The 123,469-nt window shown below is 42.6% G+C and overlaps 1 protein-coding gene across 3 annotated transcripts; it reads right to left on the bottom strand.

Annotated features, from left to right (window-relative positions):
• Positions 1 to 6,937: 6,937 nt before the first annotated feature.
• Positions 6,938 to 109,549, bottom strand: LOC143836209 (rho GTPase-activating protein 39-like). Of its 3 annotated transcripts, none has more exons than XM_077335209.1 (10): positions 109,379 to 109,548; positions 51,207 to 51,605; positions 22,691 to 24,005; positions 20,363 to 20,915; positions 18,572 to 18,661; positions 16,889 to 16,962; positions 14,733 to 14,932; positions 11,924 to 12,015; positions 11,041 to 11,210; positions 6,938 to 10,180 (listed from the first exon to the last, which is right to left on the bottom strand). In XM_077335209.1, exons 1-10 carry the CDS (start codon positions 109,387 to 109,389, stop codon positions 9,986 to 9,988), a joined length of 3,099 nt encoding a protein of 1,032 aa, XP_077191324.1. In that variant the 5' UTR covers positions 109,390 to 109,548; the 3' UTR covers positions 6,938 to 9,985. The 3 variants fall into 3 exon arrangements, with proteins under 3 accessions (XP_077191324.1, XP_077191325.1, XP_077191326.1); XM_077335210.1 differs by lacking the exon at positions 109,379 to 109,548 and adding an exon at positions 108,878 to 108,983; XM_077335211.1 differs by lacking the exon at positions 51,207 to 51,605 and having other exon boundaries at positions 109,379 to 109,549.
• Between the last annotated feature and the right edge of the window lie 13,920 nt (positions 109,550 to 123,469).

Below are 123,469 nucleotides of genomic sequence, written 5' to 3'. Positions count from 1 at the left end.
AGTAAATTTAAACCAAAACTGGCCAATAACGCACACTGGCGGGAAGATCCATTGTTGGCAATTGTGTATAACTTGGGGTTCTTGAGAGGTTTCTCAGTTCAGTTTTGCCTCTTATGCCACCATGCTGAAATCCTAATAAAGAGCTGATTGAACTCCCAGTGGTCCTCGCTTCTTTGAATCCACAGATATCACACACCCACTATCTCATGCCAGAAGGCCAAAGGTGCCTGAAGACTCAAAAAGCTTTGGGACCCCTTCACTAGGATATTGGAGACCAAGGTTTGAATCCCCAGCCTGCCAAGGAAACTTGCTGGGTGACCTTGGGCCAGTCACATGTTCTCAGTCTAATCTACCTCACAGGGCTATGGTGACGATAAAATAGAGGCAAGAGTGATGTAAGCCCTTTGAGGAGAAAGGTGGGGTGTAAATTAAACTAAGTTTTCTAAAATTAACTACTTGTGATAATTTCTCAGGCTTAATAAACAAGCCACCCTTCCTTTGTGCCCCAGTTTAATTAACTACAACCAAACCCTTGTTAGTTATATTTTACTATATTTCCATTTTTTCTTGTTGCAGTCTTTTTCTGCTTTAACAATCCATGGTGATTGTAAGAAAATGGCAAAAAAATAGTATAAAAGATCTGATTCCGTCACACACACACAAACCAGTTCTGCATAATTCACTGTGGCCTTCATACCTTGTAATTAAGATGGCTAAGAGAGCCTCCATATCCAGAGACAGTAGCCATCTGCATTTCAGTGCTGAGGCAACATCTGGGGAGGCTTTAAACTCTATGCCAGGCGTAGTCAAACTGCGGCCCTCCAGATGTCCATGGACTACAATTCCCATGAGCTCCTGGGAATTGTAGTCCATGGACATCTGGAGGGCCGCAGTTTGACTACCCCTGCTCTATGCCCTGTCCATTGTCCCACCAGGCCAATTGGTTGTGCTTTGTGTGAAACATAGTGCTTCACTAAATGGAACACTGGTCATGCAGCAGGACATGTCTTATGTTCTTAAGACCCTGCTGGAGCTGACAATCAATGTTTATTAAAATTAATATTTATTTTTATACTGCTAGACCACTACAGGAGACTGTGGCATTCCCCTCTCAGTTATGCTTAGTACTTAAGCAGTTTGTTCCCTGATGGCATCAGCAGTGACTCATGCTCTCTTCTCTCTGTTCTTATTACATCTAACATCAGGTGTTAGATCCATGGATTCAAAGGAAGCCAAGGTCACTGGGAGTTCAATCAGCTCTTTATTAAGATCTCATCATGGTGTTATAAGAATCAAAACTGAATCGAGAACACCCCCTCGAAAACCCAAACTTATATACACGAGCAAACAATGGATCTTCCTGCCAATGCATGGCAGTTTCATGTTTAAGCTCACTGGATCTGGCATCCGGGATCTGGTTGCACATTGGTGAATTACAAATGAGTACCAGGAAGCACATCAATAAACGCCATGTTGCTGGGGAGTCACTGCTTTTTGCTATGATTTAATCATGTGATTGTTAATACAATGCATTAGTTTAAGGGAGAACAAATTTTGAGTCCAATGTCATCTTTAAGACCAACCAAGTTTTATATAGACATTGTAAGCTTTGGTATGCAGAGCACACATTTCATCAGACAATGAAATGGAAATAAAGGTAAAAGTATCCCCTGGGTCATGTCTGACTCTTGGGGTGACGCCCTCTAGTGTTTTCATGGCAGACTCAATATGGAGTGGTTAGCCAGTGCCTTCCCCAGTCATTACCGTTTACCCCCCAGCAAGCTGGGTACTCATTTTACTGACCTCGGAAGGATGAGTCAACCTTGAGCCCAACCTCATGGGCAGAGCTTTAAGACTGCATGTCTGCTGCCTTAACACTCTGCGCCACAAGAGGCTCCTATGGAAATAGATCATATAAATAAGGAGAAAGTTAGTCACAGCATAATTATGTTTACCAGATAACATAGGCTTTACAGGAATAACAAATTAAGGTCATAAAGTAATATTTAGTTTGGTTTCAACTCTGGTCGAATGAAACATTGTAAGGCAACAAAAATGCCCAGATTAAATATTACTGGGCAGAAGCTTTCCCAGTTGTGGATCCTGGGAGTAAAGTTGTCCTAGGTTCCACAGCTGGGAAGGTATCTTTACATTTTTATTCCCTTTTTATTCCCTTACAATGTTTCTTTCACCCAGAGATGAACCCAAATTAAATGTGACTTTATGATTTCAGTTTGTTATTCTTGTAAGGCTATCTAGTAAACATATTCATTATATTGTGTATTAATCCATAACTAACTTTCTCCTTATATGTGCGGTCTGGTTATTTCCATTTAATTGTCTGACAAAGTGTGTTGTACACACAAAAGCTTACAACTGGAATAAAAATTCTTGATCTTAACGTTGCCACTGGACTCAACATTTGATTTGCTACTTCAGACCAACATGGCTATCTACTTGAACCTAGCTTAGGGGAGTTAAGAGATGATTCTACTAAATCATCTTATGCACCCTAATTTATTGGTCTGCACTCAAACAGTTAGATTGGAGTCCAGTAGCAGCTTAGAGCCCAACAAGTGTTTCAGGATATGAGCTTTCGAGAGTCAGCACTGTCTTTATCAGACATAAGTAGAAATCGAAATCTCTGAGTCCTTTTCTCCTAATTGGAAGATGGAAGAGTTGTGCTTCTAAAGGATGCAAAAGTACAATGCATATTGCCACTAAGTGTTTCTCCTCTGCTGTAATCAAGCTGATTATAATATGGTCACATAGATCACCTTGTTACCTCACCTTAATATTGGCTACATGATCACTGAACTGCATCTGAGGCAGAGAAAAAAGACGATGGAATTGTGTAGCGTGCACAGTCTCCATACATGCAGCTGTCTAAGTTGCTTAGTACTTTGACCACGGAGTGGCAGTATTTCCTTGAACAGATCCGTTGTTTCCAACAAATACCAACAGTGCTATTAATTGAAGAAGGTAGACAGATATTTGGAGGTCTCAGTAGGATTGTGAAGGTAAACAGTGCCCATTGCCAGCACAGAGCATTGTTGAAGTCTGAGTTTTCTAAAAAGTATACCTCCATTCTGTGTTGTATGTGTGGGTAATGGACTATGGTTATGGGCAGAAAGACTCTCTTATTGCCTCCTAGGTGGTGGGACTGCACTGATAAGCCACATGAGGTTGTGGGTCTGAAACACTGATGGAGGAAAGCAACTATCTGCTGGAGAATTTTCAGGGGGAAAGCAACTAGCAAGAAAAGGGGTAGACAGAATACCTTGGATGGTGGTAGTTGAAAGTAGGAAAGAGAACTATGACATTGGCTGATGCATTAGACATCCCAGTATTCCCCAATGCGCCGTCTTGGACCAATCCCTCTGAGAGGCCTCCTGGCAGAAAACTCCATAGTTACTCATTAAAGAAGTATTGCTTTCTTTGTCTTGAATCTATTGTCCATCAACTTTATCTAAGGCTGTGGTTAAATTACTAAGAGAGAACAAACTGAAACTGAATCCTGATAAGATAGAATTAATGCTCGTTGGTAAGGTTGAGGTTCTGAAAGACCTTGCACTTCCCACATTTGATGGACTTAGGCTGACCGTTGCTGACTTGGTTAAGAACTTAGAGTTTATACAGGGTCCAGCATTACTACTGGAACAGCAAGTTAAACACAGCTACAAAAATGCTTTCTTCCAATATAATCAATCCTGGAATATGGCTTCATTCAGTCAGTCTAAAAATGAGCAGATCCATGCCACAGTAACATAGAGGATAGGTTATTGCAATGTATTCTGCATGGCTGTGCACTGGAAGTAGTAGAAGAGTGTTTATACCCTGCTTTTCATTACCCAAAGGAGTCTCAAAGTGACTTATAATCACTGTCCCTTTCTCTCCCCATGACAGACCCCCTTTGACAGAACTGCTCTATGAGAACAGCTCTAACAGGACTCTGACTAACCCAAGGTCACCCAGCTAGCTGCATGTGGAGGAGCAGGGAATCAAACTCAGCTCTCCAGATTAGAAGGCCTCACTCTTAACCACTACACCAAGCTGGCCCAGAGACTACAGAATGATCATTATCAGGAGTTATACAGGGCACATACATTACTCAACTAATCAGTCACTACAAGAATTTTTGATAATTCTTGAAGAACAGGTGGCTTGCTAGAAGATTGGAAGCAGGCAAATGTACCAATCTTCAAGGAGAAAAAGGAGGATCCAGGTAACTACCGACCCATCAGTTTGACGTCGATAGCTGGCAAAATTTTAGAACAATTCATCAAAAAGTTAGTCCTTGAGTAGCTAGAGCAGATAGTTGTGATTACTAACAGTAGCGATCCCCAACCTGTGGGCCACGGACCACATGTGGTCCTTCAACTAATTGAAGGTGGGCCCCGAAGGACTTCTCCCCCCCAGCCCTTTACTTCATCCCCCCCCCAGCCCTTTACAACACACTTCATTGTTGTGGCGTGTCTGTATCATTTTGAAGGGATGTTTAAACATTATCATCGTGATCAGAGAACGTTAGGGCAGTGGTTGAGAGTAGAGGAGTAAACTACCCCCCCCCACGAGCCTCTAACAGTCAGCACAGCTCTCTCAACAAGTCATGTCAAATTCCTTTTTTGAGAATGTTACTACCTTGCTGGATCAGGGAAATGCTGTGGACATAGTTTATCTCTTGATAAGGTTCCACATGATATTCTTGTTGATGAATTGGTAAAATGTGTTATAGATCCTATTACTATTAGGTGGCTCAGTAACTGGTTGATAAAGTGCACCCAAATGGTGCTCGCTAATGGCTAATGGCTCGTCATCCTCTTGTCAAGGAGTTACAGGTGGATTGTCTCAGGGATCTGTCCTGAGCCGTGTTGTTCAACGTATTTATAAATCATTTGGATGGATGAAGGAATAGAGGGGATGCTTATTAAATTTGCAGATAATACTAAATTGGGAGGGGTAGCAAACACAGCAAAAGACAGAATCGGGATACAGGATGATCTTGACACTGGATAATTGGGCTAAAATGAATTTCAGTAGAAATGGACAGTTCTGATTTTTGGCAGAAAAAATCAAATTCATCATAGGATGGGAGAGACTTGTCTTGGCAGTAGTATACATTGGTGTAGTAGTTAGGAGTGTGGACTTCTAATCTGGTGAGCTGGGTTTGGTTCCCTGGTCCCCTACATGCAGATAGTCATCAGAAATGCTGATTCTGTGAACTTAGGCAGATTGTGTGGGTGAGCAGAAGAGATGGTCAGTACTTGACTCTTGTGGCCCTTTCCTGAATGGCCAGGGAAATGCCAATTGCCACTTTAGGGCTGGGAGGCAAATTTCTTCCAGGCCAGAGTAGCCAAGGATTGGTTTTTTTTGGGGGGGGCATCATCTGGGCATGGAATTGGGGCCATTGTGGGTGTGCAGATAGTTGTGTTTCCTGTATTGTGCAGTGGCTTGTATTAGATGACTCTGGAGGTACCTTCCAACTATATGAGTCTATGCATTGGCTGCCTATCAACTACTGGGGTCAGTTTCAAGGTACTGACCTTTGACCTTTATTTTTGTAGGACTGTGTCTCCTTTTGCCTTAGTTCCAATAATCTGCTCAGGGTCTTCTATAGGTTCTTCTCAGCAAATGGGCAAGATCAACCACCAACCATACTATGAACCATAAAAGGCTGGAGAGTGGACATTTGTCCATATTCTCACCTTTGTTCCTGGTTGCAATAACTAAACAGAGTCCACCAGATGCAGCAGCAGTGGTTGTAGTCATCTGTAATTTACAAGCTGGTTATAGAGAGACTCTTATCACCCCAAACATAACAGCCTGCTTGGCTAATACTGACACTGGCCTTCCCCTCTGCCTCACAGTATATCTGCTAGATCCACCCATAGATCGAAATTGCCCTGTGATAGCCTTGCCAGATACTCTCAGAGAGTGCGGCTTCTCCTCCCACCTTCGCACTTTGGTCTGCCTGATCCCCTGGCTGCTTGTTAGCCTTCTCTTGTTATTGAGCCAAGGTTAACCCTTGAGGTTCCTTTCCTAACACAGGCTCCAATCCCACTAGTAAGCTTTCCTCTGCAATTGCAATGGTTTTCCTGTTGGCCCCTTTCTCTTAGGCTGGCCTGTCAGGCACTCTCCTGTCATGCATACATGTGCCCCCTGAAAGCCAACAAGGCTTGCATTCTGCAAATTCAGTATTGGGTGACTGTCAGTGAAAAAGATGGTTGGTTTTGCTGTTCCCCAAGATGTTCCTGACTACAAGCCCTAAATCTCATAAAACCCCATTTCCTCTGCTGTTTTGTCCTCACTGCTGCATCTTTTGGGCTGTAGATCTGGCAATTGTCTGACACTATACATAGCTCCTGGGTCAATAAGACTTGGGAGGCAATGACTAATGTCCATACAATACTTTGGTATGTATAAACGGGTTGCTTTTACTATGTCTGTAAACATACAGACATTACTATGTCTGTAAAGTTAGGTGAGCACTGGGTCATAAGCACAAACTGCAAATGAGGGACCATAGCTCAGTGCTAAAGCATTAGGTGTGCATGTTAAAAAGATAAGGTAGTTGGTGATATTTAAGGCGTCTAGTTGAGACACTGGAGAATTGCAGCCAATCTGAGTAAACAACGCTGATCTTGATATGCCAAGAGTCTGACTCTGTCTTAGTCAGCTGAATGTGTTAAAAGAAACGTAGAATAGTCTGAATTACAATTAGCTGTTCATGATGGAATGGTAAAATGGGTCATTTGCCATAATACACTTGGATCCAGACAATTATTCTGGTTTGGAGAGGTGAAAAATTAGCCGTTGGTATGCCTAGAGATAGAGTAAAATCATCTGATTTGTGCCTTCACTGGCATATGTAGCCTAAAACTACATGTTGATACACCAGATTACAAAAGGATACTGAAGTCAATGATTAAACCACACATTATGCTTAATTATTCTTTAATAACAATAATGAACAGGATGTTTTGCTGATTCACATTTACAAACATGTTGGCAAAAAGAAAACAATATCCAGTGTAGTTTTTAGCCTATTTTACAGCCCTGGTGGGAGGGGGAAACATTAATATAAAACCGTTTGTTTATGGTTGTGCTATACCTAAGTGCTAGGGGGAATTTTACTCATTATCCACCATAAAGTTGCCTGTCAAGTTTGAATCTGGGAAATGTACACATCCAGAAGGCATCTTGAAACAGGTTCAAAAAGATTTTGCTTTCTAAGCATTTCCCATTATAGAATGAAACATCTGTGCAACCTGTAGGTTACCCTATTGCTTAGCCACAAACACAGTCAATTTTCATATCCACAATTTACTGGATGTATATATGCTCTGGGTGAAATTGAGAAGAATTATTCTGTTAGCTTTGTAACAGAAGCAAGACTCAGGAATTCCTGTTCTATGAAGTTCAATGGAAATATTTTTCAGCTAATATTTTAACATTTGATCCTACACGTTTACTTGGAAGCAAGTCCCACGAAGTCTGTAAGGCTGACTCCCAAATAAACATGTATAATATTGCCTCCCTAAGTGTCTGGCACAGGGAGATAGGTCCCCTTTCAGATTTTTTCTAAAGGGCACTGGCCGAATTCTGGCAGAGGAACCTGTCTGGATAGCACCCAGCTCCTCGGAGTGATCATGTTGACCTACTTCATAAAATGCAGCTGTCCCTAAGAAACAGTACAAAGCACCCTTGACATGTCACAGTGAATGCCTGAATCCAATTGGCTCAGTCAATCCCAAACTGCAAATTAAACAGAGATGTCTCTCCTTGGTAACACGTAGCTGGAAAAAATTGGGACATGATATCATGGTGACATTTCCCTAGCACCCCACTAGTGGCAATCAGTGAAATGAAGCAGGGGGTAGGGATATATACAAAAAAAAAGTTATGTCACACTGTCAAGACCCAAACCTGAGTCTTCCTGAACCCCTGCCCCTCTCACAATCCAGCAGTGTTCAGACCTGTGGATCCCTGAAGCTGCGCGCACACAAGAAAACCAGACCTTTTCTTAAAAGAACAGGAAAAGATTAGAGAAAAAAGGGAATACCATTAGGCAACACAGTCTGCTTGATTAAATAGCACAAAACAATAAAAGCTGACTTTTATCTGCCTAATGCACACTTTTTAACTTTGGGGAGATGTTCATCACTATGTAAGCTGCAGTTTAGGCCTTGGAAAAAGGACTTACTTGAGTACTGGGAATCATCATTCTCCACTCCAGATCAAGTGAAGATGTCTTGATCATTGAATGGAAAGAAAGCAAAATCTCAAAAGATAGCCAAGGAAAAGGCACACTATAAAGGGAAAAGAGTAACGGGGGCTTTGGCATTACCGTACACACAGTGTTAAAAGATCTGAATTTACAGAACTGGCTCAAAAAAGGAAACAGTAGCAAGTTTTTATTCCATATAATGAGATGGTACAATATGTTTCACAGTATATGGATGACAAAGGGAAACACACTCCTCCTACTGAAAGGCCAGATCGACCACTCTTTCAATAGGACTAATTTCAAGATCCATCAAATTGTCACTGACCCAGAAAAATGGCTTATCACTGACTGTAAGAATGAATAATCTTGGATTGATTCCATCTTCCGGGGGATCTGTCTACGGGTTTTGCTAAAGGAGCTACGCCTGCTTGCAAAGGTGACACAGGAAATGAATGTGGAAGGCTCCTGTTTTCAGAAAGGAGCAGCAGAAATGGCAACAGTCCTCTTCAATTTAGTCAACATGGATCCCACTGACTACGGGGCAAATGGTCAGAGGAGTGGCATCTCAGTGGGAAAAGCACAACTTTTTAAGATAGGGGAGAATGGAGTCCACAGTCACACAGTGCATGTTGCTCAGCACTTCCCCCCTTGTATCAGTGGACCGTTACTCCCATATCAGAATCTCCAAATAAGCCTGAATGACAGACAGAATACAAAAGGCAGTCTTGAGGTCAAAGAGAGTCTTTGGACTACTAATGCTTTTTCCCAGTGGTTACTCCATTTTAACCCTTACTGGAGCAATAAGAAAGGCAGCTGAGGCAACGAATGCAGTTTTCCATGCAGGAAAAGTTTTACTCTGGAAGTTTTAACTATTTACACTGCTGTGTAAAGGGACAGAAAGATCTCTGGCACAAATAACCAAGTAGCACACTGGGGTAAAAAGATTTAAACAGAATGGTACAATATGGCAGGGGAAAAAAGGGGGCACACTCTCTCTCTTCCAAAACATTTGCTGTATCCCAAACTCCAGCCACAACAGTTTTTACCATTGTATAATATTGATGTTGACCGTGGCTTTCAACTGAGCTGCCTTCTTGGTCCTTCTAATATGAACTGAACAATAAAAGTACTCCAACTTGAGGGCAGCAAATGTGGACTGTAAACCACAACCAACCCTGAGCTGCACAACTGAGCCTTTAGTAAGAGAGGCATCCTGAAAGGTGGAAAAGGCAGGTGGGGAAGGATGCAGTCATCCATGTGAACAGCAAAGCTGGCTTGTGCAGGTTAGCTCTAAGGCAGGATAGGCTCCACAGTAGCCTATTATTTCTTCTGAGACTGAAAGCGTAACTGGGATAGTAACCAATCTTCAGGTGGTGGAAATAAAATCCTAGTACCTGAGAGCTGTTAGTTCTAGAGGGTAGGATCCCATTAAATTCCACTTTTAATATGCAACACAGCTCAACATTGGTATTTTGTTTATGAAGGAGCTTGTTTGCCTTAGAACTCCATCTTCTCATGAATATCTTCTGAAAGTTCTTTAGAGTGCCCTCTTTAGAGTATGGACTGGGAGTTGGCTTGCTGACGCCTTCTTACCCTTTCTGGTATGACAATTCACTTGCATTACCATGGAACTTCTCTGAAATTACTGTTGCTGAACCTAAGAAATGTCTGTTACAGCCACAGAAGCCTGAAGGTTGGATGTTCCAAGGCTTACAGAAGGTAATATCGGCAAGAGCCTTCTTGATTGAAGCCAGCCCTTCACACCACGCCTTTGATAAAGCTGGTGTCCAGGTGCACTATTAACATACGCAAGAACGACATCTCTTTGCGGGTGTTTTCAAAGATGATTCTGGGGTCATCAGACTGGCATCGCAGGCAGTTGGGGGCCATCACCATGGCCAAATTGTTTACATCCATCTTGGTCTTGCCCACATTGGCTGGCTGAGAAAAAATCTGTGAAATGAGGAGAAGCAGCTCAAATAAAAATAGAATGTAGAAGGCAAACGGTCTAGGGCTGGCATATCTATGGGACTGCCTTTTCCACAAGCTCATGAAAGGGCATTAAAATCTTCTGACCAAAACCTGCTTAGGATCCCTGGCCCAAAGGAGGTGAGACTGGCCTTGAGCAGGGCCAGGGTCTTTTTGGCCTTGGCCCCAGCCTGGTGAAACACTCTGCTGAGAGAGATCAGGGTCCTGCAGAACCTTTACCCATTCTGCAGGGCCTGCAAGACAAAACTGTTCCATCAGGCCTATGGTTGAGACCCTAATGGGCCACCAAGAAGTGCCGGACTAACTGCTGAAAATGGAGTGGAAGATCCACCCTTTAAGGATCTGACCCCCCCCTCCACACACCCCTAAACTAGTTGGGGGCTACTGAAATATAAAACTTTTTTATTGAATATATATATTGTTTTATATTGTATTGACTGTTATATGTTGTTACCTGCCCTGAGTGTTCAGGAAGGTTGGGCTATAAAAATAAAGATTTATTTAATTTATTTAATGTAAACTCTGTGCAGAACCCTGAAGACTTGGCCTCTCTAACCCCCTGCCCCTGAAGGACACATTCTACTGCAGCTAGCAGGCTGCACTCTGTAACAAAAGAACTCCAGAAAGGAGATAATGGCCCTCAAGTAACAACTTAGGCACATGCTGGAAGAATTTCAGGTTGAAATGTTCAGGTCTTTGACATACAGAGCAGAACCACATGGGTAGAATGAGAGGTGCCTGAGTTGTCATTCTGTGTGGGGGTCTCTCTTTTATCCAATGCCAAGAACTTTAACAGTGGAAACAGACATCCTCTATCTACATACCTGTAAGAAGTGGATGAGGTAACACAAGACCAATCTGTTAAGCTCTGGTAGAAGATCCACCACTGCCACAGCGGCATCAGGGTTCTCATAATTGCTAATACACTCCTTGTAGTACTGCTGTGGGATGACAGGCTCTTCTAGCTCCCGATACCATAACTTCAGCAGAGAAGCTGCAAGCGTGGGCAGAAACGGGAAAGACACTTTCAACAACTACAGTATAGCAAATAATGTCTCTGGGCTGGACAATATGGATTCATGTCTGATAGGACAGAATCTAATATACAGCTGTTATTTCTTCATGGTGGATCTTTCTTTGATTAAAGCACAATACCTCCTCCTAATGCTATAAAAGACAATTCACTCTGCTTTTTTAGATGAAACCAGGAGTGTTGGACCCAGACTAATCAAACATTTTCCACAGATTTCCACTGCAGACCTCCCTCACATTATTCCTTAAGGTCTCCCCTCTCTCAAGAGTAATATTTTGTGGAGATAACTAGGATGCAATGGGAGAAGAGTAGCAGGAAATTTCTGTTCTAATGATGGAAAATTCCATCTGGATCAAACCCATGGGAAGAGTACCAGAAATAAATTAGCCAAAAAGATACCTCCCACCTCCCATAGATAGAGTGGTAAGAAATTTTAAGTTACTTTCAAGCTTAAAGGGGAAATGGCTTACATTAGTATTTATTCTTATTTATTATGGACTATCTCACTTTTCCTGATTCTGAGGCTGATACCAAAAGCTTTGTTGAGGCTGAAATATGTGCAGGGGATGAACACTACAAAACATATAAATACCAATCTAACATATCTCTCTTCTCAAAAATCTCTTTCCCTAAATTTGTCCTAATATGAGCACAGCTAAACGATTTCTTCATACCTGGTATATTGGGATCACTAAGATCGTCAGGAATTTTCCACTGATCCACCTGTAGTTTTAAAGCATTAACTTCATCAATGTCACCAGGAATTCTGAAAGCAGAACCCAAAGGAACAATTGTACAGAAGGAATACATCATATAGGAACAAAAGACAGAAATATGAGACTAGCTAGAGCACCTGAGCAGCAGAGACAGACATATTTGATAAGATTCAAATGAGTAGCCATGTTGGTCTGAAGTAGCCGTGGACAGCTTTGACAGTTTTTATTTCTGATATGTCTTTGTGAACTACAAATGGGTTCGAGGGGTCTGATTGGCTGGTTTGGCAGGGAATTATCATGTGGCTATGTGTGGATGCTGTGACACAGTTTACTAAAGTAACAGAATTAACTTTTGCTTATATATTCCTACTGTTATGATGGTCAGTTCTTAGTCTGACGAAGAGCGCTTGCACTTGAAAGCTCACACCTTGAATAAATCTTTTGGTCTTAAAGGTGCTATTGGACTCTGATATTTGATAAGAATACCATTGGCCAAACTAGTATAATAGAAATTGTGCAATAATAGTAGATGATGTCAAATGTACTTCCTCAAAGAAATTTAGAAATGTACCACCTACAACACTTCAAGGCTTCATGAACTTTCTTCAATTTTGAATAGCAGTAATATCTTCTGTGAATGGAGGGAAGGTGGCATAATATAGTCTGATCTTGTTAATCTCTGCAGCTAAGCAGGCTTGGTATTTAGATAGGAGACCAACAAGGAAGATTCTGCAGAAGAAGGCAATGGCAAACCACCTCTGCTTCCCACGTGTCTGAAAAGCCCCTTGCTGGGGTTGCTAGAAGTTGTTGGCAATTTGACAACACATACTTCTACAAATATTTTCTATATAAAATTTATCTCTGCTATATCCAAATATAGCTCCTTGCTATACATACTTCAAGATAATGCAGATTTAAAATCAAAACAGTTAATGTTTTTTAAAATCTCAACTTTTTACTACCGTTCCTGGCCTTCTTGTTGCTTCATTGCTGAGACTAAAGCCCCATAGTGCAGTTATGTTTCTCCTTTGAGGGAGAAAAAAAAGAACAAGGGAAACTGTAGGAAAATCTAAAAGACCAAAGGATGTTCCCTGTTGTTTCCCTTCCCCATCCCAGCTGGCTCCAACAATGGTATAACTACAGTGGTTCTCAACCTTCCTAGTGCTGCGACGCTTTAATACAGTTCCTCATGTTGTGGTGACCCCCAACCATAAAATTAAGCAAGGGTTCTTTCACAGAAATTAAAATGAAACTGACCCAATGGGGTGAAAATCCATTGTTCACGATTGTATATAAATTGGTTATAAATTGTATACAAATTGGCGGGCGCCTTCAGGAGGAGCGGCAACAGTTGTGGTGCCCCCCCCCCCCGGCCAAGCTGCTCACCCTGCCGCAACCCCTGTGAAAGGGCCGTTTGACCCGCAAAGGGGTCCTGACCTCCAAGTTGAGAACCACTGGAATAACAGCTTTTAGTGATATAGAGGCAGTAATGGGGAACAAGGGGAACAAACCACAGCAAACATGTAGGCATCACTGCTGAATGTATTGCATTCTCTGTGTTCATCTAGAACAGACATTTCAACTTTGTAGCCATTGAGAAAACCCTAAAATATGCTTCTTTAAGAAACCCCAGAAGTGGTACAATCGTACAGAATATGGTTGGGAAGAATAGCTGTATACATGCCCACCCAGGGCCCTTCCCCATCCCACCCCCTCCAGGGCCATCACTGGCCATTTTGGGAGGGGGTGGCAGGTTGACATAACCGTATATGGTCATATCATCCAATAAATGTTTAACAAATTTGAACTATATATTAAAATAATTAACCCCCAAACATTTGGGAAACCATTCCAGGGCCATCATGAAACCCTGATATAGAATATGTCCTTTTCTAGTCTGGGATTTAACTATGGCTATGCTGGTGGGGCTGGCATAGGGTAGAAAACTAAGCACTGAGACATGAAAGTAGAGAGACAACTCTTGCCCCACACTTATTCTTACAACTGGTTTTGTTGTCCATCCACTACTTTACATTACCTTTTGTACTGGTATGTCCTCAATGAAATTGTTTTCAACCTTAAATCTGTGACAGCTTCACTGCTAATACATGCTGTAAATTTACTCTAAAAGGACTGGGGCCAAAGCTACATAGAGTAAAAAATTAAAAGAAACACTACACTGCCTAATACATTGGTCAGGAAACTGTTTTCACAAACAGTGCCTGCATCGTGTGCATACAAAGGGAGAAAGTCCAATTATGTAACGTTACTGTGTGCAAAAGAATGAATGCGTGTTCTGCCTCTGAAACATTCCAGCTAGATGGGAGAACCTTCCTTAAGCCAAAATAATGCTGCTGGGCACAGAAGCGTAACGGAAGGATGCAATAGGCTTATTATCTTTCTATGGTCAAAGGTGGTGGCTGTTTTACTCCTTGTCACGCAGGATCACTGACTGCACCTTCAGATAGTAATCTCCTTATTGCCGGAAATAACAGGCACTCTGTTGAGGCAGTTTCTTCAATATCAATCTACCCGGGGGAATGTTTGTAAAACAGTGCTGTAAGGCAACTTATTGTGGAACAATCGATGCTTCGTAAATGGGGTTTTGTGAATTTGGTGTTAATGCTGCTTCCTCTGCTGAAACTATTGCAATTTTATTTTATGCTTTGAGGAGAAATCTTGTGTGTGCCAAAGTCCAAGTCAAGCTACAAAATGGTAATGGAGCCAATCATGACTGAGTTAAACAGCTCTAGTAAGCTAAGCTCACCTGAATATTCCCTCAGTCTTCTCACCCCCTAGTTGCAGAACTTGCTGAGACAGCTGTGTTTGTACCCAAGGCAGCTTGTTATCTGGATACATGTCCTGCTGCCGCAACATAATTTCCTCCAGAGAACTGCCAAACAGCGAAGGGGTCACAATGGCATTCTTGGCATGGACTATCTCTTCAACTGTAGGTTTCCGAAGTCCCTAAAAACAGAATAACACCGCCACTCATAAGATCAGGATGAGCCAACAGTCATACTGAATATTTCTAGCCTCTGCAAAAGCATTTTGTATACGTTCTGCAATGAGATAAATGAGAAAATAAGATAGAAGCCTCAAAGAGAAGAATGTTTAAGAATCTTGTAGGAGAATTGGGGGTGCTAAAAGAAGAGAGATATTTTGTACAAAAAACATTACATGTTTGGGGCCATAATTCTAGCACACTCTTGAAAGTCTATACTCTAAATTGTATTTCTTTGACATTTTCACTTGCTGCTAGTTATATGCTGGAATTCTAGATGAAATAAAACTCAAGTGTATGATACAGGTTGGAATCAAGAAAGCAACGTGTATCGGCTGGCCACTCATGCAGGTACAAGGTCCTAGGACAAGGTTCTTTGGGTTCAACTTTCAGAAATATACAGCAGCAGTGGCAACAGCAGCAGAAGGTTGTTCTTATATGCTGCTTTTCTGTACCCGAAGGAGTCTCAAAGTGGCTTACAGTCACATTCCCTTTCCTCTCCCCACAACAGACACTCTGTGAAGGAGGTGAGGCTGAGAGAGCCCTGATATTACTGTCAGTCAGAACAACTTTATCAGTTCTGTGGAGGGCCCAAGGTCACCCAGCTGGCTGCATGTGGAGGTGGAGTAGGAAATCAAACCCAACTCACCAGTTAAGAAGCCAGCCCTCCTAACCATTGCACCATGCTGGCACCAAGCAAAGATTCTGGGCAGGCACTAAGGTGCATTGTTCATAAAAATGTATACTGGGCACTGACTTTTCAAGGAGAAGGAACTGAGGAATCATCAAACATTATAATTCTAAACTCATTATACCATGGCAGAGAGCCATTGCTTTCTAAACTACATGTCAAAGCATGTATCTCACAGGTTTCTCTTTTCTGCAACACAAACAGGGCCCCTTGCAGTTCCAGAAGGAGAAAAAATATTAGAATCTGTGAAGTGATAGTTTAAATACATGAACAGAGAGTGGTTAGTAAAGTAACATACTGTTCTTGAAGTTAAGATTTTGTTGGAAAGGACAAAAGGATATTTTCAATCTCTCTTTAGCCAATATTTAGGGCTCCCTATCATTATTATTTTAACAGATACACATGGTGTGTGCCAGCTAAACTACACAGTTGTGGCAGGTTACAAAACATCTGCATAAAAGTCTGCAATAAAATCCCCTTAAAACCACAGGCATAAAAAGAACAGAATAGAAAACAAGAAGATGCGGCAGAAAACCATATACTGTATTTGCTGGTGTATAAGACAACTGGGCGTATAAGACGACCCCCCAACATTTCCACTCAAAATATAGAGTTTGTCACCATTGTACAGCCGCAGTGCGACCGCAGCGCCTCCGGCCCGCCCCTGCATCTCCCTGTGACTGGCACTAGTGTGCAACTGCGAATGTGCAAGCCGGAGCGCCACTGCTTCCCGCTGAGCAGAACGAGCCGGTCATGCCAAAAAGGCTGGCACTCCTGTCTCGCTGTTGATACTCGCCACAGCCTCGCTGAAGAACCGCTGTGTCCGCGCTGGATACCACGCGATACTGGATGGTATGTAGAATGAGGTGGGCGGGCATCGGGAGGCCACTATGGGCAGCTATGTCTATCCCAACTGAAGTGCACCTGGCGTATAGGACGACCCCCCCACTTGGAGGCATGTTTTTCAGGGGGGGAAAGTAGTCTTATACGCCAGCAAATACAGTAAATTCTACCCAACAAGGGAGGGCAAGAAGGGGCAGATGAAGCCCAAGGCTGCTGATCACATAATGACAGTATCTTTTAGTCATGAACGAATGCCTTCAATTTACCAATCTTAGATCTTTACTACTGTCACAATACAGGTGATGGCAGCAAGGTGCCCTAAGGTGAAAGAAACAAGGGAAGGCTTCACGTTAGACTACTAGATTAAAACATACAGCTGTCTCACCTTTTTGCCTCCAGTGACTGCAACCTTTTGTAGCTTCCTGTAACAGTATCTGGCATAAGTGCTGATAGGTAGACCTAATAGAAATAAATACATTTGGTTTACAGCTCCCTTTTTAAAAACCCATTTCTGTTATCCAGAAAAAAAACTCTCCGAATGAGCTGCTGCACATTGATGTCTATGTGCAGCAGTGTTCAAGAAGTGTATAAATGGCTGCAAGACTTTCACACAAACCTTCACATTTGTAATCCTGTAGCATTTTTTTTTATGAGCACAATCTCATTTTGTCCCCCGAACAGTTAATATTAGTTGGAAATGGGCAACTATCTAATTTCTTTTGATTGTTGATCCTAACTAAAACAACCTCCACTGTTTATCCCTTCACCCTCTGCTCTTTGCAAGGGCATGCAAGAATCTTCCTGTGCAGCAGGCTTGAATCTGTTCCTTCAGTAACTAAATTTAGTTCTCCAAGGCTCAAGAGTCCACTTAATCTATGCGATGGAGAACAGGAAACATCTCCAGTGCATATGCATTGTCTATGCTGATAGGCTCTCACTGAAGCGGATTTGTTTTCTGACACATCTGGAGTCCTGAAGATAAAATGTGCTATTCTGAGAGTGACATAAAGAGTTGATCTGCAGTCTCTCTCAGGAACATGTATACAATTATTCTGTTGTTTTAAAAGATTATTTAACTAGTAGCATATATATAAGGAGCCTCACTGATGCATGTTTAATCCCCATGTCATATGGCTCCAAATGTCAAATTACTGTCCCACCTGACAAATGGTGTTCAAGAAGCACTCATAACATTCTAATCTTAAGTGAAGTCATACCCTTATAAGTCCACGGAAGCTTAGAAGGATGTAACTCTACTTAGGATTGCATTGTCAGGTTGTTCAAGTTGTAAGGGATCTTTCTACTGTAGTGTTTGCATAGGGAGCTCTCTCATGTTAGAAATCTTTTCTAAACAGAAGTAGCTTAATAGAAATTGGGAGAGACATTCAATGTATCAATGAAGCAAACAGTAAAATCATTATGTTCAGCTAGAATAAAAAAAATTCCCTTCCATCAGAGGGAATCATGGGATTCTGTGAATCAGGAAAAGTTTCTTAGCAGAACTTAGCTCCTCTGAAACAAAAAGAACCTGAAAAACAAATACTCTATCAGCCTCATCCTTCTCAAGTTTTGTTTTTTAATCAGCTATCACAGACTTGTTCAGAACTCTCTGCGGGACGGAAAGAAGAAGCCCAACTACCATAAACACAGAGGAGAGAGATAGCCAAATTAATATTTCTGCTGGATGTCTCCAATGTTTATAGTCAATGACTATTTAAGATGGATGGAAAGATGTAGACTGCTCCACATAAATGAGGTTGTGGGGTCCAATACATATTTGTTTGTAAATATGCCATGTTGAAATCAGTGGAACTTGCAAGTAAATTTAGTTAGAAGTGGTTTAAATTATTAAGAAGCACTCCATCCAATATGGTGTTCAAATTTCCCCAGCAGCTATTTTATACTTCTGTTCATTCCTGAACAGTTGATGTTTGTACAAACCTTGGATCTGATTCTTCTAATAATAAAGCACATACGACTATACTTGAAGCTAATGGTGGAAAAACACAGACCCATAACTGTGTCTCTTCCTTCTTAACCCCACTCATAACCCAATTTTTTTGTTTACCTTCATCCTCTGTGTTTTGCTTCCTCTTTTTCCTGGATTTTGAGTTCTTTTTGTTTTTCAGATCCAGAAGCTCCTTAATGCGCTGGGTAACTGAAAATCAAAAGCATTGTTGACAAAGTGATGGCAAAAAAAGAGTCTTGTGTTCATTGCCCTCTTTTACCGTTACTCAGTGAGCCATGGTATAAAGGGGGTGGTGTTCAGTAAACATCCATGCACTACTAAATCAGTTTAGTGCTTCAATACATTTGCCAGCAAAGCATCAGAATCAGTAAAATGTGGTTTTCCAAATTTCAGATTTTCAAAATTATTTCTCAAATTATTGATTTAACTAAAGGTCAGCTGAAACACACACCATTCTTTGATACCATTCAGTAGTAGTAAGATTATGGCTTCTATTAACTTTTATAAAATCAGAATCAGAAGCTAGGTATAAAAAAGAAGGAAGCCTGCTCTCTGAACCGCCTGAAGCCTCCTAGTTAATCATTTCTTTCAAGAAATTTCAGATTGCTCAACTATGTGGAAGGAAATACAATGAAACTCTCTTCACCCTATCCCCAACATTTTACTTTACGTAAGAATTTTACAACTTTAGAGCAGAATTCCTTCAGCCATTAAATTGATATTATTGAAACAGCAAGATGAAAATCCAGCAATTATCCTTGTTGTAAAAGTGACATGAGTGCTGGTAGTGATTTCTATTCTACTAATAGTAAAGCCCAAAGACAACAGGCTCTAGAAAAGGAGGGTGAGCATCAGGACTTCTTCCTTAGCATCACCCCCCCCCCCAATTGTCAAAAACAATCTCCTCCAATTTCCTTCCCCAAGAGTGAACATGGTCTAGCACATATTTACTGGGCGGTGGGTGGAAGAGAAGACTTGGGCCAGCCTAGAGAGAGAAGGGGCAGCAATATTTGCAGGGGAGGGGAATGCAGACTGGCAAGCGGCAGCCCAGGCCTGGGTTCCCCTGGCTCCTTGTTTCCCTCTTACCCCAACTATGCCCTACCATTAAAGATATGCAGCAGTCTGTGTCATTGTAGCCCTGGTTTTGTAAATACCTTGAGATTTAAGGGGTTGAGTTTGGGTAGCATGAGAGGGGGAGATAATTTCACCCCTCCTCCCCCCGCCTCCTTCTGGATCCCAGGCAGCACTGTTCCTGATGCATGCCACCTTCTTTGCCTTTCGCCTTAGGCAGGGATCCGTTCTTCTTATTGTATCTCTAGCCATCCCAAGCCATCCCCACTGCTCTCTTGCCAGGCTGAGTAACTTTATCACCCTTGCAACCCGAACTGCATTTCCCCATACAGCTCCTTAGTTCAGCACAGGAGAGTCTTTGGGTTGTTTCATCCCTTCAAGCTGATTTGTTCTGCCACTACCTGGTCTTGGACTTTTTCAGGGTCTGCCACATCACTGTCAAAAGCCTTAAGTTGGCTTTAAGAAAATCCTGAAAAATAACATTTTAGGTAGGTTTTGAAGGCAGCTGAAAGTTTTGAATGTTTATTAACTGGTCTGGTTTAAATTTTAATTCTTATTATTACATATTTATAAGATATTTTAAGCATAATGCTGTGATTGGGTTTTAGCTTCTTTTTCTATAAGCCACTTTGTGTCCCCTTTTAAGAAAAAGTGCTGCCTGATTCAGGCTGGAACGGCCGCTTTGGACGCTGAAGCGCACAACCCTAGTCCACAGCAGGAAATGGAAGCAGAACATAGCCTTGCTAAGCAAGGCTGTATTGTAGTATAATGCATTTTAGGCATGTAGAGAAAAGAAATCCACAGACGTGAAGCACTTACTATTTTCATCATTAACGGGACTGAGATGGCGATAGATGTAGCCTTCCAGGTAAGACTGGAATTTGGGTGATGGAGAAAAAAAGGCCAAACTGATGGCCATGAGCTCCCAGCCCCATGTGAGACTTCGATAGCACATATTGTCCGTCGTCTGTCTGATCAGCTGAATATACAGCTCATCCCGTAAGCCTTGAATGCTCCAGCATTTGGTGACAGTGATCAAAGCCACATGGTCCCTGTCCATTCTGGCTTGTCGGTCACCCATGTAGATTTGTACCAGTTTAAATAGTTCGCAAGCTTCCTTTTTGATGGTGTGGTCGCTGGTGATGAGCATTGGTTTTTTGATGGATCCACCATTCCAGGAAAGCATATTGGCAATAGAGAGCCTTCGTCGAAAGATGCCCTGAGTGTGCATATTCAAATTTTTGGAAGCCCAGTCTGCCATGCTGATTTGAGAGATAGGCTTCCGTATGGTATGGAAGGGAAACTGATACCCCATGTTTGTGCCAGGCTGGTCATTATTCTCTTGCTGGGAATCTGACTCTATTGCTCCACCCTGCAATGGAAAACAAATCAGAAATTGTGGGGAAAAACATCAGCCCATCAGTTTCCCAACTTTTATAATGAGAATGTCTGAATTGTTTGGATGTCAAATTGAAGCAAATCTGAAGAATGCATGATTTTAAGTTGATAATGGAGTATTATCTGGGCAATATGGGAGGGCAAGGGTAATGGGGAGGAAGAATAAAATTTACAGAACAGCTGACAGGCCATATTCTCCATGAATTATTATCAGGAGTCTAGACTTGTACCACAGGCAGATCAATGTAGGACATAAGAGTATGAAGAAGGTTGTTTTTTATATCCTGTTTTTCACTACCAGGCAGAGTCTCAAAGCAGCTTATAATTGCCTTCCCTTCCTCTCCCCAAAACAGACACCCTACGAGGTAGGTAGGACTGAGAGAGCTTTGACATGACTGCTCTGTGAAAGCAGCACTATCAGGGCTGTGACTAGCCCAAGGTCACCTAGCTGGCTGCATGTGGAGGAGTGGGGAATCAAACCTGGCTCATTAGATTAGAAGCCACCGTGCTTAACCACTACTCCAAGCTGGAGGATCAAACCTAGCTGGTTAAGGAAACTTTGGGAGTAACAGCAACTGATGGCAGAGACTGATGGCAGAGGCAGGAAAAGGAGACAGCATGTCAGTGAGTGATAGGGCATGCTGATCAGCTGACTGGCCGATAATGATAATCTGTGTAAACTAATCAAAAGCCTGCCCAGCTCACTGTTGGAGAGCTTCATAGACACAAGAAAGTCGTTCCTTTATGCTTCTACATTTGTTGGGCAGTTTTAAAGATTTATAGCACAACATACCTTTGAAAGAACCCTTAGAATACCACAGTGGCCTTTTGAGTGGTGAATCTTTTCCCTCTGGTTCCTGCCTAGTTTCTCTGTGGTATTAAGACATCATTGCCACTCACTGGCAGAAGCTTTGCCATTATTGCCAAATGACTATGGCTTGATGATAGAGATTTCAAGCAGGGAACCTGCAAGGAGTTCTGGGGCATATGTCATTTTCCCCTTCCCTGCTATTCCCTCTTTCCCTTCCTTGAAAGCTACTCCCCTTTTCCTACTTCCTTTTCTCTGTCCCATCCACTGGCCAAGCTACCTTTATATCTCCCCATGTCAGGCTTCCCTCCCTGCCTATTCTTGGAAGCCTCTCCTTGGGAAAAGTCTGGCTGTTGCACAGTTGCATGGTGGGGAACCTTCAAAGACTTGTATAGGGTACTTCATTTCTCCGATTCCCCACACACAATTTCCCCTTTCCATCCTCCTGGCAACCCTAATATCCATACCTTGCCATGCTTCCTTCTCTCATTCACCTATCTACCAACCTACCTTTTTTCTGCCCCTCCATCTCCACAATGGGGATTCCAAGGACTGTCTAATCCTAATTCGAAACTTCAGCCAGTATACCACACAAAATTTCAAGGGGCAGCTGCTGTTGAACAGTAGCAATCAGCTGGGTCTGACTCCAATAAGTTCACTTTCATAGGCCAGAAAAGCACTAGAAAAGGCTCTGCCTTTTCCAATTGCTTTTTATTGACAGAAATCAAGGCCAGAAAGCTGGCAATGTCATTGTTGTTACCTAGCAATGGCCACTGAGGGCATCCATTTCTTAAAATTTCAGACAGTCATTTGTCTCCTGGTATACATATATATATACTGGATTCCAGATTTTTCTGCAAACCTGGGCCATTTTTCAGGTTTGTAGAAAGATTCATCTTTGGTCAGATTGAGAATCAGATATCTTAACTATTAGTAAGTACCTGGGATGATATTTGTGCTGCGTCCGATGAAGAAAGGTTTGTTTGACTGGCCATATTCTTTTCTAAGGAATCTATTTTTTCATAGGTTCTCTTCTGCCTCACGGTGTCTTGCAGTATTGTCGGATCATTTGAAAGGCTCCCTCGACTGTTCATTCTGGGTCTATATAGTGACCTGTTACTAGAGGTCATATCGTCTCTTGAGTTCCTACTGCTGCACTTTTTCAAGCGGTCTGATTGAAACTTAATTTTATTTCCCTCTGGCAGATTAGCATTTTCCAGCATTTCTGCATCAAGGCTACCTTTGCTCCCTCTGCAAGCGGCAGATCTGTTAACCACAGCACGCATCTCAGCAATCAGCTTATCATTCAGAGCACTCAGTTCACTGCTGCTGCCCACAGATCCAGGCCTTCCCTGGCCTGGAGCTTGACGTCTCCCTTTTCTCTTTCTCAGGCTTGGAGAAGGTCCCGTTGAATAGCCAGAATCTTGCTGACTTATAACCGTAGGGTATTCTTGAGTCTGAAGACTGTTCTGCCGGCTATGGTGGGCCTCCATATTTTTAAGAACATTAGCTTCCAGAATTTTCCAAGAGTGCTTAAAGCTGTCCCTGGAACTCAGGTGTCCTAGCTGTGGTTTAGCAATGCCATCAACTATTGCTCCTGTAGAGTGAGGACCTTTGGAAGATTGGTCTATGTTGACCATGTGTTTAATATATTCTCTTCCAACAGGGCTGTATTCTGTAGTAGAAGGATTTCTCACATGTTTTTTCCCAGCTTGCGACTGCTGCATACTTGGATGTTGTAACAATTTAATTTGTTGTGGCTTCTTATTTAAGCTGTTGCTTGGTGTTATTTGTGGAGTTGTCCCCTTCACATTTACACCACCAGTGTCCATATCTACAGGGGGTTCATCATATATTGGTGAATCAATTGATGGCTCATCATAGATTGGTGCTGTAGTAGCATATTTGGGAGTTGCAGGCTGTGATGCTCGAGTCTGATTCCCCGAAGGAGTCTGATAAGGGAGCTCATTAGTCAACACTAAACAAAACCCTCCATTCTCTGTCTTCTTAATCTGCATTGACTGCTTTGTTTCTACTGGAGCTGCTGGTTTTTGACCAGATGTGTTTGGGACTGTAGGCTGAGGCTGAGCATAAAGAACTGGTTTTGGAAGTAGAGATTTCTGGCTGCTAACTTCTACATTGCCCTGCATCTGAAGTGAATTGCTCGAGGAGGAATTTACTTGTCTCAGACTGTTGACTTTGACTAGCATGGCTGCTTTAGTCCCTGGTAAAGGCTGCCACCGGGTAGGGGTGTCCCTGTATAAAAAGTAACACAATGTTTAGGAAAGTAAAAACATATTGGAATAAAGCAGGAGTCCAGTGGCCCCTGCTTTAACAACATATATTCTATAATAAGATTTCATGAATCAGAACTCACCTCATCAGATGTAAATGGGTTGCTGAGTCAAATATAAAATGTAGCTATAATTTTACCCAAATATTCAGGAGAACCTTCAAGATTCATTGGTTTAGAGGTTCTGTTTCCAAAGGGAGTATTAGATCTTGGTGTAGCAACCTTGTGCAAGCAACTCTATTGTTTGCATCAGACCTATTATACTTTGTAATTGGAAAACAATCAGTTGCACCCACAAGAGGAAAATGCTGATCTCCGGGCTTCTAACAAGCCCACCCTCTTTAATACTACTGAGCACCAGGCAATACTTTTTATGTTTATAAATGGTTAATAAGACTTTCATAATTCTAAACCAATTTTTCATCTGTAAATGAAAAAAAAAAGACCAGAATTTGACCACACGCAGATTTCTGCTGAGAATAAGTAAGAAATTAAATGAATATTTGGGTCCCTTTCTGCAAAGAACAAAACACTTGGCTGGTGAACTTCATTTTCTGGCCATTTTTCTATCTGCCATCTGCTCCCCTAATAAAATACAAGGAATCCAACAATTTGACACCTGCTTGTTTCCCTATGTGTTTCATGTTCTACTAAACCATAGCAACTAGTTTTTTTCTTGTGACATCGCCTAGCAATTAACAACAAAGGTGGGGCCTCCATCTTTGCAAAGGTGAGTCATAGGAGAAAATAAGATTACAGATAAGAATGAATCTCTCTTTTACATCCAACATGCTGGAAAAGGGAGAGATTAGTTGCAACATTATAATGATGATGATCTGACAAAACTAATGATATATGGAGAGAGGAAAAGGAGTTCCCCCCCCCTTCTATGCCAAATCCTGTAGATTTTCTAAAGCAGTGTGTTGGTGGCAGCCAAAGGCATGTGAGGGTCAACCTGGGGCCATCTATAGAGACTCTCCTCAAAGCTGTCAAACATGTTTGAGCCCAGTAACATGAATGCTTCATACATCTTTTTGTGTCTTCAGCCAGAAAACGCATCCTCAGGGCCTGTTCAAGATTAGCGTTTGTGTGTGTGTGAGGGGAGCTTTCACACGATGCTGTACATCTACCTATTAATGTATTGCTATGGCAGAGCAGATAGTGCTGACAGCATTGATCCTTTGAACATGCGTATGCCAATGCCTTCAGTCTCTGCTAGGGAGAGGAAGATGATCCTCAGTAGTGCACATAACAAGGAAGGCAGGTAGTACAGGGAAAGTGGGTCTCCCTTGCTTCAGGGGACTCAATTCCACTGTTAATGGTGAGGGCTGGCAATAGGCTTTTTGGGGGTGCTAGAAGGTGCCAGATGCTACCAACTCCAGGCACTGACCCTACATGTCCTCAGATTTTTTGATACAATTACTGTGCTCACGAGTATAATCAGATATGGCAAAATGAATAAATGTAATGAAAATTAAGCCACCTAGAATAAGAACAAATTTAGTTTGAAGCCAGTGCCAGTTCTATACACATGAGCATTCAGGACAGAAGTCTTAGAAGCCACACTACTGGTTCCTCTCCTCTCTTGTGATGGAAGCTGTTTTCACTAGAACAGCTAGAAATGTCTTGTGAAAGCAAAAAAATGAAAAGACAAAGCAGGATTTCCAGAGGTCAAGCTCTGAGGAGTCAGGGCTCTGTATAGCTTAGTGTGTAATGATTAGCGCCATGGTTCATAACCTTGGGGTCCTGACCCCAAGTGGGGTCGCCTGGCCCCTTCTGTGGGGTCGCCAGGACAGGTTGGTGGCGCTGGTGGCTGGCAGCGGGGGAGCCATGACACTGGCCGCCTCCAGATTCTTCTGCGCTTGCACGCGTGCCTGCACACACACATGTACACCTACAAGCACGTGTGTGTTGCTGCTGCCACAGTTGGGGTCACGGTGTTATGGTGGCTGAGAACCACTGGACTAGCGGAAGCAGAAGAAATCACTAAAAAGAGTTGCATACAAGTTTTAACAATTCATTCTATTGCCGGCCTGCATTTATTTATTTGTTTGTTTGTTTATTTATTTCCCACCACTCCGCTATAATGGCTTGTGGCAGGTCACAAGGTCCTCATTAAAAATCCCATTAAAAGGAAATACTGATACAATATAAAAATATACAGTGAACAGGTAATAAATAACACAAGCCTCATGCCCAAAACTAATACCCACTATCGGGGAGGAGAGGGGGCCTAGCTGGCAACACCAGGTGTTAATACCAGCCCTGGGAGCGGGGGGCCGTGATCTTCCAGTGATCTTCCTCACTGCCCTGGCCTCAACAAAAGACCGGGAGGAAGAGCTCCATTTTGCAGGATCCAATAACATATGAATGTAAGGCACATGTTTTTTACATGGTCCTTTTCTTTCCAGTAACCCCTTCTGCCTCCATCCCCCAATCATACTTGTGGTTCCAGGAACCACACAGATTAACAGTCAGAATGGTTAGGGCCCTATACTGAGGAGGGAGCTAAAACTGCTAACTCCTCTCTTCTGTCAGCAGAAGACATTAAAATAATTCTGTCTGCTTGCCTCTACTCCCTACAACACACAAATCCATTAAAATATTCCTCCATGTGGCTCCCTTAACCCCAGGAATGATCTTTTGAGAAGTTAGAAAGGACAGCCAAGAATAGAGGGGGGAAAGCATGGAAACATAACAAGGGACAGCAATTGAGCAGAGTCTGGCATCAGGAACTTTAAGTAAGAGATGTTCAAAGTGGTGGCTCAACTATTGAAAGCAACGGTAAAGCAAGGGAAGTCCAGAGATCAGGTGCCAGAAAATCAGCTGCTGAGACTTTGCCAGACTGTACACCAGAAACTAAAGTCATGAGGACAAAGCCAGAAAATAAGTCAAGATCTAATGGTAAGCCATGAGCTGAGCTCATGTGAGAAGCAAAGGGCAATAATCAGGAAAGTAGAAGGAACGAAGAAAATACAAGGGAAAAGTCTGAAAACTGCTGATCAGACAAAAAACTTCAGCTTTCCCTTGGGTTTTATCATTGTTTCCTGCCCCAGCAAACCAACTGGCTCTTTGAGACTGCAAGCTTCTTAAGTCACTGGAACCAGTTCACCCACCGTTTGGGGCAGTAAAAGCCCCCCAGAGTCACCAGTTCAAATAACTACAGTTCTTGGCAAAGAGCAAGAGAAGAGACTAGCCCCCAGTGGGCTGAACACAGCAGTGCCAGGTTAGCTTAATCCTTCACATGCAGCACTGTGCTACAACAGTTGATGGCGGAGAGAGAAAAGCATCTGAACAGGCAAACAGCAAGGATTAGGGAGCTCCATCTTCTGAACACTGAATGGCAAGGCTGAGATGGAATCAAAGATTCAGAAGTTAATCAAATGTTTGTTCCTACTTATTCTTGCTAAGTAACAATAAATGCACAGGAGAATGCACGGTCACATAATGTCCATTTATTCTTTACTTTAAAAAAAAGTCATTATTTTCACAACAGAACCACACCAGAACAAAATGAACTACATTCAATATTTGGACTTCAACTATATTTGGACTTCAACACTAATGGGCTCCTTGGATCACTCCCAGAAATTTTGCTGCTCTTCACAGGAAGAAATATTCTTTCACTAAGGAAAATATACAGTGCATCAAACTCCGTTGTAGGTAGAATTCCATAATAGATTTTTTAAAATCCCACTCCTTGTTGTAGCTCATCTGCAGTCATACCGCAGCCCCTGGCATCCTGGCCTCCACAACGATGGAGAAGGCTGTCCAGGTGCACTCAGCCATGGCTTCCCGGCCACCAGAAGAGCTGTGGGGGTTCATCTGGCTGTGTTCTGGCACACCGACCTAGCCTGCCCACCTCACAGACAGGCCCTCCCTGGTCTATGGGAGCTCTTCCACCCTCCCTCTTTTTTCTAATGCCTGTTTTCAAAATGGACTTTCCTACTAGTGTACACATAAATTGAAACATTTACAAGGCAACCTCAAGCAGAGTTACACCCTTCTTTTAGGAGCTAGACCCCTCCTCTTGAAGCTTCCACCAAAATAACACTGTCCTGTGAAAGTTAGGAAAATAAAGCATTTACATAGCTTTGAGATTAAGAGGAAGAATGGGGTAAAATAGAGGGCTGGATCTCATTAAAAAGATCCATGCATGTGGAGGGGATTCCTCCCATTATAGCCTTCTACCCCCCCCCCCCATGCTGTTCCTAGAAGTCCACAGGAGCAGCATTAGGGGAACATTTTGGGCTGTAAAAGGAGGGAGAGATGGGGATGTTGCACTGAGTATGGAAATTTTTCCACGCACTAAAATTTTGGTCAGGATCCAACTCATTAGAATTGGTATAAATGAAAAATCCTTGATGCAGCTAGTCTGTGTCCTCTCCAATAACCAGGCCCTATAAAGCTTTTGCAATCTCATATTTAGTTAAATAATATGTTGTATAAACTATTCTGCATAGTAACATCTAACAGTGCAATCCTATGCTGTGTTACACCCTTCTAAGCCCACTGACATCAATAGATTCAGAAGGGTGTAACCTGTTTGGGATTGCACTGAAACTAAATATCACAAAAAACAGTAGATTTAAGCTGCTGCACTGGCAGAACATCCACTCTCTCTGAGATAAAGGAAAGTTTCCAGTATTCCAGTGTTGAAAAGGAAGTTCTTGACAGATGACCTGATTTAAGGCTTTAAAGATATCTTATTTAAGTTTTTTTTAAATTATTCTTCACCATACAATGAATTAGCAACCCTTTATTATGCACAGAACCTTTCATTCTCTATATGTATGAAACTCTTAAATGCATGCCTGGCTTAAACTACAGATCAGGCTGTTGTTTATCACTTGCAGCTTGTCAGGGGCAGTCTCAGTACCTAAGTTTCATATATCATTGAGAAAGAATAACACTTCAAATGTGCAAGAGGATATTTCTGGGTGAAATGGGATTCTGCTGGAGATGGCATTTCTGCACCTAACACAAAATGGAACTTTGGACACTAACCATGAGATTTCCTTCTGCTCTGAGGTCATATAGAAAGTTTCAGTAAAGGTTTCAGCCTGGTGGAATTTGACAAAGAGGCCAGTGGTTTCTGATTTTACTTCTGGCCTCAACCCTAGGCCTTACAAATCCTACAAAACTGTTGAAGGTTCCACAGGGCTTATCTTCTGTGCTGTATGAAAGGATGAGTTCACCTTGGGGGTAAAGGAAGTTCTTAATACCACCTTGTCCACATGGAATATACTGAGATCTTTTTTAACTGACAAGGCACTCAATTTGGACACTCCTTTTGCTGATGTGACTGCCACCAAAAATAAGGTTTTCATCCTCAGGAACTTCAGCATTACATATTGAAATGGTTTGAATGGAATCCTAGTAAAGGTTGACAAAACTATATTGAGTCTTTAAGTTGGAAATCAGTTTAATTGGTTGACCCTTGGTTGCTGTTCCTTTCAAGAAAGCATGGATATGTGGATGATGAGAAAGAGGTTATGTCTCTGATTAATGGAATAACTGTCACCAAGGTCATAACTAGATATCTCAATGCTGTCACTGAGTCCTGTGTCCAATCCAATACGTTTTTCAAGGAAGGCTTTCTGTAGTCTATTGCTTTCCTTTGACACCAGTGAATAAAGGCTTTCCAGGTCAAATTGTATATCCTGATAGTTGAATCCCTTCCGGAAAATAGCACAATCTCCAGACTAGCCTTTTTCAATCTTTTGACCTTGGAGGAGCTCCTGAAATGATTCTTCAGGCTTTGTTGGGCCCTGAAATTTATGTCGGCTAGTCACACCTCCCTTACACACCCCCTAGAAGTTACATGTCACATTAACAGGCAGGCTCAAAGAGAATTGAGGTGTGGAGAAGCAGGACATGGTTTAAAGCAGGAGTAGGTACACAGGCTCTGCCCCCTCCTGGGGGCAGAAACCCCAAGAGGGGCAGGGAGCAATGAAAGTGGCCAGTTCCCTAGCTTATGGCCTACTCCAGTAAAGCAGGAGGGAAAATGCTGCAGACCCCCTCTGGAAGCCCCGTGGACTCCTGGGGGTCCATCGACCCATGGTTGGGAATTCCTAATTCAGATGGTCAGTTTTAGCCAGCCTGGATAAGGATACAAAATGACATCTTCAAGATTATTTTTGCTCCAATTAAGCTTGTTGTTCCCTGGAATTAGTTTTCTATTCCATGCTATAGCAGCTCTAGAAACCATGGATGCAGCTGAATATGCTCTGATGGACGGCAACTGCTTCATGCGCCTTTTGAGAACAAAATGTGCCTTTTTATCTGCTGCATCTCTAATGTAACCTTGATTATCTTCTGGCAGTAATCCTGAAGACTGGAGTGCCACTACAGAGGTAGCTACCAGGAGTACTTGTAGAAATTCGTGCTAGAGCAATTCCTCAGAGGAACAAGCTTCTTCAGGAGGTGGTTTGTTCTCCTTTCGGAGTTTTAAAGCATTTCTGGCAGAAATGCTGATTCTGTGAACTTAGACTCTGGGCACAAAGGACTGGGTCAGTGCTTCGCTCTTGTGGCCCTTTCTTGCATATCCAGGGAAATGCCAATCACTACTTTGGGATTGGGAGGCAAATTTCCTCCAGGCCAGACTGGCCAGGGATTCTGTTTTATTTGGAGCACTTGCACATGGAATTGGGTGGGCAGGTAATTGTGAGTCTCCTGCATTTTGCAGAAGGTTGGACTAGATGACCCCGGAGATCCTGTCCAACTCTATGATTCTTTTTACTGAAGGTGGGAAAATGTTTATATACAGATATAGCAAGAAAACCTTTTGGTGCTTCAAGTACATTATCAAAATCCTCTCTACTAATGCTGAGTCCCTTAATGGGCTCATTCTCCAGTGACTGCTTCTCATGAGTAGGAGGTTCTTTTAAGTCTAAGAAACCTAATGACTTTAAGAGCAGGTATTGAGAGGACTGTTCAGGGACTTGTATTTCCCCTTCTTCCTCCTCATCTGAGAAAACTCCCCCTCCTCCCCATCATTAGCTTCTGAATCAATGGAGATATGAGACTGCATGACAGGGCTAGTCCTCCCCCTCTTTCTGCATGCTTTTGTTGCCCATGATGTATATGATCTGTCTGGGGAATCTTCTAATTGCCCTTCTTATATATGGGGAGAGAAGGAAGGCAGTTGGCAGGACTTATGGCTCTCATACTGGTCATTAGACTCTTCCCTTATTGTCCCTGTGACTGCAGCTATAATTCTCGTGGAAAAGTGGACCCTGCAATTGCTCACATAACTCCTCTGCCATGATGAGGAAGACAGATCCAGCCCAGGGGTTCCAGATGCTTCGCCTATACAGCTCTTAGGGCTGAATAAATCACAGAGGCATACTCAAGATGGCTGCCACTTATCATTGGCCCCAGAGCCTCTGCAGGACTGTTTCACAAATACTTCTTCTTGGCACACTGTTAGTTGTTGGCATTCCTGGGTTTTTGTGGTTTGCTTATGATAAAATGGCACCTAGATCAGACCCTAAGGTGATAGGAAGCAAACTGGACCAGGGCAAATTGTGTCCAGGAGACAAAGTTGAAGAGATTAGTCCTGGTTCCTTGATCAATTGGTGGGAATCATTCCATTCCAAGATACCTCCTCCTCAGAGCTAGAAGACTCATTCTGTTGCCCAGATCTATAACCAGAAATTTTAAGTTTTACTTTTTGATTCTTTCAAATATATAAAACCCTCTCAGAAAAGAAATGATTTTCATTCCTTGATCTAGTCCTAACCAAGACCAAAGTTGCGCAGGTGGCTACCTTACATGCTAGAAACCAGAAGAGCCTATATTTAAATTATTCTTTCCCTAATGTTTATTTACTATATTTATATTCAGTCTATACCACAGTATTCAGGTCCACTTACACAAATTACAAAAAATAAAACAAAACAAAAATTAAACAGACAACAAAACCACAAACATTAAGAGTAGCCTAAAACTATAAAATGCAATCCCACCTAAAATAAGCAAAAGCAACTGTAAAAGCAGACAAATCCAACAGACCATCAATAAAAAATAAAAATAGCAAATGAAGAAAAAACATAATCATGACTCAGCAATGAAAGAACCAAAGTTGAGTTAAGCCAACACAGGCTCTTCAGAAGGCCAACAACAAGGGGATAGCCTGATCAGGCAGGCAGTTCCAGAGGCTGTGACCCACAGCTGTGGAAAAACCCCTCCTACATACAGGCATGGAAAAGGGCACAGCTGGTTCGTTTTAGACAACAGTAAGTTAGAGCAAATACAATCCCTCACCTATCCTGACCCAAAGCATTTCAGGCTTTGAAGGTCAACACCAGTACTTTGAACTCCTTTTGAGATGGGGAGCCAAGGAAGCTTGTAGCCAGACGCGGATGTTGGATTTTCGTAGGGCAAACTTTAATAAACTCAGAGACATGATGAGTGTCATACCATGGACGAGAATGCTGGAAGGGAAGGGAGCATGTGAAGGGTGGGCGCTACTCAAACAAGAGCTATTGCATGCTCAATCAATGACTATTCCAGAAATACGAAAACACTGCAGGAGCTCTAAGAAGCCTATTTGGATGAACAGAGAACTTCAAGAGGAACTAAGAAAGAAAAGGAAAATGTTCAGGAAATGGAGGGAAGGACAGAGCTCTAAAGAAGAGTACCTACAGGTTACTAGGCACTGTAGATCAATCATCAGAAAGGCCAAATCTGAGAGTGAGCTAAGATTGGCCAGGGAAGCCCACTGTAACAAGAAAAGATTTTTCAGTTACGTGAGGAGCAAACGTAAAGTAAAGGAGGCAATAGGCCCGCTGTTGGGTGCGGATGGACAAACTCTAACGAAAGATGCAGAGAAAGCAGAAAGGCTTAGTGCCTATTTTACATCTGTTTTTTCCCACAGGTCAAAGTGTTTAGGCACATCTAGAGATGGCTGTAGCCAAAGGATAGTGTCTGGGTGGCAGGTTAACATGGATAGAGAGGTTGTCGAGAGGCATTTAGCTGCACTGGATGAGTTCAAATCCCCTGGTCCAGATGAAATGCACCCGAGAGTACTCAAAGAACTTTCCAGAGAACTTGCACAGCCCTTGTCCATCATCTTCGGAACCTCTTTAAGGACTGGAGATGTCCCGGAGGACTGGAAAAGAGCAAACGTTATTCCAATCTTCAAAAAAGGGAGGAAGGATGACCCGGGAAACTACAGACCAGTGAGTCTGACCTCCGTTGTGGGGAAGATAATGGAACAGATATTAAAGGGAGTGATCTGCAAACATCTGGTGGATAATTTGGTGATCCAAGGAAGTCAGCATGGATTTGTCTCCAACAGGTCCTGCCAGACCAACCTAGTTTCCTTTTTTGACCAAGTAACAGGTTTGCTGGATCGAGGAAATTCGGTTGATGTCATTTACTTGGATTTTAGTAAAGCTTTTGACAAGGTTCCCCATGATGTTCTGATGGATAAGTTGAAGGACTGCAATCTAGATTTTCAGATAGTTAGGTGGATAGGGAATTGGTTAGAGAACCGCACTCAAAGAGTTGTTGTCAATGGTTTTTAATCAGACTGGAGAGAGGTGAGTAGCGGGGTACCTCAGGGCTCGGTGCTCGGCCCGGTACTTTTTAACATATTTATTAATGATCTAGATGAGGGGGTGGAGGGACTACTCATCAAGTTTGCAGATGACACCAAATTGGGAGGACTGGCAAATACTCCGGAAGATAGAGACAGAGTTCAACGAGATCTGAACACAATGGAAAAATGGGCAAATGAGAACAAGATGCAATTTAATAAAGATAAGTGTAAAGTTCTGCATCTGGGTCAGAAAAATGAAAAGCATGCCTACTGGATGGGGGATACGCTTCTAGGTAGCACTGTGTGTGAACGAGACCTTGGGGTACTTGTGGATTGTAAACTAAACATGAGCAGGCAGTGTGATGCAGCGGTAAAAAAGGCAAATGCCATTTTGGGCTGTATCAACAGAGGCATCACATCAAAATCACAAGATGTCATAGTCCCATTGTATACGGCACTGGTCAGACCACACCTGGAGTACTGTGTGCAGTTCTGGAGGCCTCACTTCAAGAAGGACATCGATAAAATTGAAAGGGTACAGAGGAGAGCAACGAAGATGATCTGGGGCCAAGGGACCAAGCCCTATGAAGATAGGTTGAGGGACTTGGGAATGTTCAGCCTGGAGAAAAGGAGGTTGAGAGGGGACATGATAGCCCTCTTTAAGTATTTGAAAGGTTGTCACTTGGAGGAGGGCAGGATGCTGTTTCTGCTGGCTGCAGAGGAAAGGACACGCAGTAATGGGTTTAAACTTCAAGTACAACAATATAGGCTAGATATCAGGAAAAAGTTTTTCACAGTCAGAGTAGTTCAGCAGTGGAATAGGCTGCCTAAGGAGGTGGTGAGCACCCCCTCACTGGAAGTCTTCAAGCAAAGGTTGGATACACACTTTTCTTGGATGCTTTAGGATGCTTAGGGCTAATCCTGCGTTGAGCAGGGGGTTGGACTAGATGGCCTGTATGGCCCCTTCCAACTCTATGATTCTATGAACTGGGCTGAGTAACAAACTGGAAGCTAGTGCAGTTGGTGCAAAACTGGGATAATGCATGAGCCCTGTAACATTGTTGATGCTGAATTCTATACCAGCTGAAGTTTCAAAACAGTCTAATATAAAGGACATCACAGTAGTCAAACCTGAACATTACCAAAGCAAGCCGTATTTACCCTAACAACCATATAGCCTAGCATTCTATATTGTAATGTCAAATAATGTCTTGGTGCAAAATCTAAATCTAAAGAAATCTAAAGAAAGCACCTAAGAATGTCAGGATGAAGAAGAGCTAGTTTTTGAACTTACTACCCAAAGGAGTCTCAAAGCAGCTTTCAATTGCCTACCCTTCCTCTCCTCGCAACAGAGGCCCTATGAGGTACGTGAAGCTGAGTCAGCTCTGAGGGAACTGTGATTGGTCCAAGGTCACCCAGCTGGCTGCATGTGGAGGAATGGGGAATCAAACCCAATTCTCCAGATTAGAGGCTGCTGCTCTTAACTGCTATACCAGGTTGGCTCCATGTGTAATGGGGAAGTATAGCCTGGTCTATTCAGATCTCAGAAGCTAAGCAGGCTTGGTTCTTGGATGGGAGAGGAAGGCAACAGCAAACAATCTCTGCTTAATCACTTGCCTTAAAAACCTTATAGGATCACTGTAAGTAGGCTATGACTTGACGGCACTTTACACACAAACATGCAGTAATCACAATTAAACAGCAATAAATGAGGGCAACCAATGCACAGCCTATTTTATCTTTCTATTTTAAGCACCACTTCTTCGTCTATGAGATCTGCTCTTTTGCAAGCCCCTTCCACCTGCCACGCTGTTGAAACTGAAGAACTTTCCCTGTGACCAGCTGATAAGTTAGAACAGATGCTCCACAACACCAAGAGAGGGTGGACAGGACTACTAACTTGTACAATCCTGTCAGGCCTTGCCAGCTTTCATTTAGAAAAATCCTGCGTAGGTGCCAACTCTACACATGTGCAAAACAGCAAAAAAGGACTAGTGTTTTTACATGGTTCTAAGACAGGTGTTCTTTCTGTTTTGCACAGTTGTCTTTGTTCATAATAAACAGGAATTAAAAGTGTCACAGGCAGCTGTCTATATGGAATTAGTTGAACTTTGCACATTATAGCTTTATAGCATTTTGTCTGTAATTCTGTCCACCTTATCAAAATTCTGAGCCATTAATCTTGTTTGTTTTTCTTCAAACAGCAGCCCTTATTCTCAGGCTCAGTGGTATGTTTGAGAGAAACGGCCAACTACTCTAAACTCTATCACAGCAGAGGAAGAACCTATTTTGCATGACAAATGTTCATGTTAGGAGACAAAGTGAGAAAACTTCAGCTGTTAAGACTAGATCAAGGAATGAAAAAGAAAGAGAGCTTTAGCACTCATACCCAGTGGTCATCATTCCTCCTTTTTTTGCAGGCAGAACAGATTAAGAAGAGGAAGGATAGCAATCCAAGAAGTTACATTGAACTCTACTAACCCTGAAATCCCCAGGAATGGGAGAGGGGGATCCCAAATGAACCTTCTAGACTGAGGTTTAATAAATAGATGCTTTTTCAAATGGAATATTTGAATATATAATGATTTATTATATACCAACTAGATATGATTGATACAGAAAAGAAAAAGAACATGCTGCTGAGTTGCAACCAGGTCAGGGCAACCCTTTCCACAGGGCACTCCAGGCAGGAAAGGAGCAGAGGTGACTTACCATTGTTGTCCTCTGTCCAGCAATCCTAGACTTACTTGGCAGTTTCCGATCCAAGTACTACTCTTGCCCACCTCAGCTTTCTTGACAAGCTGTTACTGAAGTAGTGTCTTTTTAATTAGTAGCAGTTTGAAAGATTTAATTTGCATTGAATTGAACCTTAAAGGTGAATACTGCACTTACAATCCAATCCTAAACAAAGTTACACTCTTCTACATCTGTTGAAATCAATGAGCTTAGAAGGGTGAGACTCTACTTAGGACTGTACTGTTGGTCTTCTGCATTCTGGAGAGTGCCTGAGACTTACCCCGGGAAGCCATCCAGCCGTGGGGAGGGGGGGGAGCTCTTCCCAAAGGCCTGGAAAGCACACCAGAGGCCTCACAGAGGCCCTGGGTGTGATTTCCAGGGCCCCGGGAAGCCATCCGGCCACAGGGGGTGGGATAGAGGGAGCACTTCCCAAAGGTCTGGAAAGCAGTGTGCTTCCCAGGTCCCTGGGAAGCTATCCGGCCACGGGGGGGGGGGGGGGGAGCGCTTCCCAAAACTCTGGAAAGCATACCTGGGGCCTCGCAGAGGCGCCGGCTGTGCTTGCCAGCCCCCCGGGAAGTGTTCCCTCTCCGCCACCCCCCCTCACCCTCAGCACTTCCCAGCAGCTTGGAAAGCAGCTGGGACGTTGACGGGGAGGAGACTTTCAAAGTCTGTTCAGGCTCTGAAGCTAGTTAAATAATAACAAAACAACAAAAACAGTTGAGCAGGCTCCCTGCTGCTCAGCTGCCTTGGGCTGTCTTTTGTAGTCCCTTTAAACTTTAAAGGGACTGCACAAGACAGCCTTAAATGGCTGAGCAGTGGGGAGCAGATTGCTCCCTGTTGATCAGCTGTTTTTTTCAGAATTTCTGCAAACACTGTTAAAAGTAACTGCAGTCCTGTCAATGGGGTTTTCAGGACCACTAACCACATACTGGTTTGGTTGGCAAACAGATCTCCTGATTCAGTTCATAGTTCAGTTAAAAAGGTAAAGGTAAAGGTATCCCCTGTGCAAGCACCGAGTCATGTCTGACCCTTGGGGTGACGCCCTCTAGCGTTTTCATGGCAGACTCAATACGGGGTGGTTTGCCAGTGCCTTCCCCAGTCATTACCGTTTACCCCCCAGCAAGCTGGGTACTCATTTTACCGACCTCGGAAGGATGGAAGGCTGAGTCAACCTTGAGCCGGCTGCTGGGATCGAACTCCCAGCCTTATGGGCAAAGCTTTCAGACGGCTGCCTTACCACTCTGCGCCACAAGAGGCTCATATAGTTCAGTTACAAACCACAAATTTATACAAATAGCATTTTTCCAGCTTGTGCCCATCCCTCTACATCCTCCCATCTTAGGATTGATGCCTTCCACAAATAAGGATAGAGGGGGTATCACACCCATACTCTGAATGATCTAGTCCAGTGGTCCCCAACCTTTATTAGGCTGGGGACCGGCAGGGCATCGGGCCGCGCCCGTGGGGACCGCACCCGCACGGGCCACGCCCACGCTTCTGGCCGCGCCCATGGGCCGCGGCCGCGCATCGGGCCGCGCCCGGAAGCCACGCCCGCGGATTGGGCCGTGCGGGCTGCACGGGCGCAGCCCGGCCCCGATTCCTTCTCCCCGCCCTCCCGCAGTAAATAGCTTCCCGGGCCGCAAGCTTTTTACTGCGGGTGGGGGGGCGGGGAGAGGGAGCTGCGGCCCGGCGCCATGGCCTTCGCGGCCCGGCACCGGGCCGCGGCCCGCAGGTTGGGGACCACTGATCTAGTCCACTATTTAGGGTTTTTTTCCTCTTGAATGTCCAGCCTTAGAAATAATTCCATATAATGCTTTTGGATTAGCACATGACCCTAATAAACAGTGTTGTTCTACTTTTCTTTTAATTCTTTAATGAACATGTGACTTCTGAACATTATCCTGCCCCGAAGTTATTTTAGTTCATTTATGTTTAAAAAAACCTGGAAAGGAAATTAAACAGTGACTATCAACCAAGAATAACAAAACAAATTCAGAGTCTAGTGGCACCTTTAAGACCAACAAAGATTTATTCAAGGTGTGAGTTTTTGAGTGCAAGCACCTGAATATGTCAACCAAGAAAATATCATTATAGAATGAGAAATGAAGATTGTGAACATTTTTCTGGGTAGAAGTCTATGCTTTCAGCAATTTCATTACAGGCAGAAATGTAGCCACAGCAACCTGTCTTTGGAGTGGAAGTACTGTGACACTGAAAGCTTCATCTGCTGACTTCTACCTATTTGTTATGTTGTTATGTGCGAAGTCGTGTCCGACCCATCGCGACCCCATGGACAATGATCCTCCAGGCCTTCCTGTCCTCCACCATTCCCCGGAGTCCATTTAAGTTTGCACCTACTGCTTCAGTGACTCCATCCAGCCACCTCATTCTCTGTCGTCCCCTTCTTCTTTTGCCCTCGATCGCTCCCAGCATTAGGCTCTTCTCCAGGGAGTCCTTCCTTCTCATGAGGTGGCCAAAGTATTTGAGTTTCATCTTCAGGATCTGGCCTTCTAAAGAGCAGTCAGGGCTGATCTCCTCTAGGACTGACCGGTTTGTTCGCCTTGCAGTCCAAGGGACTCGCAAGAGTCTTCTCCAGCACCAGAGTTCAAAAGCCTCAATTCTTTGACGCTCGGCCTTCCTTATGGTCCAACTTTCGCAGCCATACATTGCAACTGGGAATACCATAGCCTTGACTAAACGCAATTTTTTGGCAGGGTGATGTCTCTGCTTTTTAGGATGCTGTCTAGATTTGCCATAGCTTTCCTCCCCAGGAGCAAGCGTCTTTTAATTTCTTTGCTGCAGTCCCCATCTGCAGTGATCTTGGAGCCCAGGAAAATAAAATCTGTCACTATCTCCATTTCTTCCCCATCTATTTGCCATGAATTGAGAGGGCCGGATGCCATGATCTTTGTTTTCTTGATGTTGAGTTTCAAGCCAACTTTTGCACTCTCCTCCTTCACCCGCATCAACAGGCTCTTTAGTTCCTCTTCACTTTCTGCCATTAGAGTGGTATCATCTGCATATCTGAGGTTGTTGATATTTCTCCCTGCAATCTTGATCCCAATTTGTGACTCCTCTAATCCCGCATTTCTCATGATGTGCTCTGCATACAAGTTAAATAGGCAAGGCGACAGTATACAGCCTTGCCGAACTCCTTTCTCAATTTTGAACCAGTCAGTGATTCCATGTTCAGTTCTCACTGTTGCTTCTTGACCTGCATATAAATTTCTCAAGAGACAAATAAGATGCTCTGGTATTCCCATCTCTTTAAGAACTTGCCACAATTTGTTGTGCTCCACACAATCAAAGGCTTTAGCATAGTCAATGAAGCAGAAGTAGACGTTCTTCTGGTACTCCCTAGCTTTCTCCATGATCCAGCGTATGTTGGCAATTTGATCTCTAGTTCCTCTGCCTCTTCGAAATCCTGCCTGTACTTCTGGAAGTTCTCGGTCCACATATTGCTGGAGCCTAGCTTGTAGGATTTTGAGCATACCTTTGCTAGCATGAGAAATTAGTGCAATGGTGCGGTAGTTTGAACATTCTTTGGCATTGCCCTTCTTTGGGATTGGAATGTAAACTGACCTTTTCCAATCCTGTGGCCATTGTTGAGTTTTCCAAATTTGCTGGCATATTGAGTGTAGCACTTTTACTGCATCGTCTTTTAAGATTTTGAATAGTTCAACTGGAATGCTGTCACCACCACTAGCTTTATTGTTGCTCAGACTTCCTAAGGCCCATTTGACTTCACATTCCAGGATGTCTGGCTCCAGGTCAGTAACTACCCCACTGTGGTCATCAGGGATGTTAAGCTCGCTCTTGTATAGTTGTTCTGTATAATTTTGCCACCTTTGTTTAATCTCTTCTGCTTCTGTGAGGTCCCTACCATTTTGGTCCCTTATCATACCCAACTTTGCATGAAATGTTCTCTTCATATCTCCAATTTTCTTGAAAAGATCTCTGGTCCTCCCCATTCTATTGTTTTCTTCTATTTGTTTGCACTGTTCATTTAAGAAGGCATTCGTATCTCTTCTACCTATTATGAAGCTATTAAAGCTATAGGAGGTCTTACTGTGGAAGGAAACAAAATGTGCCCCTATCTAAATAAATAGTCATTCCATCTTGTGCTTCCCAAACAGAAGCAAAAGATCTGGCTTCAAAGAACCAGCCTGCACCTTAGGCAACATATAGCAGCCCCAAGAAAGGAAATAAGCTGATTGGAGAGAAGCTGCACTACCATTTGCTCTTGCTGTGTGACCATTTGGCTGACCCTAATGAACCACATTTTCAGCCTTTAAAATACAAAGTGTTGTGAGTAGTATACGGTAGATTGCACAGCAAGCGATTTTAAGCACTGTAGACTGTCCATATCACAATGTGACCATAAACAAAAGTGAACTGGAAGTAGAAAAAAAGACAAGTGAAACAAGTAAAAATGTCATAGGGAGGAAAACAATGGGCCTCATAAGAAGTACATTTCCACAATCCTTCAATCTACAAGTGCTTCGTATCATTTAAAGCAGGGTCCCCATCCTTTTGGCACATAGGGGCCGCATTAGAGTGTGCAGTGCCTAAAGAGGGCCACATCTTAAACCAAAATGTAACAAATTATTAACCTACTTATTTAGATCCAAAGTAAACATTCAAAGGTAAATGAAGAAATGTTAACTTTAATGCAGTCCATTTTGGAACGATATTTTACTGTGGAATCCTTTTATTTAGCTATACCCGCTTACCTAGTCAGTGTGATTTTTGTGGCTGTTTTCTGTTAGCTAAGGCATTGATGTCCAAGTCAAGGTTTGTGACACTCTTAAAATGCCATGTAAATGTTCATCTGTAAGCCTTGACGCACACTTCAATTTCACAATTTTCATCTTGGAAAAGGTTTGTTCACAGATGCATGTGGTACCAAAGACTGTGAACATGCCTGCAGCAAATTTCTTTAGGTTGATAAATATATCAGGTAGACCAGAATAGAACTCTAACACAGTGATCCCCAACCCCTGGTCCGGGGAACGGTGCCGGTTCGTGGATCAGTTGGTTCCGGGCCGCGGCTCCTCCTCGTCCTCCTCCCCGGCTGCTGCCTCGGGGGCTGCCCTGCCACTCTGCCGCCGGCTCACCTTTGGTGCTCTCCAGTGGCCACCATGGCTAGGGCTCCCCCTCGGCATGGCACTGCTCAGCTGCTGCTGCCAGCGCCCCCCAGTGGGCGGCAGGAAGACAGGGGCACAGGGGTAAAGCAAGTGGAGCAGGGGCTCAGGCAGCAGTGGCAACATCCCTCGACAAAAGACTACCCCCACCCCCGGGCCTCAGTAAAATTGGCAAGCGTTGACCGGTCCCCGGTGATAAAAAGGTTGGGGAACACTGCTCTAACAGACTATTTTCTTTGTAAAGGTCTCTGAGATTATCACTGGATTGCAAATCAATTAGTTCCATCTGAAAAAAATTTACTTGCATCTTCTGGTGCTACTTCAAATGGATTCTGAAACATTCTTATTTCCTTTCCAAGCTTAGGGCATCAGTGAGTCTGTTCTAAAATTCTACCTACAATAGGTTCTGTGCTTTGATGCATCTCTCAACACTGAATTGTAAATTCCCATCGTTCTCAGATTTTAGTCCGTTGCATCATTCATTATGCATGCTTCTCATTTTTATTTCCCAGATGTAGAACTCTGTTTATTCTTGTTGAATTGCACCTTATTAACATTCATGCACTTTTCCAGTATGTTCAGATCTTGTAGAATTCCAGTATATTCACTCTGCCTCCTGATTTTGTCTCACCTGCAAATTAACTGAGTACCGCATATACTCGCATATAAGCCGACCCGCATATAAGCTGAGGCACTCAATTTTTTCCACAAAATCTGCACAAACTTATTGAACCTCATATAAGCTGAGGGTGGGAAATGCAGCAGGCTACTGGTAAATTTACAGGGTGGCCTAAGTGCTTAATCCATGCTCAATCATCACAGGCTTTCCCATCCAGGCTCCCTCCCAACAAATACAGAAAAGTCAAGAGGATGAACAGCTGCTGGTTTTTGTAACCCGCTTTTCCAAAGAAATCTCAAAGTGGCTTACAATTACCTTCCTTCCTCTCTTGAAGCCAGACACCCTGAGAGAGCACTGACAGAACTGCTCTGTGAGAACAGCTCTGGCAGGAGAACCAAACAGTGCCCCCCCCCCCAGGCCAGCAAACTAGAGCACAACAATAGTACCCAAAATTGGCAACCTACTACAACAAGTACTATAACTACCAAACTGGGAGCTACAGTGCCCACCAGAACTAAACACTGAAAGAAAGAACTGTAAAAATCAACTTTTAAAAGAAACACAACCCCAAGAAGAAATGGTAAGCAATGCTGCACCTCAGATAAAAGAAGAAAGAAACACTAGAAGAAACAGTAAATCCCAAAGCACCCCCAAAACTCACCCCACCCCACCCCACCCACAGAAACCAAAAGAATAGTTTGGAAAAAGTGATTAGGAAAAGAAGGGGGGGAATATCAGAATCCCTCAGTCAATTTATACATGTTCATACACCTTCGGGGAGGGCGGTATATAAATACAATAAATAAATAAATAAATAAATAAATAAATAAATAAATAAATAAATAAATAAATAAATAAATAAAATGCAGAATTTGTTTTTAAAATGATAGTACTGGGGATGTTCAAGGCCATAACCAGAGGAGAACCAGTAGGGTTCCAAGACTAATTCACAGTGCCTAATTCATAAATGTTAATCTGTCATTCCAAAAAAATGAGTTTTTTGTTCTTTAATTTATCCTTATCCATGGTTCCTCTATATATTTGTGAAACAGCCTAGGGGGAGTGGAACGTGTCTGGCTGTCCAAGCTGGAATAGGGCTAATCAGGGTGCAGCCAGCAAAGCCCTGCCCCTGCAGCTCCTGCCCTCTGTCCCTGGCCTCTAGCCTCTTTGCTCTCAGATGCACCTCAGTGCCTGGAACCAGCAGCAGATAAGGGGAGAGAGCCCTGTGCAGACAGTCACGGTGGAGGGCCTGCTAACGAGGGCCACTTGGCCTGCTAGGCTGGGCCTGCTAACGAGGGCCTCCCGGCCTGCTGACTGCCTGCTAAAGAGCTTTGTCCCAGGCCTGCTAATGAGCTGGCCAGCCCCTGCCTGCCCCACTTGATCCGGCTGCGAGCTGTGGCCCAAAGCCACCTTACGTTGCCTGGCTGGGGGCCAGGGGAGGGGACCCTTTCAAGGCGCATTCTTAGGAACGGGCTTTGAAGCTAGTGCAAATATAAACAAAAGTATGCACTGGCATTCTATGCAATAGCTCAGCAAATGTGCATTCAAATGCAAATGCAAATCAGAACTGACTCAGCAATCTGTGTCATCCCTCCATATCAAGACCTTTCTTTAATATTTAAAGCACCACATGTACATCATGCAGTGAAATATATATCTGTCCCACCCATTTCTTTCTTTCTTTGTACAAAGTTTGGAAAATGCTGAAAAATGTTTTAAGGATAATGGAGTAGGTTAGTTAGAAACATCCCTGATTTCAAGATAGTCAGTATTGTATACAGCTGGCTTTTGCACTGAACATACAAATCAGGTTTCCCAAGCTTACTCAGGGAGACTTGTATATCTAAGCAAAATGCAGCAAGTGCACTTTCACAGTAGGCTTATCATTCAAATGATGGATATACACATTCCCAGATGTAAACCTTCTCAGTTACCAGTGTTATAACCAATGAATACATGGGCTCCAGTATGAATAATAAGCATTTGGATGCTTGGAACTTACCTCTGCTTTTTTTTACAATATTTATTAAATGTTTGATAAATTAATATGTCAGAAAATTATTCAGAGTTCTTGTGTTTAGGTTTGTGGTGTTCTGGACTCCCTTTATACCCAAAATTGCCAGCTTGTGCATACACATGAGTTATCTCATCCCTAGGGAATGACGATTTAAAAGAGCATGCTGGAGTATTGCAAAATACACTTCTTAATTGTTCTACAGGCTATACAAGGCAAAATATGCATCCATTTTTGTCATTCTCCCTTTGTTTTTGGTAGTCAAAGGACACTGTTATTGTAGGTTTACAACAGGTCATCTCAATATGAGATGTATTCTCCACCCAACACTGGAAATGTGCAAGAAATTTGGTGCTTCTACTACAATTTAAATTGAAGGAGGCTATTGCAGTTCCTGTTACTAAACAGTCACAATTCTTCTAAATTCTAAACACAGACACTATCAAATCAATTATGAAATGATGATCAAAATATTATGTTTACCTGTAGTGTATTTAGATATCTGCAATGGGATTGATATTCTCAAAATTACTTTCAATTATAATATACAATTCCTGAGAAATAGTTGCTTTCTGCAAATAAAATGCCTCCAGGTCTCCCAATATGCCGCTTAGTTCTGGTTGGCAGCAGAAGTATGGCTTCTGGCAATTCTGTGCTGTTCAGAATGTTTTTGGAAGTTAATGAAAAAGCATGAAATTGCTTCTGGAATGTCCAAATTTACTTTAAAGCAGTACATTCCAAACGTCTCTGTTTCTGATTGGTCGGTCAAAAGCCAAGGAATACACTGGGACATAAGCGCTCAGCCAGCTTGGTATAGTAGTTAAGAGTGAGGCTTCTAATCTGGTGAGAAGGGTTTGATTCCACTCTCCCCCACATGCAGCCACCTGGGTGACCTTGGGCTGTTTGAGCTGTTCTCACAAAGCAGTAACATCAGGGCTCATTCAGTCTCACCTACCTCACATGTTGTCTGTTGTGGGGAAAGGAGCGGAAGGTGATTGTAAGCTACTTTGAGACTCCTTCAGGAAGTGAAAAGCAGGGTATAAAAGCCAACTCTTTTTAACTAACCCTATATGTGCTCTACTTGCTGCAAGTGTGCATATACTTGTGTGCATATACTTGGAACTGATATTAGTTAGCTTCATATGAAGTTATCACATGACTCAATGGAAAACTGATTTTCTGCGATGAGAATAGATTCAAATGAGTAGCCGTGTTGGTCTGAAGTAGCACAATAAAATCAGAGTCCAGTAGCACCTTTAAGACCAGCAAAGATTTATTCAAGGCGTGAGCTTTCGAGTGCAAGCAGACTTTCGAGTCTGATGAAGTGCTTGCACTTGAATGCTCACGCCTTGAATACATCTTTGTTGGTCTTAAAGGTGCTACTGGACTCTGATTTTCTGGGATGAGAGTTTCATGAGCTAAGAATACTCCATAACATATGTGTTAAGAGAGTCCACAATACAAACCTCAGCCACCCACCTGCACTTTTGCCTCTTATAAAAGTCTCTATAGGAAAAAAATTCAGCAGTCACATAATGTAATTCCTTCCCACCTGCAAGATGCTCTTAGAATCTAAAACCTCAGATTTCAGCTTGGAGGCACAAAAGAGAAAGCTAAATTACTCTTCAATGGGCTCAACCCTTTGTCCCTGCTAGACAACTAGAGAATCGCCGTATTCAGCAGGAAGCTTATTAAAGCACCTTCAAAATTAGGACTTTAAATTCTTGCTGCTTCTGCATTTGATATAAGCAGTATACGCCTATACTTTGCCAGCACCGTCTTGTGCCTCATATATCAGCATTTCAAACCACTGGTAAGATCCAAGTGTGGATTTCCCTTGAGTTTTGACCTCTCTTATACTATTACAGGACCACCACAGCCAGGCCCCTAAGGGTATACTACACATATCATTACAACTATCAATCCAGGCTTGTTTCAAAGCCTATAGTCAGGACCAGCACCAGAATAAGGTCAAAAGAAAAACAGAAGAGGAAGCTACTTAACTACAATGACTGCTCATCAGGAAAGACCTGTGTATTTGCAGGAATGGGAGTGAAGTTCAGACAGACCTTAGTAATCAGAAAGTACATGACCTCAGTTCCCAGACAGCCTGAAGAAGAAATCCAGACTCTGCAAAGACCAGATAAAATAACGCTGTACTTACTAAGTGATGCTCATCATAGTAATCTGTATAGTCAGACTATAGGACTTACACTTAACTGATAGTTGAAAATGTTCTCTCATATATAATTTCTAAGTATTAAAATGTGCACTGGTTTGCAATGATATATGTGACATTCCCTTAGGGCAGCCTTTTTCAACTTTTTTCCTATTGAGAACCCCCTGAAAAATTCTTCAGACTTCGAAAACCCCCAGAAGTGGCGCAATTGTACACAATATATAGTCATATCACCCAATAAATGTTTAACACATTAAAAATATATATATATACATATATAAAAATCAAAAGACGCTTGCTCCTGGGGAGGAAAGCAATGGCAAATCTAGACAGCATCCTAAAAAGCAGAGACATCACCCTGCCAACAAAAGTGCGTTTAGTCAAGGCTATGGTCTTCCCAGTTGCAATGTATGGCTGCGAAAGTTGGACCATAAGGAAGGCCGAGCGTCAAAGAATTGAGGCTTTTGAACTCTGGTGCTGGAGAAGACTCTTGCGAGTCCCTTGGACTGCAAGGCGAACAAACCGGTCAGTCCTAGAGGAGATCAACCCCGACTGCTCTTTAGAAGGCCAGATCCTGAAGATGAAACTCAAATACTTTGGCCACCTCATGAGAAGGAAGGACTCCCTGGAGAAGAGCCTAATGCTGGGAGCGATCGAGGGCAAAAGAAGAAGGGGACGACAGAGAATGAGGTGGCTGGATGGAGTCACTGAAGCAGTAGGTGCAAACTTAAATGGACTCCGGGGAATGGTAGAGGACAGGAAGGCCTGGAGGATCATTGTCCATGGGGTCGCGATGGGTCGGACACAACTTCACACATAACAACAACAACAATAAAAATCAATTCCACCAATTCATGAAACCCTTCCAGGGACATCAAGAAGCCCTGCCTTAGGGGCTGGTAGTGGTGGTCCTGTAATAGTGTGAAAGAGGTCAAAACACAAGGGAGAGCCACACTTGGATCTTCCTAGCATTTTTTTTAATGCTTATAGATGACACATAAGGGCTTGATTCAGATTTTGGTCTACGTGGGGGAGGGGAATTCTTCCCACTCCTGTGCAGTTTTGTCTATCTGAATCAATCCCTACCACATATTCATATCAAAACCTAAAGAGAAAAAAAAAAGATTGACAAAAATGGGTTGCATGCCTTTTTCTTTTTTAGGGCCAACAAAAGTACAAGTTCAGTTTGCATGAAGCTGTGCAGTCAGAGAGAGGCCTTCCTGTCCCTGTGCTGTCTCACTCCATACTGTCCCTCTGTAGCTTCTGTCGCCATTTTTACAACACTGGGGGGATTCAGGCATGGTTCTCTCAGTATTTCAAGTAGTCAGACCCTGTGACAATGGGGGAAGAAAGGGGGAATCCAAACTATTTCAAAATTGCTTTATTTTATGGGCAATGCCATAGGCAAAAAGCACTGAATAAACAGCTCTGCTGAAAGCAATACTTTTATTTTTCTACAGTGATGCTCTGCTTCCTATAGAAAACATAACAGCAATTGGCAAAGATTCCACAAGAAGTAAATTCCTCTATAGCTGGAGCAGCTTCTCAGGAAACAGAAGAATGTAAACTTCTTAAACAAATTAGCATCCAGTTACTGTTTCTTTATTAGGCTGTTTAGAACTTTTAAGTCAGTACAACTTTAAGCTCCGCTGTTTGCTGAATCTAGAGCAACACTAACCATGGCTTAGTCAGGAATGCAAAAGAGAGAAAGGCCAGGATTGTTGTTTAAAGAAAGAATTTTGCCATGCATGTTCTAGTCAGCTGGGAAGCCTTGCCTAAGTCAGCCATCCTGTTAAGGGATGTCATCTCCCTTTTCCAAATGGGTAACTCTCGCAGAATGGAATCAGAACACGGTCAGCAGAGCCTTTGGGTACCAAATGCCTGGGACAAAGGATCACTGCTGCCTTCGTGATTCTTACTGAAGATATGACGACAATTGGCAAAGATTCCACAAGAAGCAAATACCAGTATGGCTGGAGCAGATTCTCAGGAAACAGAAGAACTACTGTTATAAACAGAATACTGTATTAGATAGTTCTTTGATCTTATACTGCAAAGCAGTTTTTAAATACAAATTACAGCTTGAATCCTTTGGTCTGTTAATGGCACAGAAAGGCATTTCTGATAGCAACAGAATCCCACTGATTCATCCCCATTTTACTCCCTCTGTTGTTCATTAGGATCTACTGACCCTAAACAATAAAAAACCAGGGAGTTCAGTGAACTGCAGCTGGAGGGGGGTGACAGATAAAGTCCCCATTCTGTAAGCTCCTGTCCCCTTGTGGGATTTCACTGGATACTGGTGGTGGTGAAAAATGCAATGAAGCCATAGCCAACTTATGCTGACCCCATAGAGTTTTGAAGGCCTCGGTGTCATGACCCTGGACTTCCCCAGTAGTTTACCATCCAAATACTAACCAGGGTTTAACTCTCAAGTTCTGATGGGATCAGGCTAGCATGGGCCATCCAGGCCACAGCTTAATAGGCTACCAGTCAACATCTTTTATTGGATTTTCTCCAGTGGTTTAAATGTTTTGCAGATTCCTATATCCTGCTAACAGCAAAGCCAAGTGTATATGAAAATACAACAGTTGCTAGTGCCTCCAACCCCACCCCGGGACAGGCCTTAGTGGGTGTTTGGCAGCATGGGGCAGGAAGGGCCAGTGGGAACCTGGCCCCTCTGGCTGCTGGATGCAAAAGGCATGCCGAGCCCCACGGAGGTGGTGGCTGACCTTTGGGGAGGGTGCTGGCAGGCAGTGCAGCCCCCTCCTGCCGCCCCAGGAGCCCCACCAAGGTCTGGAAAGGCCGGGGCCAGAGCTGCTTGGGCTTCTCTCCCCCCTCTCCCCATCCCCACTGGCCCACAGTCCGAGGGTCGCCAACATCCCTCCCAGCTCCAGCTTACCAGGCTGGTACTTGTTCTAAATTGAAGAAGCTGGAGGGGGATGTAACTGGAGGTGGGATGTCCTTCTGATTGGCTACTCATTGGATGGGCGGCCAATCAGGAATGGGACAACCGACCTGATTGGTGGGTAGTGAGGCCAAACTCCTCCCAATACCCCTTACCAGATTTATTTATGGTACAGATAATGGTCTTCTTTAGATACCACAAATAACAAGGAAAATTTTAAATAGATTTATTTTTGTTTCTAAGATCAATCTCTGGCACTCTTCTTTCTTTCTTTCTTTCTTTCTTTCTTTCTTTCTTTCTTTCTTTCTTTCTTTCTTTCTTTCTTTCTTTCTTTCTTTTTCTTTCTTTCTTTCTTTCTTTCTTTTCTTCCTTCCTTCAAACCCAAGACTTCAAAGCAATACACTCCACCATCACACCATGCTAGCGCCCATTGTATTTCCTGCTACAATGGGCTAAGCTACTAGTAAATGTAATAATACATAAATAAAGTAAATAAATAAACATATGAATCTACTTTTACAACCAAGGTATGCCATCTTGTTCATTACTGTCTGCTCTAACTGGTAGTGGCTTCAAGGATTCAGGCAGAGAGAAGTTTTCCCAGTACCTGCTATCTGAAATCTCTGAAGATATCAGGACCCTCTTATGCAAAGCAGGTACTCCATCACCAAGCACCTGTGCACTTTGTGTTCTCAATTAAACTGATTAGCTGGCTCTAAAGTTCTTATGTTATTGTATTAAGTTTTCTTAAATTAAGTTATATTCAAGTAATCTCTAAAGTTATCATTCCACTGAAACAGCAAGAGACTGTGAAAGCATTCTGACATGTAACTATTTGGGGGCATTCAGCCAAGACACCAATCAGCTGCCATAAAAATATGAGGCATTTGGAAAGATGCTCAGATTGCATTCCAGCATTTCACATGATGGAAACAAAATACTAGTGGTGGTTACTATGCCTTAACCAGCTGTAATTCAATTTGACCCTGTCCGGCAGAAAGATGGCTAAGACATTTAAAGGCTTTCAACAGTACCAAAGGAGTGGGGTGGGATTGTCACACCTATATTCAAACATGACTTTCAAGACAGAGAAGTGGGAAGACAAATGGAGGGGGAATTGCCAAGCAGCATACACCATCCTTGTTATCATATTAGCTTAAAGCTATTTTAAAAACTTTTTATGAGACATCTGAACAGCCGATTTTAAGATATCCTTTAAACAAAAGGACTCTGCTTTGAAGTTTTGACTGTAAAATCACAATATTTTTCAGGTATAAGGAAGGATATGAGAAAGCACAAGTCACAGGCAGGCAGCTTAAGACCCAGACTAACTTAGAGCTCCCTTCTTCAAACAATCATGAAAAATGCATGGAGCACAGAATTAAAAGATGCATATTAATATACCTGTTGATAGATATGTGAATTGTATACTTCAAGTAATATTTTCAGATTTCTAAAAAACTGTTCTTACAAATCCTTTTACAAGTAGTCTCTAGCAATTGTCTCTCTTCTGAGACTCTTGGCTCTTCTAATATTCAGAAGCACAATGTTCTATCTTCAAATGATGATTTGTTATCAATTATGAAATGCCTATTGCACCCTTCTGCCAAATCTATTATTCCCTCACAACAATCATATGAGCTAAGATTGAGATAACAGTGACTGCAATACAAAAGGTTACTCAGAGAACTTCATGGCTAAGTGAAGATTTGAACCAAGGTCTTCATTGTCCAAATCCGACAATCTAGTTCACCTAATATTCAGATGGTCTTGGAATGGCAGGTACTCCAATTCTGTTAAGTCTACTTCAGAATTTCTACCCAATGACTCTTGCTCAGGATTGCTATTCCAGGAACAGACAACAACAAACCTGCCTATTCTTCTTCCACTGCTAGCAACTAAGTGAAGCTCACAGTTCCAAGCTATTCATGCCTGCCTCATGATTTCCTTGAAAGCAGATAATATGGATGGGCCCCCTTTGTTCATTATAAATGAGACACGTTTGAAAACTGTTTACCTTCCAGTCTCTGGTTTCTTCTCCAGGCTGTTGTCTTCTTTACTCTTCTCCAACTCCTGTAAAAGGGCCACTTGGATGGGAGTGTTTCGTCCATCACTACTTGTGCTACCCCTGTGCTGGGACGTCCTGAAGTCAGACTGCGAATTACGTTTCATGGCCTGGAGCTGAGCCAGTGGCACAATGTCACAGCCCTGTGGCCTATGCCACACTGTTTGCTGTGTGATGGCATTGTAGTAGTAGAAGCGGTTGTTGTTTTGGTCAAAGAGCTCCCACCACTGGTTTTCATCAGACTGACGAACTCTGAGGTTGGGGGGTGGCTCCCAGCCACATTCACCAGTTGTCAAATTGACATACATTCGCTCCCGAGAACGTGGCTCGATGATCTCCACCCAATCAGAGCTAGGGGGGGAAACGCAATGACAAGTAATAGTTAGTCAGGTTTGAGAGAATAACAGTTTTTGTCAACATCACAGAAATGACTGACTTTGGGACTTCTACCCTCCTGAATACCCAGCTTGCTGGGGGGTAAACGGTAATGACTGGGGAAGACACTGGCAAACCACCCTGTATTGAGTCTGCCATGAAAACGCTAGAGGGTGTCACCCCAAGGGTCAGACATGACCCGGTGCTTGCACAGGGGATACCTTTCCCTTTACCCTCCTTTATAAAACATATATTTATTGATTCTTTGAATGTGTAAGATCTGAATCAAGCATACTAACCCACATTATAACATACATTATAACAGGAACAGAGAAGTATCTTGTGGTGCATCAAAAACTAACACATTTATTGTGGCATAAGATGTTATATAGCTGCCTTCACAGCAGACAACAGGTGAGCATTCCATCTGCCTTGAAGAAAGCAGCACAAAAAAGTCTGCCCCAAAAATAAATGTGAGTTCCAAATTAAATCAAACCTGAACGTTCCCTAGAAGCTAAAATGTCTAAAATGAGAATATTGTACTCTGGACACATTATGAGGAGGCAAAGGTCACCGGAGAACACAGTAATGCTAGGAAAAAATAAACATAGCAGCAAAAGAGGAAGGTCCAACATGAGATGGATTGACTCAAAAAAGGAAACAATGTCCTTCAGTTTGCAAGACCCGAGCAAGGATGTTAACAATAGAACCTTCCGAAGGTTATTAAATTATAGGGTATAACTTGGAAATTACTTGATGGCATGTAAAACACACACACAAGATTTTAAGGCTTAAGCATAATAAATGTTACTCAAAATACATTATATAAGACTAGGGGCTAAGCCCCTTGCATTCAGGAATACAATGGGTGCTAGATGGGTGTGTGTGTGGAAGAACTCTGTGGATGGCTTTCCCCTCCCCCCAGGATCTGGAAAGGCTGTAGGCAGCTGTTGGGGATCACACCGGCAGGGGCAGCTCTCATGCAGCAGGGATCTGCAGCCTCCAAGCCTTGGGTGGATGGGGAAGGAGGAGGAATGGTCAGTGGTGGGGGATGGAAGGCAACTGGCTGCCCTGAGTGGCCATGAGACACACTCCTCCATCAAGCCCTAACCAGAAATATATTATGTGGAGCAGATGAGTAGCTATCTTCCTCTGTAGCAGCAAACTCAAACTCAAACTTGGGTGGCATCAAAAAAGTATCAACATAATGTATGTATACTTTAATGCAACTAATGTAATTAGCTCTGACTCATGAACAGATATGCTGGAATAAAGGCAAAGGACTCTTGTTTCAAGATAGTACAAGTCTTTTCTTTTTTAAAAAAATGTGCAATTGCAAATCATAATTTAACTAGCTCAGCTGTGTGTTAACCAGCTGGTTTAGTGGGAATGCTGCTGTGTTTATTTTCTACAGAAACCCAAGGAAGCTTGGCACAAAACATGTAGAGGTAATGATGTTTGAACTAAATCCCCCCCCCCCCCCCGTACCATTCTTCCTTCATCTCATCACATTGCAAGCAAGGTGTTCAACATGGCTCCCAACATATTTTAGAAAATGCTGTGCCATTTAAATGGAAAATCTTTATATCAATTACTTGCCATATGGACCTTTTCTTATAAAGCAATCATGCTGCAAGTCTGCATGTATGAGCAGTACCTTTGGCTGAACAAGTAAGGATTATAATACATTTTCTACCCCAAAATGCCTCCGCACAAAAATAAAAGAGATATCAAGTTATGTTTCTACACTATAAACTTAACATTTGAATAAGATAAACTGCATATTGGCTGAGATGACCGGGGGGGGGGGGGGATTACACAGAACTGGCAGTAAATTGTACTAACAACTGGAGGTGGGGAGCTGGAGTAGAAAGTGCTGTGGGAATTAACGTCTGGGAGCTTTTAAATACCAAAGCATTGTTTTCACAAGTGTAAACAACAGTGGCTCCAACTTGGTGTGACTTGAATGCTGCTGCTTTGTCAGGGAAATTCTTAGTCCACTCACAGATTCTGTTTTGTCATATTCAACCTGCCACAGAAATGCATGCATAGTCCCCACTGAAGAACACCGTAAACTGGTCCTTTCTCTAACACAAGAACTTTACAGTAGGCCAGGAAGGAGCTGCAAAATATTCTTGATAATTACATGAACACATGTTGTGTCTCCATTGAATGGTCTGCACTTTCTACCAGTATTTCCAACAGTTTGAGCAATGCAGACATTGCTATAATAGTCCAATATTCCTCTCACCTGCTAACCAGTTCAGCCAGTATGTTCAAGGCTGGTATGTTAACAATATATTATAAAAATCATCATTATTTAGCAGAGTTAAATGGTCCCAAAAAAATGGAACAGCTGATTAAAATCCCAAGACCAAATGTGTTACATCAGCAAATAGATAATGCTAATAATTTACCAGAAGCTCTTCAGACCTATGGCTCACTTTTCATCTCCATAAACTGTGTTTTCAGTATTATTATTATTATTATTATTAGATTTATAGCCCGCCACTCCCTTGCGGCTCGTGGCGGGTAGCAATCTACTGCTCAACAAAACCTGCCTAGGAACTTCACTGGATCATGGTTTGATGAGAAATTAGCATTGCTGGCGGCGGGGGGGGGGGTGCTTTCCAGAAGCAAGGTGTCAGGCTTGATTGATTATTTATTACGGTCATTGACCAGCATGACGTGTCATGCTGACATCAGCCACAAGAGAAGCTGGCATGTTGAAGACATTGGGGGGGGGGGAGAAGACCCAAAATAGTTTTGCCCAAAATACAGAGCATCACACACACATGCCAGTGACTCCAACATCACTTTTGGGTGGTATCAGCAGGATTTGTTAAAATGTAGCATTCTTCCAGTTTCATACATAGCAATAGTCTTTATTATGGCACTAAACTAGGTTTCAAATAAATTTGGGGGGAGGAGTTGGGGGTGAGGTGTGTCTGGAAAGTAGGTGACCCATGCCCAGACCAGTGGAACTTGATTGCCAAATTATAAAATCTCAGTTATGTTCCTCTTAACGTCTATATCATAGTAGTAACACATCCATCCTTCCATCTTGATACCATAATCTGAAAAAACAATTTCAAAGTATAGTTACTCATTAGAAAAAGTTCCAATGAAACAAAAATTGGGATCTACTGATAAATGCCTCCTGAACACAGTGGCCCATGTGGAAAGATATTATTCTCCAATTTTCTTGATCTAAAAGATTCCTTTGATTCTATCTCTAGGAACCTCTTATGGGATGAACTGGATTTTTTGGGAAGGGTGTTTACTTTTCTTTATCCATCTATACTCTGCAACTGGTTGCCAAGTTTGATACAACCTTCACAGTAATTTAAGATGCTCAGTTTGGTCAAACCTTTTGGTTAAACAGGGATATACATTGGCCTCATATCTATTTAATTTCTTTATAAATTATCTAAATCACACTTTAAGAACAGTGGATGATCACTACCCTAAACTTGGCGCATATCCTGTTTATCTATTACTTTATGCAGATGACACCCTTAGAGGGGCCTTAAGCAACCCCTGTCAGCATTGGTTTCCTACTAGAAATCCAACTTATTATCCATAAATGTTGAGAAATCTAAAATGATGTTCTTGAGGCCTCGGAAATGCCTTAATTGGTGTATCACAGGAAATACTGTGGAACAAGTTAAGCACTTTAAATATCTAGGAATAAATTTCCATCTAGCAAAATGTAGTACATCTTCAGTTGGCTGTTTCTATATGAATATTATCCAGTTTGTTCCTGCTGCCATTAAAGTCTTCAATGACAAATCTGTATCCCAATTATTACATGGAATCCCCATCCGGATTAGTGTCATTCTAACAAACTCTAATGAACAAGTGTCACTCTAACGAACAAGTACAGGCATTGTTTTTGTGCAACATTTTAAGGGCTCTGTATTGTATAGGTTATCTTGTGTATGGAAATAGGACAGAGCTTCTTAGAGACCAGAGCTTGCCTTTCAACTCTGCAATTTTGGCTTCATTTCTACTTCAGGGTGGAATCCCCTTGTTATGTACAGCATATACTGACTGACTCTTTTACAAATATATAGGTCTGCCAAATACAGCAGAAAATCTGGTGAACTGTTATTTCATTAGACTCTGGTCATGTTGAGAATCTCAAGCCTTTAGAGCAGGGGTAGTCAACCTGTGGTCCTCCAGATGGACTACAATTCCCATGAGCCCCTGCCAGCAAATATTGGCAAGGGTTCATGGGAATTGTAGTCCATGAACATCTGGAGGACCACAGGTTGACTACCACTGCTTTAGAGACTGTTGAGACAAAGACTTTTGGATACTGAAAAGCAATCTCTGAATTCTTTAGCAAATAGGATATGCTCTCCAATGATGTTTGATATTATGCCGGAGAAGGGAATTTTAGCCTCTTCTTTTGCTTAACTTCTCCACAAATATGAGAGTTTGTGCTTGCTAGAACCGATTCCCTCCCTACTGCAGCCCTCCTTGGATGTACTGCTCTCAAAGACTCTGTATATGTAAATGTGGAAGCCAGGATTCTGTTCCCTGTGTATTACTATACTGTGATTTTTATGCTGAAATGTGTCACTTTCTCATCAGTCTACTTTTATGTAAGCTGAAAGTGCACTCTGATGAGAAGCATGTCTTGTATCTTTTATTAGACTGCAGCCCTCATTTCGTTGGCTTGGTAGCAAAGTATCTATTAACTGCTATGAGAATCTGGTATCATGAGGTAAAGCTATGAGGAGAGGAACTACTCCCACTGTGAAAAATGTATTTTATTCCTCCCTCCCTCTTTTCTCTTGGTATGTTTTTATATATGCCAATAAAGGTATTACTTTCTTACTTACATTATAAAAATGATAATTTGGACTATTATAAATGGTCGGATTTCTAAAATGTTCAGTGAGAGTGCTGGAACTCACATTTTCAGGATCCTGTATGTCTCCTCATTTGGTTCCTAGACTTGATTCCTTGCACCAGCCATGAGTCTGTTTCACTGTAAAAGACTCAGTCTTTTGCTAAGTGCGCCATTTACTGATATGCACTTTATGGGATTCTAATACAAAAGAGTCATACTGCAACCTTAAAAGAGTTACAGCTGTCTAAGACAGGGGTAGTCAAACTGCGGCCCTCCAGATGTCCATGGACTACAATTCCCAGGAGCCCGGTCTAAGACAATTAGGTCAGGTAGTTATTTTCTAAGCATGAAGACCAAATAGTCTAAATAACACCTTTTATTCTCTAAAAATCACACATAAAGGAAGCATGGGGTTTCTGGGGTTCAGTATATCAAATATACTGAACTCATTCAGTATATTTGATATTTGCGGCCTGTATGCTCAATAGATTGTAATTTCACTGGGTTCACTACCTTTCAGCAGGACAGACAAAAACAACAGTAGGACTTAAACTGACAACACACGATGCAGCCATGTGTCTCACATAAGTCAAGTTGGTACTAAAACAAGAATAGCTCTCACATAGTCAAGTCCAAAGATTTATTTATCTCCTCTAAGACTGCTAAGGCCTTATCTATTTTAAATAATGGTAAGATGCAAAAAACTAAATAAAACCAATGGGATTTAAGAAATTCTCATGCAACACTTTTAGTAATTTATTTTTATTTATTATCAAATTTATATACCACCATTCCCTGGAGGCTCGGGGGGGGGGGCTCACAACACATCAAAGATAAAACAATAAATTAAACATCCAAGCATTTAAAACAGTGAGATTTAAAAGCAATAAAAACTTGCTGCCTTCTCTCTGGTTGGAGGAAGGGAGAGTTCAGTGCATTGTTGTTATAGATAGTGTTTTGTATGGATAGTGTTTTGTCGATTTGTGTAGAGAGGCCAGCTTATCAATGTTTGTATTTATAGGCCTCAGTCTTAGGTGTGGTGGTACAGCTCTGTTTTACGGGCCTTTGGGAGAATGTTCCACCAGGTCTGGTTGAGGCTAATCTGACTTCTTTGGGGCCGGGGATCTTGAGCAGGTTTTGTGCTTGACCATAAGTTTCTTTGGGAGGTGTAGTGGAGAAGGCAGTCCCGCAGGTACAAAGGTCCGAGACCATTTTAGGCCTTAAAAGTAAAAACCAGAACTTTGGCCTTGATTCGATCTTCAATTTGGAGTCAGTGCAGCTGGAAAGCACTGGTCAAATATATGCTCTCCATGTGGTGTAAGGAGCCAGCAGCTGCATTCTGGACCACTTGGAACTTCTAGAGCAGTTACAAAGGTAGCCCTGCATAGAGCAAGCTGCAGTAGTCTAATCTGGAGGTAACCATTGCACGGATCACAGTAGCCAGGTCAGTTGTTGACAACTAAGGTGCCAGCTGCTGCATCTGGCAAAAACGATAATAGGCCTGGTGGGCAGCATTTGTGACTTGGGCATCCATCAATAGGGAGGAATCACCCTCAGACTCTTGTACACAGTACAAATACACAAGAGCTTCCTTGGTTGGTATCTGTTTTGTTTTATTTCCAACATATAGATAATAGTATATAGATAATGCAGAACTCCATACATAGGTTTTGATATGGCTTCTGATACCTACAAACCAATATACATGTAGTCTGGGAGAAGATCATCTACAGCAGTGGTCCCCAACCCCCAGTCTGGGGACCGGTACCAGTCCATGGATCAGTCGGTACTGGGCCGCAGCTCCTCCTCGTCCTCCTCCCTGGCTGCTGCCTCGGGGGCTGCCCTGCCACTCTGCGGCCAGCTTACCTTTGGTGATCTCCAGAGGCTGCCATGGCTGGGGCTCCCCTTCAGCATGGCACTGCCCAGCTGCTGCTGGCAACACCCCCCAGCAGGCGGCGGGAAGTCAATGGTGCCAGTGGGAAAGCAAGTGGAGCAAGGGCTCAGGTGACGGCGGTGACATCCCTCGGCAAAAGACTACCCCCCCTGGGTAAAATTGTCAAGCATTGACCAGTCCCTGATGATAAAAAGGTTGGGGACCACTGATCTACAGCAGTGGTCCCCAACCTGCGGACTGCGGCCCAGTGCTGGGCCGCGAAGGCCATGGCGCCGGGCCGCGGCTCCCTCTCCCCGCCCCCCCCGCAGTAAAAAACTTCCCAGGCCACAAGCTTGCGGCCCGGGAAGCTTCTCACTGCGGGAGGGCGGGGAGAGGGAATCAGGGCCGGGCTGCGCATCGCGCATGCGCGGCCCGTGCGGGCACAGCCCGCGGCCCGATGCGCGGGCGCAGCCCACTGCGCGGGCGTGGTCCGCGCGGGCTGGCCTGATGCCCTGCTGGTCCCCAGCCTCAGAAAGGTTGGGGACCACTGATCTACAGGACAACGAATTTCCAGAAAAGAGACCATGGATTCTTGTCACATGCAACTCAGAAATCAGGCAAAGAAATCAGGCAACTCAGAAATCAGGCAAAGAAGCCAAACAGGGAACAGGCAGCTGGAGACAGCTCTGGCTCATCCTTTGGGGGCACTTTCTCCCATTATCATTGATACTGCTAACAGATTCATGAATTGTGAGTTAGTAATCTTTCTCCATCAACTGGAGTGTATCACTGATTGTTCCACTGTAACTCAGGAAAACATCCCATCTCCAAAATAAGATGCTGGAGAAAATGGTTTCTTTGTTTGACTTCTTGTGATTCTTTACCATTCTTCACAACTGTTCATGGTAATGCCCATTCAATTCTCAGAACACTATCAGCAGTACTACTAAAAGACCACAAACTTTTCAACAACAAAACGGACTTAAACAACATAGCACTGAGGTACACAGCATACCTGTAAGAACCAACTATCTCATTCTGCTTTCTTGCCCAATCTTCCCTAATACTGAAAGAATACAAAAAGCTTCTCAGAGAATTAAATTTAAAATTATGTAGAGTTTACGCAAAGACTGGCTACAGACACTAAGCTAAATTTTGTGGACAATAAAAGTTTGGCAATTTTCCATTTTATCTTGGCAAACAAATGGTTTCAGTCCTATGTTTGTCAATTGGGGGAAATGAGGGCATTTAAACTGGCAGATGAGGGATAGTTCTCCCAGGCCTCCTTAAGTAGTGACGGGGAGGGAGGGGAGGGCTGAGGATGTATTGTCCCTCTGCCTTCATCTTACCTTTAGTTGGAAGAACTCCATATATGTCTGGGCATGAGGAATCCTCTAAATTCATTTCTCTGAAAGCCACCCTGTGTTAAGGAGTCCCCCAGTGCTGCTTGTCTCCCCCAAGCCTTTGTTATTCCCCCTCACAAAATTTGGTATCTGAGCTCATAAAGCCATCCACTCCTCATCCTGAAGAGGCACTTTCCTTCCTTGATTATTTGCAATTTATTCCCAATTGGAGGAGGAAAGATTGGGAGGGGGGAGGAAGACAAGGGAGCAAACTACTGTGTTCACTCCCATCTCTCATCCACCCACCCACCTCTGAACTGGAGCACCCCACCCATGCTGCTGCTCAAGTTATTTTTTCATAAGCCTTTCATTTTGGAAAATATTTATGAATAGTTTTATATGAAAAAAGATAATGCTCTGGGGTGTGTGTATTCCCTCAGGGGGCCAATTTGATGTTGTTAGATCACTGGCCCTAACCAAAAGCTGGGCAGAAGAGTTCTGTCTTGCAGGTCCTGCAGAATTGAGTTGTTTACAAATCAGATTCAAAACAACTGGCTCAGAAACATTATTTGGCACACTGTAGATAAATGTCTATTCTCTCTCTCTCTCTCTCTCACACACACACACACAGTGAGTCTGTAGAATCAATAATTATGCAAAGAAGAGAAAGTCAGGAATAGCATGACTAAAGGTACTGTAGCGCTTAAGAAAACCCAGAGGTATTTAAAAGCAGCACAGCTGATCAAACAGCTATTAATAACTAGGATGAGTTCTCCACTCCTCCCCCAAAGGCCTTGTATGATCCCATATAAACAAGAAATTAACCAATCCAGTGCTCAGCTGGAAAGCAAACCAGGTAATCACATCACGTAGGACTAGCACCTGGAGCTATCAGGATCTAATTCTGGGCCTATAAAGGGGTTAGTAAGCTGTGAGTGTAATTCCTGCCCTATAAACTCCAACTACATAAACTTACTTATATTTGATAGGAAATTCCAGAAACTACTTAAAACATACTTTTTGAAATTTCATATCAAATATTAGAATGTTTATCCACAAAAACAAAACTGGAATAGATTCTGACCTAGTGCCAGGCCTCTTATTCCTAAATTCCTACCAGATGAGTGTCCAGCCTCTTCTTCCAAACCTGCAGATTCCACAAGCACCATAAGCAGCTTTTCCATAGATGAACTGCTTTTCTAAGTGCCCAATATTTACTCTAAATCCAGTAGCAGCATCTGCCAGGCTCTTGCTTGTTTGTGGCAAAGAGCACCTGCTCCTTCTCTTTCTCTCTCTGGAGAGTCATGCATATGCATGTATGCAGGTATGAGCGCCCTACCCTCACCTCAGCACTCCTCCCTTCTCCTAATCTGAATTCTACTAAGCTCTAGAAGGGACATAGAAGCAGACTTGCATTTATCCTGCATGCCCATGGCCCACACCTGTTTGTAAAGAGGAGTCAATGCACGCAGACTTTACAAATTAAGTCAAGGACAGTGCCTGGGAGTAATGTGAGCTTTAACTCACCTGTTTAGCTGTATACTTACTTTGTTTGTACCCTGCATTGGTACTAAGGAGTCTTAGAACAATCTTCTCTCCTCCATTTTATCTTCACAACCCTGTGAGGTAGGTAGGATATGTATGACTGGCTCATGCTCCCCCAAGCAAGCTTCCAGGGCAGAGTAAGGATTCAAATTTAGGACTTCCAAACCCTACTCTGGCTCTCTCTTAAAACATATGTATTTACTTTATATATACTCATGGTAAAATAACTTCAAAGGTAACTAACATTTATCTACTGTTCATTTTATTCATGTATTTCTCCCCAGTAGGGATCCAAAGCAGCTACGCCATTCCTCTTGTCTATCTTCTTTTAACAGGTAGGTTAGGCTGAGGAAGTGTGACTAGCCAAAGGTCATCCAGGAAGCTTTCATGGAATGTACAGGGATTTGAACCCAGGTCTCCCAGACATTATTCAGATACTCTTAACCACTACACTGTTTTGGTTGTTGTGTGTGCACTGGATGTAATGTCAGAATGACCACTGATTACTGTCCGAAAAGGGTCCTTCTCTTCTGAGGTAAGGAGGGCATCTTGCTGTGTTTTTCCCACCACTCACTCAGGGAGACAGGACAAAGTTTCTACAGCTTCCTGTCTCCTTGAGGGGAAGAACCCTCCCACTAGCCAGTTCAATATTTCTGAGAGCTGAAGAAAAAACTCTCAAGTACCTCCTTAACAAAACAATCACCAATAAAAGAACTCCAGAAGAAGGAGAATCTTTAGGAAGGAGAAGCAGAAAGATTGAACGTTGTAGAATAAGTTCTAGGCTGTACTCTGAGCTAACAAACATTACCAAAAACTTGACTGGAATAACTTCTGTCCATGGACGGAGATGAACTGGAAGAGCCAGTGCAGCCCTACTTGAGAACATGCTGGCCGGGACTGAAGTCTCAATCTCCTCAAACATCGGAGAGGGCAGATCGCCCTCTGAGAGAAAGTTGTCTGCCTGAGAATTTGCCATCGTGGAGAAGGGGAGGAGGGTGAGATGTTCCCAATAAACCACTGTTGGCCGAAGCCGAAAAGAATGAGTGGCCAAGCCACGGGCGCAACAGAGTTGCAGCAAACTGCTATTTCCCTACTAAGAAGGGAAAGGAGACACAGAGAAAGAATAGAAGTTTTTGTTTTTTAAGATAGAAACAAGTAAGAAAAATTAGCAAGCAAAGATTCAGAGCAAACCTACACAAAGTGCACTCCCTTCAGAGGCAGGAAGAGAACTAGCTAGTGGGAGGTTTCTTCCCCTCAAGGAAACAGGAAGTTGTAGAAGCTTTGTCCTGCCTCCTTGAGTGAGTGGTGGGAAAAACCCAGCAAGATGCCCTCCGCCTCAGAAGGAGAATTACTCAGTACCCACAGAAAGAAAAACTAAAAAGTATTCCTCTATCACATGCAGCCGCTGTGAACTGGCTGCACCAGGAGTGGCAGCCTATAAATTTAATTAATAAATAATAAATTTAATTAATAAATAGTTTACTGCAACATGTGAGCGGGGCTACTGTGTCATGGTGGTGGCAGAGTTACAAGCAGAAGTGCAACAAAACACAGCAAAGGTTGAATGACTCTTCCCTAAACAGCTGTTTGCGACAGTCCAAATATGACTGATATATAAAAAGATACGGTGAATAGCTAAACTTCTTTTCCTCTCCTGCTCTTTTAAACACAAGAAACCAGTAAGTATCTTTTCATGTTCCTCCTATCAATATTTTAAAACCATTAAAACTGACCCAAAATAGACAGGGAGTAGCATATACGCAGGGACCCACTAGGCATGACCTTTCGAAAAACCACCTCTCTAAAACAAATCAGCCAATCTAAATATAGCTCTATAATCTATTTATTATGGGGAATCAAAGGCCATTTTTCTGACTTCAGCTATTTCCTAATAATATGTTTTTGACACATACTGCCCCAGTTACTTAGATATAAACAGTTCTTGCAAGATGTATCCTTAGCTTCTGCACTAACCCATATTTGGGCAGTACTGCCATGATCACTACAGGAGCAAATTAATGCCATGTTTTCTAATGCATATCTCTGAGGGAATGTCTTTGGGTTTAGGGGAAAAGCTAGGAACCCTGCCTCCCCCCCCCCCCCCAGAAATGTCATTTAATTATATTGGAAAAAGATTTTAGGGAAGGATAATGGATTCTGTCTGCACAGTCATGGATATATCCTGAACTAGTGTAGTGCTAGATAAGAAGCCATAGAGAATATTTATATTTAAAAACAAATAAGATTTGATGCACTGACTCAACTGGAGTCAGCATGATGTAGTGGTTAGAATGCTGGTGTAGCTGCGTGGTGTCCTCATTAGGGAGAAAGGACTAAGACAAGGGAGCAGATCCCCTCCGCGTTATTTATACTCCCGGCAACTGGTACTCAGTGGCATTCTGCTTCTGAACATGGAGGCCCATGTGGACTATTGACAGACAGGTATTCCACGAATTTATTCAATTTCATTCAGTAAGTAAAACAACAAGGGATTGTGTTCAGTGTAGATGGTGCAGAATGCCCCAGAAAATGATGTCTGACACATTATGCCCACCTACATACAGAACTTTCTTTTCTTTTGGTTGCCAGCTCTGGATTGGGAAATTCTTGGAGATTTGTGGGTGGAGCCTGGTAAGGGGAGGGACCTCAGAAAGAATATAATGACATGCAGTCCACCCTTAAAAGCAACTATTTTCTTCAGTGGGACTGAACTTTGCCACCTGGAGATGTAATCCTGGGAGGTTGGCAACTACTACTAGTATTCATGCTTTTGAAACATCAAACTGATCCATTGCCTCTACAATCAAGCTGTACAGTATTCCTTATTCTAAGACATGTATTTACCAGCACTTATTTCAGGACTAGCCTTTTTAGTCATATGCAATGAGCATAAAATGCAAATAAATGTCAACCCCATTAGACGGCATGCTCGGTTATGTCCACTAAACCAAGAAAAAAGCAGAAAGATACTAGCCTTAGATTCTTATTACAACTAAAGAAAACAAATCAGGGCCCTGACGGAGCTTAAACAGTTCCGCAGGGCCTGCAAAAAGGAGCTCTTCCGCCAGGCATTTGGTTGAGACCAGGCACAACCAACAGCGAACGAAGGGCCCCCGCTCTCCCCCCCTTCCTCCCAGAACTCCACCAGAGTGCTCTGGACCTGTTGTGCCATTTGCACGGTTGCATTGTTATACTGTTATTTTATTATTATTGTTATACTGTTCACTATACTGTTTTCTGTTACAACCACTGTTATTATTATTATTATGTATGAGTATTACTGAAGACTGTTCCATGTATTATTTATATGTTTAATGTAAACCGCCCTGAGCCTCCGGGGAGGGCGGTATAGAAATATAATTAATAAATAAATAAATAAATAAATAAATAAATAAATAAATAAATAAATAAATAAATAAATAAATAAATTCTACTCCTCTGGAGAATAATCTGTTGCCAGCACACAGTTCTGATGTACTGAAGGAATCAATTCAGAATAAATCTGCATGAGGGCAACCGAGAAGGGAGTGAAAATTCTAAACCAGGCAGGATTTTTAGAGTATCAGCCTGAGCAGAGTTATACCTTTCTAAGCCCACGAACCTAATGGGTGTAACTCTACTTACTACTATTATTATTATTACCCCACTTTTCTTCCTAATGGAGACACAAAATGACTTATCAGATCACTCTTCCCTCCCCCATTTTATCCTTACTGCAATCACCATCCTGTGAGTTATGCTTGACTGAGAGATTGATAGCTCTAGCTCTAGCAAGCCTCCAAGGCAGAGCAGGTCTCGGAAGTGGGTCAATACTTAGGAGACCACCGGGGAAGACTCTGCAGAAGAAGGCAATGGCAAACCACTCTGCTTCTCACTTGCCTTAAAAACCACTTGTTGGGATCACCATATGTTAGCAGTGACTTAACCGCACTTTATACACACACAGATACAGATGTCTCTGGAATTAAGAGAACTTTATAACCCTTCCCTGTTTAAATACCACACCGTAAAGTACAGCAGTGTAATCTCCAGCACTGCATGAATATGGTCTGTGAGTCACATATAGCAGCAAATAGGAAGCCACGGAGTTTGTATAAAGTGCTATTTAAAGTCCAGTAAGGAGCTTGAACTTCTGACTGGCTCTTGTGCATCATTCAGTGCTAAGCTTTCCAGTGTGCTCGCAGCACTTGGCTAACTGTAGCAAGAAGAAAGCAGAGCTGGCTGTTGTCAGCACACTAAATGAAGAAAGGAGCTCAAGTCACTTAAGCAGTGTGAGAAGGAAATGGAAGTCTCATTAGCCACAAATAACCAATGATAAATCCGTAATTTATGAAGCACAATGATAAGAACTGTAATTTTTAAAAAACTATTTCCCCTTAATCCACTAACATCATTTTCCCTTGATGATGTCCCAGAGAACTCATTTAGTCTTCTGTTTCAGTAAATCGCAAGACCCAGTCTGTGGTAAAGACACTGTAGTGTGTATGCCTGTTTATCAGCTGGTCAACTCAACCTGGTGGCATGTGGAACAAGCCAGCCCACACAGCCTCAGTACCGGAACAGCAGCTGTTGGTGTGGGAGAGAAAGCATATGTGCACAGGAGCGATTTGGGTACTGCATAACATATCTATGGCATTGTGCCGACATGCCTCCCTCCACAAGTTTGTGGGACAGGAAGCAGGTGGTTGGCTGCACATCCATGTCCAGTGCCTGTGGAAAGTTCCACTCACTGGTCAACATCCAAACATCTCCATGAGACAATTGTGCAGACGTCAGCTGTTCAAAGAAAAAGAAAACCCGTGTTCACTTTTATGAGCCTAAGCAACTTTCGGATCTCTCCCCTGCAGTGCCAGATTTGTACCTTGGACAAGGGATCTAGACACTGAGAACTACATGTCAGGGAGAAGGGGTTCTAGGTTAGTCTTTTCCCTGGCATGCAACTGTGCAGGGCATTCTTCTGTACAGAAGAACATTGGATCATGCGGAGCCATAGCCTGCAGTGGTACATTTCAAAAACAGTCTCCTAACCCCACTGCACCTGAGGTTCCTATTTGCAAGAACTAGACTGAAAATATTCTGGATTAGAGACATTAAAGCCATAGATTTACACTGCTAGGAAGGAACCAAAGCAGTATTTGAGAGCTCCCAGTGGATTCCATTATCTCTTTAAGCAGCCTCCTTGTAGCACCCCTGGGATCTCAGCAGCCACCACCAGGATTGGGCAGTGACGGGAGAAGGATGGGCGATACTGGTTGGCATAGTGTGGTCTGAGGCACCAAAAGCAGGACATGGCTGGCTGATACATGTGGCAGCTGATACATGAGGAGAAGACATCTATTTAGGGCTGAGGGCTGATTGGGTTGAGGTCCAGGGGGCTGAGGGCTAAGCAGGCAGAGGTAGGGTCAGATATTTGGCCGGGCCTTTAAGATGGTGGTGTTATGGAGTTCAGTGGCAACGGGGGGAAAATAGCGAGCAGAGAGCCCAAGTGCAGAGAGCATGGGAGCTTCCCAAGTAGTGTAACTAATTCTAGGGGATTGATTGGCTGTTTTGAAAAAGGATTATCATTCTCTGTATTTGGTTGTGACACAGATGTAACAGAATTGATTTTTGCTATATATTCCCTGTCATGTAAGAAGATCACAGTCTGACGAAGGGTGCTTGCACTCGAAAGCTCACGCCTTGAATAAATCTTTGTTGGTCTTAAAGGTGCTACTGGACTCTGATTTTATTGACAGGACTAATAAAGCTGCCTGCAGATACTGGAGTCTTCGTCTCTTAATTTCACCAAGGAGTCTAGGCCTCTGCCCAGCCTGCTACGGACCTATTCCCTGCTAGCTCCCTGACTGACTACACCTTCTCAGAACCCTGCCCCACTCAAGTTTCTCACTGAGCTCCAGACGATCCCAATAAAATGGGTCACTGCTATCAAAAGGAGGGAAAAACTGATTAAATCAGAAATCATGAAGTCAAGGGGGGGGGATCCATATCTCAGGCTACATTTTGCTAGCCCTTGGTATCAGTAGTACAGAACTGTCACATCACCATGTGGGTGGTTTTCCAGCATAGAAATGCTGTTAAGAATCAGGTGGTGAGGGAGCAGCAATTCAGTGAAGCAGCTAGACTTATGTTCTGCTTTCTTCCTGTTTTATAATAATAGTTTCTGATTCTTCTTGGTAACCAATGATACACATTGCTGGATAGGCAAAACTGTCACCATTTTATAAAAGGGGATGGCATTGAATAGTAACAGTAGGACCTTTGGGTTATGTTGCTAACAATAATAGAAAGAAAAAACAAAACATTATCCTATTACCAGGCACAACTAAAGTCAGTGTTTTGCTACGTGTTATTGCTTGGATTCTGACAGGATTTCAATGTCTAACAACTCAAAATGAACTCTGAATTATATTTGTGAACATGAATTATACAAAACACCATTATTTAAAAGGAGGGACGATCATTATAACCTATTCCAGAATTTACTGTATGGTATTTATAGCCTACCTTCCCCGTATTACTTTGATGTATAGATAGCATATTAGAGCAGGGGATGTCATCTCAGTGAGAAAAAATTCTACTGATGTAAAATTTGGAGGAAGCTATCCACCTAAACAGTCCTATAGTCCAGGGGTAGTCAACCTGTGGTCCTCCAGATGTCCATGGACTACAATCCCCATGAGCCCCTGCCAGCAAATGCTGGCAGTGGCTCATGGGAATTGTAGTCCATGGACATCTGGAGGACCACAGGTTGACTACCCCTGCTATAGTCAATAACCGCACATATCCCACAAAAGTTACAGTGGAAAGATGCTTCCATGGGGTTAATCCCTATGTCCACACGATGTTGCTGCCAGGCCGCTGCCCTCCTAGGCCTGGTACAGATTGGGCCCCAGAAGCCTCGCACTAGGGGAACACAGATTCTTCCTTGTTCGCTTTTGGCATTGTGGGGGCCAACGGGACCTGTCCCGTGGCAGTCCTGTCCCCCCCCCCCCATGGACACTTGCAGGAGCAAAAAATGCCAACAACAGCCTCACAGCACTTCATGGTGCCGTGAGGCCGACAAAGGGCTTTAAATTTTTTTGCAGGAAGCTGGGATTGCGTGGAACACAATCCTAACTTCCAGCAAAAAATTTAAAAACCTGCTACCCGCCCTTCACAGCAGAACCCTCCTGCTGCCATTGTGTTTTCTGAGGGGGGACACATTTCAGCAGGACACTGCGTGACCCGCTGAAATGTGTCCCCCGCAGGATACAGTATGCTGTGGAGCATGCAGCTCCACAGCAACACACCCGGGGCAGCCCAGAGTGGCGGTGCCGGTGTGGAATCGGCTTCTATGACACTATGGGGGCTGGGGGGGAGGCAGCCATTATTTCTTTTTGATGGTTAGAACGAAGCTCTATGCCTCTTGTTTGCACGAGATACTGGAGATCTCATCTGCAACTAAGTGAGAGGAGAGTGGGCATGTCCTGTCAGAAGCAGGGCCCAACTGGGACGCACTTGCCTCAGACAGGTCACGCCCACTTAGGACTTGGGCCCAATCATTGGGCCAAAGTTCTGACATGGGACGCCCAGCCAGGGGCAATCTGGAGATATCACTGCCAGTCTGCCCCTGACCACCGCAGAAGAAGAAGAAGAAGAAGAAGAAGAAGAAGAAGAAGAAGAAGAGTTGGTTCTTATATGCCGCTTTTCCCTACCCGAAGGAGGCTCAAAGCGGCTTACAGTCGCCTTCCCATTCCTCCCCCCACAACAGACACCCTGTGGGGTGGGTGAGGCTGAGAGAGCCCTGATATCACTGCCCGGTCAGAACAGTTTTATCAGTGCCGTGGCGAGCCCAAGGTCACCCAGCTGGTTGCATGTGGGGGAGCGCAGAATCGAACCTGGCATGCCAGATTACAAGTCCGCACTCCTAACCACTACACCAAACTGGCCAGACAGAGGAGGTCAGTAGGGCTGCCAAGAGGGATGAGAAGAGAGGCTTGGACAGGCTGTGCCAGCACTTTTCACCCCAAGGCTATCCTAACTGTTATGTCCAACTGTAACATCCCTCCCTTTGCCTCAGAACACTGACAGAGCTGGTGGGAGGCTGCTCTCCCTCCCTTCAGGCCTGTTGTGAAGAAGCCTCTGACAGCCCCTGACTGAGGGGAGGGAGGCATTTCTGAGAGCAACGCAGGGGAGTCTGAGGGCATGGGTGTGGCCATTCCTTTCAAGGGGGGGAGCTTTCCTATTCTGCCAAACATTTGGCTGACAGGGAGGCCACAGAAAAGCCCTTTCTCAATTAAAATACTGCTCTGGCCTGCCTAGCTGCTGGAGGTTAGACACAGCCAAGCCATGTGTATTTCTTCTTTGCAATTGCCTGCAGATTTGAGGCCTACTGTACGGCATTATTCTGCAGACGAAACTGGATGCTGTTGCGGAGGTTCTTTTGTCTCCTGTTTCATCTTTACAACAACCTTGTGCAGTAGGCCTCAAGTCTGTCAATTCAACAACAACCTGTGTGGGAGCCCTTAAATGTTTATTCTCCACCACAACCCTGTCCAAAGTAGCCCTTTCTGCCTGGGGAGCTGCTCTTTATACTCTGTGGATGAGCTGTAATTCCAGGAGCTCTCCAAACCCCACCTGGAGGTTGGCTACCTCTGGGATGGAAACATTCCTGGAGGATTGGAGGTGAGACTTCAAAATCATTCAATGCCTCATAGTTCAGCCTTCAAAGGAGCCATTTTTGCCTGCAGGGCTGATCATTATAATCTAGAGATGAGCAGCCATCTAGATACTATGGTAGATTCTTGCAGACTGCAGTTGGGAGGGAGTGGCACAGGTGTATCCCTCCTGGGCTATGGGTTACAAATAAATGGCTGGAGAGACATGGGAATTGCAGTGACTTTTTCAACCTTGGCCTGGCCAACAAAAAACCAGTATTAAAAACATTACTAAAGTCAAGACAGCTATGCACCGAGAGACTTTCTCTTACGGTTGCCAGCTTCCATGTGACGCTCTCTACCCCACCTTCCTCACGGGGTGTGCTATGGGAGAGGAAGGGACGATGATTGGAAACTGTTTTGAGACACCTGAGGCCTGCTGGGTCACAACGGGCCATTCCCAGTTCTCTCAGGCCTCTCACAGACTCACATCCCTCAGAAGTTGTCTATTGGGGGGTGATGAAGAGAAAAGGTATTTGTAAACTGCTTTGAGACTCCTTTGGGTAGTAAACAACAGGGTACTAAAATCCAGTTCTTCTTCTAAAGAGCAACCATGAAAGAAGAATGTAACATTTTTTCAACAGTGAAAAAATGGAGACTGAAGGAGCAGGGTGGACACCTGTGTACTGTGACTGCCCCATGTGTATTACGGCAGGGGACATTTTGGTGTCTGTGGCCTAATTCACACAAGAAGGGAAATGATGCAGAACTGGGAGGAATTGTTTGCCATGTAATCTCCCCCTAAGAAGAGTCTCCAGTCTGATTTTCCCTTCACATATCTGAAGACATGGCTCTGGAAAGCTCATATGTAACCACTATGCCACAATTCCCAAAGATCAGTCCTCTCCCATACTCAACAAACATTCCAAACCACAGGTTCTTGACACCCATATCTCCACCCCCATGCCCTCATTTGTCACCACACCACCACAACCTCCTACACAATATACACATTCAACCCCATGCCCTTACACACTGGACAACTCCTCCCCTTCCTCTTCCCACTGCCAAGCTCTAGCATCTGTTGTATTCCTGGATACAACGGGCTTTGCCCCTAGTGCTATATAAAATTCTACCCAGCTGTTAACCAGAGCACCGAGCTGATCAGAACTATGTGCCATTAAGTGTTTCTCCTGATGACACAGCCACGTCTTCATGAAAAAGATCCCTCACACAAATTCTAATCAAGGACTCATCAGGCAGTCTCCTTGGACCTCTCACACCCAGACCATGATGACCAGTGTTTGCTAGACAATAGCTCCATTTTACTCAAAAATCTCTCTTTCCTGCCAACTGGCGCAGAAAACAAATCAAACCTTATTTATCTCGGTTGACTTGCGGCAGTTTACAATAAGATCATGAAAACACAGTTGAACCCCTGAAAACACCCCTTAATACCATTAACAAGATGGCAGTAGATAAGAATTCCAAAACTCCACAGAAGGATAACCTCATCTCCTGCCCTATTAATACCCCTATCAGGGTAATATCAATATCTGTTATGTTTTCCCATTGTAGTAGGAATACTATAAATGTAAAGTATAAAGAAGATGCTGTTGGCCCTGTCATTTTGAATATGTTTTATTCCCTGGACTTTCTTCTTCCACTGACCCAAGGTTACATTTGCACTTTAAGTCAGGCTGAGTATGACATGGTGAATTCTCCAATTTGGATTCTCTTCCCTTGCAGTATCAACTTGCTTTTCCTTAATCACTCTGCAAGTTCTACCCAGTCAACAGGTATTGTGACACCCCATACTCTCCCCAGATCACTGATCCCTACCTTCAACTCAGACTTCACCCACTTCCCTCCTCAGCAAAAGTTTTTTTGCCTGTTTCTTCCTCTCAGGTGGAACACATTTATAGGCAATATCTAAATCCAGTGGACATTAAGGATTAGTGACTAAACACTACTGCTGAATTTTGAACTGCCTTGAGAAAGCTACTATTGAACTGCTTAGAACTGCTTAGAAATGTAAGAACTGCATCTTTCAAAACTGTTTAAATTTGCTTCGGCATTTAGAACAGCCTTTCTTTTTGAATTTCTACCCTGTTTCGTTTGCTAGGACAATAAAGATTTTAAAGTGGATAAGTACTATAGGTCCCTCTCTTTCTTCTATGGAAGGGATGTTAAACCTAAGCTATGTCTCTGTATGTGTAAAGTGCCTTAGTCACAGCCCATTTATGGCCGCTTCAGCAAAGGGCCTTTCAAGGCCTGTGAAAAGCAAATGTGGCTTGCATTTCCTTCTTCTACAGAATCTTGCCTGATGGTCTCCCTTCCAAGTACCAACCTGATAAATAAATAAGAATAAGAATAAAAAATCTTTATTTTTGTTTCTCACCTTTCCTGGTAGCTCAAGGCGGGTAACAACATACCACAACAGTGGTCCCCGGAAGGCCATGGCGCCGGGCTGCGGCTTCCTCTCCCCGCCCCCCGCAGTAAAAAACTTCCCAGGCCGCAAGCTTGTGGCCCAGGAAGCTTCTTACTGCGGGGGGAGAGGGAATCAGGGCCGCGCCCGCGCATCGTGCATGCGTGGCCGTGGCGTGCATGCGCACATGCGGCGTGCATGGCCAAAATCTCACATGTGCTGCACTTTCGCGCATGCGCAAAAGTGCCGCACATGCACGCGCAATTTCGGCAGCGCATGAGCTATGCACAGGCGCGGCCACACTTGCGCGGCATGCGCAGGTGGGCAGTTGCCCTGCCGGTCCCCAGCCTCAAAAAGGTTGGGGACCACTGCATTAAACAATCACTTATTTAGAAACCAGTAAATTCATTAAATACATTCTACCCACCACATTTCAGTAAAATCTGGGGTGGAGGAAATACCAGATCTTCTTGGAGGCCCGATCTTCCTACTATCTTGGCAGTGAGGCCAGCACTTCTGTTGTTCTATCTGGCCTCAACTATATGCCTGGTAGAACAGCTCTGTCTTATATGCCCTGTGGAACTGGTTAAAGGCCTACAGGGTCTGATCTCATTCACCAGAGTCTTCTACCAGACCAGGGCCAAAGCCAAAAAATCCCTGGCCTTGGTTGAGGCCAATCTCGCCTCTTTTGGATCAGAGATCCTCAGCAGGTTTTGGGCAGTTGACCTCAATGCTCTTTGGGGGTTAGTGGAAAAGGTGGTCTTGCAGATACGGCAGTCCCAGACTGTTTAGGGCTTTAAAGGTTAGTACCAAGACCTTGGACTAGATTCTGTCTAAAATCTAGAGCCAATACAGCTGGGAGAGCTTGGTTGTCATATGTGCTCTCTATTATGTCCCCATGAGGAACCGAGCTGTTACATTTTGAACCAGCTGGAACTTCTGGAGCAATCTCAAAGGAAGTTTTGATGAAACCAGCCTATACCATGCCACCTTACCTTCCTTATGTATCGGTATACATTGACTACCCTGACCTGGATAGACGAGGCTAGCCTCATCTTATCAGATCTCAGAAGCCAAGCAGGGTCAACCCTTGCTTGTATTTGGATGGGACACCTCCAAAGAATACCAGGGTTATGACACTGAGGCAAGCAATGGCAAACCGTCTCTGAATGTTTCTTGACTTGAAAACCCTATGGGGTCATTTTTCAACCACCACCATACAAAACAAAAATAATCTCTGAAGCCAGAGTATGGGTCCTACACGTACGTGGACAGTTATACGTGTACAGCTTGACATTGATCTTTCACTGGTAACACCATCACCACCCTTTCCCTCTCTCCTGCTTGAAATGATCTGTCAATGGAATATAACGTTTTATGCATCTGATGAACTGAGTTCTGCTTATTCTGTTATGACTCACGTTTTTTTAGCTTTTAGAGTACTGTTTTTATTCTTTAGTTAATCTCAGAGGAAAACTGCCCTCAGTCTGTTTTTCTATACATTGGAATAATAATTGCACAATCAGATAGCAAAAATGTGTTTTTATATTATACAAAAATCATAAAAATACTGAGTTTGGGAGACAGTATCTTGGGAAAAGGAAATGGACTAAGAGAAAGAAAAGTAAACAGTTATAGGATATCAAACCCACGGTATGCTTGGCTTCACAAAGTAAAATTAATAAAGGAATTCAACAAATGTTGAGAAGGAGGAGAATGGAGGCAGGAGGGCCAGGAGCCAAGAAGAGGAATGAACAAAGAAATTTCTCAGAGTTTCTTGTGAAACAAATGTTTTGAGCCTGTCTAAGAAAAAAAACAACACCTACATCTCTACTCCTAAGCAGGACAGAATTGTAGGCTACGGGATCAGGAAACATGAGAATGATAATGTCCTTTAAATGTTCTGAAGGAATGCAGCTGAGGAAAATAAACACCTGAAAAGCATCATTCCCAGACAATACAATTCAATACAAATGAAGAAGACATAGTTCTGCAAAAGTTAGATGAAGGGAAGGACAGGTATATTGCATGTTGGGGCTATAGTGACATCCACATCTGGAAGGAGGACCAGGCAAAAAAAATTGTCCTCAATAGTAATTGTGTGTGCCTTCAAAGTGTGGTCTACTTGACTTCATAGTCTGTGAATGTTATGAATAAATTTAGACATAATTCAGACAATCATATGGGGAAAGGATAAAGGAAATTAAACAGCCTCTACTTAAAAGTGAAAAATGGCAGACATACAACACTTATGTGACACTGCATTGTGTTCATGGTGGCTTTAGCCAGGAGCAGAGTTAGCAGAATTTGGCTCTAAAAAATGTCTGTCAGTGAAGTATTGTTATTTCCTGGGAAAGAGGGAGGATGGAATATTTGCAGTTAGGGGGTAAGCTATAGAAAGCAACATCAAAAACTATTCCAATGGCATCCATCCATAAGTTTGTTTGCACTGTTGCTAACTATAGCCTGTTTTTCTCTTGTAGCTACATTAGCCTTTTGACTACAAAGGCACTTTTATACAAAGGTTTAGTTTATGGGCCCTGTTTCCTTCACCGTCCACAGGCTGAAAACAATGAGACTTGTAAAAAGGGTCATGAAAAGCCACTCTTGATTGTGTGTTTATTTCGATTAAGTTATACATGTGGAGAAGAACACAGAAGGGCACAAAGAACAGGAAGACAGAAAGACAACATGCTCAAAGCATAGCTTTGAGACAATCTGAGTTTGAAATGTATTTGATAATTTGTATTGAACAGGAACATGCCAATTTACTTGCTGGAGGCCCAAGTAAGCTGTCTTCATACTGTAGACTTAGTCATCATTGCAACTTGGGGCAGCCTTGCTGACATTAAAGATAATTAAAAGTTGGAGAAAGTGAGAAAAGTACCATAAATACTACAATTTTTCAGATAGAATGTATGAGTCACATAGCTGCTAGATAGTGTGCCAAAGGTCTATAAACCTAATATGATCTCACTCAACAATGCTCCCAGGAAAGAAATGAGTGGTTCCTTATCCCATTAACTGAACGCAAATGAGGGAGAGGAGAGGACCTCAGGGTGTGGGAATGACATTCAATGTTACAATTTTCAACAATGGCAGGACACTTACAAGTCTCTCCCATGTTGAAAATACCATCTATATTTAAGTCGCCTTGAATATTTTGTTTACATCATGCATATCTGCTGATGGCCCTGTCTCTGATCCTATGCAATCCTGTCTCTTCTACAGTTGAAAACTGGAGCAAATCCACCGACCTTCTAAATTAGAATTTTCCTTTCCATCCAAAATCAAGAAGATGTTAAGACTCCCTATTTCTTAGGGCTAATAGACTGTAGATCAGATGTTTAGTTTGGAAGAAAAAAATAATATAGTGAATGCAGTATATATCTAAGCTTAAATATTCTACATTATTACTTTTAGTAAATATAGTAAATATAGTAAATGGAGTATATGTCTAAGCTTAAATATTCTACTGAGAAAGGAGTTCAGCAAGGCTGTATACTGTCGCCTTGCCTATTTAACTTGTATGCAGAGCACATCATGAGAAAGGCAGGGTAACAAGGCGGAGTCACAAATTGGGATCAAGATTGCAGGGAGAAATATCAACAGCCTCAGATATGCAGATGATACCACTCTAATGTCAGAAAGCGAAGAGGAACTAAAGAGCCTCTTGATGCGGGTGAAGGAGGAGAGTGCAAAAGTCATCTTGAAACTCAACATCAAGAAAACGAAGATCATGGCATCCGGCCCTCTCAATTCCTGGCAAATAGATGGGGAAGAAATGGAGGTAGTGACAGATTTTATTTTCCTGGGCTCCAAGATCACTGCAGATGGGGACTGCAGCAAAGAAATTAAAAGACGCTTGCTCCTGGGGAGGAAAGCTATGGCAAATCTAGACAGCATCCTAAAAAGCAGAGACATCACCCTGCCAACAAAAGTGCGTCTAGTCAAGGCTATGGTCTTCCCAGTTGCAATGTATGGCTGTGAAAGTTGGACCATAAGGAAGGCTGAGCGTCAAAGAATGGAGGCTTTTGAACTCTGGTGCTGGAGAAGACTCTTGCGAGTCCCTTGGACTGCAAGGCGAACAAACCGGTCAGTCCTAGAGGAGATCAGCCCTGACTGCTCCTTAGAAGGCCAGATCCTGAAGATGAAACTCAAATACTTTGGCCACATCATGGGAAGAAAGGACTCCCTGGAGAAGAGCCTAATGCTGGGAGCCATTGAGGGCAAAAGAAGAAGGGGACGACAGAGAATGAGGTGGCTGGATGGAGTCACTGAAGCAGTTGGAGCAAATTTAAATGGATTCCGGGGAATGGTAGAAGACAGGAAGGCCTGGAGGATCATTGTCCATGAGGTTGCGATGGGTCGGACATGACTTCGCACCTAACAACAACAACAACAAAATATTCTACTATGTCAATATAATTGTACAACCTAGAAATATTTTAATAAATAGGGCCAACCAGAAATATCACTACACTGGTGCAATTTGGATTAAAATATAGGCAAGATAAAGCAACATCTGCAATAAACCTCTAATTACACAGCATCCTATGTGTCTTGATCCTCCTTATCCAATTAAAATATAGAACCACTAAAGAAACTAGAAGATACTACTTCTTAGTCCGGTGCTCAGTATTTTATAGAGCAAACTGTTGCACCCATCTCAAGTAGTAATTTAGTACCATGTTTGTCTATTGACCACATACTTTGGTAATTGATTAATTTGGTTTCTGAACCAATTCTCAGTTACCTCAAATCCCCGATTTTCATTTGCATCCTCTTCTATATTGTTTTTAATATCTCTGGCACTTCCTATGCATTCATAAATATAAAAATTCTTTCCACCAAACTACAGCCTGTGAAAATAAACTACAGCTCTGAACTGCTTGCTAGTGCTACTGTAGAACTTCCTGAAAAAGACAAAAAAAAAAAAAAAGACTTCATTCAATTATGTTTCCAGGGCATGCTGACTTTATATGATCCAGCTTTGATGAAAGTTGACAGATATTGTGAGTACTGAGGGCTAATTCAAATGTTCCTTTGGGGCTGCTGTTTGCATTCACACAAACATGAAGCTGCTTTATACTGAATATAAGACCATAGGTCCATCAAGGTCAGAACTGTCTACTCAGAATGGTAATGGCTCTCCAATGTTTCAGGCAATTGTCTTACATAGAGAAGCCAAGGATTAAAGTTGGGACCTTCTGCATGTTAAGCAGGTACTCTAGCATTGAGCCATGTCCCCTATGCTATCTGGCATCTTCGTTTGCATGAGATATCCAGTCTTGTCCCCCCAAGTCATGGTATGTCTGTCCCAAGCTCCTCACAGAAGGTAGCTCTAAGGGTGCTTGCAGCTGCTGGTTGGGGTGGTGTCCCTACACCTCCCTACACCTTCAAAGTCTGGAAGTACTTCCAGCTGACAGAGGAGCCCTGTTTTGCACATTACCAGCTGTGTAGGGCCTGGATCAATTGAGGGAGAGTCCTTAATAATCTCTCGACTACCAGATTGTGGTAGAGCCTCTTGTGGCGCAGAGTGGTAAGGCAGCGACATGTTGTCTGAAGCTGTCTGCCCATGAGGTTGGGAGTTCAATCCCAGCAGCTGGCTCAAGGTTGACTCAGCCTTCCATCCTTCCGAGGTCAGTAAAATGAGTACCCAGCTTGCTGGGGGGTAAATGGTAATGACTGGGGAAGGCACTGGCAAACCACCCTGTATTGAGTCTGCCATGAAAACGCTAGAGAGTGTCACCCCAAGGGTCAGACATGACCTGGTGCTTGCACAGGGGATACCTTTACCAGATTGTGGAACCATCTGATGTAGCACCACCATGGAGTTTTGCCATTGACTTTAATAGTCCCCATAGCGTACACTGGTATTAGAATTCAGGAATATCGGAAAATACCAATCTTTTACAGGTCCAATATACCGGAATAAAAAAAAAAATTCTTGCTCACCTCTAGTAATGAGTAATGAGTACAGTAGCTGGATGGGGAGGAAGAGGAGTTCACACACATTCACATTTGCTTTTTATGGAGAATGTGGGGAAATGTTATTGCTAAAAAAATACAGAAAGCTAGGTAAGAATAAACTTAACATTCAATGATGGCCTGTTAAATTATACATCTGGCTTTCTTCGTCAGCTCAAGTCCCACCTCAGTAGCTATAATGAAAGGAACAGAAGGAAATAAATAAAAGGGGGAAATGTTTTAAAAACATACACAGAAATCTAGACATTACTATTTTGGAGGCTTCCAATTTTTTTTTAGAAATACCAAAGTGAAAGAAAATGACAGTTTTAATTTTCTGCCGCTGATGCTGTAAATGGACAATCTTTAAAAATACACAAACAATATAAATCACTGATTCAGTCTAAATATTGGTTGATGCTGGAATTTTATATGCATCTTGGTGGATCCATATAATATATATATATATATATATATATAATAAACTATCCATAAAATAAATTATGGTGGATCCATAAAATACAACTAAGAATCAATCCAGCATTAGCATTAAGTAAAAGCTGTATTCCATCCTCTGGCATCCAAGGTTCATGTTATCCAGGTTATCCAGATTTAAATGTATGCCACTTACACTGATTCAGAACAGAATCCTAACTTCTAAGAAACTGACCCTCTCTTTAACTGCCCATACTTACATTTGGGTCCCTAATTTAGTTCTCTGCCCTGATGTTCCTATGCTAACGCTCAGTATGAATGTTGAATGGTGGTTGAGAAGATGGATTTCAGAAGGATCAACTAGTAGTTCTCCCTGTATCTGCTCTGTTGAAACTTCCTTGGAGAGTCTTGGCCATGCCACCTTGACAGCTGACTTACATTCCAGAGAAAACAAATTCTATTTCCATCACTAAGATACCCTGAGTCTGGATCCAAGAAAAGCTATAATTTTAAACGTAAGAAGCTAGAAATTATATATATACCCACACTTATCATGCACACTGTCAAGTAAATTATACAGAAACCATGGTAAATATAACTGCAGCCAGTTTCAAAAATCCCAGTAGTTTTGTAAATAAACACAGTGCAAACATGACAACATCTGTTTAGAAAAGTGCACACCTTTATGCTCTGCAAAAATACAGGGGAAAATACTGTAAAATTTAGTTAAGAGTTTGTAGAATTAAATACTGAAAAGGATGCCTTTAAAAGCTTAATAGAGAAATTAGCCCAGCTGAATTTTGGGAAAAAACGTCCTCCTCGAAAAACCTAAGGAGACCAGAGTTATGCAGCAGAACTATAACCATAATCTACAAAGTAAACCATAAAGAACATTATTTCTGCATACCTATACATCTATGAAAACCAGTACAGGGTGATCCACCCAAATTATCTAGAAGGCTGATTTAAGAGTAGATTATTAAAATGCATGGCGTGAGTGCACTGTGATCTTTATGTTGTGCCCACAAAGACGGACATGAATATCCTGTCTACTAGAAACACAAGAGCCTAATAGATTACTCTCCCATGGACTTTTTCTGCATCAGGAATCTGCCCCAACTCACTATTTGTCAGGTGGTGGGGCAAATTCCCATTTCAATAAGATGTCAGCACGAGCCTGGAGTCATCCCAGGCCTGGCCTGACCCAGGCCCTCATCTGCCCTGCGGATGTATCCGTGTTCCCTTATTTGCAGAGGTGTCAATGGGGCCTATGTCGGGCCAGGGCCGTTGGGAAGGAAAGAGTCAGGCCATCCTGGCCCAGCACCTCCCCACCCTTGCCCGGGAACGGTGTCTTGGAAGGCAGTGGTCCCCAACCTGCAGTCCGCAGCCCGGTGCCAGGTCGCAAGAGCCTCGGCAGCGGGCCGCAGCTCCCTCTCCCCGACCCCCCCACAGCGAGAAGCTCGCCAGGCCGCAAGCAAAGCCGATTAGCTTGCAGCCTGGCAGGTTTCTTGCTGCAGGAGAGGGGGGAGAGGGAAGCATGGCCGCCAGTATGCTGGTGGCCCAAATGCGCATGCGCGGACCTGTCGCGCATGTGCATTTGCGCCCAATAGTGGCGCAAACGTGCACACGCAGCAGTTTCACGCATGCACATTTGCACCCCCGGGAGTGCAAGTGTGCATGTGCAGCAGGCCCGCGTATGCACACATTCACGAAACTGCCGCACATGTGGGTTTGTTGCCCCACTGGGAGCAAATGCGCATGCAAGGCAGGTCTGCGAATGCACGTTTGTGCAGGCCCCGGGTTGCCCTCTCCCCCCACCCCTTGGCAGAGGTCCGCAACCAGAAAAAGGTTGCGGACCGCTGCTGGAAGGGACCAAGAAATGCTCCAGGTGGCTCCACTGCGTAGCAGAGCCGCCTAGGGCATTAAAAAATGCAGTATTGCATTAGTATGTAATACTACATTTTCAAACAAACAAACAACTGTTCACTGTCCTGCAGTGGGGCAGAACCTCACTGCTCCAGTTGCCATGCGGGAGAACAAATTCGGGGTGGACAAGGCGCAATGGGACAAATGCTCCCCTGTTTGGGAACAGGAAAAGGTGGGGCAACCTGTTTCAGCTCAAACACCAGGAGGCAGCCCAGCACAGAATCTCCCATGCGGTGAAGCTCAAATCCAAAGCAGCTGCCCAGAGCCCATGTTTGGCAAAATACAGCTGTTTAGTTCAGCGTTACAACATATGATCAAGACAAAGGGAAATATCTTTTCTGTGATTTCTTGAAATGCTAGTACATACATCAGCAGGTACTATTAGAAAGATACATTGACTTCCTCATTGCCATTCTAAAATGGACTTGATCCATTTCTGCACTGGGTTACAAGGTAAGAGACAAACATTTTCTTTTGCCCCTTTGATACTGTTTAGTTTAATTTCATGATATGTGCCCAACAAGCTCTAGCAGCTCCAGGACATTCCTCCATGTTAGTCCCTTCAAAAAGCCATAGAACTATACGACAGCTGAAATTTTTAAATCCAGTGATGCCATTAAAATGACTACCCAAGGAGTCTGCACTCTGGGTTTTTTTCTGCTCAGCACAGACAACAGAATTCATAAAATACAGAGCAAGTTGTTATTCTAAAATACCTTTCAGTTTGGATCATAAGCAAAACTATGCTGAGCAATTATTTCATACTTAGGTTATTGTTCCAAACCATTGTCATTTGGAAAATTATCATTCGTGTTTTGGCTTCATATACACACAAGATAGGAACAGTGACATTTCAGTGACATCTTTGTCTGCATGAATAATTTTGACAGTTTTGGTGATTTACATCCCTGCCATAAATGATAAATATAATAACAGAATGCCTGTAAAAGTAAAAATGTCCACTTGGGGAAAAGAGGGCATTCTGTTTCTGTCATGGCAACAAGAAAAGGTTCTTTAATAGAATTATTGGTGAGTTGGAAACCTGAGAGTCACTGGTTGCTTATTTTCAGTATTTACAGGGTCACTGTTTTGGCCAAGAGCACACCCTCGGATTATTTGATTTGGTCAAATATTTGATTAAGTCAAAATATACAACTTAATAGCCATAGGACCTTGGTCTTACTGGGTTGGTCTACTTCCTATGACTTTTTTGAAGCATATGTCAGTAAACGAACCATTATTTCAGGTGGTTGCTTGTCAACTGTGCTGAGTGGCCAGCCTCAAATTCTTTTTATCAACCTGCCTCCATTTTTGCCTAGGCTCTAAAATTTGACAGAACATTCTGGGTTTGGCAACTGAAGGTGGCAAGTACTAACCCTAATAGTATGAACGATGCCAACAAAATGGAGCCATATTGCTCTCGGCAACATGAGACTCTGAAGAGATTCAAGATGGTTTTAAAAACATACTTTATGCCAGGTAATTTTTGAGACAGACATTACAAGATGACAGATGGTGATACTGGCCCCAAATGTTAGAGTAAATATGATTTGTACTTAAATAGTTTTAATTACTGTATACATAAACTTAGTTTATATTAACCACTGGTTAAACATTAGTTTGTTTAGCTCAGCACTGTGCACTCTGAATGACAGGGTCCCAGGCAGAGAAAAGCCTTTCATAACACCAGCTTCTTGAATTCTTTTTACCGGGAAGCTGCTAAGGGTTGTACCTGGAATCTTCTCCACAGAACACATGTTCTGCACTACTGAGATCACAAAAGTTTCAGGATCAAGATGTCAGAGAAGTTTTCTGTGAAAACAAATGAAATTGCTGCCATCCACTGACTTTTACTAAATAAAAGGAAAATTCTCAAAGGGAAGTTTCATGTCAACATTAATAGTTTCAGAAAGCACTGAGGAAAGAATGGAAGCGTCCTCATCAGGCAACAAAACATTTCTTCTTCTTCCTCTCCACTCCAGCATTGATGAATGAATGCTTGGGGAGGGGGAGCCAATGAAAAAAATGGAAATCTGGGGACGCAATTAAAAAATCCTAATGAAACACTGTCTTTTAAAGGAGTTAAACACTTTTAATGAGAAAGTTTTGTTCTCTCAAAAGCAGACATCTCATTTGTTCACTAAAAGGGACATTTCATTTCCTCTGGATTCCCCCAATCCAATATTCCCTGTTTTCCTCCCCCAATAGCCCCTATAGTCTCTCCCCTTTTCCTGCTTCCTTCTCTCATACTTACCCACTAGCCAAGTTACCTTTAGTTAACCCCCTCCCTAGTCTTCAGCTTTGTCTCCTTTTTTCTCCAGCAGCCTCTCCCTAGGAAAACTCTGGTCAAGCTGCATAAATTAATGTGCTGCTCTGAGCAAGTCAGGTGGGTTGTGAGTCATTGCCAGACTTGAACCAGGCAGGGTTCAGGGGCATGACAGGGGGGGAAAGGCTGGACCTTTTCCAAGGCTGTTGGCTTTCCAGTCTCCTGCTTCCTCCCATTATTTTGTTTTAGAAACAAAGGTCATCTTTCTCTCCAAAGCAGCTTATATCAGTCCTTTATCCTCATCACAAGGCTGTCAGGTAGTTTAAGGCTGGCCCAAAGTCACCCAGTACCCTTTCATAGCAAAGTGGGGATTTGAATCTCAGTCTCTCTGATCTTAGCCTCAGGTTTCCCCCCCCCTTCCATGCCCTTGTGAAAACCCTGGTCTACTTGTAAAGTTGTGTGGTATCAAGTCACTCTGGTGAATTGTGTGGTGACTGCCACTGGTCCCAGGCAAGTTATGTGGCATCTAGTCACAACCACCACTGCACCTGGATGTGTTGCACAAACTGCATAGCAGCAAGTTGCTCAATGGTTGTTGTTGCACCTCGCCTTGGTGAGTCCTCTGTCCTGGACAGAAAGGAGGGGTGACTAGAAGGTCCAAAAAGTCCTTCCCCCTGTCTTGACACTGGTTCTCATTGACTATGCTCTTGTCTTTTCCTTCCCTGCTTCCTCAAACTTCCAGCTGTACTTCTAATAATCTAGTGCTCTAATCCTGGAAAGAGATCACTCTCATCCTAAGAACTCACTCGCTTTTGCCCATTCTTGAGGAATGTACCCATGATCTCTAGATTAATTTCAGTTGATTAGCCAGAGGTTGTTTTTTTTTATTATATATGGAATAGATATGAAGCAAGCTAATCTCCCAGACTCAGGAAGGAATGAAAGGACACTGAGATGATGTCTAGCTGAGAAAGATCTATCAGAATTCTTTTTTTTAAAAATCTGGCCAGTGGCCAGGAGTAGTGTGATGTCCTTCCCCTGCTATGCCACCCTCCCCTGAACTCCTGAAGAACTAACAGGTGGTAAATACCATTTCTCCCTACACACCATACAATATTCTTACTCAGGGGACACAGATGTTCCCAGAATTCTTCAGCAGCATTGAGGAGATTCTGAACAATGTCTCTGTTGAATGAACGCTAGCATTTGGGGTCCTAGTCATTGGGATCTGCTCTTTAAAAGTTTTCCCCCTACCTTTCTCAGTCTCTAATCATAAAGATTGGAGTTTTTTTCTAGAGTTAGTGTGGAGAGGCCCGCAGGATTGATGGTTGTTTACCTGCACTACAATCATAGTCCAAGTACTTAGAAAAGCCTTAACAACTGCTCAGGTGATTTGCCATTAGGTCTTGTCACTGAACCCATGAAATGCAACATGAATGAGACTGCAAACACAACTGCATTTTATAAATAGGTCTTCTTTGCTGTTTGCATAATTAGTTAAACCTTCTAAGACTACGCACAGCTGCAAACTATTTTGATCACCAGAGATAGTATTACAATGTAGGGAGTACTTTGCACAACAACAGACATAAAATCTAGAGCTCCACTACCACCTTCACCAGAAAAATGAACTAGACTTTCATAGGAAACAATGATTGAAACAATGATTGGAACAATCACCTGGAGGCTACTAAATATGAAGAAGTCTTCCCTTTCAATGAGAAAATGTTATACCACAGATGTTTCTGATATTAGAGAATCTCACTGTGTGAGAATTGTTTCTTGGGGGAATCAGGAGGATACTGAATGACAATGAAAGGGCAAAGAAAATGGATGCCTTGGATTCATCCAAAGAATAATGACAGATGATTTAAAACTACCTTAGGAATGACAGCATCAGCTGAGGAATATGGGTGTTAGGCTGTTCCCAGATCTAAAGCAATTTCCCCTGGTCTCAGCAAATATATAACTCCTTCCCATTTTTGCTCATACAGGTGTACCCTGGGCAGAATCATGTGCAACTAAGTATTCCGGTATCAGCATAAACAATGCACTAGTGCAATGGTCAGAAGTTGTGCAGAAGGTATTAAGAAAGATAGTGAACATCTTGTCCAAGCTCAAACAGTTGCACCAAGGCAACACAGTGTACTGAACATATGACAATTCCAAACCTCTATAATAAATCAGTGCAGTACCTAAGGTTGCCAACTCCAGGTTGCAAAATTCCAGGAGATTTGGGGATAAAGCCTGGGGAAGGTGAGATTTGGAAGGAATGGGAGATCAGTAGGGTATACTGTCATAGAGTTTATCCTTCAAAGCTGCCATTTTCTCCTGTGCAACTGATCTTTGTAGTCTAGGGATCAGATGTCATTATGGATGTCTCTAGACCTCAACTGAAATTTTGACAACCCTAGCAGTATATTAATTTATGACTTAACTGAAGACTTGAATTTAACTTGTATAAGTTTTACTGAAAGCCACTGAAGAAACCATGACATTGAAGTTACACATTTATATACAGAAACAAATCAAAATGTTCAAAATACTGCAATGATGTTCTTGAGTGTATGGTATTAAAAAAATGCCCTTTGCTTTTCTTCATGTTTAAAAGTTGCCAGTCTTATAAGTCTAAACATAGATGTCCTTGAAAACCTAAAGGATTCTTGTATTAGTTTGGGAAGAAATTGGCTCTTTTTCAAGTAAGAAAGTCTAGAAGAGACTGATCACCACCCATATAAGACAAAGATAATATTGTTTTCATTACAATTTTTATGGTTCCATTCTTTACCATTTTTTTCAGATTGCAGCTGTCCTTGTCTACATTTGTTTCAATATTTTTTTAACAAAGCCCAGCTATGACCTGAACATATTAGCTGTCCAAGCTTGTTCATGTGTTACAACTCTGCAATACATTTGGCATCACACCAAAAACCCAAGGAGAAAACTACAAGAGTCCAAACTTCTCATTTCTTTTTACTACCATTAGATAAATTGTGACATCTTCAGAAAATGAATGGGCTAGGCATATTCTCAACTGGAGAAAGAGACATTTTCTTGAAGATACTAACAATAGAGAACAAAGAGCCTTGTGAGATCTTTAAAGACTTAACATGTTTACTGAGGCATAAACTTTTGTAAACCAAGATCTGTGGGTTCTGGCTGTCCAAACCTTAAGCCACAATAAATGTGCTATGTCTAGAGTCCACTTGTGGGGGTTATATAACCAAGACTCTGTTCTTTTGGCTGCAACAGACCAATAGAACCACTGCTGAAAGAAAGCCAAGGACAGTTAACCAAGTGAAAAGTTAGAGGTCTGTTTACAAAATTTCAGTGAATAATAGCATTTCATAAATGTTTGTTCTATAAACACAGAGATGAAGCAACCGAAATACAAAGGCCCAAGGAGTAGGCCTGGCAAAACACATTTCAATTGATTGTGTTCTTGCGCATAAGCAAACTGATATAAAACCACTAAGCATGCTTGATAATGTTTGTATTTGCAAGACACAGAACATAACTAGATCTGCAACCTTAAAAACTCAAGTAGGTTTCTCACAGTCTGATTCCATATTCAATTTTCTCATAATTTTAAAGTTACAAGTAGCTTCATTTTCAGCTATGAATACTCCTGATCAGGGTATTTCTTGGAGTGGGGGGCAGCGTGTGTAGAGAAGAAGCCATGCTCTGAGTTCAGTACAATTTAGATTCTCTAGTAAAAGGAGTTTATCACTGCTGATCAAAACCAACTGAGCAATGTGAGATTCTTAAAGCATTGAAACACACTGCTTCTGCCCTTGCATTGTTCTCATTGACTGGCAAGAGACCATGGAAATTTCAACATGGCACTTATTAGGCTAAATCACATGACATTTTACAGTTGTCTTGAGAAGAAGCAAGTGTATGATTCCTCTTGACTATCTCAAATGAATCTCTAGGCCAGGAATCCCCAACAAGGTTACCATGGGCACAATGGCATTCACCAATATGCCTCAGGTGCCTACAAAATTATTTATTTTATAACCCACCACTCCCATATAAGACTGCTTGTGACAGGTAACAGTCATAAAACTTCACATTAAAATTCCCTTAACCATAAAATAATAAAACCATTACTTTGTCATATCCTGGCGGCAATATTATCCCATCTCCTTCCCTCTCAATAGGCCTCATTCCCCCTCGAGGGATAATGAGGAACAACCTGATGTACTGGCTGACTTGGGGAGTTGCCCTAGATCTTACTTCCCCTGACCTCAACCAAAGACCTAGTGGAAGAGCTCTGTTTTGCAGGCCCCACAGAACTGTGACAACTCTGTCAAAGTTCTCAAATCTCCTAGGAACTCATTCCACCAGGTTGGGACCAAGACCAAAAAGGCCCTGGCCCTAGTCAAGGCCAGACAAACTTCCCTCAGATCAGGGATTTCCAACAAATTTGCACATGCCCTGGTAGGAATTAGATGGGGTCACATAAGTCTTTTGCCCAACAAGGCTTCTTATTGTAGATTAGATTGGCTGTGCAGATTTTTAAAAATGTTTTGGCAACAGCTGCTACCATTGCAGAAGGATCTGCTCTGTTATTGAAGTTAAGCTCTAGCAATCATATTGTGGTTGGTTCTGCCTCTTCTGACAGCCATTTTGTGGCAACCATTTTGCTGCTGTGCTCACCATACTATGTCAGAATTCCCAATGTACCCACAGGCTCAAAAAGGTTGGGAACCCCTGTTCAAGGCAGAATATTTCCTGGGAGTCAACTGTGCTGATTCAGCATATACAGCACTCATGACCCACATATGCTCTGCTTTCTGAGCCCTATTAGCCTAAATAGCAAAACAGGGAATTAAAAGGATGGGATATCACAGGTGTCATGTGCCAACAATGGTTTCCCTAAAAGCTCCTGTAGCACTGTGCATTTTCTAGGATTTCTTCAATCCCCTACAATATAAAGCTAACCCCACAGTGTGAAATATTGGGGTACAGACATGACCTGAAAATTTTAAGTGTTTCTCCCACTTGTGAACTAAGCAAGAATTGAATTAACACCTTCATAAGACAAAGAAATGTTTGAACATAGATTCCAAAAATTCAACTACAGTATAACTCTGAACCTATAAATCAGATCTAAATGTCTGTGTTATATTCCTGTCCATCCACATCCCCACCACACATACTTAGTTTAGTCCTAATCAAGTATAAACATAGGTAAAGTCATAAAGAGTTTTGGAGTATAGAATGGAAGAGCAAACAAATTTCATTTCTTTTTACTATTGCTAAAAAAAGGTTGGGTTGATAACTCTGTTTAATAAATATCAGAAATAAATTTTCCCAAGAATAACTAGAGTCCAATTGGGCAGGTCATATAATCAAAAAACCAAGGGCTGTTAAGGACAGAATCTGAAATAATATTTCTCTACATGACGTATTTTGAACCAGCCTATCCCAGGATGAGCGTAAATGAATTGTCTTGTCTAAAGAGAAAGTTAACAGCAACATCCAAAGCATTAGCAGCAGAAATTATGCTACATCCGTTAGAATTTCCTGGCTCTGTCTCAATGGCTAGTGTCCAAGACAGTAAACTGCTGTGTGCCATTGTAGCAACAGCCAGCCAGCTCTGATTCTGGGGAAAGGAAGTATGACACTTTCCAGTTAGAAATAAACAAGAGACTGCATTCTTTAAAATATACAGCCTGTTTTAGCAGATGTCACCATTTCATCCTACTGTTTGATATGGTTGAGGGGGAAATTACTTAGTTTTTGTAGTTGCTATTAGATGTATAAGGTAAATACAGAGAAGTGTGAAGATGCCGAGTGTTTATTCAGCATACTCTAGGAAGGAAGACTGCTCATGGCAAATGTAACTTTAAATTTAGTAGACATTATGATAGAAGGAATCTGGAAGGACTGTCACTAGAAACAAAACAGACCAGAGTGCTTATTTGAATAGTTCTCTGTTGTTTTCCAGGTCTTTTTTAGAAACTGGTAATTATATGAAGTGGTCCAATGGAAGGCTGGATAATTCTATCACATAACTCTTGGTGACTACTTTGATGGACCAGAGGTCTGCTTGAGAGTGGATCCAGATTTCCTTGAATAGAAGAAGCCATCCTTCCACTGGAATGCTGCTGACTTCTTGGTTTGAGTTGTTTCCCATCCTAATCAGACTTTTTGGATTCAGAACTGAGTTGTCTAAGGAATCTGGATAATTGCCCTCTTCTTCTATAGAAGAGTCCTGATTGGCTCCAAGAAGGCCTTCTTTGGTTTTACCTAAATCTTGATTAAACACATTGAATTCAAATGAAAGTCTCCATTATACTGCCTTCTATCCATACGCCTCAAGGCAAAGCTTTCTTCTTATCCTTTGTTTCCACAATGATTTTTTCCAAACAATCAGCCTGTTTCCCTGAAAAGAATATGATGTGAAGACAACTTTGGAATGAAAACCTGCCATCCACGTTGGGAGCCAGAGAGTTCTTTTCATTGCAGCAGCTGATGGCATGGCTCTGGACCAAAAAATAATAATTTAATGTGGCATCCATGGTGAAGGAGATTGCTTTGAGAACTCTGAAAGAATTTTAAGATGTTTGCTGGATTCTGGCCGTAACTTTAATATTTTCTGGACCAAACGTTAATAGCTCTTGATATGTTAGCTGACTCAGTTCTGCAGAGCCTATAAGATGGAGCTCTTCTGCCAGGAGTCTGGTTGAGGCCATGTAAGGCCAGGAACATCTTGGAGCTCCCCTAACAAAACAGCAGCACCTCAGCAGCAAACTGGACCATCTGAGCTATAGTAATAATTGGCATGCTGCTGATTATTAATGGGTTTTATTCTGTACTGTATAATGTTGTAATTGGATTGTGTTTATATTTTATTGCATTTGTACTGATACTGATGTTGGAAACTGCATGATCTGGTAACACTGGGAGCGGCAGCATAAATATAAATGATGGATGTCACTGTAGAAATCTTGATTGCCATCACCATGACTTTATGCTCCTTCAGTATATAATCCACCTTCTTGTCAAGGTGGTCTCAAATGGTGCCTTGCCAATGAGAGGCCTAAGGATTGCAAAGTGTCTGTTAGTGGCATGTGAGGTTTCTTGAATTGCTCAGACATGTAAACCCTTGACTTGGTGACATGGTAGTGTCTACGAGTGGTACCTGTAAGAGCTCCTTAGTGAAGGGGAGAAGGGTGTATAATTTCTTAAGGTACCTTGGGTATTGTATATTCGCAACAGGCTGAACCATTCAGATTTTAGTTGTTTTTCAAAGTACTCAGGGAAGGGAACCAATCTTTCTGTGGGTTCTGATCTGGGGAAAATCTCCTTGTTATCTTTGTGACTAGACTTTTGCATAGCATCAGAGGGTTCCTTGACTTCCTCCTCTGGGAGTTGTTGGGAGTTTTAATGAAACATCCTAGGGACATTAGCAGTTCACAAATGAACAGGAGTTGACACTTAAGGGAAATATAAAAATTCAAACTGTATACAAATGTTTTATCTGATTCATTTGGAGTGATGCATTTTGATTTCTATTGCACAGATAAGCAGGGCAGTAACTCAGGAAAAGTCCATACATAGCCAGTGATTTTTTAAAAATCTGGAATGTGAAAGAAACTTCTTATTTTCTACAGTAAGGAACAGAACAGGATTCTTCCAATCAAACTACATCAGCACTGATGAGACAATATTTCAGTTTAAAATGTGATCTTGATGATTGGATTTCTTACATATTCCTTTCTTACAGAGAATATAACTAGACCCCAGAATAACATTGCACACAGGTCCTAAAAATACTAATACTACACAGATCCTGAAATAATACTAATAATACACAGGTCCTGAAATATAAATAATACCATATGACTATCTATAGAAAACAATCAAAAAGCTTGCTCCTGGAACTCAAACAAAATATTTATAAATGCAAAAACAGAAGTATCAATTTGCATGGCATTTTCCAGCTGCTAGTCCATTTAAATAATCAAGTTTCAAAGGGAAGGAAGGTCTTTGGATTTTTAAAGAGAAGGAAACATGGAAATACAGTCAGAGCATTTTTAAAGCAGCCCTGTATTGTGGAAACTGCAACCTTAGGAGATGCTCCTTGGCCCTTTTACCTTAGATTTAAACAGAGGTAGCCTTAAATTGTTCCCTCAGGCAGAAAATCTTGTGTGTCTCCTGTTATGCTCCCCTTCATACGTATCTTTAGATTGGCCTTTCTCAACTTTTTTACCACTGAGAAACCCCTGAAACATTATTCAGGCTTTGAGAAACCCCAGAAGTGGCACCATCATAACAGAATATAATTGAGAAATATAGCTGTATACCGGCCCACCCAGAGCCCTTCCTCTTTCCACCCCCTTCAGGCCCATTATTGGTCATTTTGGGAGGAGGGGGGAGGTCAATCTGACCACATATGGTCATAAGGTAAGGGTATCCACTGTGCAAGCACCAGGTCATGTCTGACCCTTGGGGTGATGCCCTCTAGCGTTTTCATGGCAGACTCAATACGGGGTGGTTTGCCAGTGCTTTCCCGTCATTACCGTTTACCCACCAGCAAGCTGGGTATTCATTTTACCGACCTCGGAGGATGGAAGACTGAGTTGACTTTGAGCCGGCTGCTGGGATTGAACTCCCAGCCTCATGGGCAGAGCTTCAGACTGCATGTCTGCTGTCTTACCACGCTGCCCCACAAGAGGCTCCATATGGGCATATAATCCGATAAATGTTTAACTAATTAAAATACGTATATAAAATTAATTATCTCCCACCCATTCAGGAAACCCTTCCAGAGCTGTCAAGTAACTACAGGGTTCATTAAACCCTGGTTGAGAAAGCCTGCTTTAGACACTCACCCACAACAACGACCAATCTAGGGGAATTAAGCTCAGCATCAGGGGTAATTTCCTCCTGCTTTCACAGCCTAGCTAGATTGGGAAGATGACACAGTTGCCAATTGGGAGAAGCAGAATGTGTGGTTTAGGAAATTTTAGCTGAATAGTCTGCAAGCAATCTCAAACTACCTCTAATGAGCTACCAGTAAGCACAAACAAATCAGGGGTGAAGGGTCCCCTGAATGAACCCTGTGCTTGAAACTCACTGAAGATAAGGGACATATCCAAGTCATAAAGCTAGACTGCAGTGAAGAATTATGCATTTATAAACAGCACTCCCACTTGCTGTATACATCAAAAGTTCTATAATCCAAAATTATTAGGTATAGTGTAAGAATACATAACCAGGATTGCAACAAATACGAGCTATTTCTTTTAATACCTTTTACATATTACATTTCACTCTGTAACTCTGTTATCTCTGTATGTGGGGTTATATTTGTCCTAGATGGTAGAGGCTGGAGATCTCCTGGGATTACAACTGATCTCTAGGCAACAGAGATCAGTCCACATGGAAAAAATGGCTGCTTTGGAAGGTGCACTCTATGGCATTATACCCCATTTAACTCTCTCTCCTCCCCAAACACTGCTCTCTCTTCTTTGGAATAATTGATTTGAGCAAGTTGAAAGTACTGAAACCAAAGAAAGATATTGATTTCTTAACTCACTACATATGCTAACATACATACTTAACAATCCCTCAAAAGGTCAAATGTCCTCTGTATTTTATCTCTTTTTGAAATAATTGGTTTGAACAAGCAGATTGTAATGTAACTATGACTAGTATAATGCAATGTAGTTTGGAATGGTATATATATGCTTTTCTTTGGTCTGTAAACAGAGACAAAAAATAATGATGCCCCAAGATGCTTCCATGCTTGAGAGGACAGGCAGAAGGGCAAAGTCTTAGCTAACTGCTGTCAGCAATTGATTATCTATTTGCCTATTATTCTCTTAATGTAGACATATTTATTGAACCCAAGATGTTTCCCATACAATTCAATCTCAAATGAATAGAAACAGATCCAAATTGCTGTTATTTCCTATCTATCTTGGAATCTGTTAATCATTTTCATTATGCTGTATGTTAATATACCCTCACACTTTGCCTCTAAGTATGCACTGATTACTTCCATTCCATGACAATGTATCTGAGGAAGTGTGCATGCGCATGAAAGCTCATAACTTGAATAAAACTTTGTTGGTGTTAGAGGCACTGGCAAACCACCCCATATTGAGTTTGCCAAGAAAATGCTAGAGGGCGTCATCCCAAGGGTCAGTTATGACCCAGTGCTTGCACAGGGGATACCTTTATCTTACATGACCAAAGAGATCTTTGTTGGCAAACTTAACAAGGTTATGTCCCTAACAAAGACCATCACTCTTAATTGCATCACCATCTAACCTCATCAAACTAATAGCATTAGTTATCTGTTTCTTCTGGAGTGCAAACAAATACAACCCCCCCTTCACCCAAGCCACTCTTTTTAATGCACAAATAGGCTTTTAAAGTGTACTTCTAAAAGCAGAGCAAAACATTGCTCAAGTTATTCTGTAAGACTGAGCTACATACTAATGGTCACTTTTATTGCAAACTGCACTCCCTTTGTTTGGATAGAGCCTGAATTCTATAGGAATACCAGCCAGAAGAATATACTGGAATCTGTGTGGCTGTTCTGGAAAGGTGGCTTTGTACAAGATTCCCATGAGTGTCCTTGGGAAGAGGTCTAGCAGCCTGTTCTGCTTTACTATTTCTGGTTATGCTTTGAAGATGTGAGAAAGGGTGAAATCTGATACTGACAAAGCATCCCCATCTTCAATTGTTATCTATAAAATGTATCATTTCAGGCCTTGGGGAAGGAAGAGCCCTCAGCAGGGTATAATGCCCTATAGCCCACCTTCCAAAGTAGCTATTATATCCAGGGGAATTGTTCTCTGTTGTCCGTAGACCAGTTGTAATTCTGGGGGGTCTCCAGTGATTACCTGGAGGATGGCAACCCTAGTCACAACATTAAATTACAAAAATAATATTGTCATTAAAATAATATTGTTAATAAGCAAAAGCCAAAGACAGTGAGCAATAAAAGTATAAAAAAACCCCAATAAATCATCTCCCCCAAATATTGGGACAGCATGAAATGCTTATAAAATTTCTACAAGGAGGCCATGTTGATCTGGCCTTTTATCTGAGAAAGAAATTCCACTGAGCAGTTACCACAAGGGAGAAGGCTAGCTCCTTGTGGTGGCCAACTTCAATGCAGAAGAAAAAGATACATGAAGGAAGACCACATCCAGGCCTAGGAGATGGGGGAGGAAGTATTCACAATGGAGAAGATCAGGCTGCTTTAATGTTCTATAACAAAGACTTTCCCTTCCTATGGTCTGACTGTTAGCTTCTGTCTATTATTTCGAGATTACTTTCTGTACTTCTTTCATTTGTGTGTCTGTATAAGAGATTTGTTTATTCTTTGAGCATAAGGCACACACCAATACCTCCTCTGGTTTGGGCACTGCCCTCCTCCCCAAATTTTATTTGCAACTGTAAAGAACACAATCCCAGTTTGGTTTAGGCACTGAGTGTGTGAAACACCCATTTCACAAGGCAAATTTTTAAAACTCTGAGTGCAAACAGGCAGATTGATGCAATGGAGCATTTGAAAATGGCAAAGCATGGATAGTGTTTATTTGTGCAGGCATTCTAGTATATCTGCCAAATCATGTTGAAGTGCCCACCTGCATCAGTTTGTCTATTTGCAAACAGTTAAATTGTTAAGTTATATGTCAGACTATGCTTGCTGTTCTCAGGATGTATAATTTTTGTATGATTATATCCAGGAAGTATAGAATCATAGAGTTGGAAGGGGCCATACAGGCCATCTAGTCCAACCCCCGGCTCTACGCAGGATCAGCCCTAAGCATCCTAAAGCATCCAATAAAAGTGTGTATCCAACCTTTGCTTGAAGACTGCCAGTGATGTCATTGGACATTATAGTAGCTATAATGTCCAATTTATCTTAGCAGCCTTCAATTGGTTTTGTGCATTTAAACATAATGGAGTATGCTTGAAACACATGTTTCACCATGGTCCATGTCACTTATGTTCTAGCCTTTGGTTACAGATGGAGTGGCTTAACTTGGAGTATCGCTTCATATACATATTACCATATACCACAAGCAGTAGATAACAACAGTATGTTTTTCTCCTCTACAGTGGTCACATGTGCATTTCAGGAAAGGTAACAACAGTAAGTTTTTCTCCTCTACAGCGGTCACATGTGCATTTTAGGAAAGAGTAATAAGGTAACTATAGATGGTGCATGACCAGAAATCCTGCTGGAATTTGCCATACTCACTCCTCCTGCCAAGATGGACACTGAGAGGAAAAGGGTTTGGAGCAAGTTGTTTCCCGTTTAATCTGTCCAGAGGGAGGAAAATAGTCAAGAGTTTTTAGAAGTAAAAGCAACTTAGAGAAACTACAAGGATATGCTGTTGCTCTGAGGGACTGGTGCTGCTTTAAGACCAGCATTGCTTGTCCTCTGTGCCTTTGATCTTCCCATTTGGGCAATCTGTATTTTGAAAGATTTTAAAAGATTCTTTATGAGCTGCCCCTTTCCATTTCCTATAGACCCAACCATAATGGTCACAGCACTTACCATTTCTGCCGAGGGAAACATCCTAATCAGCATGGACCCACATCTTTTTTTGAACATCTGACAGTATACAATAAACTCCAATTCTCAGCTCCACACTCATCTGGAGCATACATCTACTTATAAGATGCACTCCAATGCAAAAACCTTTCACTGTAACCTCAAGCCTAATAAACTGTACTTAGGGATATACCTGTTGCAAGTCTGCAAACATGGAGAAATGCTGCAGAAGTCCGCTTACTGAAAGCTCCACTTTCAAAGTGATATTAAGGAATGTAACATTACAAAGAATCTCGAAAATGGCAGTGTATGTGTATGTAGATGTAGATCTTTTAAAACAGCAAATTTCTCATCACCATAATTGCAGAGAAATTGCAGAGAGTCATTTAAAAAGTGTAGCCATAGTGGTATGCAGTAGAAAAAAGGGTTACAGAGCATGTATTTGTAGGAGTCAACTGCTATTGGAAACAAGTCACCAAGATTTTCTGAAATTCAACAGTTGTAATAATTACATATATAATGTATAAAAATAAAGAAATATCTGAAGTTTCATAGGTGGGGTTGGGGATCTAGGGATTTAAAAAGCATGCTTCTGTGTTTGAAATGTTCTGTCCTTTCTCCTCACTGTATAGACCAAGTCCCAATTTATTCTATATTAATTAATTCGTTTGGAATATTTTGCCTAGAACATACAAACAATAAGGCTGAATAGTATATGCCATCATTTCAACAACTATACAGAACTCTCAGCTTTGCCATTGTGAGGATGCTATTTTTTTCTGCTTCATGTGATTTTTCTCTAGATCATGTACTGAACGGTAGTAGTAGGACACGGGAAATAAATGGTTAGCCGTGTTGGTCTGAAGTAGCACAATAAAATCAGAGTCCAGTAGCACCTTTAAGACCAACAAAGATTTATTCAGGGCATGAGCTTTCGAGTGCTGACAAAGAGTGCTTGCACTCGAAAGCTCATGCCCTGAATAAATCTTTGTTGGTCTTAAAGGTGCTACTGGACTCTGATTTTATTAAGAGAATCTTTGGGCATGGATATTCGCAGCAACAGCAGAAGCTAATTACACAGACAACGGCTTTCCCTCTTGAAAGTGGAGCCTCTGCCCCCAGCTTTCTATGTGATGAGAACCAATCGTGTAATGACAGCAGACCCATGTTTTTAAATTTGCTGTGGGCCCACATTCTTGATATTTGGCATGCTTGCTAGACTAGCCTTTTCAACATTTAATGGTTTCAAACAGTCCCTTTGAGAAACGTTCTGCAAGATGCTATCTTTTTCAGACTTACTACAACTTGGATTCAGAGACGTAGTCTGGAAAGTGGTGCCACTTGGGGCTTCACACTACAACAGAGAGAAATTCCTGAAAGAACTAATTCAGAGTGACTTATTATTTTTAAAAGCCGTTGACTGGAATATGGTTTTTGAAGGAAGCTGGCTTTCTTTCTCTTGAGTTCTGTTTTCCATCATAACTTTCCCATAAAATAGGGTGTGAAGTCATAGTTTCCATTTTCAAAACAACAAAATCTTGCATGGAGCCAGGAGTCAGGGGTTCCAGATTCAGCAGTAATAAAAGTCTACCCTATCCTACCATTTACAGCACTCAGATTTTGTAATTGGAAGAGGTTGGGCAAATTTTATACAGCTGCATGCTTTCTGCACCTTTTAGGCAGAATGTGAAAGTCTAGCTTGAGGTATAAACAGCATTGGACAAACAGGACATTAAAAATGGCATTATTCAGAAAACTGTGTCAAAATACTGCCATTTCCTATGATATGCTTTTGCTGATCTAAAGGTTGCCATTCAGAGCTGGTGAAGACCTAACTATAGACAATGATCTGATTAGAATTAATATAACCAAGGAAGCTGTGGAGTGAAACAAGATGAACAGAACTAATTAACATCTGTAAAAAGTGGGTCATCCTGAGCTATTAGGACACTTTTAAAAGTTTTTTGCTTTAGGATGCTTAGGGCTGATCCTGCGTTGAGCAGGGGGTTGGACTAGATGGCCTGTGTGGCCCCTTCCAACTCTATGATTCTATGATTCTATGATTCTAAGTCTTTTGACTATGGAGTAACCCCTGAAATATTCTTCAGATTCCAAGTAACCCTGGAAGTGATGCCAGCTGGCTATGCCGCTTGCCACACTCCTGGAAGTCACATGTTTTCAGTGTGCATGGCAACATTAATAAAATGAAAAATACCTGTTAAATAAGAAGTCAGTTTCATTTTTCTGTGAGTAATACCTTGCCTGAACACAACATAGGAGCATTAATTTCAGCTGTCATAAAGCTCAACAGGCAAAGCAGCAATTCTTGACAAGGGAAATGATCTGTGTGATTTGCAAATCACTTGTAATTTGGGGGAGATTTCCAGGTACCACCAGGAGGTTGGCAATCCTAGCAAGACCTGGGAATATATTTTCTCAGGGTCAGAAATGGCTGTCAGGGCAAAGGGAAACCTGAGAATAAAGGAATTCTTGTGCTAGGCTGTGCACAGTCCTTGCACTGGATTGACTAATAGTTCTCAGATAGGGATGCCAGCCTCCACGTGGGACCTGAAGATCCCCTGGAATTACAATTCACCTCCAGACTACAGAGATTGGTTTCCCTGGAGAAAATGACTGCATTAGAGGATAGACCGTGGTACTAGAACCAATTCTCTCCTGCTTGAATTTCTGAATCTCTTTGCTTGCAACAGCCTTTCTCCAGCAATTTTCTTCTGAGAGGGGGGATATTGGAGGAGTCAGTGGGGGGAGGGTGCAGGTTTATGGTTGAGGCTGAGGTCTGCGAGGTAGAGCGTTGCCCCCCCCAGTGGGTCTGAAGTATACATCACCTCCCCCCATTCTCTATCGCCTTGGGAGGTGGGAGCAGATTGTGATTGGCTGCCGCCATGTTATGTTATGATTTTTAATGTTTTTAATGGGGTTTTAAGACAACTGTCACCCGCCACAAGCCTACCCAGGGAGTGGCGGGAAATAAATCAAATAATAATAATAACAACAACAACATTCAGCTCTCCCCTCCCATTCCTTTTCCATTGTGTGTGAATTCAACAAGACTACCACAGACCAGACTGATGAACAGAAAGTCACTTTGTCCTCCTAATTTCTCTGTTAGCTATTTACATTTAAAAAAAATTAAATTAACCCCCCCCCCCAAACTGGAGTAACCCCTCTGGGGCTCTGGAGTAACTCTGGGGTTACTAGTAACCCTGGTTGAGAATGACTGTATTAAAATATATATGGTACACAGCAATCCTAAAATGTGTTACACCCTTCTAAGCCTAGGGCTCTGTTTAGGATTGTGCTGAAGAAACCCAAACCCTGGAGAAAGAGGGTTTTGAATCTCTTGATGAATCAACACTGTTGCAGTAGATTCTCCCTTTAAAGTTATTTTATACTAGATAATGTAATTTCTGTTGACTATTGTTTCAAATTGGCCTTTCTTTAGAACCTCGTGACTGATATATATCATGCATCTGATGATGTGAGTTCTGACTCATGCAAGTTGATGACAGAATAAATGTTGTTAGTCTTTAAGGTGCCATTAAGTTTCTGTTCAATTAGAACAAAAAAAAGTGGCATATGCTGCCAAGACCTTGTTACTCTTCTGTGGTATGTCCTGAATCACAGTTTAATAAACTAAAAGTGTCACTGACTTGAAGATTACTAGTAGTGCAATCCTTCAGAAAGTTACGCCCTTCTAAATGCATGGTTTTAGAAGAATATAACTCTGATTAGGATTGCTCTTTTTAGCAATGAATTTTGGAGCTGCTGCAAGTTTAATCAATAGATTGCTCAATTAAATTCCTTTGATTAATCAGTAGGCCTGAGAGTCTAGAGAATGAATTATTATTATTATTATTAGATTTTATCATTTCACAAAAGTATTGACCTTGAGGAAATTAATTGTTGATTGTCCTACTCTTTAGAACAGCTAGTTTTGCATCCAGTAGCATCTTAGAGATATCTGGAAGGGAGCTTTGACTCATGAAACTGCTACCAGGCTTGAATCTAGCTGTTCTTGGAGGGGAAAACAAACAGCTTTCCAACTTATCTTTAGTTCTATGCATGCCTAAAAAGACAGCACATGGAGTTTCCATATGAAGGCTTAATTATAATTACAATTAGCTCATTAAAAACCTCACTAGTGCTCCCAGTAAACTTGGATGAATTATGATGAAACCAGATCCTCATGTTTACTCTCATTTTAATTTATACTATAAAGGCTGACATTATTGGCTCTTTGAGCTCAGACAGCCTGGAGGATTTTCATGTAGACTGCATGTTACAACAAGACTATGACAAGCAAGCCAACAAAGACTTAGACTAAGGGAATCTAAAGAATAATATGTCCTTGAAAGAATAAAGCATTCTTTTGCTAGCTAATGGCAAGTCAGGGCCAAAACAGAGTATGGGGTCCATGAAGTATAACACAGAGAAAAGGGATGTGGTGGTGGCAGCAGTGGAGCATTTATTGTGTATTCAGTATTCAAGTCTTCAGTTACATTTCATTGATAATATTTTCTAGCTCAAATTGATTAATTTCCCTTAATTTTTTATCTGAGATCTTCCGTATATTTAGTGCCTCAGTCCCTAAAGAATCCCCCAAATTTAACTTCAAATGCTATTTATCTAAAACAAATTTTAAAAATGTCTCGGGGTGAGGAGATGCAAGGCTAAATGCAGCACTTGGGCTGTCAGATCTAATAAGCATCACGATTTCTGTGCCTGCAATTATTACAGAGAAAGAAGAATAGAAGGGTGCATATTTTCTTAGGATATATATGTATTTAAAAGTTGGTATATGGCTGGCACAAGGTCCCATAACAGTAGAAACTGGAACCTTGGTGTCTCAGATTCCAGTCCAACAGATTTACTACTCCACTGGTTCTTATTTTATCTTCTTGTAATAGATGTTCCATACTCTGAGCATTAATGTACACATAGAAGAAACATGAATAACATGCCCCAATATTTTGCCACTTATCTGAGGTACTCCTGCACAGGATTAAACCTGTCAAGTTTGATAGGCCTCCTCCATACGCATTATTCCCAATTCTCATGGTGTGCAACCCATTACTTGCCAGTAATGTTTTGTTAGGGAAGCTTAAGCTGTGGTCCTTAAAACTTGAATACCCTTCTCTATAACCAATTTACCCAAAGTATTCTTTCACCCCCCCCTTTCTTTAATTATCCACTTCTAGAGAAAGAACTGACAATGCCACTTGGGTTCTGAAGCCCTTCACTTTACTTTAGAGCTTGTAGACAGCGGTAATATGCTTATAACTGTGCCTGGCAGCATCATTCAATCCTACATAGTTATGCAGGAAGGTATAATGGTCACTGGGTTTGATGACGTTTTGCTATCTTCTCTGAGAGCCAACTTAGTGTAGTGGTTAAGAGTGGCGGATTCTAATCTGGTCAGCCGGGTTTGATGCCCCGCTCTTCCACATGCAGCCAGCTGGGCGCTCATCACAGCACTATTAGAGCTCCTCTGACCAAGCAATAATATCAGGGCTCTCTCAGTCTCACCTACCTCACAGGATGTCTGTTGTGGGGAGAAAAAAGGGAAGGCGATTGTAAGCTACTTTGAGACTCCTGGTAGAAAAAAACGGCATACAAAAATTCTTCTTCTTCTGTCATATCCCAGATCTAAACACCAGGGAGACAGTAAACATCACAAGCCAAAAAATTGGACAATGTATAGCTGCTTCTGTACCTCTCAGCATGAACTCATCAACCACCATGACCTATCATTTTCTGCAGGTGGTGGCTGAATCACCTCTGTCCTTGAAAAGCTGTGTTCCTTCACATAAGGTGTAGCCTACTGGAGATGTTCTCCATCATGGTACTCATCGATTCTTCTTGGAAAGCCCCTGAAAGTGGTTCATTAGTCTGAATGCTTCAAAATGCTTTTTGACCTTCCTGAGTCATTCTCTTCCAGGCAATTCCTATCACATACTAATCCTCTTCTCATCCTTGACAGTCTCTGCCTGATCTTGTTCTTGCTGCAGCACGCTTGTGTACTCAAGCTCTTACCTTCTCCAACTAAGCAACCAGTTTACACTTGCTGCAACTGTAGTCTATGATCCCTTCAGGCAAGAAAACACCTCACACCTTACAGATCAGCACCAGAGTCCTTGCTTTCCATGTTCTTACCTCCAGCTGACGTTCAGTACCTGTTTCTACTGCTAGAGAGGATCTTTGCTCTCTCTCCTTTTGCTTGAAGGTTGCCTCAAACTTCTGTGACATCTTTAAGTAATGGGGGTTTTGCAGAAAAATTAAATCCCCCCCTAAAAAAATATCAGCCTGTGCTCTGAGTATATGGTGATTTGATTTAGCATGGTTATTTTTGCTTGATCTATTTCAACAGAATTCAACTTTCTTCTATAAAAGTTGCTGAACTACCACACCACTTGCAGTACTTGTTAGTTTCATATCAGATTGGAGATTAAAGTACCCCTTAACCACATGGTTTTAATTTCACCTGCATTGCCAGTTCAATGACTTCATAATTTGATTGCTTTAAACTGGCTCATTTTATATGTTTGTCTCAAATGTTGACAAATTAATTAAGCTCTCTCACAATTCCTGGGGATAATCGCCTGAGAAACATTAATTAAAATTCTGAGAGTATTATCTATTACTATATTGGTAATTCATTCATTGTTACTAATGTTACAAAACAATACAATAATGTTACTAAACATTGCTGAACATTTTCCACCTCATATCTCAGATGTCTTTAAATGACTTCTATTAAAAGCAAAAGCATTCATTGTTACTGAATAAAGGACCAAAGGATCAGTGTTATAGCTTCTTCACCATGCTGTTGAATTCACACTTTCAGAGAGTAGCTGTGTTGGTTTACAGAAGAACAGCTAGATACAAGTCCAGTAATATCTTAGAGACTAACAAGATGGTCAGAGTATGAGATTTCAAGAGTGAAAGTTCATCATAACACATCAAAGGGAGCATTGACTCTCCAAAGTCAAACCCTGAAAATCTCGTTGGTTAAGATGCTACTGGACTCATGGTTAGCTGTCAAACTCACTCAGCTCTTTTGCCTCTTTCCCTTTCTAATTGCTTTCCTGACAGGTCTGTGATGCTTCATTACTGAGTATTCTGTTGCTTGCAGAGTCAAGGGCTTGCTTGTACGCTAATCCAGCTAAATATATACTTCTTGAAAAAAGTACTAACCTCATTTTTGTTCAACCAGTCGCAGTGGAACCAAGCTCATAGTACTTAAATGCTCATGTCCCCAAATAGTGTCTCTCTTTCAAGCAGCAGCCATGACAGATTTCTGCAGACATGTGCTGCTCGGAATCAGCACTATAAGGTATTTCATTTCCAGGTTCCTTTCTCTTTAGCATTCCTCTTCTTTGTAGCCATATTACTGCCCACTATGATCCTCAAAAAATAAAAAGGGGCCCATGGCAGTAATTGGGCAGGTTACAAAAAAAGGCCTCTCATTTGTGGACAATACCATGGTGGTTCGCTGATCCCTGGCCACTGGTATCAAATAATAAAAAATGAAATGTTGTGCTGTAGGATGAATGTAATCTTAGTGAATGGGCTATTCTGTAAAACAAGCAACAAACAGTATATCATTCTATAGCAGCCTTTCTTAACTTTATTACCATTGAGAAACCCCTGAAACATTCTTCAGGCCTTGAGAAACCCCAGAAATGATGTGATGGTGCAGAATGCAGTCAGGAAGCATAGCTGTGTATATGCCCACCCAGGGCCCCTCCCCTTCCAGGCCCATCATTGGCCATTTTGGGCTTTATAGTAATCAAAATTATGAAATATTGTATAGAAACACTCTATTCAGAGTTAAATTAATGTTGTTATAGTTATGGGAACAAAACAGAATCTAAATAATATTGAATTTTATGTGAATAAATTATTTAACTCAATCTACCCTGATTCTAAGAGCCTCTTGTGGTGCAGAGTGGTAAGGCAGCCGCCTGAAAGCTTTGCCCATGAGGTTGGGAGTTCAATCCCAGCAGCCGGCTCAAGGTTGACTCAGCCTTCCATCCTTCCGAGGTCGGTAAAATGAGTACCCAGCTTGCTGGGGGGTAAACGGTAATGACTGGGGAAGGCACTGGCAAACCACCCCGTATTGAGTCTGCCATGAAAACGCTAGAGGGCGTCACCCAAGGGTCAGACATGACTCGGTGCTTGCACAGGGGATACCTTTACCTTTACCCTGATTCCTTCCATAAATCAGGAATCTTAATTATGCCCAACCAAGAATAGGGAAAAGGAGAAAGATTCCATATCTTCCTCTGCAGTAAATTGTGATTGCAATGCTAAGAATGCTTTCCTGAGGATAAGTCTCATTGAATAAAATGAGACTTACTTCCAAGTAGATATTCTTATAACTGCTCTCTGTACTAACTTCAACAGAGAATTCTTAAACATTTTAAAATGCATTTGATGTTTCCCACTTGCTTAACCCAATACATAAGTCATGTAAATTAAATCATGATACCAAGTAAGAATGTAAAGCCCTCCAATATTTATTGCATTTCTACACTACTCATCTGTTGGCCTATTCAAAGTTACAGATATTGAGATAAAGGCAACGAATTTTAAAATACATTAGAAATAGCAACTGTAATAAAACCCTCACTAACATCCAATCCAAGTTAATATAGATCAGAACATAGAGAAATAAAAGGAGTAACAGCCTCAGCATGTTTGCTTGAAGTAGGGTTGCCAATAGCCTGGAGAAAAAAAGCTTCTGCTGCTTTAATATAAGTTTAATCGGATGGATAGGTGATGCCATTTACCTCCCTACCACAAGAAGTCTCTCCTGCACATTTCTACCCATCCGTTAGAGAGACAGGATAGTTTTTTCTTGAGATTGTTCAAAACCGTACTGGGAGGCAGATCTTAATTAGTTCAAAATAATTTACTGATAAAAGTGTGTTTAGAATTGCAGCCTTACAATGGCAGATTTGGCAGCTTACCTAAACATCTGCAAACATTAAAATGACACTATTTTATAGGATTTATATGACAGTGTTGGCTCCATAGTATCATGAGCCAACACATATTATTTTGACTCCCGCTGGGTCTGAAAACTAAGTTTTAAAATATGCAATACCAAATGCATTTTGAAAACTAGCACATAGCCTTCCAAAATTTAAACATGTAAATAATGTATCTGAAATCTTCAGCCTGTAATAACTGTTTTTCCTGCTCAGAAAGCTTCACCATAGACTCCATTTGTTCCCTTTGTTGAGCAAGAGGCTGTAATCCTCCAATTTGCTGATCTGCACAGGTGCACAGGCTGTAGGCTCCACATGGCTGCATACAGACCGGATTAACAAATGGGCAATGTTTATAACAACATGTAAGGACTACTGAAAACAGACAGATTAGGCTTTAGGAAACAGCATGCATGAGGGGCAGACTTGTGCTATGACTCTGAAATGCATACAGCTGTCTTATCTGCTTGTCTCAGAACAGAAACAATAGAAACTCCTTGCTCTTTTATCAATTTGTAAGCATTTCTAATGTTTTACTTTGAGCCAAGCAAGGCCTCTTTCCATTTTAAAGAGCTGAAATGTTGACCCACGTGTCATTTTGACTCTGCATGAATCCTTGTGGCACTTGAGCTGTACTAAGAACTCGGGATCCTACAAACTCTGCAGGTTGAAACTGGTCTTTTAAATACCAGCAGCAATCATAAACCTCTAGATTATAAAACAGCCTAGGCATCCTGTGGTTTTTCATTAGTTTATATAATCACAGAGTATCACAGCATATGTTTTACTTAGACATACTTATTCTGAAAAAAAGAAACCATGAAAACAATTCAAACAGAAACCTGTCTCACTTTCTCACATTTTAGATATCTACAATAGCTACATCAGATAGTACCATATTCATGCAACCTGGATCCAAAGAATAAGAGTCCATTTCTTAATAAACAATACAGTTTACCAAAAACAAACTCGGTTATAAGAACAGTTGACAAATATAAATGATAGTTAATGGCAGCTATTGGTTTGAGCTGGTGTCAAACCAGTACAGATATCAAGGTGTCATTTTTACCAGATTCAAGTGGAAAGCCCTGTTGGTCTGAAGCAGCAGAACAAATTTAGAGTCCAGTGGCACCTTTAAGACCAACAAAGCTTTATTCAAGGTATGAGCTTTCGTGAACACACACACTTCCTCAGCACACTGCAGAAATAGAAACAATTGCTTCTGAAGCTGATTTCCTGGTCTATTCAAGTGGCTTTCTTTCTCTTTATTAATATTGATGATATCTGAGATTTGATTTTTTAAAAATCAGTTTAGAACAAAAAGCTGAAGTGACAGCACTGATTAAGGGAAGCAGCATTGAACATCTTACAGTATTTTCCAAGTTTACCACTACCATACTGATCAGTGAACATAATTTTTTGTTTCCACACTGGAAATTCCCATGACAAAGAAGTGATAAGATGGTTTAAAATAACAGAAGACTGTTTTCACATTAAAATAAGGAAGAAGTGCCTTGTGTTTGAAACTATTCTTCAGTTTCCTCCAGAGATTATTCACTTCCTATTGTATTTATTTATTTAAAACTTTTATATGCCACCTTTCCACTCAAATTGGGTCCCCAAGGCAGCAACATGCGCTCTACGCAAATATTCTGTTCCTTTATCTTCCCTAACTATCTAAGTTCAACAACTACAGCAAATTTAATATAGGCAAACCACTGGTACACATAATTTGAATGTATCTCTTTAATCTTTGCTAGTAAAAAGAAAAAATGAAAATCAGGCAAAAAGGTAGTAGAGACAACTTCTCTGTGAACATCAAGATAAACTTAGTAAAATCCTGTTCCCATGGGGTAGTTCGTATTCATCTGGGCTGTACATACACGTTGCATTGTCTATTAACATATAGACATGTAGTCGCCAAAAGAGAGACTACAGCCAAGAAATTGGAATGAGATTCGAAACTTGGAAGGCAGCCATGAAGGTACTGCTGGACACCAAAATTATCATCAAGGTGTGGCTACACTGAGAAGAGTAAGTTTTATACCCTGCTTTTCTCTATGGCTTACAATCACATTTAAAAAATAGTTTTCCCCTTTGAATTCCCTCTAAAGTTTTTTCAAGTCTCTTAGAAGAATAAAACATATTCAGTTTATAAAATTTTCAAGTAAACATTTTTATTTAAATATATATTACTTTAATGTTTGTTTTGGAAGATATATCTCCCCTCAGACGCCCTTCTATGACTGAACAATCTGACCTGCCCAGGGATTGTCATTGTTATTATTCTGTTAAAATACTGTTCTGGTTGTCATTTTATGCTATGATTATGTTATGCCATGTGATGTTATGATTGTTATTTATTGCTTTGTTATAATATTCTATGTAACCATTCTACAGTGTTTAATGTAAACTGCCCAGAGCCGTATGGAAGGGATGGATGGATAAATGGATACGACGAGGCAACAAAATAAACAAAGGGAAGTAAAAATGCCAAAAGTCCACAAGGCAAAAAGATCTGTTGAACAAGCAAAATCAGGATCAAATATGTTTCAATCAGGATTCAGGGAACAACTAGGTAATCTACATGACCAATTCTCCTAGCAATTTTATTTAAGATACACCATGCGTTATATACATACATTACAAAATAGGTGGTAGTGCAGAAAGAAGAATATTTAACATTTCCCCCCCACAAATTCTTGCCCCCTTGCTCCCACCAAGTTACTGTTAGCTCCTGTAGAGAACAAAACAGGTTCCATACAAGAGTTAACAGCAGCGTGTGTGTTGTGGGCAGGGAGAGATTAGTGATTTAAATATTGTTATCATTCAAACATAATATTTTGTAATTGGCTTACTGGTTGACTGACTGAATAGTAATCCGCTTCAAGTCTCAGTGAAAAAGGCAGATTATAATTAAAAATACTAAATAACCCCTATTGCCCAAGCAGTGGAGCCATGGTCCAATTTTGGGTGCCCCACAGCTGCCTTTAAAGTAAGGCACAGAGAATCCTAATCACAGTTTGCACCTTATCTAATTATGCCCTAGGACTGCAATTATGTGATCATTTAGGAAGTATGCCATACTGAATTTAGTGGGACTTGATTTTAGATAAATATCAATCAAGCTTTATGTCTTTCCTAAGAGAATTTATCAACTAGGCTGGGAGCCAAAGACCTGCACAACTAATTTTGTGTACCGAAAGGACAATTTCTGAAAAAGCAGACCTCAGGTCAAATTATGTACAACTTTTCAAACTGAAGAGACTCTGTTTGCAATATGATCTGCTCCGCAAAGAAAAATGTCATATTAAAGAAAAATGCCTATTGGGCATGCCCAATCTCTTAGGCACATCTGAAGCAGTTTTTTGTGTGTTTTTTAAAAAATTCCAGGCCTGTTACAGAATATTATTAGTTCCTCATATATCTTTAAAGCTGTCTTAAGAAAAGTAAGACATAAACATGACTTACTTAGGTTCTTCAAAGCATTTAATAATGATAGAAAATAGGACAAGGGAATACTGGCCCTTCTGCTGGTGTCCAAGTGTATTACATGAAAATCAAAGTGCAAAGCTCAAAACCAAGCATACTCCTAGTTAACATAAGTTCATCTCATTAGGAGGTATTGTTACATTTTTTTGCATTATTCTCTGGCATCATCATGCAAAGACTGTCCACAGGACACAAAAGAGGCACAAGAGATCAGTATCTGACCAGCTAAAGGAAACAGCATCCTGACAAGAACAGTTAGCTCAATCAGCACACCCACACAAGGATCCTACTTGAGAAAAGAACACAAAGGATCTTATCCCGGTTGATATGTGGAATGGCTTTGTTGGTCACTTATTAGTCCCTACAAAAACTACATAGCTAAAAAAAGCAAGAAACTTAACAAATCTATTACTCATATTATATTTCAGTTTAGTTGAGAATCCCATATGCTGTACGTAAATTCTAAAATTATTAGATTTCCCCTTCTCCCTTCCTATTATGCAGACAGGAAATGGAGGTCCCAAGGAAAATAAAATAAAGAGTGTTGAGAAAACGCCATGGCACTATCATACGGTAACCACAGTACAGCTGTGCTCAAAAGTTACACTTTTATAAAAGTTCTAAAAGTGTATGCTCAAGAAGATCACGATGCCAGTCGGTTGTCCATTAATCAACCTGTGGTCATAACTAGGACAGCTAACTACTGTAAAGGTGGATACCCCGCCCTCTTCCGAGGCATGAAGCATTCACTCTACTCCGGGTTAGTTGTTGCCAGCATGGTGCCAAGGTGACAGCCATTATCTGCGGCATGCTAAAGTGCGAGGTTTAAATGCACTACACACGCTCTCCAAGGGCAGCCACGGCACCGACCACGCATACCGGAGCAGTCGTGTAATCTAAAGCAGCAGTTTAAGGGACCCCTACCTAAACCCATTCACATGACCGTCGGTCGAAAGGAGCCTCGCCGCAAGAGAGAACAATCAATCTCGCCCGTGGAGGACGCGCAGTCTGTTTATGGAGAGGCTCGGAGCGGACTGAGCTGCATCTCCGCCACAGTCGCCCAAGCCCGCTCCTTAACCACCCCCCCACCCCCATTATCTTTCCCCCTCCCCTCTATTGTCCCTCTTTCAATGGTACGGCGTCCCCTCCCGCCCCCGGGGAGAGCCTATGGCTGGCTCGGAGAAGCTCGCGAGCAACTCTGGTCTTGTTCAGAGCCCAAAAGGGCCCCGAAAGTTTCCCTGGACTCCTCGCCTCTCCTCTCCGTGCGCCTTAGGCGCGAACCCGCCAGCGCGGAATGGCGGCTGAGGCGCCTCTCTACTTTCCCTTCTGCTCGGGGCCCAGCCCTGCGCTCCGCCCAGCTCAACAGGTAGGAAGGCAGGGAAGGCCCCCCGAAAGTTACTGACTCAATCGGACGGCCGAACTCACCTTTCCGCCATGTCCCCGCTCGGGCCGCGCCGCCCGGGGTTTGCTCCTGGTGCCCCTCGGGCTGAGCGAAAGCTGCTGCTCCAGAAAGCGATAGGCTCAGGATGTGAAACTCGATCCCGCCTGCCGCTGCAGCCCCTCCCGGCTTCGGGTGGAGTGAGCCAGGCGGGACCCGCTCTCCGGTCCCTCTGGTGGGGAAAACTAGCTCGAGCCTGCAAGCGGAGTCTGGAGCGCAAAGAGGCTGGAGGTGAGGCGTTAGTCAGCCTCCCCAGCAGCTTACTAGAAGGATACAGCGCTCGTGTGTATGTACGTGCGGGCTTATTCTTGAGCTGTGCTACTCCAGTGTCATCAAGAAGTACGGCGACCGTTCACCGTGAACAAAGTGTAGTGAGAAGTCTTCCTAGTTTTACTAAGCTGGTTAAAACCTGTAATGGCGGGAAAAGGCATTGTCTCTACCCCCCATAGTGAGAAATACAATCATAGTTCTTGATGAATGCTAATTCAGCAACATCCCTTGGGAGTTGTTGAAGAAGAGTGAGGTTTAGGTCGGCGAAAGAGCTGGTTGAAAACAAATAAATTAATGTGACCAGATTTTAACATTGGTAAAGTGGGACACCATTGACCCGGGGGGGGGGGGTCTTGATTAAAAATTTGGTCTATATGGAGCAACAAAAACTTTCATAGGACACATAGAACGCAAAAATAGTATTGTAATATATTTTAATTTCAACATAAGTACAATTTGCCAGGTACCCCCAGATATCCCTCCAAAAGTGGGACAATCTGGTCACCTTAAAATAAATTGAAGCTAAACAACCCAAACAAGAGGGGAGCGATGTTGGTTGGGAAGGGAGATGTCTTGAAGAACTTTGTGCCCCTAGCTCTCAGCCTTTTTACCATTGAGAACCCCCTAAATCCGCGAGTGGTTTAGGCCCTACACTTTAGGGACTTGTGGCCCATAGCAGCAGAACCAGTTTATAGATTTGTGGAGCCCTAAAGGTATCCCCTGTGCAAGCACTGGGTCATGTCTGACCCTTGGGGTGACGCTCTCTAGCGTTTTCATGGCAGACTCAATACGGGGTGATTTGCCAGTGCCTTCCCCAGTCATTACCATTTACCCCCCAGCAAGCTGGGTACTCATTTTACCGACCTCGGAAGGATGGAAGGCTGAGTCAACCTTGAGCCAGCTGCTGGGATTGAACTCCCAGCCTCATGAGCAGAACTTTCAGACAACATTTCTGCTGCCTTACCACTCTGCGCCACAAGAGGCTCCTCGTGGAGCCCTAGCAGACTACAATTATGACAGATTGGGGGCAGAGAGGGCCCCACAGTGGAAAAGGGTGTCATTCAGAGTGACCTTGATGAGGGAAAAGGGGTGGGGGAGAGGCCACAACCCTGATCCCTGATGGGGGAAGGCATTGCATGGGGCCCCTGGAAGCACAGGGCCCATAGCATATGCTGCATGGATAAACTGGCCCTGGCTGAAAAATTCCTGAGGCTTAGAGAAACCCTGGAAGTTATATCAGCAGTTCACACCTCCTGCCACATCGCCAAAAGTCACATGCTACCTGAAGTGACGTCACCTAGACACTCTAATTGGATGTGAAATCCCCAGGCCACTTTCACAGCAAAGGAAGTGATAGGACAGAGACATGTTCAATGATTTGTTAACATACACTCTGGGCTGCCTATGAGTTTGCTCTTCTTCACCAAAGGAAGCTGGCAGTAGGAGTCTGCAGAAACAGGGTTGGGGTAGGCTTATGCCTCTCGGTTGCTCCCCCACACATCCCAACACCAGAAAGAGGGCCAGTTATGTGGCTCTGTTCACCCTACCTGCAGTTAAGTTAAAATGAGAGTACTTACTTCTCCAGTCACTACCATGTGCAACGAGCCTTGGCCATCAAGGATTTGGATGGCCAGGGCCCCTCCCCTTTCAACGCCCTCCAGGCCCATCATGGGTCTTGGGGAGGGGGTTTGACATGCCATATATAGTTATATAACCCAATAATTTAAAAAATAAAAAATGTAAAAAAGTAATTAACTCCCACCTAATTAATGAAACCCAGGCTGAGAAAGCCTGTTCTAGCTTTTAATGGTTTCAGATAAGGCCTGCTGACTCAGCTAAGAGTTGGGTTCTCAACCTCCATGTTGGTCCTAGAGATCTCCAGGAATATCTAGATGACAGAGATCAGTTTCCCTGGAGAAAATGGCTACTTTGGAGTGTGGGCTCTATGGCATTGACTGCTTTGGGTCACAGATCAGGGAGAAAAATGGGATACAATTGTTTAAAAAAACATTAAACTCCTCTGAGGTCCCTCCACTTCCCAAACCCTCTCCTCATGCTCCTTCTCCCAAATAGCCAGGAATTTCCCAACCTGGAATTGGCAGCCCAAGTTAATAGCCTTGGGTTTCTCCTGAATCTAGCATTTCTGCTGAAGAAGCAAGTTAATGTAGCTGCAAAAAACACTTTTTTGCAACTCAATCTAACCCACAAGATGGCTTAGTAGTTGTCCTGGCAACTTGGATTCAGCCTAAGGTAAACAATGTGACTGGACTACTGTAATGTAGTCTACATAGATCTTCCCTCATAGACTCCAGTTAGTTTAAAATGCTGCTGCTAGATTTTATTGGGAGCTAACCAGAACCTGCATATCACTCCCATTTCATTACTGGGCTCTGTTCAAGTTATTGACTATCACATACAAGGCCCTTCATGGCCTCTATCCCTTTGCTGTGACATGACAACTTTGCTTATCCTAGCAGGGCTTATCCAGCAAATGGCCAAAATTAAGAACCACCTGTACTTGTGCATTCTCTGTTGTGGCCCTCCACCTTATGGAATGGCCTCCTTGATAAGGTTAGGAAGGCCCCCACTCTCCTGGCTTTCTACTAATTATGCAAAACAGAATTCAAGAGGGCTTTTTTTGAACAGTAAAAACAGAACTGTTGTGAAATGGCCAGAAAGTTGTATTGGTAAAGGTTCAGGAACTGTTCAGGGAGAAAATAAAACTATTTTAAAATAAATAAATACAAATGTCAACTGATAATCCATTTGATATCATGAAGTTCATTGTAGTCCATGAAGGTTTATGCCCCCACTCCAAATGTGTTAGTCATTAAGGAGTCATAAAACTTTTTTATTTTTAATGCAGAATAGTAATCCTTTACAATTCTAGTCCAACCCCCTTCACTATGCAGGGCACTCACAATCCTATTGCTCATCCACTGTAACCTGTCACCCCCTTGAACCTTCACAGAATCAGCCTCTCCGTCAGATGGCTATCCAGCCTCTGTTTAAAATTTTCCAAAGATGGGCAATGCACCACCTCCCAAGAAAGCCTTTTCCTCTGAGAAACTAACTCTCAGGAACTTCTTCCAGATGTTTCGACGGAATTTCTTTTGAATTTCATCCCATTGGTTCTGGTCTATCCCTCTGGGGCAAGAGAGAACAACCCTGCTCCATCCTCTACATGGCAGCCTTTTAAATAATTGAAGATGGTTGTCAGGTCCCCTCTCAGTCATCTCCTCCCCAGGCTAAACAGACCAAGCTCCCCCAACCTTTCCTCATACATCTGGGTCTCCAGAGTTTACTAATTCAGAACAGAGTATACCTCAGCAATGGAGGCCATAGTCCTTTTCTCATTAATTAAGCTTTAGTTTTGAACAAAACAACCAACAGTCAGCTGTCTCCCTTAGGAAAATATGGCAGGCAGTTGGCCCCTTGTTTCACATATAATACAATTGCAGCCCCTGGTGGCAGCTCTTTGCAATGACTTGGCAAGTCGTATCTGGTTTTTGTTGCATCTCTCTAATGACTTCAATCTACTTTAGCATATCTAGCTTCAGTTATATAAATTTAAATAAACTGTCTGTGAAATTCCCAGTCCCCCCCCCCACACACCAATATTCGTAAGATTCACTATGTTTTAGGGGCTGCTAAACAGAATAATACCCTTAGTAACACTATTTGCCTAAGTGTAAAGTATTATAAATTCTAGACATAAAGATTTCATCCTGTGTTCAAGGATATTGGCTCATAAATATATTTTGGCTCCAATCATGTAATTGTGCCATATATTTTAACAATATCATATAGCAACATCAGACTTTACTGATTATATGGATATTCTTTCTTATATGAATATCTTTTCTTTTGTTTTTATGTTCAGATTATGAATCAAGTTAAATATGTATGTCTTCTCAAATTCTGAATTTTTTTGTTCTAATTGGGAGACTTGTCGCTAATACAGCATCTCTTATTCTGAGAAATTGTAGAATTATTATTTGGAACTAGATATTAAGCCCGCTGTAAGCAAAATACAGAGGGCGCTAGTGGGGTTTGTGGATGGATGGGCGGAAGGAAGGAAGGAAGGAAGGAAGGAAGGAAGGAAGGAAGGAAGGAAGGAAGGAAGGAAGGAAGGAAGGAAGGAAGGAAGGACAAAGAATGCTTGGAGGAAGGACAAAAGGAAGGCAGGTAGGAGATAGCTTGAAGGGAACGGGGCAGGGGTTGGAGGAAGGGTGTGGGGAAGGTCCTTTTGAGGGAGTGGGAGGTAGCGAAGGGTGGGTGGGTGGGCTGGGAAGGTCGGGCGGGGGAAGGGGGGCAGGCTTGGCAGAAGGGGGAGAAGCCTTTCCCCCAGGCCACCCCCCCCCCAAGGTCTGTGCCTCGGAGCGGCGAAAGGAGCAGGCCTGAAGCGTGCTGAAGCCATCCCCCCCCCTGCGGTCGCTGGCTCGGCCTGCTCCTTTCACTGGGCCTGCTCCGTTCGCCGTGCTGAAGCCATTCACCCCCTTCCCCCCCCCCGTGGTCGCTGGCTTCGCGGCTCCTGATTGGCTCCTCCGAGTTTTTATCCCGGACTCGACCCGCCCCTTTCTTCTTCCCTTTAGCCCTTAGCATTTTATTTAGACCGCTCCGCAGGAGCGGTTTAAAGATATTTAAGTACTTGCACAATGTGGGGATACTCCAATATGTATCCGTACCAATTCAAAAATTTTTAAAGTGATATAGTACATTCTGTGATTTGCATTATTGTAAGGATGAATTATTAGAATATTATGATGGTTTTGAGAAGGCTGACTCTCATGAGTGATGCAAATTACAAACTTATGTTTAATCTTCTTTTGGTCTGATACTAAAAGAAGAGATTAGAAATCAAACTACTTTGTTGTTGTTAGGTGCAAAGTCGTGTCCGACCCATTGCGACCCCATGGACAATGATCCTCCAGGCCTTCCTGTCCTCCACCATTCCCCAGAGTCCATTTAAGTTTGCACCTACTGCTTCAGTGACTCCATCCAGCCACCTCATTCTCTGTCGTCCCCTTCTTCTTTTGCCATCGATCACTCCCAGCATTAGGCCCTTTTCCAGGGAGTCCCTTCTCATGAGGTGGCCAAAGTATTTGAGTTTCATCTTCAGCATCTGGCCTTCTAAGGAGCAGTCAGGGCTGATCTCTAGGACTGACCGGTTTGTTCGCCTTGCAGTCCAAGGGACTCGCAAGAGTCTTCTCCAGCACCAGAGTTCAGAAGCCTCAATTCTTTGACGCTCGGCCTTCCTTATGGTCCAACTTTTGCAGCCATACATTGCAACTGGGAATACCATAGCCTTGACTAAACACACTTTTGTTGGCAGGGTGATGTATCTGCTTTTTAGGATGCTGTCTAGATTTGCCATAGCTTTCCTCCCCAGGAGCAAGCGTCTTTTAATTTCTTTGCTGCAGTCCCCATCTGCAGTGATCTTGGAGCCCAGGAAAATAAAATCTGTCACTATCTCCATTTCTTCCCCATCTATTTGCCAGGAATTGAGAGGGCCGGATGCCATGATCTTTGTTTTCTTGATGTTGAGTTTCAAGTCAACTTTTGCACTCTCCTCCTTCACCTGCATCAACAGGCTCTATAATTCCTCTTCACTTTCTGCCATTAGAGTGGTATCATCTGCATATCTGAGGTTGTTGATATTTCTCCCTGCAATCTTGATCCCAATTTGTGATTCCTCTAATCCTGCCTTTCTCATGATGTGCTCCGCATACAAGTTAAATAGGCAAGGCGACAGTATACAGCTTTGCCGAACTCCTTTCTCAATTTTGAACCAATCATTGATTCCATGTTCAGTTCTCACTGTTGCTTCTTGACCTGCATATAAATTTCTCAAGAGACAAATAAGATGCTCTGGTATTTCCATGTCTTTAAGAACTTGCCACAATTTGTTGTGCTCCACACAATCAAAGGCTTTAGCATAGTCAATGAAGCAGAAGTAGATGTTCTTCTGGAACTCCCGAGCTTTCTCCATGATCCAGCATATGTTGGCATCAAACTACTAGTAAATGTATAAATCAAAATTAAGGATTAGCTATAGTTTACTTAGCAATTCCTGTGCCATAACCATACTTTTATGGCTAAAGGACCAATTCTACCTTTTTTCAAACCTCTAAACCAGGGGTAATCAAACTGCGGCCCTGCAGATGTCCATGGACTACAATTCCCATGAGCCCCTGCCAGCATTTGCTGGCAGAGGCTCATGGGAATTGTAGTCCATGGACATCTGCAGGGCTGCAGTTTGACTACCCCTGCTCTAAATAAACATCATGCACATTCTAAACAATTACGCAGAGATTAAGATGGATAACTCCAGTTTTCCATGACGGGCATGAATACAGCTTGTTCATTGTGCTCATGTGCTCCTTCCACTTCCTTCGTGGACAGAAAATAAGAACAAACTCCAGTTGTTTTATACTCATTGTGTAGTTGCCTGGGGAAACAAAAATTTCTTCCCACCCTCAACTGGGATTCCAACAGAATTGATGGGGTCTAGTAAAATTTAATTTTAATATACGACTGCATTTGGATTGTCATTGGAATTTGTTTTTGTACTCAGTGTGAAAACAGAGGAGGGGAGACTGAGAAGAATATATAGGCATCATCAAACATATAGAATTGGATCCAACCAGGTTTTCCCTTGATGGAAAAAGGAGAAGGAACCTTTTGTCCACTAAAAATGCTGTGCGACTTGCTTGTATAAAAGCCATGTGAGATAGGAGATTATAAAGTCCTGTGCTGGTCCTGACAAGGTATCCTTGGCATGGATATTGAAGAATAGTCAGTCTAAGAATTTCAAAACCACATCCAGTAATACCTTTGCAAACGCCTAAAGAACGCCAACGGGGGAACTAGGTGGCTGGTAGACAAGAAGAATACCTAATCTGTCTTTTGTCCACAGTGAAAGAAGCATACAGTCTGTTCTTGTGATAGTTTTCATTGGAAGTCTCTGGCAGCTGGTCTCACAGTTGTGTGGGACTGGTTTATAACCAGGGGGTGTTAGACACACCTTATTGTTTCCTTCAGCCTTGTTTTTGTTAACCAAGCCAGGTCAATTTCTTGATCAGTTTCTTCTTACAGCAACATCTCATAGAGATTTTGAAATTCTCATAGAGATGTGCAGGTTTGTGCTTCACTGATCTGGTGTTACACAATATTAGAGTTGATATGCGGGGAAAGGGGCCTGGTATCATTGATTCTTGGGATGCTACATAGGTTAAACAGGCAGTAAGCATCTGTGCCAAACCCAGCTCCCATTCCTATCAACTCCCATTTGCACTAGAACAGTACATTCCTCAGACATCCTGCTCCAGGTAACAGTTTCTCCCAGCTGCTGCCTTCCCCAAGATCTCACAATCAACAATCTAGAATTCACAGAGAAGCCGTACAACAGTCCATGGCTTAGTCATGATGTGTTGAGGTTACAGATGTCCAGATGTTGGTAATGTCAGACATGACTCCTGGTTTCCAGATAAGTAAATTGAGTAGCTCTGGTGCTCTCGGGGTGTGTGTGTGTGTGTGTGTGTATGCCATTTTCCACTTGCTGCATATAGTACCTGTTCTATGTGTGGGTGAGACAGCTTTGTAACATCAGAAGGTGTGTTAGTGTTGAGGTAGGGTTGTTATAGGCTCAAATGCAACTTCTGTGTTCTCCACTCCTTGGATCTGGGTCTTTCTTTTTTGCTGAGTGAGCATAAGATACTGGCCATCAGTGCTGGGCCAGTACATGGGGTTTAGCTGTAAAAATATACTTAAAAGCTAGGGTAAAAATAAGCCAATATAAATAAATAAAAATAAAACCAGCAGTGTTTAAAAATACATAAGAGTTTTTCACAGCTAAATGATAATTAGCAAAAGCTTGAAAATATATGATCACAGGCTGCCAAGCAGTGGTAGAAAAAAATAATTTTTAAAAAGTCAGTGTCATATGCATTGTTGTGATGTAGGGTAGCTGGAAATATTTTCTGCTGTTCCTAGAATTACCCAGAAGTTTTCCCCATAAGTGGAGTAGCTGCACATACAATATACCCCTTCAATGTGGCTGCATATATTGTCTAAGGAGCAAGTGCTATATTTATTTATTCAAAATATATTTTTATCAGCCTTTCTGCCTTGTGGAACATGGCAGCTTATATTGTAACTAAAACAACAATAGTAGAAAATGTGTAAAAGGCCACAATTAAAAATCTCAATTTGAACTGCCAATAAATTTTTAAAAATCACAGAATCATAGAGTTGGAAGGGGCCATACAGACCATTTAGTCCACCCCCTTCTCAGTGCAGACTCAGCCTAAAGCATCCATAAGTATCTGTCCAGCCATTGCTTAAAGACAATTATTAAATAATAGGAACAAAATAATAAAAGCAACACTATAATGGGGTTAAATCACATCAGAGTCCCTATATTAATCCAAGTGAGTGTACTTGGATTTAAACATAGAGCTCTGGTGATTATTTGATATTTAAAATAGCAGTAACCAATGAATAAAAACTTTTGGCCAAAATAAGATGGCGGTTGACTGTCCTATTTAGTTCTCTCTCTCTCAGTACGTTGTGTTTCCTGATAAATCATTTATGAGGGCACAGGTGGCCTCACTGTGAAATATTTTACGATCATTGTGTACGCAGCTGAACGGTTTCTCTGTAGAACTGGTTAATAATTTTAAAATTCTGTCTCTTCTCTGGGTGAGAGGTTTCTGTACTGCAGAGGGAAGACAGAATAAATGATTTCCCTTTTAGTGCAGAAAAGCTATGGTTTCTTTAAACAGAAATGTGAAACACTGGGAATTTTATTTTACACATTGGAATGAAAAGTTTATAGATAAGACATATCCTTTTGGTTTTAATTAATTGTTGTACACTTGAGCTAATAAACTACTCCAAACATTTACCTCAGAATGGAAAAATTCAGCAGGAACCACACCTAGAACCTAATCTGGTTTCCTTCTCGACCAACTGACAGGTTTATTAGATTGTGGAAACTCAGTGGATGTTGTTTACCTGGATGTCAGTAAAGCTTTTCACAAGGTCCCCACAATGTTCTGATGGGTAAACATGAGGACTGTAGACTGGATTTTCAGATTAGGTGGATAGGGAACTGGCTAGGTAGCCCCACCCAAAGTGTGGTTGTCAATGGTATTTGATCAGATCGGAGGGAGGTGAGCAGCAGGGTGCCACAGGACTCGGTACTGGGTCTGTTACTTTTCAACATTTTTATCAATGATATGGATGAGGGGGTAGAGGGACTCCTCATTAAACCTGCAGATGACACCAAATTGGGATAAGTAGCAAGCATCCCAGAAGTTCAATGAGATCTGAACAAACTGGAAAAATGGGCAAATGAGAAAAGATGCAATTCAGTAAGGATAAGTGCAGAGTTCTACATGTAGTCATAAAAATGAGAAGCATGCACCCTGGATGGGAGATATACTTCTGGGTAGCAGTGTGTGAGAATGGTATCTTGGGGTACTTGTGGACTGTATGCTAAATATGAGCAGACAGTGTGATGCAGCAGTAAAAAGGGCAATCTTGGGCTGTATTAAAAGAGGCATCACATCAACATCACAGGATGTCATAGTTCCACTGCATACCACATTGGTCAGACCCTACCTGGAGTACTGTGTGTAGTTCTGGAGGCCTCCCTTCAAAAAGGACATGTACAAAATGATGAGGGTTCAGAGGAGAGTGATGAGAATAATCTGGGGCCTGGGGACCAAGCCCTATGAAAAAGGCTGAGGGACGGGAATATTCAGCCTGGAGAAGAAGAGGTTGAAGAGGGGACATGATTGTTGTCTTTAAGTATATGAAAGTTGTCACTTAGGTGAGACCAGGGAAAGGTTCCTGTTGGCAGAAGAGGATAGGACCTGAAGTAATCGGTTTAAACTACATGTAGAATATTGGTTAGATATCAGGGAAAAAAATTCACAATAGTTCAGCTGTAAAATCGACTGCCTAAGGAGGTGGTGAGCACCCGCTCACTGGCAGTCTTCAAACAGTGGCTGGACAGATACTTATCCTTGATGCTGATCCTGCATTGAGCTGGTGGTCAGAATAGATGGCCTATATGGCCCTTTCCAACTCTATAATTCCGTGATATCAGGACCAGGGTTTTTTTCCACTTTCATATTCCTAATCAGAGGCCTTTATTGGTAACTGAAGGCTAAGAGGTAGTTTATTCCCAATAACTGGGAATGCCTCTGTTGAAATCTGTTCCACATACAACTCAGTGCTTAACACCCACTCAGAGTGGCTGTCCTGCCCATGAGTGCCTCCTCCTCCAACTGGCTTGCCTGTCTGTCCAGCAGCCAGCCAATCGCCTTCCGCCCCCCACCCATGACCACATCCTCCTCCTTCTACTTCCCTCCGAGGCTGCAAATCCCTGCTGCATGAGAGCTCCCCCTGCCGGTGAGTTCCCTTCTCGGGTGCCTCCATCCTGTAGCCTTTCCAGGTCCTGGGGGGAGGAAGAGGCCATCCACAGAGTTCTTCACCCCCCCCCCCCCCAATCTAGTGCCAGTTGTATTCCTGAATGCAATGGGCTTGGCCCCTATTAAGGACATAACATTCTGAAATTATGCTCCCATATTTGGGCAGAGATTATACCAATTTCCAAAATTCTTTTGTATTATTACTCTCCCAGGCCCACATCAGGAAGCTCCAAAACTTTCTAAGGGTCTCTTGCTTTTTCTATCAATATAGAGATCTAAAATACTGCTTACGTTAAAATGTAAGGATACCTGGGACCTGATATTTCCTATATTCTTGTGTAATACTAACATTCCTTATCAACCACTGATTCCTCCTTCTATAATACTTCATTCCGTTGGATTTCACAACACACGCTGACTTCAACAGAACCAGTAACTGAACTAGTAGCTCTGGCAGTTGTTCCATGTATGTTACTTTACTAAACTGAGGAAGGTGAATCTGGATCTCAGAGGAATGAGACATTTGTTGTATCTTCCCTTCCACAAAAAGAAGCCATTATATTGCTTTCAAACTTCCTGGAAGTTTATAGACTCTCCTTCACAAGGGAAGGGAGCATAGTCAACAGTAATCTGGAATGAAACAGGTAAATGGTCACTACCAACAAAGGCTCTACTTGGAATTCTAATACACTGGGGAGCAGGTCTAGCCCCCCCTTGGTGCGAAACAAGTAACGTCACCTAGGTGATTAATCCCTTGCTAACCACTAAAAACTATGGACAGAACAATCCTGAGCCAAGGCTGCATTGCAGCAGCTGGCCGTGGCACACCTGTGGTGTCGCTAATTGCCTCTCTAAGGAGATAGCGATGCAGCAGCCAAATGGTAAAAAAGGTGCCTAATAGTGTTGTCGGCTGCTGCTGTGGCATCCATGGCTATTCTGCTGCAGCTTTGGTATTGTTGCGAGGCAGGGGCAACATGATAGAATGGGCCAGTAGGACCAATGGGAGTCATGAGCTGAAGAGGCCAAGCCAAGTGTCTGTCACTGGCAGGGGTTGGAGAGGGACGGGCCACAGAGTGCACAGGGCACCGGAAACTAACGACAGACAAGAACATGGATGCGAGGGCACCTCCTGCCAGATGCCTGACCATACTGTTGAAGGCAGAGATGGATTCACAATCAAGGAAACCATGGCCCTCAGTTTGCAAGACCTGACCAAGGCTATTAATCTTTAACCGCTCCTGCAGAGCGGATTAAATAAAAGGGTAAGGGCTATTGGGGAGGAGTTAGGTTGGGACATGTCCGGGATAAAAACTCGGAGAGGGCCAATCAGGAGCTGCAAAGCAGCTCCCGATTGGGCCCCTCCGAGTGCCAGTCAGGGGCCAAGTGGCCAATTGGGAGGCGCGCATAGCACGCCTCTCTATTAGCAACTTGGCCCGCTCCATGCCCAGATGGTTCGCTGCCGGGAGAGGAGCAGGGTGGCCACATCAAAGATGTGGCCGCCCTGCTCCTTTCCCACCGACGGACCATTGCCCTTACTTGCTGAAAGGGACTCCATGCAAAGAGCTGGACTGCAGCGTCGCTAACGCCCCGGCCCTGCTCCTTCTCACCAGGCCAGCCACGAGCCTCGACGGTGGCGGCCGGGCCGCCTTCTGGAGCCTCCCGACAGGCCCCCTCCCCAGGACGTGCTTACCGCTGGCCCCGCGCCCACCGCGAGCAGCCTCCTGCATGGAGTTGCCAGGCCGCCCAACCATGGACCACGAGCCCTCACGCCACGACTACGGGACCGGTAAGCCTCCCTGCCACCCCACATGCCACGACGCTAACACTCCCAACCAAAAAACCCCAAACCCCCCTCGCCGCCTCACCAACTCCCTCCCCGACACTTTCACCCTGCACACAACACCCCCACCCAGTCCCATGACTTGCTGCTGCTAACCCTGTCGCTGTCTCCCCACCCCACCCCCTTCAACCTCCCCAACCCCCACCACCATACCCTCGCCCACCTTACCCTTCGCGTTCGCCACCCCGTCTCGCCCTGGCCCGTCCGCAGCGACAAACACGGACTAAACCATGCATGCGCGCAGGTCTGCGCATGCCTGGTTATGTTTGCCATGGCCAACCCCCTACCCCGCCCCACGCCTCCAAGACGCCTGCGCATTCCGTCGCATAGCTGGCCCCATCCTCCTTGCACTCGCAACCCTCACCCCCACCCTGCGCTGCCCGGGAGCGCCGCCCGGCCTCGCCCTCACAGCTCCATGGCCCCCGGCCCCACGGGAGTGCCGAGCTGCTGCCGCTGCCCTGCCCCACAGAACGGCCACAACACGATGACACCGCACCCACTCCGCTTCACAAAAGTGCTCCGCTGCCCTGGAGGGGCCCGACGGGTGGGCAAGCAGCCCCAAAACAAAGAGTGCCCCAGCTAGCACCCGCTGTATTTGCACCACAGCGGGCTTAATTTCTATTTATAGGATATTTTGGAAATCATTAATTCATAGGGTCTCCATAAGTCAGAAATGAATTCACAGGACTCCACATGTATTACTCCTTTTGAGGACTGGTGGAGTAAGGGTCAAATAAATAAACACACACACAAATACGTGAACAATGAAATGTGCTCTATTACATGAAAGCTTATGTTAGAATAAAAATGTGTTAGCCTTTAAGATGTTTCCTGGTTGTATATATATTGTATATATCCGTCTTTCTCCAGAGCATCTTAGGACTCAAGGCTGTTTCAGCTACAGGCAGCTATCTTGCCGGTATTTAAATTTTATTCTGTGACAAAATTAATAAACAAAATTAGTACAAAATTAATAAAAGAAGCTTCCAGCTTTTTGATTTTAGGATTTTCAGGAATGCAAATGGTAATGTTAAAATTGGCCCACCTCTCTGCCCGGGTGACCACAGCAGAAGCTTCCCTCCCACCCTACATTGTTGGATGTGGGTTCATCGGTTCATCGTTAAATTTCATGGTCATAGCCTCGGTTTGGGGCATGAGGAAGAGCTGTTGGCAGGGAACCAGTCTGTGAACTGGATTCCCTGGGGTAATAGGGAGCCTCATTAATGAGGCTGGCTCCGTACGGGCGTGGCTGTCCCTGCTGGGAGGTTTGCCAAACCAGGTGGGCACCTGTTGGCCCCTCCCACTTACAGGCCGCTTCCCCAGGAATATTCCTTTGAGGCAAGGGACCCTCTCTCCCGGCTGAGAGTGCAGTGGACCCAGGGCACCTCGGGGAACAAGAACGAGCAGCCAGATGGCTGTGGGTCAGGCTTCTCCCCTTGTGCTAGGCCAATCCCGTATTGTGTGGATGTTTATTAAAGGCTGTGGCCGTATTCTTGCCAAGCTGGTGTCGTGTCCTCCTTCAACCA

This window comes from Paroedura picta, chromosome 4 (genome assembly GCF_049243985.1).
Source record: "Paroedura picta isolate Pp20150507F chromosome 4, Ppicta_v3.0, whole genome shotgun sequence".
In the NCBI taxonomy this organism is placed as follows: Eukaryota; Metazoa; Chordata; class Lepidosauria; order Squamata; family Gekkonidae; genus Paroedura; species Paroedura picta.
The sequence above is the reverse complement of the archived record's forward strand: the minus strand, read 5'-3'. Positions and strand labels throughout refer to the sequence as shown.

Coding starts and splice junctions, on each gene's coding strand:
- LOC143836209 (XM_077335209.1), bottom strand. Junction 20,916..22,690: donor CAGCACAAATATCATCCCAG/GTACTTACTAAT, acceptor TTTCCATTGCAG/GGTGGAGCAATAGAGTCAGA. Junction 11,211..11,923: donor TAGTGATCCCAATATACCAG/GTATGAAGAAAT, acceptor CCACGCTTGCAG/CTTCTCTGCTGAAGTTATGG.